Raw genomic sequence first — 119,697 nt, forward strand, 5'->3', positions numbered from 1 at the left:
GCTCATCTTTTTTCCCCAACATTTATTCAAAATGAAAAAGTTATACCTTAATTCCTCACATTTTGTCATCACCCATCATTCTATGGTATATGTTCTGGTATATGTTCTGCATTGCAGTATGACCCATGGACTCTAAAAACATAAATATGGCAGTACACACTAACAAATTGCAAGATGTACCAGTAGTCATAAGTCAAAAAAAAAGTTGTTCTGAAGTTAATGAAAACCTTCTGTGTCTTTGAAGTGGAGGAGATAGTGGATTTTGGGATGTGTTTGTGTGTTTGATGATGTGAGATGAGGTATACCATCTTTTTTCAACACAGCATATAGACATCCAGTAATTACATAGTGAGGGTACAATTATATAGATTGATTAACGTTTGTTTTGGGAGTGTTTGGTAGCATCCAAGAACTGTTCCCTTTCAAACCAGATTTTATTTTCAGTTTGCACTCAGTGTTCCTGACTTTTGATGTTCTCGTTTTTATTTTGGATTTTTTTATATTTGTGTATTTGTATTCATTTTTGGATATTTTATATGCCTATAAAGTTTTGGGAAAATTTAATGAGTTTTTGCAGATTTATTATAGAAGATAAGTTGTTTTTTACTCTGCCAAATTGGTTACAGCGCAAAAGCAGATGGCTGATAGTTTTACTGTTTTGTAGCAGTTCACGGATTTATTATCACATGTTTATCCAAATTTTGGTTGATTAGCAGGTTGCTACTTTCACATTTACTTGATTACTTTCACTTCATTTTAAAAGACATAAGATTTTTTTCAGTGCAATGTGATATTTGTACTCTCAATCTCCTGAGACGTGTTAATATTCGTGCTAATTGGAATTTAATCAAAAAGTGAAGTTGCAGTGCAGTTTGGAGGCTGTGGGTATTTTGTCATTAAAAAATATGAACACTTTGGATTAAAAGAACTGAGGAAACTGTGTGAACAACGGGAAGTCAGGGAGTGATCATGTTGTTTTTCAATTTTTTTTTGACCGAATAAAAAGTCGCATTCCAACCTTTACTTCTATTCTAATCTTGCAGTGTATATGTGTTGATGGCATTTGAAAGGTGGGGTTGATGAAAACAGGTTAAGTGAACGATTATCTAATTTATTGGATTGAGCCTTGATTCGTTCCAAAATTATGGCCACATGGTCCACTCCCCCACCATCATGGAGGGAATTATGGGATAGATTTGTTGCCCACTTGGATAAAAAGTTAGAATCTCTTCGCACAGTGAGATGGAACACCCAGAGAGTATCGATGAGATTTCCAGGTAAAGCCATGCAACTTATTGATAAGCGAAATGTAGAATTTAGAAAATATTTCTTGAAATCAGCAGTATGCATAATGATTAAGCAATACTATATTTTCATTTTTACCAGTACCTAAGTTTAGTTTCTGAGCGAATATACACGTCTGGCGTTATAAGACGGACCAACACTTTTAAGCTAGTTCCCCTTATAATCACTCTAGTGTCCCCCTACCAACACTTTAGTTCATTCTTCCCCACCCACTTGTATAGTTCCATTTCCACTTATCAAGCACTCACATTCCCCTACCCACAACTCTAATTCCCCTACCAACCACTCTAGTTCCCCCTACTACCAGTTAAATTCCCCCTGTACTTCTACAGTCCCCCCCTCCCCTCTCACCAACCACTTCTATTCCCCCCTCCCCCCTCATAAACCATTCTAGTTCCCCTATCACCCTCTCTAGTCCTTTCTCTCCCATCACTCGAAATTCCCCTTCCCTCTACCAACCACTTTTATTGTGTCCCAACTGGGCCCTGTGCAAAAGTGTAGCAGCTACACCCTGTAGTAACAATGCACTGGCGCTATACAACAATGAACCATCGTGTTGTGATCAATGCACTGGCACATTCTCGTTTTGCCTCCCCATGTTGTAATACAAAGGCATTGTTACACTTTTACAAGTGACAATGCACTGGCGCAAATTGAAAACACACATGTTGCATTGTGAAAAACAAGTTAGTGCGTTGTCACCATGCAGTGTATTTTTTCGCGCTTTTACACTTTTGCAAATGATCTTAATGGGACACCTTACACTTTCTTTCAATGTCGTAAATATATAAACTCAAAACCAATTATCTTTGTATAGATTTAACAAAAAGTTAAGTCTTTTGAAGAATTTTCTGTCTCTGTCCAAGCTCTCATCTGAACTTTATTCTAAGGAAACTGCCACCCCCAGACCTCAGACAAAGTGCATTTAGCCGGCTTCTGAATAATGGTGTGTTGCTGACAGTCATTGTAATTTGTAACGAATGGCAGACTCCCTGACATTTAAATCTAGAACATGCCACAATGTAAACTCTGTGTTTTGATTAATTCTGAAAATGATGTAATGTTTCACTTTGAATGGTCGCATTGTGTTTGGGACTCCAAAATTCCATTATAGAAATGCATCTCCTAAATAATTTGATGTTTAATGTTTTCGGGTAATACATTGACTGAAATCCTTAACATAAAGATTTATTAAATGATTTTCATTGCTTAGAGACCAATTCAAAATGATAGGATGTTTTACCAGGTCTCTATTCATATTATATCGGTGAAAGGTTACAGGGCAGAGGTCAAGGTCATATATGAAATATCAAAATATTTACAAAGAGATGTATTGAGAATTGTTCATTCGTTAGAAAGGTTTATAATTATATATTAATAAAAAATAAGCTGGTTTGGGGAGAAAAATTTAAATATTGAATATTTCTGGTATTTTGAAGACTTGGGTGGTGTACATACTAGACTTGGGTGGTGTACATACTTTCATGGTTTTCCGATCATTGGCATGCACACGTGTTGTGATTTTGAAGTAGCAATTTGCATATTACAGACTATTATATTGATGAAATATACATTTTAATAATGGAATGTTTTTATTCATTCTTTTGATTGCCCCTTTTAACTTTGTTCTTAATTTTATTTATCCTTCCCCCCAAATAATTATGCAACAGCCGAGCAATAAGTTAATAGCATTGAATCAATGAAAAACATATGAAAATGCTCTTGCCTGGAAAGATAGATTGTTTACGTTAAAAAAAAAGTTCAGTCGAATTGTTCTGAGTGTGAAAGCATGAGTTTTAATTGAATCTATTAGCTGGCATCTAGGTAACTAACTGCAGAGAGCCATCACTGAAGCAGAGGCAGGAAGGCTGTATGGAACTGTAAAGTTATTTAGTTAGTGGAAGATTTCAGATATTAAATTTTGTGCATCTTGAATTCTTTGTGAAGAAAGACTCACTAAGGAATTGCAATTCATTTTGAATGTTCAGTTTGTGCATCTGAATTCTGTATTATAAAAAATGGAGTTTAATTCCGAGATGAAATGGGATTTTATTTTTATGATGTAAGTATGTGAATGGAATAATGTAAGCTTGCTTGTAATGAAGAGAAAGTCAAATGAATTTTTTAGAGGAAAAATGACCTCATTGTCATTGAAAATCATGACCTCATTATTTTGGTGTAGGAGTTTAAAGAATTGACATTGGTTCTTTAATAGGATTGCAATTTGAAATCGAGATTATCTCATATATTAAAAGAAAAACAAAACAAGAAGAGGAACAGGCATGACATGAATTATCTTAATTATTATCTTAATTATTGTGAAGCTTCAAGCTTACATGCTGCGCAGTATATCTTTGATATGTTGTCCTTGGGTTCTGAAGATGTGAGTTGTGAAATATGGTTAATGGTACTTTGCGGAACGGAACGGAACCAGTTGTGGGGCACCCTAGGGGGGCGAGGGAATAAAAATGAATATATTATATATAATAAAAATGAATATAATACGTTATTTATTACTCTGCCATTTTATATCATCAAAAAAGTGTGAAGTGTCTGAAGTCATAAATTATATATCTGCTGTGTCAACTGAAGTGAATAAATTGTATTGAATGAGAGACGTACACCTATCATTGATGTAAAAATTTATTAATGTTTTTCTTTCAAAGTTTATTGTCAAAAGTGTGTCATCTGCAGTTAATGGTAAAGAGAGTTGTCGCGCTTTGCCAGTATGGTTATTCTCTGGTTTTTTTCGTTCCGCTAAATACAATATCTGTGTAGGTATTAGTATTTAGCGAAACGAACGAAACACGTCAGTTAAGTTGGAATAAGATGATACACATACAAGCATTTTGTTGTTATTCATTTCATCTAATCTTTTTAATTATTAAAAATTAAATCCAAGGTGGAAAATAATATATAAGAGACAAGGATGTTCGAGGAGGAAAGTAATTCATCCATCATATATCCAGCACAATAAAGCATACTTTTTTTTACCTCTCAAACTTCTTCAAAAATCTTGCCTTTATTTCAGTTATACATGTATTATATATACAAATACAATTTGATGTAGAAAAGAAAACGTAAATACCATATCTCTATCTTCAACTAAATCGATATGCAAAACAATTGTAAAATTATTATGTAAAATTTTTTTAAAAGAGAGAGACCTTGATTTATATCTTAAAACATTCAGTTCTTTGCTAATAAGAAAGAAAACACACAAACGGGTTCCGTTCTGTTTCACAAAATACCAATTTCCACTACAATATTAGTACTTTCCGAAACGGAAATAGGTTTTGTGCATTGTAAGGATTTGAATTTAAAAAAACAGAAAGAAAATTGATTTAACGACAGACCTAAAAATTCTTGTTTTCTTTATATACAATCAAACAAAAAGTTTTGTTAAGTTTTCATTTTCTGTAAGTAACTTAAACACCATTTATATTTGAAAAAAAGAGGAAAGAAACAGTATTTCAAAATGATCAAATTGCTCCTTCCGCAAATTACCAATATCCACACGGGTATCGGTACTTTGCGGAACGAAATGGCTTTTTATTTGAAGAGAAAAAATAAAAAACAACCTAAATCTGCTGGAGTATTCAACAGGCAATTTTAAAGCTTTCATAAATCCTGGGTAAATCTAAATATTCCAAAATTAGTTTACCTGAAAGAACAAGTCAATTTATTAAAGAAAAATATGACATTCATGTAACAACTTTATTCTTCATATATTTATTTCATTGTGTTTCAATTTTGATGAGATTCGTTTAGTTCCGCTGAATACTAATTTCTGTAATGATTGACTATGTGAATTATATTGAAAGGACGACGTACACTGTACACCTATCATTGATGTAAAATATTATTAATGCTTTCATTTCAGTTTATTGTCAAAATATAAAAAGAATATCGTTCATGTGCTGAGTCTAAAGGTAAAGAGAGTTGTCGCGTTTTGACAGTGTGGTTATTCTCTGGTTCCGTTTCGTTCCGCTAAAAACCAATACCCGTGTGGATATTGGTATTTAGCGGAATGCAACAGAACAAGGTACTGAGTGTGTGCATATAGGCAAAACCCATCAGCCACGCAATTTAAAATTGATAGGACCCGATATGTTCTCAGATATCTTTAACATGAGGGCCCTTTTTTGAGCATGCTTCTTAAATATGTTGGATTTTAAGAAATGTTGTAAAAAGTGAACTTTATGAAATGCCTTATGAAAAATTAAAATTCAGGACCTTTGATTAATCCTGTATAATTCTATCTTTGTGGTAATCATTTATCATTTTGTTTGTAATTTTCAGGAAAAAAAGATTTACTTATGATATTTTCTTTAAAAAAAGCTCTGTTCCTGTGTTCAGTATAATAGCTAACTTCACAATATTTTCAATTTGTTGCTTGGTTCAATGTACGTTTACCTGGTGCATTGTTTACAAGCCAATAAAGGTTGGCGAAAAAAAAATTGCTGTCCAATTATGTTCCCTTGGTCTGAGAAGCAACAAGTTAAAATTTTGTAAAGATCTGAACTGGTTATGAATCACCCCCTACCTGGTTCTTACAAATAGCTGTATTTACACAACATTCAGTTCTGCGCTAATAAGAAAGGAAACACACACAACGGGTTCCGTTCCGTTTCGCAAAATACCTATATCCACTACATTATTAGTACTTTGCGAAACGGAACGGAACTATAATATCAAGGGTTTTAAAACCCTGTTAATAAAAGACTTGAAATAAGTTTTGTATCATCTAAGGATTCTAATTTTAAAATCATGCTCAGCAAGAAAAATTAATTTGACGACAGTCCAAATAATTCTTTGATCAAATGATCAAATCTTGTTCCGTTCCGCAAATTACCAATATCCACACGGGTATCGGTACTTTGCGGAACGAAACGGAACCACATCTTTTCATTTGAAGAGAAAAAACAAGAAACAACCTAAATCTGCTGGAGTATTCAATAGGCAATTTTTAAGCTTTCATAAATCCTGGGTAAATCTAAATATTCCAAAATTAGTTTACCTGAAAGAACAAGTCATTTTATTAAAGAAAAATATGACATTCATGTAACAACTTTATTCTTCATATATTTATTTCATTGTGTTTCAATTTTGATGAGATTCGTTTAGTTCCGCTGAATACTAATTTCTGTATAATTCTGTACAAGTGATTAAGATTTTTAATACACCAATACGATACAAAACCGCCGAAACACACTGCTGTAAAAAATATATAGTTAAGAACAACTTATTCAAAACGATGTCAAAATCAAAGAGAAATAAGAAAAATCACAGCACTGTGTCGGCTCCTATAAATGTAGTATTGCGTGGCTGATGGGTTTGCCTATATGCAGGAATTCAGTACCTTGTTCCGTTCCGTTCCGCTAAATACCAATATCCACACGGATATTGGTTTTTAGCGGAACGAAACGGAACCAGAGAATAACCACACTGTCAAAACGCGACAACTCTCTTTACCTTTAGACTCAGCACATGAACGATATTCTTTTTATATTTTGACAATAAACTGAAATGAAAGCATTAATAATATTTAACATCAATGATAGATGTACAGTGTACGTCTCCCTTTCAATATAATTCACATAGTCAGTCACTATAGAAATGAGTATTCAGTGGAACTAAACGAATCTCATCAAAATTGAAACACAATGAAATAAATATATGAAGAATAAAGTTGTTACATGAATGTCATATTTTTCTTTAATAAAAGTGACTTGTTCTTTCAGGTACACTAATTTTGGAATATTTAGATTTACCCAGGATTTATGAAAGCTTTAAAATTGCCTGTTGAATACTCCAGTAGATTTAGGTTGTTTCTTGTTTTTTCTCTTCAAATGAAAAGATGTGGTTCCGTTTCGTTCCGCAAAGTACCGATACCCGTATGGATATTGGTAATTTGCGGAACGGAACGGAACAAGATTTGATCATTTTGAAATACTGTTTCTTTCCTCTTTTTTTCAAATATAAATGGTGTTTAAGTTACGTACAGAAAATGAAAACTAAACAAAACTTTTTCTTTGGTTGTATGTAAAGAAAACAAGAATTTTTAGAATTATTGTTAAATTAATTTTCTTGCTGATCATGATTTTTAAATTCAAATCCTTACAATGCACAAAACTTATCTCAGGTCGTTCATTAACAGGGTTTTAAAACCCTTGATATTATAGTTCCGTTCCGTTTCGGAAAGTACTAATATTGTAGTGGAAATTGGTATTTTGTGAAACAGAACGGAACCCGTTTGTGTGTTTTCTTTCTTATTAGCACAGAACTGAATGTTTTAAGATATAAATCAAGGTTAAAGTAGTAAACATATTTTTTAGCATACAGCAAATTAAAAATTACGCGTTTTAAAATATAATTTTACATAATAATTTTACAATTATTTTGCATATCGATTTAGTTGAAGATAGAGATATGGTATTTACGTTTTCTTTTCTACATCAAGGCCTGCGATTGTATTTGTATATATAATACATGTATAACTGATATAAAGGCAAGATTTTTGAAGAAGTTTGAAAGGTAAAAAAAGTATGCTTTATTGTGCTGGATATATTATAGATGAATTACTTTCCTCCTCGAACATCCTTGTCTCTTATATTTAATTTTCCACCTTGAATTTAATTTTTAATAATTAAAAAGATGAGAGAAATGAATAACAATAAAATGCTTGTATGTGTATCATCTTATTCCAACTTAACTGACGTGTTTCGTTCCGTTTCGCTATATACTAATACCCACACAGATATTGTATTTAGCGAAACGAATTGGAACCAGAGAATGACCATACTCGCAAAGCGCGACAACTCTCTTTACCATTAGACTGCAGATGAACAATATCCTTTTTAATCTTTTGACAATAAACTTTGAAAGGCAAAACATAAATAAATATTTACTTCAATGATAGGTGTACGTCTCTCATTCAATACAATTCACAGAGTCACTTCAGTTGACACAGCAGCTAGATCAAAAACTCAACGACAGAATAATTCATGACTTATAATCTTATTTCATGGTCCTCTACTTCAGACACTTGACACTTTTTTGGGTTGGTTTCTTAAGATATAGAATGACCGAATAATTTGTAATGAAGTCACGTATTATATTCATTTTTATTATATATAATATATTTATTTTTATCATCCGCCCCCCCCCCCCCCCTAGGGTGCCCCACAACTGGTTCCGTTCCGTTCCGTTTCGTTTCGTTCCGCAAAGTACCATTAGCCTGAAATATGAACATAGTGGTATACACACAGCTCCTCTCCATCATGTTTGTTCTGTAAAATATAAAGTCCAGTGTTGGTCAGTATAGCCCGAGTGTCATTTTATTCCGATGGACTACTTTTTTCTTTCCGTTTTGGAGGAATTAATTGTCGTTAAGTGTAGTCGGGATCTTTTCCAAGGACATTCAACTGCCAGCGCTAAGTTCAAAGCCATCGATGTTATTTTTTTGTTTTCAGGAGAAATCAATTTTTTTTTTAAAGAGAGAGAGGTTTCATAGCCATGCAATCTTGCATGATGAAGATGGAATGGAGCTGAATGGAGTTGAAGAGTCACACAGAGGGAATTGGAAGGACATTTTTTTGGTGCATTCTGCATTAAGGATGAAATTCTAGAAATTGCTCCTTGCTCATATAATTTTGATCTGGCTTATTGTTTAGTATTTATCGTCCTTGAAGTAGCCATTTCTGCGAGTGTCCTCGGAATTTAAGTCTTATCATTTCATGAGTAGGTGTTTGCATTGTGGGATATGATGTACAATAGCAAAGAAGCTGGATTCCTAAATGAGATTTAATCTTGGTGCGTGTGCTTTTTTCCTTCCATAATTAGACATGTATATATTATCCTGGTTGCGGAAGGAAATCTTGTCCAGTCTATGGAGGCTCAGTTTACATTTGAATTCTAAGGATTAATTTGAAGTTAACGAGAGATGGATACCGGAAGCTTGAACTATCTGTACGAACACTCACAGGAAGCAATTCTCCAGATGAAACAAGAAGTTGGTATGTCTGAGAGCTGGGTCGTAGTTCACTGAATTGGTACACAGTCCTTGTACAAAAATTCTGAGTACTCGCTTCTAACTGCTTACAAATATGAATTTGTGATTGTCTATATATCTAAATTCTGTAAATTTACAGAATTTAGATATATAGACAATCACAAAATGACTAATGTAAAATTATTTGTTTTTGTGGTATAAAACTTTTGTGGTTTAAGGAAAAAATATTGGTTTTGAGAGGATTTGATTTCATGGATGATGAAAAAATATCAACATAAAATTTTGGATTTAAACATGTTATGGGGCACATGAATTCAAAGGTATCTTAATGCCGTGGAAACAATGATACTCCCTCCCTTCCCTCCCCTCCCCAAAAAAAAGTGATTTCAAAGTACATGTATTTCCAGTTTGACATTAAAATTAAATGTGAAATTATTCCACAAAAAATTGCATTTGAGTTGGTCTTCAATGGAGTTAATGCTGATATTTACAAAATTGGCTACCAAATTATTTTTTTTCCGAGTCTGTAATGTTAAACATGGTCAAATATGAAGAGAAATGAACATAATATTTTGCATTGATGGATGGTACAGATAGGATGATGCTAACTTTGTAGATGTTTACATTGTTGAGGGCATGCAATAACTGTTTACTCTTGACACCTGGGGATCAGATATGCACAGAATGTTTTTTCTTTCTTCAGTTTTTGAGCCGATTGAAGAATTTCTCTGTAGTTAATTCTTTCTCTCATAACAGGCACCAATGATCTCGGCTCTTATTGTAACGAGGAACATACTATTACCACACAAATGAAGAAGAATCAAAAGAACAAAACTAAATTGCCTCCCTCATTCTGAAGAAATTACTCCTAAGATGTTTCTTGTAGCTTCTCTTAAGCACTGGAAATTACACAAAAAGTGCGGTTCACTTTTATAATGATTGTAGTGTAATGTAAGGCAGTCAAATTTTACAAATTCTGTTTTACTATGATTTCTAGCTTTCTCATTGGCTGAAACCCAATACTAGAGAAAAGAAAAATACAGTGTTATATTCACCTGCACATGATCTTTCCAGGTGAATATAAGAATTTATTTTCTTAAATAAATGGACTAAAATAGAACTAAATCTAAATTGATATAATTAGACATGAAATGTTAAATCACATGCAACAAATTCCACTGGGGTTAACAGGTTAATGTACCATTCAAGCTTGTAGTATCTGAAGGGGCTCAGTGCCTAGCTGTCCTCATTTTGTTCGGGAATTAAAGTTATAACTCTTGATTTAGTAAGAAAGTATCCCAATATCAGCTGAAAGGCTAAATTTATCAATATAGTACAAGATTATCTATTAAAAAATACTTCTGTTTTCTTCCTCTGTAGCAATTCAGCTTTTGGGTACATTTTCTCTTAAGTGCTTGGATAACAGTCGCCTGCATGGCATGGTCAGGTTAGAGCCTCGATCTGCTATAGAGTCATGGAGCAAGGAATCGATCCTTATGTTGCAGGTTCGAATCCCACTGTGGGACGTAGAGATCGGTCCTAATTTGGACAAGACCGTATAAACTTGAAGGTCCTGTGTCCCCGTAGATGTTGGCACGAAAAAGATCCCACGCTGCTCAGTGGTCCTAGATGCCTAGCATGGGACAAAATTTATACCTCTCCACCAGCAAATGGTGGTGTCTCCATAATAGTGAAAAATTTTTCAGAGGTACATTAAACAACAAACAAACATTCTTTGTAAACACATGAAACAATTTTCAGGAAACTTGTTTTATGGTTTGAAGTTCAGGAGGTAAAGAAACCATTTTTTTTTGGTTGTTAAGAATGTTGCTCTGACTTTTTTTTTTTGAGCTTTGTTTTGTTTTAAAGTGAAGGAGTGAATGAACAGTGTTGTTTTAAGATAAATCCTACAAACTGAGAATCATCAAAATTAGCTTGCTGTATGGTAGTAGGTGCTTAAGCCTGATTAATTAAGAACCAATTATTATTCTGGCTCGGAATCAGCTTTCTGATCCGTGAGACAAGGGCCCTTGCAAGGTTTTTTTTGGTCGGTGATAAACAGGGGAAAATTTATCCTTCCCGTCAAAATATCACAGGAACAGTATGTGTCTGCGGAGTAGTTTGTTTTAATTAGGTACATCTTGTGCAGGTGGAAGTCTATTACGGTCGGAAGATAATCAATAGATCTTTTGTTGATCCCGATGGTTCTAATGCTGCAGTATCATGCAGACGAAATGCAGTTTCAGTAAATTTCCTTACATCACTTTGTCAGAGAAGAACATGATAATCAATTGTCGCCCTACATAAGTGATATTACACAGGAAAGAAGGACAGTTTGGGGGTGGAGGGGGTGTTTTTTTTTTTTTTTTTAATAAATTTTAAAAGTAAAGTTGATCTTTCTAGCTTTGCTGAATCACTTAACTTAAAAAAAATTAACCAGATTGTCAAGCAAGTACAAATGATTTGTGCAGTCTTTTATTTCTCTCAGTCTGGTAATAGGGAACAGAGAAAATTGGAACAGCAGTAATATCATATTAATTCGATCCTTTCTGTTTGGAATTGACTCTATGATGTAACAAAAGATTATTGGGATATGCTGTCATAAAATAAGCCTCTCCAATGACATATTGATTAAGTTCATCTGAACTTGGAATTCGCCCATTTCCTTATTGCATTTAATCTTTCTGTTTCTATTAAGGATAAAAATGTTCTGTATACAGGAACATTTTAGGCCCCATTTAATTTTTGCACCATTTTCCTTTGTCATATTAGCCAACAAATTCAAAACAATCCAAAAGTAAAGAAGGAGGGGGTACAAAGTGATAGGGTTGTCCTCTGTATGTATCTGTTACATTCTGTATGTATGTAAGTTACACTTGGGGGAATGGGGGGGGGGGGGTAGCCAGCGGAAATTTTACAGTATCACAAGTACATATTGTGGTAAAGAACATAATCTTCACATTAAAACTTTATTAAATTGGAGTAGGGTTATAATTTTGTGAACTCAGTGCTTATAGTACCTCTAGTTTGCCAATACACATAGTCAAAATCTGACAAAGGGCAAAATTAATCTTGTATACAGTATTAAAGCCAAGCTTTGTAAAATTTTAGGACTGAGGACCTTCACCCATTTGAACTCGGCAGATTCATATTTTTTATATGTTGCTTAAAACTGTTGCATTAGGAACCATTGCATTGCATGTATTGGGAAACAAAAACATGCAAACCTCACTATTAGTAGACACTCGGAGATTTTGATGAAGCCTTCCAGTGTATTTTGGTTGCAAGAGGATTGCTCTAAATGGTCTAGTGGACATTATGGTGTTTTCTGAAATAATAGCTGCTGGGACCAAAATGGGCGATTAATGTGTTACAGTGACTAGAGCACCGGCAGATGAGAATCCTGGCATTGATTTCTGTGTATTTTACAACACTATTGAATTTTCTTACATTAGCCACAGAAACACATTATATAACGATGCTTTGGAATCGCTTAATTTACGGAGACTGTATTTACAGAAGACATTATCATGTCCAGCGCTGACACTTTATTGTTGGACTGCGCAACAGAGGATACATTTGGTTGGGGATTTAGAGAGCCCTAGCAATTTTGGTTTGAGAGAAAAATGATATTTTTTATGCATTAAGCTCTGAAGGGAAAAATTGTCCTTAAAACACAAATACATTTGTTTAGCAAAAAGCTTATCCCTGTCCCACCTCAAATACCCTATCAATTACTGCTTTATAGATGTTCAAATTTTCATCTTTCTTTATGCCTTTTAATACACCCCCCCCCCCCCTTTCACCCTTATCAACAGTATCCATTGTAACAGTTGTAAAATTTGGGGTTTCAAATAGATCCACTTTCATTATACCAAGATACTTGACTTGATTGATGTAATTTTCTTACAATCTCATTTAATAATTGCATATAGATTCAATATTAAAGGAAATATTAATCTTGGCGCCACAACTTGCAAGTATATAACCAGCAATAAGCAGTAAGCACATATAAATAAAGGGTTCAACTAATGAAAGCGAAGTCATATGGCAGCATCCTTGAAGACTCAAGGAGCCATTGTAAAAACAGCAGCTGATTTCCTGGATGTGTAGTTAGTGTGTCCTTATGAAGTCCTCTAAGCTAAGGCTTCTTGTAGTGGTATATGGAGTAGGAATGACTGGCATTTCCTAATGGCTCAATGTTACAGATACTTGTGTCATTGACAGAAGTAGAGAGAGGGGTGAAACTAATGTCAGGGTATATCTCTGTTCAGTGTTGTTTTTTGATGAACCTTTATTTAATTGACTGGGGAAAAAAGCTAATTGCTAACAGAAGAGAAAGATGAAGAAAATGTTGCTTGTCTTCTTTTTCATAGTGCCATTAGGGACTTAATTCACATAGATACATACCCACCCTCTTTATTCCGTTGAAGGGGGGGGGTAGAATAAAATAAATGACAAGATTAAGAGTGGAAAAAATGGGAGAAATAACAGTTCTAGGCAATATAAAACTAAAAGGAAATTGTTTATGATAACACAAGAATTTGTTTTATTGATAAGAATTCCTTACCATAATTAAAAAAAAATCAAATAACTGAGGTAAACAATCAAATTATCAGATGGAACTTTATGATTTTTACCACCAGATCTCATGATAATTATGGAAATATTATTAGTTTAAAAATAAAATGAAAATACAGTAAAACTCGTTTAGTACGAACGCGGATATAACGAATTCATGGATATAGCGAAGTTTTTCTGGGTCCCCGGCAAAATTCTTAACAAATCTTTGTAAAATTTTACGGCTATAACGAACTCTGATATAACGAATTTACGGATATAGCGAACTCATTTTGAGTCCCAATGAGGTTAAATATAATGAAATTTACATCTTTTATAACGAAATTTCAAAGATCTTAAAATTTGCTAATTGAATTGACTTTATTTTCTTGCAGCATTTGTATATAAAATTCAATTCGTAATAAAACCTTAGTTATCGACGGTATGTTTTGTAATATTTGCTTCACTAACATATTTAGTAGTAATACTTGAAGGAAAACATTCATGTTGCGAACTCGATTTAAATGTTTATACGAATTTGTTATACGGATATAACGAATTACGGATATAGCGAACTAAATTCACAGGTCCCCAGGACTTCGCTATAACCGAGTTTTACTGTATGAAGAGATGACTGCTAGGTTGAAGAATGAGTGTAAACTGAGTACCAGTAAACTGAACGAGTAAAAAAAAGTGTAACTAAACTTGGTTATGAATAACTTGGTGATAAACATGGAACCCCCCCCCCCTTCAAAAAAAAAAATCATAGGTGGGATCAGGTGCCTTGGAGGAGTAAAGCATCCCCTATTGACTGTTCATTATAGTAAACTTGAGAGTAATGTGTCCTCTGATGAAGATAATATTGTTTTGTTTTTTAGAGCTGCACAGTATGTCCATGAGGCTTGTGTCCGGTGGAACCTATAATGTCCGAGCCTCAGAAATGTCCACCCATCTGCAGGATAGACAGCCCAAGATGGTCACCTGTATTGTCCATTTCCTGGACGACAGCCAGCAAGACTTCGAAGTCGATGTAAGGAAGCTTCTGATTGGTCAATTACTGTAAAATTGATAATTTTCATGGATGTTCAATTTTCGTTGTTTTCATTGAAGAGACCCAGAAATTCATGCCCACCATGAAATTATATATTAAACCATTACTTGTACATGAATTAAAATTTTTAATGAAAAAATACAAAAATTTAACACTATAAAAACGATTTGCTATTTACGTCATTACATGTAGATTGATTATCAAGAATAACAGTAAGTCCTTACACATATGTTCCAACCTCACCTAAATCACCACAAAGTCTGAGATGGATTCAGATTAAAGATAGGCGATCATATATTGAACATGCATTTAACCTTTTCCCCTTTACTCCATAACATTCATCAGCGATTCTTAGTGTTAAATCCTTGTTTTACTCTTACAGAAGAAAGCTAAGTCTCAGGTGTTGTTAGACAAGGTGTTTGGTCATTTAGAGCTAGTAGAGAAGGATTATTTTGGGTTACAGTTTGTGGACCTCTCCCCCGCGCCGGATGGAATGGTCAGCCATGCTCACCTCCCAGTTGGACCCTACGCAATGGTAAGTGGTAAAGTACCACCAACTAAAGTGGTTAGTGGTAAAGGACCACCAACAAAAGTGGTAAGTTGTATTATATAAACATGCATTTATATATACTACATGTACCAACACAGGTCAAAGTGGTGCTACTTACCCATGTGTATATGGGACTTCTAATGATAATATTGTTACTAACTGGTATGACCTAAATAAAGTGTGAATAGTACTTACAATACTTAAAGAATTAGTGATTTGGACTTCAAAATGTAAGAAATCTGTGTTCAAGGTACTCAAGTTCAACTTTATATGACATATACTTAAATATGATTCCTACATTTCTTGGTATCATTTAGGAGATTTTTGTATAACTCTATCAGAGATTTTATCCATTGAAGACAATAAAGAAGCAGTGTAGAGGTAGGTACTGAATTGACCTTAATAAATGGCCAAGATGTGCTTTACTAACATGAGGATTTTATAGATCTACTTTGTCTTTATTTCACAATTTGTTCTTTGAAATTTTTTATTTCTGTTAACCTTTTTTTTTTTTAATTTCAAGCATTATAAGATCCTTCATATTGGGATGGCATGTGTTTAAGAGATGAGAAATATTTCATTTATCCAGTAATCCACTAAACACAGAAATGCAAACAGCCAATGTTTAACATTGTTAACAGTGTTACATTGGTTTACATTAAGGATATCCGATCCTCAACCAGGAAGGATAACTCCAAAAATTAATATCTAATTTAAAATGCATCAAAATAAAGCTTGAAAATGAAATTTTTTATTTTACATTAGCATATTTCTATAGCCGAAGGCCCAAGAGGATCACACTGGTTTTGGCAATCTGTAAACTTTTTATTTTCGAATTATCCAAGAACCACTGGGCCAATTTTGACAAAACTTTTACAAAGCATCCTTGGGTGAAGGAATTTAAATTGTTTAAATATTCAAGAAAAGACAAAAATAGGGTGGGGTTTAAAAAATCTTCTTCTCAAGAACCACTGGGCCAATAAGGCTGAAACTTATTTTAGTGTAGATTCTAAATTGTTCAAATCATGACCCCCGACTGGGCGGGGCCACAATGGGGAATCAAATTTTTATATAGAAATATATAGTAAAAATCTTTGAAAATCTTCTTCTCAAGAACCACTGGGCCAGAAAAGCTGAAACTGATGTGGAAGCACCCTGGGGTAGTGTAGATTCTAAATTGTTCAAATCATGACCCCCGGGGGTTGGGCGGGGCCACAAGGGTGAATCAAAGTTTTACATAGAAATATATACGAAAAATCTTTGAAAATCTTCTTCTCAAGAACCACTGGGCCAATAAGGCTGAAATTGATGTGGAAGCATTGTGGGGTAGTGTAGATTCTAAATTGTTCAAATCATGACCCCCGGGGGTAGGGCGGGGCCACAATGGGGCATCAATGTTTTACATAGAAATATATAGGAAAAATCTTTGAAAATCTTCTTCTCAAGAACAACTGGGCCAGAAAAGCTGAAACTAATGTGGAAGCACCCTTGGGTAGTGTAGATTTTAAATTGTTCAAATCATGACCTCCGAGGGTAGGGCGGGGCCGCAATGGGATATCAAAGTTTTACATAGAAATATATAGGAAAAACAAGAAAAGCTGAAACTCATTGGAAGCGTGTAGATTCTAAATTGTTAAAAATCATGACCCCCGGGGGTAGGGCGGGGCCACAATGGTGAATCAAAGTACATAGAAATATATAGGAAAAATCTTTGAAAATCTTCTTCTCAAGAACCACTGGGCCAGAAAAGCTGAAACTGATGTGGAAGCATCCTGGGATAGTGTAGATTCTAAATTGTTCAAATCATGACCCCCGGGGGTAGGGCGGGGCCACAATGGGTCATATACATAGAAATATATAGGAAAAATCTTTGAAAATCTTCTTCTCAAGAACAACTGGGCCAGAAAAGCTGAAACTGGTTTTAGTGAGATTAAATTGTTCAAATCATGACCTCCGAGGGTAGGGCGGGGCCACAATGGGATATCAAAGTTTTACATAGAAATATATAGGAAAAATCTTTGAAAATCTTCTTCTCAAGAACCACTGGGCCAGAAAAGCTGAAACTGATGTGGAAGCACCCTGGGATAGTGTAGATTCTAAATTGTTCAAATCATGACCCCCGGGGGTAGGGCGGGGCCACAATATGTATTACAAGGGGGACATCTGGTAAAGAACAATATGACAAAAGATTTTCAGGTGAGCGATGTGGCCCATGGGCCTCTTGTTGGAAGTCTATATTTGACACAATTTAAAAGGAAAGAAATTAATCTTTAGAGAAATAAATTTTTTTTTTTTTACCAATGCTTATTAGCATGATATGAAATAAGAAATGGTTTGTGGTGTCTTGCAATGGTAGCAAAAGCCTTTAACACTATGCATTATGGAATACATGACGGAAATAGAAGACAAAAAATACCCAATAAGTATAAAAATCTTGACAATTTCTCTGAATGCCTGGGTACCTATTGTTTTTTAACCTAAAATATATTTAATGATCAATTTGCAATTAGAAAATGCATTGCTGATATTCCAATTCGCTTTTTCTGCAAAAATATTGGAGATTTGACAGTTTTTCCTATAGAATATGATTAACTTTAATTTTTAACTTGAAAGAAATACTGTGGATAAATTTACATAACTTTGTGGATTCAGAGATACTTTTATAAGTATTTCTGAATTTCATAAACCTGAGGACCAGACTACCTTAAAATGAGACATTTTATAAAAATTGAATTTTATTTGGATGTAAATTTGATGTTGTTTACCCTTTATATATTGCAGGTCCTCCATATGAGTTTTATTTTAGAGTGAAATTTTATGTCTCTGATCCTAGTAAACTAGAAGAGGAATATACAAGGTATGGGAGGGGCTGACAAAATGTTTATTTTCTTCTGGATAGTTGATTATAATAGGGTAAAGGTAAAATACTAGAACATAAAATTAATGATGATAAAATTATTAATATCGGATGGATATTTTGAATGCTGTATTAAATTTTTTTTGAAATTTCTCAGTTGCATGTGATGTACTTGGTAAATTATCTTTCATTGTAAGAATTTTTATTGACATTCAGTGACTACTAATCTGAGATTTCCCTAACTCTATCCCCCACACATATTATGAGAGTGGAGTCGGAGTGGAGGCCATATTGAAAATTGGGAATTCAGTGACACCAGCTGGTGTCGCAAACTCTGCCTACCTTTTACAACTTTATTTCACAGGTCTATAACTTCCCCCTGCACAAGTCGTAATATTAAAGTAAAGGTCAGAGTCTGAGGAATTTCAGATTAAAAGACTTCGAGACTATTGATTTTTGTGGCCCATTTTTCAGGTATCACTTCTTCCTACAAGTGAAGAGAGACATCTTAGAAGGTAGACTAGTCACGCCGCCCAGTACTTCTGCCCTACTGGCCAGTTTTGCCATACAATGTAAGAGAGACAACTCAGGGCTTTTACAAAAGAACTTGCGCCTAAAACCAAAAACTTCAGCTGATTGTTAAATTTTTTGCAAATTCAAAATTGCCAGCATAAAAATATCTTTCTACTTACCCGTACCTTTTAAAATGATTAAAATCATTTTCTTTTTAATGTAACGTAAATAAGAAAGTTATTCACAAAATTCAGTTTTGGTCGTAAGTTTTTTTGTAAAACGGGCCCCTGGTCTTAAATTTTGTTTTATTAATCATAAGGAGATAATTTGAGCAAAGCTGACATTTCAATTAAAACAACATTTTTCAAATGTCATGGTCTTTTTGCCGGTTTTGCAATACTATTTTGAGAAAGAAAGTTAAAACTGAAAGGACATATTTCAAAAGTTATGACCTTTTGGTCAGTTTTGTAAAAACAGTTGAAATTTTGAAAAAGAAGTTAACATTGAAATTCCAAGAACATTTATCAAATGTCCTCCCTTTTGAGCAGTTTCTCCACTTTTCAAATCTAAAGAAATATAATGTAGCATTTTCTGTTGGTGAAAAAGGTGCAAAGTCATTTGGAAATGTGATAGGGTAAGAATAAAAGGGATAAAAAATTATGAATGAGTACCACATAATTTTTGCCCCTTGCTATTTGTTCATGTAAATTGATCGTTTGAATAATTTTGACAGCTGAACTTGGGGACTATAATCCAGATGAACACAAGGGGAATTATATATCCGACTACAGATTTATACCACACCAAACTGAAGATTTCGAGAAACAAGTCTCTGAACTTCATAAACAGCACAGGTTTGTAAGAGGGAGAGAGAGATAGAGAGAGAATATAAAAAATGATTGGGGGTTAAATTTTGTTGTTTTTCGAGGTAAGAAGAGACCAGAAAAATTTTTTCCACCATGAAATGTAAAATTCCATTTAAATTACTATGCAACAATTCTTCATATTTTTTTTCCCTCAATTCATGAAAATATGTTACAGTATTAGTGATATAAAGAAAGTAAAAAAAAACTGAACCTTAATACTGTATAATCACATATTTTCGTAGGGACAAATTTTCGAGGTTTGAGAAAATTAATGGATGTGTGGGATTTGATTTCATGGTTGGAGAAGTGTTGAGTAGTAATGCATATTAAATTTCACATTTTTTGGTGGTTATGAATTCGTTGGTCTCTCGATACCTTGAAAACAATATATGATAATATTAACCCATGAAATTAAGTGATTTCACAGTATTTTTTAAAAGATGGCCAGAAATGTCAGAATGTTATTGGAAGTTTGTTTTAATGTTGTGATGTATTTTCAGGGGGCAGACTCCTGCTGATGCTGAATACCACTACCTGGACAAGGCCAAGCGGTTAGAAATGTACGGGGTGGACCTCCATAATGCTAGGGTAAGGGAACTAACTCCAGCCTCTCACTGACCAGAACTTCAATATATGTTTACTCTAGAAAGCTACGGGTGGTCTTAGCCAAAATTATTTCTGTGGAATTTTTTTTCTGTGAAATTGTTTTTGTATTTGGGCACATTTTAATTTCCATGTCCCCCTTTCCAATTTCTTAATTGACTTTGTTTCACTAAACTTTTCTTTTTTTGTCACCAAGCTTATTTGAATTAAATTACAAATTTTTTTCTCTACAGGCTTGAAAACTATTTATATTTATATCTCTGAAAAATATTAATCTAAACGTTTTCATTTCTGAAAAGATATACTTTAAAATTCATTGTATTTTATAAAGAAGCAATATTTTATAGGGGGACAGGTTTCATGATTATTTTGTACAATGTGTTTCTTTAATGGATTTATCGGTGGAGGCCATTGCACGATTGTTTGAGTCGGCGTGATATCTTTCTAGGTGTCCTTTGATCACGAGATCCCTGTTAGCTCCCCCTTCTATGTAAGTTATCAACACTTGACTAGGGTGCTGCTAATGACCAGGTTCGCCCTGTACTCGGCTTTCATTGCATTGATTTTGTCTTGATTTGATGAATTTTTTTTAATTAACTGAATGAATTTGAACAACGTTCTTTACTTTTTTCCCATTTTCATTTCTCTTTTTTTTTTTTCAAAGTAAATAATAAAGTGTACCGTATATGTATTTGTTAGATTTTAAATGACAGTTTCTCATCTTTTATGGTTTAAATTTATTTTAAATTTGAAAAATATACTTTAAAGTTTTATAGCTTTGGAATGCTGTGATTTCTATTTTTCTGTTGTCAATAATTCAAAGTTCACTTTTCAAATCCTGTGAACATATTAACTTTATTGGAATTTGTCAATTAACACTGAATGATGACTTGATCACTGATATTTGTGTGAGAGGAATGCATTTGGAAGTTGATATGTTAAATTTTTCACAAGGAATAGAGGTTTTCTTCTATTGGAGATTTTGTAAAAGTTAATTTTCTGGGAGAATTTCCCCCCTCCCCTATACCAAGCTTAACAATATGCTTGCCTTTAAGCTTAGTTTAGTTTCTGAAAGCCTTTGCAGTCTGTAAAACGAAATCATATACTCATGTTACTCAATGCGTAAGAGCTTTCCCATGCTTGTTCACCCCTTTTAAATAAATATTGCAAAGTGTTTGATGATGGTTATTATCCAATAAATATTTAGGAGCAGGCCTGGGGGCCATAAAACTTATTTGAGCTCACTTTTGATCTTGGTCTCACTTTTTCCAAAGGAATTTTAAAATAGTGGAAACGTGAGACGGATCAAAAGTGAGCTCGTCTAAGTTTTATGGCCCCCAGGTTGGAAGACATTTAGACTTTTCTGGAGTAAAGGACCCAGTTCATTTACAATTTTTATTTCGTAAACCATTGATACATGTTGGATAACTGATGCTGAAGGACGTATGTTTTTGTAGGGCATGTTTATTGATGAAAAAGAACAGGGACAGTGCAATATACTAGTTAGTATGTTTTCTCTCATGTTATCACTGGTAGAGGGGTCTTCATCAACCGTTGATCATTTTTTATTAACCCCCTAACAAATGTATAACCAATCACAAAGCACAATACACTCAAAACAGCAGCCAACCACAGACTATGGAGAGGTCTGATTGGTTGAGGCATTTAGGGAAATCTGATTGGTCAGATTCTGATGTTAATTGTCCAGTGGTTTCTGTTGTTATAAGATACAGCTGAAAGTCTTTTATGTCCTATGAATTCATAGAATGTTAGTAAAATTTTGAAGTCAGTGCCTTCATGATATTCATTTTCGGAAAATAATTTAATTAGAAAATTTGATAATTTATAAGTTTTTTTTGGTAAGAATTCAACTTCAGATTTTTTCTCATGTAATGGTGAGATATACAAAGAACAAATTATCTTTACAGAGTATTGGAAAGAAAAATCCTTATCAGGAAGCAGAATACGTACTCTTTGGCATAAATTGTTTTTGTAGTCTGGATAAAATCCCTCCGCAAAACATGGGAGTTGTGTTAAAACATTTTAAATCGTAAACTAAGATTTTAACACCAGTTTGCACAAAGTTTTTAGGAATGGTGCATGTAATATAGATTTATGAAATTGCATTTTGAGTAATACAAAAATAGTTTTAAAAAAGAGTCTTAGGCGAGACTGCTACATGTGTCTTATCAAACAAGTTAAATAATATATAAACTGCATACAGGTATTAGAGGTTTTGTTTTGTAGTAGTTATCTCCCTTTGACTATGTAATCATTTTTTTTACCCTCTACTAACAAATCTGATCTTTTTTAATTTAATTTTTAACACTTTTTGATTTACTCATTGAAATAAAAATTAAATTCTAACTTAATTAAAAAGAAGACATTGTAATGAAATTTGATATGCCTAATACCTACATGAACAAAAGCGTTGATTTGTTTTTAATAAATTATATTCGTTTTGTGAAAGTAGCAGAGAAAGTTTGAAAGCTATACTGAGAGTTATAAGTTCGAAGTTAACATGATTATTTTTGTTTTTTGTAGGACCAGAATAATATAGATATACAGCTAGGCGTCACGTCTGTGGGGCTTGTAGTCTTTCAAAACAATGTCAAAATTAATACATTCCCATGGTAAGTAGAAACAGAGTCGTAATAAAATTTACTGTGATGTCACATATTTCTGTGGGGTTTAATTTTCTTTGTTTTTTGAGGTTTGAAGAGACACATGAATTCATGCCCACCACGAAATGGTGGGCTTGTACACAAGTACACTCTCAGTTTTTCATCCTTGAAATAGAATCCCAACAATTCAACCTTTTTTTCTCAAACCATGAAATTTTGCCCCCACAAAAATTTGTCATTTTACAGTAAAAAAGAGAATTCAGGAAAAGGTCACTCCTTTTTTTTCCAATGTGTGCCTGATCCCCTGATTGTTTTCAGAGGGCACCTTGTCTTGTGTCAGTTCTATCTTTAGAATTTATTTAATTTAAATACGACCAGTTTATATACTGTACAGTACCTATCAAATTATTTGACAAATGTTTATTTATTTTTTCAGGGCAAAGATTGTAAAAATATCATTTAAAAGGAAGCAGTTTTTCATTCAACTTCGAAGAGAAGTGGTGAGTATAGTGTTTTATTTAATATGTACAGTTGTATCTTGAAAACTGATATCTCAATTACTCTCAGTATCTCAAACCTATGATATCTTAAAATTGTATTCCTGATCCAGTCATGTTTGAGGTAATGGGACTTGACTGTGTTATATATTTTAAACTCCCTTTTTTATCTCCCTATTCCATAAAATAAATTTTCGTTATTAAAAAAACGACATACAGAAAATGCATTCTTGGTCATGTTTATTCTTTACTCAACTTCAAGTAATTTTTCCCTTGTTATAGAATGACTCGGTGGAGAATCTGATTTGGTCATTTCTACTCTTTCCTCAATAGAATTTTTTCCTTATTTCAGAAAGACTCAGTGGAGAATCTGATTGGGTCATTTGTACTCTTTACTCAATGTAATGTTTTCCTTGTTTCAGAGTGACTCAGTGGAGAATCTGATTGGGTCATTTTTACTCTTAACTCAATGTAATTTTTTTTCCCCTTGTTTCAGAATGACTCGTGGAGAATCTGATTGGATCATTTGTACTCTTTATTCAGTGTAATTTTTTCCTTGTTTCAGAATGACTCGGTGGAGAATCTGATTGGGTTTAACATGATCAGCTACCGATCCTGTAAGAATCTCTGGAAATCCTGCGTGGAACATCACACCTTTTTCCGTCTGTACGTTCCCAACCCGCCCTCCAAGAAAATCTTCTCGATGGGCTCCAAGTTCCGTTACAGGTAATTTTTTAGTCGTACACAGGTGGACAGGTGTTTAAGTAAGGTGTGGTGTTGTGTGCGTTTGTAGATTTTGAATAAGTCTCAGAAATATTCATTTCCATGTTCTTGTTTTTATAAAAAATGGAAACTTTACTGTGAAAAACAATATTTAGAGTAGGAAAAAACAAACCTCTGCCTGATCTATCTCAAGCTCTTATTCAAATTTTCAATTGTCTATGTATCAATGAAGCAACTTATTGTTAATGTCAAATGTCATATTTTACAGAAAGAGTAGTCATTTCATTGATATTTAGACAATTAATATTAGATATGAACATAACAACAGTACTGATAATTTTTTAAAAAGAATTGAAACAGAAATGGGATGTTCTTTATTTCTTACTGGTTATGGGAATATGGTTGTTTCTTCACAGTTAACATAATTAATGCTAGTAACATCATAGTTAATGGATAAAGGTTGTAATATTAATGTATCTATGGTATGATTTTTCCACTAATATCACTGGTGGTGAGTGTAAAATAAGAGATGAACTAGACACTGGGTTACATTGCCATTGGAGGGGATACTAGTTCTGTTCATTCTGTGGTCAAATTAGTCGGGCTTCAATCATATTCAACCTTATTTTGGAGTTATGTCCCTTCTCCTTATGGAGAGGATTACCTGGCATAAAATATGAATATATAAAAATGTATTTACAAATATATCACTGAATTTACTTCATATTTCCACATTATACCTCATATACTTCAAAATATTTTCAGTTTCCTTGTGAATTTATTATTATTATAATAATATTTTTTTTTAATTAATATTCCTGAAAAAAAAAAATCTTTCACCAGACTGGTTTGATTTGTAGTGTTGAACATATGCATGACTTACTTCCACTTGTTTTAAATGTTTCCTGGAGTTTTGTTTTTCCTTATAATCATGGTTGTTACACCTGAATCGTTTGAAATTTTTTTTTATCTCTAAATTAATATCACACATAACTACACAGTAATAGACATAGAGTGAAAAAAAGCACACATTGAAACAACAGAAAGTAAAAATGAACTTATTTAATTTCTAATCAGTCAAAGTTCGTAGAGCTAGAAGAGTGATTTTTCTCCTTGGATTTCCATCTTTTTCTCTGTAAAATAGACGCTTAGAAAACCTCCAGGCATCTATAGTCAGGGTTTCTGATCACTAAAAATGTCCGTCCCTCTGAGTTGTGGAATCTTTTCCCTTTGGAACCAGTAGAAACGTAAAATGGCAAATTAAAGTTGACAGAAAGTCACCATTTGGCCTAGTTTGAAACAGATTACTTTACTTTCCTGGATTTTTGGAAAGAAAACTCGACACAAAATTGTACGTGTACATTAAGCAAAATGCAATTACATACCAGTTTTAAAGCATTTCATTATTTTGCATACATTAGCCACTCAAGGATAATTCCATCATACAATGATAAGAATTTGTAAAATATATTGTAAAACTAGTCACACTTGTACATTGAATACACATACCATATTGTAAAACTAGAAACACTTTAACATTAAGGTTCATAAACCCTCTGCTCACTCATATAAAATGTTCCTTGAATCTAAATGATTTTCCAAAAAGAAATGTACTTTATCAGCAAAATACAAACAATTATAGCATAGCTTGCAGGGCAAAATTAGACAAAAAAGACTCTTGGACTTGGCAAATCTATAAAAGAATAATAGAAATTTATGTCATTATGAGTTATCTCTCTTATCAGAGTATAAATGAACCTTAACATTACATTAAGGATTAATTACTTCAGTTTCACCTAGCATACACCACGGCTTGTGATTACAGTACTTCCTATTGTAATTACAGTGGTTACATTACATTACACATCGCGTACACCACATATTGTGATTACAGTACCTGCTATTGTAATTACAGTGGTAGAACTGAATTCCAAACTTTGGAAGAGAACAAGAGGCGGGCTAAAATTGAACGGACTTTTTCCAGGTGAGCTATTCCTTTGTCTTCGAGGAATGTCCTATTTGTGACAGTTCTGCAGCATTTTATTTTTTCTCTAAAAACTAGATCTTACATGTAAGCCATTAGAAGCTCTCATTTCCCATGCAGATTCTTAAATGCTTAGGGATATTGCCTTTTTTTTTAATAAAGAGAAATACAGACATTTCTGTGTTCATAACTATTTAGACAAATAATTGACTAGCATTCCTGAATCTGCCTTAAAAACATGTATCTTTGAAATTTTTTTTTTGTTGCACTAACCCATAGAAAGCCATTTTATTTATTAGTTTTTTTCCTTAACAAGGTTATTGCATGCTTACCTCCCCTCCCACACTCCCCCTTAATTGTTTTACTAGTATTTTTCCCACTACTTTATGGATGCCTGGGCTAAACCTTTTCTTTTCTCCATTTTAAACTTCACTGCTTTTTTACAACTCTACACTAACAAACACTTTATGACCAGTGACTAAATTGTTACTTCATTCAGCTAGCAGCTCTAAGTGAAAAGCTTTATTTATTTATGTTAACTTAGTAGTTGTGGCATGTGTAAAATGATGGGACTTTATCAAAATATATGGAGAGTTACTATTCCATTGGACTGTATACATCATGAAATATATGCATCTTACATAAAAAGAGAGTTTTAATTATTATTCCAAACTCATGGTTTTATATTAACCACTAGCTTTTCTATCACAGTTCGTCTGTAAACTTTTCACATTTTCGATAGAACCAGCCAATACACAAACTTTACAGTGGGTAAATGGGAATTTAAATTGTAAAAATGAAGGGCCAAGTCCCCTCACATAAAAAGCAAAAATAGGGTGGGGTCATTAAAAAATCTTAAGAACCACTGGGCCAGAAAAGCTGAAATTTATGTGGAAGCATCTTGGAGTAGTGTAGATTCTAAATTGTTCAAATCATGACCCCCAGGGATAGGGCGGGGCCACAATGGGGAATCAAAGTTTTACATAGAATTATATGGGAAAAATCTTTGAAAATCTTCTACTCAAGAACCACTCGGCCAGAAAAACTGAAACTTACATGGAAGCATCCTGGGGTAGTGCAAATTCTAAATTGTTAAAATCATGACCTCCGGGGGTAGGATGGGGCCACAATGGGGAATCAAAGTTTTACATAGAAATATATAGGAAAAATCTTTGAAAATCTTCTACTCAAGAACCACTGAGACAGAAAATGGTGGAAGCATTTAAATTGTTAAAATCATATTGGGCGGGGCCACAATGGGTAATCAAAGTTTACACAGCAATATATAGGAAAAATCTTTGAAAATCTTTTACTCAAGAACCACCTGGCCAGAAAAACTGAAACTTATGTGGAAGCATCCTTGGGTAGTGTCAATTCTAAATTATTCAATTCATGACCTCCGGGGGTAGGATGGGGCCACAATGGGGAATCAAAGTTTTACATAGAAATATATAGGAAAAATCTTTGAAAATCTTCTTCTCAAGAACCACTGTGCCAGAAAAGTTGAAACTTAATTGGAAGCATCCCAGGGTAGTGTAGATTCTAAATTTTCAATCATGGGCGGGGCCACACACATTCAAAGCATCCTATGGTAGCGTAGATTTCAAATTGTCTAAATTATGATCAGTTAGGTAATGTATTACAAGGGGGAAATCTGGTAAAGAACGTAATGGTCAAAGCTTCTCAGGTGAGCGATGTGGCCCATGGGCCTCTTGTTATCAGATTTGGTATACATTTTTCAGGCTCTCTGAAAATGCCGTATGGCATTAAGTGGATGTTTGTCTATAGTTAAATTGCTAGTTTTTCACAGCATTTGAAACAATTAATTCAATCATACACACATTTGACAGAATGTTTGAGGATCAAATATTGTCATTAGAAAAAACAAAAGTCCTCTGAAAATGACAACCAATGAACTTTTTGACCATGTTTGGCCCTTTAGGGCTTTTAAACATGAAACTCTTCAAAATGATAATTTTTTTTTAACTGAAAAATACTGATATGCAGTATGGAAAGTCCATTTAATTTCTTTTTTTAGGTCACCTAGTAAAAAATTTGCCCGGCGGACGGTCAGCGGCCACACACGGGACCAGATTATCCAAGAACGCAACTTCATCGACGGTCATCGCAACCTTCCCAAGTCTCACACGTTTGGGGGAACCCCTTCGACTAGTAGACCAAAGAGCAGTAACTGCGTCAATCACTCCTTTAACCGCTATGAGAGCGTCAGTAATCAGAAACGAGCGACGCTGCCGCACGACTACAAGGTCGGCTCTCCCACACGGTCCTCCATACATTCGTCCAAGTCTGATGAGTAAGTACCAAGTTGTGTTTTTTTCTGAATCGATACATATTCCTAGTTGTGTTTCTTTGAATCCCTACGTATTCAATCAGGGATCATTCCCTATGTGTTTCAAAAATCATTCCTAGAAAACAGCATGCACCACAATGTGGTCAGAGATGACTTTATAAGCAGCGACTAAATAAATGAAAAATTTTAGTGACTTTTTAAACATGGCAATATAAATGATGATCTTGGCAATGTTAAAAAAAAACACTTTGCTGATGATCATGGTAAACATGTAACAAAAATTTTCAAGAAAATAAATTATCGCAAAAATGACGGAAATGTTCCTGTCACCAAAATAACCAGTTATATGGTATATTATAATGCCTCTGATATAAGTCTTGAAACTTCATTGGCTGAGAGCAGTACTGAATTAAACTCTCTGTGTGAACAGGGCATTAATTTCAGAACAACCCTAATAATGCCACAGAGTTTGAAGGTTAAAGTTTCCAACATTAGATTTTAATGGACTGTGAATATATTGATATCAGATTGTTTGTAACTTAGACCATTATGTCAAATCTAAGACCACCTTCTTCTCAAATTGTCTGCATTGAAATAACGGAATATCATGGTTCACTTTAGTGGAAGGTCTTTCATTTGAAAAAATTCTTTTATCTACCACATTGTTGATTTTTTACCTCAAATGTATCATTTTTCATTTGAGAAATACCTTTCATTTTTTTTACCTTAAATGTATCAACATTGAAGTTTTTTGTTTTTACTCAAAATTTTTTTTTGTCTTTGATGTCGGAAAAAAGGGACAATATTGACTCGAAACATTAATATACAGGACTGCAGATAACCATATTCCTATCTCTATCAGGACACTGGGGTGTATTTAAATGTCCTCTGGGAACCCCGGCTATTTGTCCTGTGGTTAAGTAAAATGACAGTTATTCGTCAAGTACTTTTATCACCAAGTTTCGTCTTTATCGCACATATAGGTAAACACGACCTGAAGAGAGCTTGTGTAAATCTCGATAAGAATGTCCATTTCGTGTCCATTATACAGATTGGGAATTATCTCCCCTTTTGAAGCATACGGCCTTAAGTTCCAGGTTGTATTTGCATTGGAGTATGAATATAATTTAATTAAATGATAACATTTGGTGCAGTCGACTATTGAAAACTGAATTTTTGCTCGATCAGTGTGAATTGTGGCGGCTTAATTCACAGATGAGTAGGGAATTTGATTCAATGCTAATACGTTAAAAGTATATAAGTGCATATAGGTCTTTAAATACGAATATAATCGTCCAAAAAATATGTTACTTTTAAGATATCCCACCCCCTGTGTCCTGTTCTGTTTGGAACTTGACAAATTTTAATTACAGTGAACCCTCATTTATCCGGACGCTTTGGTTCCCAGTCAATTTGTCCGGATATGTGAAGCATCCGGATATCTGAATCACCAGTTAAACAAGACAGAATAACATTTTAAAATTTTGTTCCAATGAAAAATCGTCCGGATACTGAAGCATCCGGATATCTGGCGTCCGAATATCTGAAGGTCCACTGTATAAATCTATCCCATTAACATACATTATTCTTCAAAAGATTTTTTTAAACCCTACCTTATTAGAATCACCTGGTCTGTTCTATGTGTATTAAAGAAAATGATCAAGGCTAAAAAACTGAATTTTTATACTTGAGCAGGGTTTTATTAAGAAAGATTGTCAAAGAATTAAAAAAAACTTATATATGACCTAAGATGTAAAGATAAGATAAGATAATATTTATTTAAAGTCGGGTACATAAACAAAGAACATTAGCTCTGAAGACAATGTACAGTATACATACAAGTATTGGATTAGTAAAGGGTGCAAAGTCAAGGATGAATCAGGATTTGAGGTCAAAGTTCAAGTCAAGACATTTGTCATTACCAGAAGTGTATGAAATCTATACACATCTTTGCTTAACTTTTTAGGGTCTTGTTGAAACGGGTATATGCGATTGGGGCATTAAGTTAACTTTCAGAATTTTATGATATAATTTGCCTATCAGATAATGGAATGGATTTTAATTTTATCGTAAATCATATGCATTGTTGATCATTTAAACACTTTAATCATGGATGATTGCTCCTTCGAATGAAATATTGCTTGTTGACTTTTGGTCAAATCTGAATGAAAACAAAAATTGCTGTTTATGAGAAATATATTCTGTTATGATTTTGATTCACTTGCTCCAGAGTTGAGAAAAAATGCCCGTTATTTACATGTATAAACTATTATGACAATAATTCCAATCCGAGATTTCCAACAAAAAAAAAATCATACTGAATGCCCCCAGCGAAAAATGATGGTCTCTTATAGGGTATGCCATATAATGAATTTCAGGGAGTGAAGTGATTTTGCACTTTTAAACTTCACAATGGCATGATTTTGAGCTCTTTATGACATGACGATCTCTAGGTGTATTTTATCAACTCTGTACTTTATATGATTTATGAAGGAACAAAGATTTCTTGTCTCCATGCTGCGTGAGGAATGGCGGTATGCTAAAACGAAGACTCACGTGGGTGATCTCATGACTATAGCTGCATTTAACTGTACATAAAATTGATTTTAAAATAATTTTTCATCTGTTATTTTTAAAGAAAAAAAAGTCAACGGATATAAATATTGAAAGCTTTTAGAAGTTCAATGTATTGATGAGTTTTGTTGCCATAGCAGTTTAAACTTTGAAGTACGTTTATTTTTAATAAACAGCTAGAACCATGGTTATTATTAACAAACACAAAGAAAATTTAGGTAATTTGAGTAATTTTATATGGGTATTCTTACAGTTTACAGAATGTTTGAATAAAAGACGTAAAATTGACGGTATACCACCCCCTACCCTTTCAGTAATAAATGTTTCCATGTCTGTATGTATTTTAAGTAGAATGTTTGTGTAAAGAACTAAATCAAGAGTGGATTTTCTCTTGAAGTTATGTAAACATGGAAATCTCCAGTTTCGAAATTTAAAAAGTACTTAAACTAAAATGACAACATTGTCATTGTTGGAACTTTCCGAACAGAACTCTTTTTAAGAGACGTGATTTCGTTGATAATAAGATTACAAACTTTGGTGATCGGAATTTTTACGAAAAATGAAATAAGCTGACCAAAGTTTACATGATCTCAAAAATTGAAAGACAACTATCTGTAGTTCAAAATTGCTGTAATACGATATTTCTGAAAAACAGGTTTCCAATAGACATTAAATAGGATAATTATAATAAAAATTCTTTTTTTATGGCAGCTAGGGCAGGTATTGTTAAGATTATAGACTGATCAATATATTTAAAAAAGGAAAATGATTATTTTTAAAAACGACAAAGTACATGTAATTTGATTGATGTTATGAAAGTAGAATGTTGGACAAAACCAGAAAAACGATTATATCATCATTATAGGTGTTATTTTAATTAGTATTAATGTGCGAAATCAATTTGAAAATGATTACTGATTTAGTGCAATGCTCTGACTAGCTCTTTTATAAAAGAAGATATTTTAAGTGATACCACTTTAGTAAGTGTAAGTTAATGGGACAAAAGCTCCAATTTTCTGCCCTGTTTCTTTTCAATTAAGTATATAATTTTATCGAAGGATTTAAAAATTACGTCTTTCAATTTTTTCATTGGAATTCCAAGTCATAATAAAAACTACATTGATTTGTTTTGTAAATTTTCCCTGCATCAAAGTGCTATTTTAGGAATTCTACCCCTATAGAATTAATGAACTCTGCATTCTCAGCAGGGGTCAGTAGATTTTTCCCCCATAAAGTCCTGCAATACACAGAAAAAAAATTGAATAAAATTTCACATGGCTTGATTAGACAGGGCATTAAAGTCCCCTTAACCAATAAAAATGGGATTAAGTATTTGTAGGGTCACTTAATATCAATTATAGAAGTTTGTTATCTGCCGTAAGCTGAGGGTATATTCTCTGGTATGGGATGTGAGAAGGTTGTTTAGGTAGGGACTTAAAAGAGATAAGAGCTCCGTTATTCTTTGGAATCGATCTGGAAAGAGATCCGCGATCTGTATGGTGATCCATATGACGGTAGCTGGATACCAGAATGCCGTATTATGTAAACATGGTCGATATCTTTGAAAGGGAACAAAATTTTGAAATTGAAACTAAATTCTTTCTTGGATTATTAGGAAGATAAAAAAAAAAAATGATTAAATGTAACAGGTCATTTGTTACAGTAGTTTTGTGAAAGAAAGATTTAGCAGAATTCTGACCAATGGTGCAAGAAAAAAAAATAACCATTTCCCTTGTTTATGTTTATTAGTTTTGTGAAACTGAGAGATTTTGCAGAATTTAGTGGTATAAGAAAAAAAAAGGCCATATGCCTATTTCCATTGTTTATGTTAATTGTTTCTGTTGACAGAAGCTAGCTAGGTTGAGCTTCTGTTTTACTCATATTTCCTTCATGTTTACCCATTGAGAAAGATCCCTGAATGATGTACGCAACAAAAAGTCTTATTTTTGTTGCCATTTCTATCTTGTAGACCTTGTCATAGCTTCAGCATTAAAAGGTTTAAGTTAATTTGAAAATTAAGAAATAAATACAAGATCTTTTTGGAAAGAGATTATTACAATTTTAGAATAATTTTTTGTGCCCTCTCTTTGTACATGATTTTATTTGGGGGGTCAGGTTTGGGAGGGAGAGTTCGATATAAAAATAAAATCAGCAGAGTGACTTGGACTTTGATTTATGAAGTAAACTGAAGATTTGGTACAGATTAGGGGATCTGTTTTTTGGTTTATAAAGATACAAAGGGCTTTTGAGTCTTAGAGTCCTTCTGGGTGATAAATAGTTCCTACAATGTCAAATTAGGGAGTGAAAGGGATTTCTCAGGGTACCAAGTCCTCAAGGCTGTCCATTGTTAAAGGTGACATCAACATAAGTTAAAGCATTGAATGAGGAACTTTTGTTGCAGTTAGTGTATTAATACTTGGCAAATGCTAACAACAGAAAAATCCCAGAGAAACCCTCCTGTTTTTAATGAACGCTGTGATAGATAGAAAAACCGTATTTACACTTCTTTATGAATTTGCCTTAATGATTTTTTGTCTTGATATTGTTCGGAGCGTCAGTGCCATGAAAGGATGTATTTTACCGTTGTATGGAGATGACTCGGTCGCCATGCAAAGATTATTAGCTCTGCTTGTCAGGTTCCGGGAATATAAATATTCCAATATTACTCGCGGGCTTTCGGAGGTTTTTGTTTGATTTATTGGAATCACCATGTCCGTCTGTCCGTCTGTCCGTCTGTCTGTCTGTCTGTCTGTAGACGAGATTTTGTCCGGACCATTACTCAGAAACTATTGGAAGGATTTGTCTGAAAATTTGTACAAATATTATTCACCATATGAAGTTGTGCACCTGATATTTTCACCTTGATTCGATTATTATTTTGAATTTTACAGGTGTTTTTTTCATTTTTATTTTGTGGTTTTTACCGTTTCTCAGAAACTATTGCAAGGATTAATCTGAAAATTTGTACACTTATTATTCACCATATGAAGGTGTGTAATTGGAATTTTCAACTCTTTTTGTTCATTTTTTTGCATTTTACAGGTTTTATTTTTTATTTTAATTGACTTGTTCATTTTGGGCTCATGTATAATTATGGTTTGAGACATAGAATCTAGAATATCGGTTTACTACAGTAAAACTTCATATAAACTTTAAAAAAAAGAAACATCATCAAGTGTTGAAAACAGTTTTTACATTACACTGAAGATAATGTAAATTCATTTGTCTCTTGAATAATGACTGGACATGCATCCAGTTAAAGATAAATTAATGAAAGTTGAACATGTCATTATCAACCATGTGTAATCTCCTGGGAATATTAAAGATCTCTCTTCTCTTATTCTCTTGATTGTTATTTACTTTCTGTGAAGACGCTTAATTACTGGATGACCAACTTTCTAAAATGAATTTGATATAAAATTATCAAGATTAATTTGATTTTGTACAATATTATTTTTTTTCAACAATCAGTTTGCAGAGTGACATAACACATAATTGCAATATATTTTTTTAAATGGAATTACAATGTATTAGTATTGATGTTTCATTTGGTTGCACCTTTGTTTCATTCATTAAGAAACATGATTTATATTTGTGTGATTAAAAGTCCATTATTAGGTGTGATTTTCTAGATGATGTAAATTAGGACTTTTACAGTATTGTGGGGATGAGAGTCAAAACACAACATTTTATGTCTCTGAGAAAAGAGTAAATATATTTTATTAACAAGAAAAATAAATAGAATCAGATGTCATATTGATACCGTATAAGTGGAAATTTTAGCAAGAGGCAAATTTAGCGATTTCTCCTGAAAAATTGTTATTTTATTTTTAGCGAGAAGTAATTTTAGCGATTTTAAAATTTGCTCACTGAAGAAGATTATACAAATATTCTGTTTGTACTGTATGTCATATTGATTCTAATATCAGATACAAGTTTTTGATGGGTTATTTTTATAAGGTTATATTGATAAGTTATTAATCCAACGTAGCATGGTACATAATCAGAAACACCTGAATAATTCACCTTGTAAAATCGGAGGCAAATATTTATAAATTGAGGGAAAATTGATGTATTTTTTAGTGATTTAGAATAAACCTATTGAAGAGCTCATTGATTTTTTCGAAAAATGTGACTTCTAGTATGAATGGAATGATAGAATTTTTTCTACCTTCTTCTATAGACTAAAAATATTTTGGTCCAGAGATTAAATCCATTTATCGGAGTATTTCATAGTTAGGTGAACTATCATTGATTAATGATGGCTCCCTAGATTTTCCACATCTAGACTTCGGCACTTTGATCAACAAATTTATCAATAATATTCAGCAGGGAGAAAGAAAAAATCAGGAAAAAAGTATTGATTTTGAAAAAAAAAGAGGAAAAATGTATGTAGTGAGAAGTTTGTGCCTATAGTTAGCTCTCTTCATAAATATTTCATGGTCAAGTTTCGATGTCGGGGAAATAAAAAGAAGATATGAGCGTGACATAGAGACGTGATGCTCGGAAATTTTTTTTGTTTTAGAATTGCATGTAGATTTTGTCCATTAGAGCGATCTCAAACATTAAAGACAGTTAATCTTGATTATAAAAAAATCCTGAGAAGCAGCCTTTCTGTGTGAAATGACTTTGATCCTGATCAATACCAACACATGTAATAAAACCGTGTTTGGCTTGTAATGCTGAAGAAAAAAAAAAACGACTTTGTATATTGAAAAGGAAGGTTCTGGGTGCCAAAGTATCTTTTTCCTATCAACAGTTTTCCCATCGTTATGAAGAATTCAGTATCAGCAGCTGTGTTCTAGATGAAAGACCTGCGAGATTTATGAAGCCAATGACACAATGCCTTGGAATCTGAATTGTCTGCGATTTTATGTGCAGTGCTTCTTTCATTGATATTGATGAAGTTACAAATTTCTGGGAGTTAATATCATGACTTTGTTTTATACTCCTCTTGTCTGCCTGCCTGCTTTCTCCCTTTTGTTCCTACATGACAACATTCTACACGGTAGAGAAATTGCTCAGCTTTTTATTGAGTGCGTAACAATACTGTTATGATCGGAGAAATATTGACTATAGGCGACCCATGAAAATGGGGGACGTTTAAAATTCCATCCATATACCTGAGCACCCCTGGCTGTTAAACAACTGTGGCGTTCAGAAACAGAGTACTTCATTACAACGTTAAATAGATTAGTCCAAGGCGAGGGAATTTAAAAATGTCCACGTTCAATATGCAGTTATTAACACAAACAGGCGAGTTTTTCCCTATTGAGTAAGCCCAATCATGTAGATAATCCGCTGGTCTTTTGTTCCTGAGTAGCAAGTGAAATTTTCTCTTTTTTTTAATTTTAGCCGTTATTATCTACCTGGACTTGTAAAACACGCGCCTGTTAAATAGTCATGGATGATTATTTATGACTATAGCGAGGACTCTCTTCGGATTTTAAAATTTTTTATTTAGTTTTCTCTTCCTTTTGATCGTTGATTGACAACCGAAGGAAAACAATTCCGATACATGAGAGCAGAAGTGTGTGGTGTTGTTTCGTTACAGTGTGTTGGAGATATTGTGTCAAATCGTTTCGAAAGCTAATTCTTGTGTCAGATTTTGGATTTGTCAATTTTTCATGCTTAACTCGTATGTATGGCTGTCAGTGGACAATTAACAGGTGACAAGAGTTCCGATTTTCACTCTGGACATTAATGGGGAAGGCGCCTAGCCTCATTTGTGGAAGGTAATTAAAGCTTAATTAATTGATCCAATTAATAATCAATTGCCATAGTAACCTGTTCCCACAGTAGTATATGCTTATCAATTTTAATTAAATGTGATGTGTAATACAATGGGTTGATTTTTATGTTTTTGGGTACTCCTGATTTTGTGTGAATAATAATAGATGAATTCAGAGTTAAAACCAAGTCAACTCTGGCTGCTTTTAACTAATTAACATAGAAGATTCATTCAGGTATTGAATTTTTACAAGCCTGATCCTATATAGGAAAAGAGAAACCTGATCATACAGTTAATGGTACAAGTGTTTGTCGGACAAATGAGAAAAAATCAAATCCTAATAAAGCATTCTATTGTCGAAAATTTGCCAATTCAGTTAGCTCAATAAAAAGTTAAAGCGAAATTAAAAGTCATTCCTCTTTATGACAAGTTTCATCTTGATCCCATCAAATGTTGTATAGGGCCTTTGGAGGAAGATGGAATGAAATTAGAGAGAGAGATATAATAAAGAATGGGATGACATTGATTTTATGCTTTGATGGTTGGGTTAGATGTAATGGAATTATTCCTTTTGTATTTTCTGCCTGGTTGATTTTTCGGGAAGGAGAGTAAGAACAAATTGTGATCTTGATTTTTATGGAATAAGCATAAACTTTGTTTCCAAATACACACCTATAGTAAAAGGTCCTATCCTTACTTTTTGTCACAGAGTTCTTTAAATTCAGATTAAAGTCATGATATTAGATGAGATTATGCAATTTTTGTTAGAAGTATTAAAATAGATTAATATCTTAAGAATTTAGGGGCATATGCTTTGTGCATGTAAAGTGTATTGAAATGAATTGAAATTCCTCAAGATTTGTGTGGCTGGACAAAAATTAAAATAAAAGATTAATTAAAAAAGGACAGTGCTTTGTACTAAAAGAATTTTTTTCCCAGTCAATTCTTTTATGATAAAACATCTATTATTTCAAAGAGAATTTAATATGAACATAAATCATGATCAATTTAAAACCCCAGAAAAATATGAAATAAATAAATATTTGAGTTTCATTTGGTTCTTAGATCTTACTGAAAAATCTGCAGTGAATTTGTAATCAATTTTTTGTGTCAATTTCATGAGAATCCATTTGCATTTTAAAAACAGTAGTAATATTTAATGCATTATTTCCAGTGCTGTGGAATTTGGACTGAATTAAATGGTTATCGGAGACCGATTTCTGGATTTTGATCTTATCTCGAAGTCAAGAACTGTCAGCTATCAAGGGGCTATCAAATGATAGGTCAAGATTAAACAATGATTTAAGTAGAGACCCTCGTTAAGTTTTGATATCACAAATGATTGTTACAAACTGAAATTTTCTACTAGAGTGCCTTTTGGTATATTTAATGGTAAAATTTTGATAGATAATGATGAGTAGGGATTAATTAATAAATATATTCAATTGAGATATTCCCGTTTTCTGTGCTTTATATATAAGGTCAGATAGAAGGCCCGAAGCAAGCAATCAGGCTGCAGCAACCAAAAAACGTTGTTGTAAATGAGGATTTATACAAAATTTCGAACTAGAGCTCTCTAGTTCTTCTCTTTGAATTTTCTCCACCAGAGAGCTACAGTTCTATAGCTGTTGCCTGCACAGTGTAGTGTTTAGAGCATCTGCTCTAGAGTTGTGAAGTAAAGAGTTCATCCTTATGTTGGGGTTCGAATCCCACTGTTGTGTGTGGACACCTGTATAAACTGAGGTCCCGTGTCGGAGAAGGTGTTGGCACAAAAAATGATCCCTCACTGCCAGCTTTCTACTGTCAAGTTGTGGCATCTCCACATGAGTAGAAAAAAATTCTCAAGAGGGATGTTAAACAACATACAAACAAACAAACAAAAACAGAAACAGTTCTGCAGCTGGTTTAACTTAGGCCTCTATATCCCAGTATAAAACTTTATACAAGTTTACTTTCTTTGTTTCATGCGGAGGAATCTGAATTTTTGATTTTATGCAAATGTTCAGTTTTGCTTAATAATTCATCTTCTTGTATCTTTTTCCTATTATTGCATGTATCTAGAAAAAAGTCTGATTCATTGATTTTGTGATATTTACTTAGTCAGGGCATCCTTTGTTTTGTGATGGTTGATTTAATTAAAAATCCTCATCCACTCGCTTATTACTGCCTTTAGGCAAGGTTTCTGAGTAAACGGTTAAGATAGGGGGAGAAAAAAAAGCAATGTTAGACAAGGCCTATAGTAGGATACTGTGTATTTAATCATCGTTATGGCTGCAATTAATTAATGAAGTGTTACGTTTTTCACCTTGTTTCAGGGTTTTTGATTACCGTAAAGATACATTATTGACTGTTGAAGGTGGTTGCTATTGGTATCAAGATTCAGTAAATGTTGCAAAACAGCTTAATTTGGAAAAATTAAAAACCCAATATGTCCTCAATTAATTTTCGGGACTGTTTTACTGTAAATATTATATGATCAGTCACTTCAATGTTTAATTCAAACAAATAATCTTGACAAGCTCCATATATTGAGTTAGGAAATTTATCAATTAGTTAGATAAACATGCATTTCACCAAACATGCCATAGGTATATGTAAACATTTTACTTATATTTCAATTTAAAAAAAAAAAATCATTAAAGGGTAAATTTGATTACACATGTAATTTACAAGCATATGTTAGATGAATGAAAGTTTACAAACTCGGGAGGTATTCAGTTGAGAACAAATGAAAATCTGTATATTTAATTTTTTTTCTTCCATCTGTTAATCCGAACTGAATATTTAAAGATCAATGACACTTGGATTCATGTAAATGTTACTAATTTGAATCGTTCTTTACATTAACTTGTCAATGAATTAGTATTGTAAGTTATTTGCACTGCGGTGTACCAATAATCAGATTTTTTTCTTTCATTCTTTCCTATAATGTCCTTTTTTGGTCGTTATGCAGAATACTGATGCAATGTTGAAAGACAAATTTCATAACATTATTATTATGGATAATTGCTGAAATTAGCATAAAAAGGTAACTACAATTGATGTCTTAGAGAAGATATGAAAATTGTATGTATGACAGGGGTGCAGCTAGTATATAAGAAATACAGATCTCATAAAAATTCATATGACAAACATAATTAGTCACACTTTATGCACCAGTGGGGGTGAAAATTTTTTCCTGAATTTAAAATTCATTGGCATTGATTTTTCAGAACCTATGAATTATGAAGTATAAAGATTATATGCTGCTGATTTAGTATATTGGCCATATATTGATGTTATTTTCCTTGATAGTGATTCTATATGGGATTTCTGATTCATTTTGATGCTGACAGAAAATAATATGATATCACTGATTTAAATTATTGCTCATATTAACTTGAAATATGATATTTTAATAGACTCTGCAGATATTGACCCAAGTTTAATAAAGTCCCATAAAATACTGCTGTAATGCTCTTCTGGAAATAGATTTTTTATTTTCGATATTTTTATTTTTATAACCAAATTATTACCACAGTTTCTAAAAATTTTGCACAATGAATAGAATTTTTCAGTTTTGGCACCAGTGGGTTATAGGAAATATTAAGACTTAAATGAACACAACTCTTTATTGAAATATATGCAACATTTAAACTTGTAGTTTTGTTGAAATGTTTGGCACTCATTTTGTACCATTACTTTATTTGGGAAATTAAAAATGAGCATGCAATTTCAAGTTTTTCACAAGTTTGCTTGGACTTTAAGTATCTGGTACATTTAACCCATGATTATGACAGTGCACTTGCAGTCAAAAATAAAATCTGCATTTCAGTAAATCGGCATCAATTTGATAAGCTTCATTAAAGTATGTCTACATGGGAAAATGTCAATGTATAACATACATTTCATTATCTCTGTAGCAGTTGAAAGGAATTTTAAAGTTTATTTTTTCCCATTAACAGTGTCTGTAAAATTAAATAATTTATATAAAATTTGCACTCATTTCAGTTCATTAGGAAAACACATTGATTTATTGATGTTTATGAGAAACTGAATTAACTTTCTTACATTTGGATGTTTTTAACAATGAATGTTGCATGGACATAACAGAGTTCTTTAACCTATTTTGTTTGAAACCAAGTTCAATAATCTGGGAAGGAATGATTTGAAATTTGGATTGTGTTTGATCCTGAATGGCAGTTTGATTTGGATGCACTGCTTTACAGTCTTAATTAAATTCCCTCGTGGTGGTGTCGTATTTCAGCATTACGTAATCTGAGCTGGTGCTTTTGAGAAGAAGTAATATTGTCAGTAAAAAGATTTATACATAATTCAGGCCATATGTTATTTGAAGTAAAAATTTCTAGCTGTGTAATATCAGACTAATATCTTTAAGATGAAGAGAATTATAGTGACAAGTAATCATTTTGAAGGTCATAGCTAAAGCATCAAGGTCATTGGATAATGAGATAAAGAAATTTTTGTCAAGGTCATTGGATGATGAGTTTAAGAATTGTGTCAAGGTCATTGGATGATGAGATAAAGAAATTGTGCCAAGGTCATTGGATGATGAGTTTAAGAATTGTGCCAAGGTCATTGGATGATGAGATAAAGAAATTGTGTCAAGGTCATTGGATGATGAGTTTAAGAAATTGTGCCAAGGTTTATTGGATGATGAGCTTAAGAAATTGTGCCAAGGTCATTGGATGATGAGCTTAAGAAATTGTGTCAAGGTCATTGGATGATGAGCTTAAGAAATTGTGCCTTAGGTTATTATTTTTTGGATTTGATTTTCTTGTTTGGAATGAATTCTTGTTGTCTGTATGTCACTTGAATCAGTCATGTGACGTCAACATATTTGTTAGTAACATGCCTTGGTTACTGCCATCTTTGTGCAGTGAGTGTTGGATGTAAAGTTGTCAGCTTCTAAACATTTTCAGATTGATAGCTAAAACAAAATCTTGAACAATTTTTTTAACAGGAATACAATGGAATAAGCTATGAGTCTTTTATCAAATGGTAAAAGTTTTGTTTAAAGGCTTAGGCCCTGTTATGTTAATCATAAATTTGGAATGCACTGTATTTTTTGTAAATAACATCCCTTCTTCTTTAAATTGCAAAATTTCAGGTTATTTGAAAAAAGAAAAAAAAAGAGTGCTGACAAAAATAAAAGATTTTTGTTACATGAGATCAGAGTTCTAGGTTGGTTTGAATAGTAGCTTGAGAAAATTGATGTTGTACTCAGGTGACTGTCAAGGCCCATGGGCCTATTGGATGAAATGTCTGCAGTGTATAAATTTTCTATGACAGATAATGAAATGTCTGCAGTGTATAAATTTTCTATGACAGATAATTGATCAGACATCTACTGTTAATAAGTCCTCTGTTGTCAGGCAGTGGGCGATTATGTCTGAGACACTGCGTAGGAAGCTTGCAGAACAAGCCTTTTGTAGTTTTCTTTAATTAACTAGTATATACCCACTCTCAAAAAAAACTTACGGATCATTTTTATCGTATTTGAATGATGGAAGAAGCCCACCATTAGATCTCTTAATTATTTTTGGAAGTAGAAATTTAAACATTATAAAACCTATATTTATAAATGAATTTCTTAGAAAATCACAAATTTAACCTTCCAACAAACCATATTTTTGTCAATTTTTTGTGTTGGAGAGGGCATTCTAAGTTGGAATAATTAGTTTCAATAAAATACCAGTATGTTGAAATCAACAAACCAGTAAAATTTTGGTTGCCGTTCTACTAATCTATACTTATATCTATACTTCAACTTTAGGCTTTCTTTCTTGACAGAAATTTCATGAAAAACTTTAACTCATTGTTAATTCTATACATTTATGTTTAGTGTTTTCAGCAGTTTTAAAAAAGAATAATTTGACAAAAAATTATAGGAAAAAAATCAACCATCTACATGATCTATAGTTATCAATATATATAAAAATTAAACTTGTGTTTGTTTAATGATTGGAGATGATAATTAACTCTCAGTAACTGTTTTTATATGAACTTGAAGATTATTTATGAGAAGTCCATTTTTGGGGGGTGTTGACTCTGGGCACTGGCGTGTAGACTTGACATTGGTTATGATTGTCGTTGGTCCACCATTTGGAGAGTGTTGACTTTGAGTGATGGTGTGTTGATCTAGCTTGGTTATGATTGTCGTTGGTCCACAGTTTCGGGGGTGTTGACTTTGGACACAAGGGTGTTGACTTGACCTTGGTTATGATTGTCGTTGGTCCAACATTTGGAGAGTGTTGACTTTGGGTGATGATGTGTTGACATAGCTTGGTTATGATTGTTGTTGGTCCACAGTTTCGGGGGTGTTGACTTTGGAGACAAGCGTGTTGACGTGACCTTGGTTATGATTGTCCATCTTGTCTCTGGTGAAGACGTACTTTGTATTTTGGGGGGATAGGACAAATATAGACTTTATCAAACTGTCAGGGTTTACCTTATTGTTGATGTGAAGTAAAGCTTCTGTTGCCTGGATCAAACACTTTAAGGTGGCTTAGATATAAAGTGGATGATGTCCCTTTGTAGAAGTTCTCTTGATTTATTAAGAAGAAAGTTAATAATTTACAGTCAAACCTTAATGCAAATGGAACTGAGAAAATCTTTCAGACATCCAAGGATTTGAGATATTCAAGGTAAAATACTTGAAGAACTTCCATATCACTTTGACTATCTATGGTATTCAAGTATGTGGGAATTGCTGTTTGGCAAGAAATAGGAAGTCTTTCCTGGAGTTAATTAATATGCAAAAAGCTGGAGAATGGTTATGGAAGAAGATTGACTGAAAAGCAAATATTGTGGGTGGACACACTTGATAAACAAGTTAGTTGGTTAGGGGGTGGACATAGATTGAAATGTGAATTGTGTGGAGTGCCACATTTCGTCAGCATTAGGTGGGGAGGGGTGGACATAGATTGAAATGTGAATTGTGTGGGGTGCCACATTTCGTCAGCATTAGGTGGGAAGGGGTGGACATAGATTGAAATGTGAATTGTGTGGAGTGCCACATTTCGTCAGCATTAGGTGGGAAGGGGTGGACATAGATTGAAATGTGAATTGTGTGGGGTGCCACATTTCCTCAGCATTAGGTGGGGAGAGGTGGACAAAGTTCTATGTGTTTGTGAAATATTTGCAACGTCACCTTAAAACCCCTCAACTGGAGTTAAATAAATCTGTGTGGATTCCCAAAAAATAATAATTGCATATTGTAATGAACTAACAATATATAACAAATCCTTTGAAATATTTCTATGAGTGACATTATATTAAAGCAGCTGTCAAAATATTTACACACCCACTACTTAAAACCCTCCTGTCATGTTTGTACAAATATGTGCTTTTGTCAGCAAAAGTGAAGAAGCATATTTGACAGGGAAACAACAATTGTAGATTAAAAGGTTTGATTGATCTGTGGAAGTCAAATGTTTTTGTTATTATGCTGTAAGATGAATGAAGTCCATCAAGGTATTTTTATATTAAATTCAGAACTGTAAAACAAACATACCAAAGTGTCGGATCCAGGAATCTTGAAAAAAGGGTGGGGTTGCAGTTTGGGGTTGGGGTAGGGGCCCACAACCACATAAAGAAATTTAGTAAATCTTATGTAAATTTGAACACAAAAAGGGGGTCCCCTTCTAATTATCTGCCAGTTTCAGTTTCTTTATTTCTTTAAGCCAACTGGCCCATCAGAGTTATACAACAAACATGATAGTAACAAAAAGAAAAAAACATACAGAGAGAGTGTATCATGTGTAACTAACATATGACTTAACTTTTGATGAAATTGAAAAAGTACAATTTTATAGTCTCAAAAAAATTATAAGTCAAAGTTAAAGCAACTTGAATGGTTTCACACACTGACAAATACAAATAGCTTGGTACTTTGTATTTCTTTAATTTCAGAATATCTTGAATAATTTTTGATTCTTCTTGCAAATTATTTAAGTATTTGCTTATAAGCTTGATTAATATATGTATGCAATTATCAAACATACGCATCAAAGGACTTTTAGGAGATGCATAATTCTTAGGTATTGAGAGACAAATTCCTTATTACTAAACATTGATTATTAAAATGATCAAAGAATAGTTCAGAAAATGAGATATTTTTCTGATAACAAATAATAAGCAAGTGTACGTACTATATGACATTTCTAGAAGGAAAGAAGAGTTATCTTCCTTGTCCAATAAACTCTATCAAATGCTGTTGTATCGTTGAGGGGGTAGGAAGTTAAGAAGAAACTGAATTGTTATCAGGGGTACAGTTGTGTGTCTGTACATGTATTTCAGGCAGGTGTTATCGGACTTTCTTGTACCTGTCTTTGATAATATTTCTGTAGGACACTTTAAAAATCTTAAGAATTGGTTGAGAAAAAAATGTGCATTTTCAATTTGGTATATTTTTATATGAGGAACTAGGAATTCAGTCTGTAATATTATTAGAGAAATTATTTATAATGACACCAAGTTTAATGGTCAATTAAGATCCTTAAAACCTGAACAAGGGAAGACAACTCCTTGAGAATTGAGTACAACATATGTTTCTAAGAAAATATGAAGATCTTGTTAACTTTTCACTTCTTTTTGTGTTGTGCAGTTGATATTGGTATAAGACCAAAATTTCTTGCAATTTATTCTACATCCTGTTCCAAAGAAAATGGAAATTATTTGTTTTGGGCTGCATAAGAATAAGATAATGATACAAGCTAGTGATTTATGAGTCATCTCTAGTATTGCGGGAGATTCCAATATAGCAAAGACTTGAAAAGAGTATTGGTCTATGGTTTTCATGATCTAAGGTAGTATTTAGTGACAATTGAAGGGATCAAGAAAAAACAGCCTTAATGGATAAGTGTATTAACCATTTTCTAAAAAAGAAAGTTGGACATAATATATATTAGCCAGATAAAGATGCTTAGAACAATAAAATCAGAAAATTGTTTATAAACAAACTATTGTCCTGTATTGGAGGATGATCAGTAATGGTTCAGTATTTGGAACTCTCTGATCTATGTCGGTGGTTGGACTAAATACAGGGAATCAATATCAATTAGTCAGAATCTCTAATATCCTGTAGCTGGATTTTTATACACTCATTGATTTTTATATTGCATGCAAATCTGGGTTTTAAGATCCTTCAGCTGTGGTAAATGGATGTGACAGGCTTGGAAACAGATTTTTGCTGGGATTAATTAAAATGTGGGAGTATAAATCAAGCAGAAGAGAAATTAGACTTGGTATTTTTCAAAAATGAAATAAGGCAGACTTCTTTTTCCATCAATTAACTCAGTTTACCTGTTGTTTAGAAGAGATTCAGATATGATGCATCATTTTCAATAGTTTTTTCACAGAGTTGATTTTTCATTGAAATCACACAGTGGGTGTGATAAGGGGATGCTTACTCTCCCATGGCACCTGATCCCACCTCATGTTTTTAGAAGTCCTTGTAAATGCTCTACTCCCAAACTTTATTGTTTCAATGGATTTTACGCTCGATTTCTGTTAGTTATCTCCATATTACATGACTGGGGATGCTCACTCCTCCATGGCACCTGATCCCACCTCTGATGTTCTTAAAGATCTCTGTAAATGCTCTGCCCCCAAACTGTATTGATTGTTTCAATGGATGGTAAGCTCAATTACTGTTAGTTATCTCCATATTCCATGTATTGATATAAATTAGTCTTTTTGTTATCAAAATCTTAAGTGTGATCATAATTATGTCTCCCCTTCCGAAGGGGAGACATATTGTTTTTGTCGATTTTCTTATTAGGGTCTTCCGTCTCCAGCGGAAGACCCTTCTATTATTCTATTGTTTCTTTTTCACTTTTATTATTATTTTTTTCTTTACACATTTTTGTGCAGACGATTTCTCAGAGATGCTTGGGTGGATTGACTTGAAATTTTCAGGAAAGATGTATCATGAACTAAACCTTATTCATTTTTTTTATTTTTTGAAAAATCACTTCCGGTCGGAAGTTATCGCCCTTTAATCGAATTTTAGTGACCATTTTGTCCGGACAAAAACTCAAAAACGACAAAAGCTAGAATGTTGTCCTTTTCAGGACTAATAGAAGACATATTGTAGTTTTGCACCTGTACTTTCAAATCTTCCGGAAGTGCCTAGTATGGAAGCTCGGTAGGGGTCGAAATCTAGGACACGAATTATGAGTGATTTTTTGAGACATTTTGCATCATATCTCTTAAAGTATAAATATTTTGTGAAAACATACTGAACAATATTTGTGAAGAATGACAAGATCTTTCATATGATATCAAGAAAAAAGTGCTGACTCATCACACTAGGGGCCAAGAGGGGCCAACAGTCTTTAATCGATAACTCTTTATCAGTCAATATTTTGTTATAAATTTCTGAAGCAAAAATGTTTATCTCAACATTTTACAACTATATATTATGATTTTAATGTCGTATGATACATGATTAGGGGCCAAAAGGGGCCAGAATGCTAAATCTTTGATGCTTTATATCTCGAAAGTGAGAAATATTTTGATAAGTAATATTGAACAAAAGATGTTCAAAATAATGTTCTAAACAATATGCAACCTTTCATTTATCGCTAAACGTCCCCGTTAAGGAGTTGAAGGGTCGGCCCCTAAATATTTCTTTTGCAAATAACTCGAAAAGGAAAAAGAATCTCTGAATAGTTGTTGAACAAAAAGTGTTCAAAATTATAAGAGCTTTAAGACAAAATCAAGAAAAAGGGGCTGGACACTCAAATTTGGGGCAAAAAGGGGCCAAAAGTTTTCAATCAATAACTCTTTATCAGTTAATTTTTTGAAATACATTACTGTAGCAAAGATGTTTATCTCAACAATCTACAACTATATATTATGATTTTTATGTCTTATGTTACATAATTAGGGGCTACAAGGGGCCAGAATGCTAAATTTTTGACACTTTATATCTCGAAAGGGAAAAATATTTTGATAAGCAATATTGAACAAAAGATGTTCAAAATAATGTTCTAAACAATATGCAACCTTTCATTTTTTGCTAAACGTCCCCATTAAGGAGTTGAAGGGTTGGCCCCTAAATATTTCTTTTGCTAATAGCTCAAAACCGAAAAAGAATTTCTGAAAAGTGTGGAACAAAAAATTGTTTAAAATCTTAAGATCTTTAAGATGAGATCCTTAAAAAGGGGCTGGGCACTCAAATTAGGGGCCAAGAGGGGCCAAAAGATTTCAATCGATAACTCTTTATCAGTTAAATATTTTGTAATACATTTCTGAAGCAAAGATGTTTATCTCAACCATCTACAATTATGTATTATGATTTTTATGTCGTTTGTTACATAATTAAGGGCCACAAGGGGCCAAAATGCTTAATCTTTGATGCTTTATATCTCGAAAGGCAGAAATATTTTGATAAGCAATATTGAACAAAAGATGTTCAAAATAATGTTCTAAATAATATGCAACCTTTCATTTTTTGCTAAACGTCCCCATTAAGGAGTTGAAGGGTTGGCCCCTAAATATTTCTTTAATAGCTCAAAAAACGAAAAGAATTTGTTAACAGTTGTTGAACAAAAAGTGATCAAAATCTTTAGAACTTTAAGATGATATGAAGAAAAAGGGCTGATTCCTAAAATTAAGGGCCGTTAGGGGCCAAAAGCCGATTTTTAAAGTCTTTAATGTTCAATGTCTTTTTACACACACAGATTGTGGTAAATTATTATTTTTGAATGAAAATCTCAATCAAAATCTTTTCTCATCTTATCAAGAATTGGACGGAAGACCCACTCGTTGCTCGCAACGAGATCGTATCTAGTTCTTCTTATTCTTCTTATTCTTATTAAGGTCTTCCGTTTCCAACGGAAGACCTTATTGTTTTCGTTCGGTTTCTTTTTCCCTATTATTATTATTATTATTATTATTTTTTTTCTTACCGATTTTTGTGCAAGCGAGTTCTCGGAAACGGCTCGGTCGATTTTCACGAAACTTTCAGATCTGATAGATATTGGTCTGAACCTTATTGGAAATTTTTTATAAGTACGTCGTCACTTCCGGTCGTGAGATATGGACGATTTACTGATTTTAAAAGGGTCAACTTGTCCGGGCAATCACTAAAAAACGAATGAAGATATTGACTTGAGATTTTCAGTGAAGGTAGAGGAAGGATTGCTTAATTGCTTTTTTGAGTCTATATCTTTCCAGCGCAAAAGGCGTTGAAGCTCGCCTGAGCTCACTATAATTATAATATTTCTGACCATCAAATTTTGTGCACGTGATTTCTCGAAGACTACTGCGTGGATTTTTATGAAATTTGCAGGAACAATGTGTTGCTATATGCAGTTACTATATCCTGGAGATTTTTTGGAAATTCCTTTCTGGTGCCAAGTTACGGACAATTTTCTGATTTTAAATTGACATTTTGTTCGTGGATAATCTAAAGAACGGTAAAAGATATCACTGTGGAACTTTCAGGGATTATAGATCTTGATAAGAACTATCGAAGACGCGATCTTTTGTACGTCGTCTCTACTTCCTGTCGTTACGGCATGCAAAGAAAAAAAGTCAAATTTTTAAACTTTTTTGTTTTTCAATATTTTCAAATCATATTAGTATGGTTGATAGAAACATTTCTCATTAGGCTGAATATATAATTTGTTTGTAAATTGATGAATTCGAACTCGAGATATTAAAATTCAAAAGTCTGAAGCGTGATCTTAATGGCGGCGGTCTCTGTCAATTCCGACATTTCGCAATAGGGGTTTACAGAGGCAGCTGAGCGTTTGCTTGAACGAAAGTAACATAAGGAACAATGAAATGTGAAGGGATACTTGGATTGTCACGTCGTAGGTTCGTTGCAATTCGGTGTCAAACTACATTTATTATCCAAGGTCTACTTACAAGTCTTCTTTAATTGGTTTTGGTTGTTTCTCAAAGTAGAAATAGAAAAGAATTGATGTGCAAACGAAGTACAATATCTATATCTTTTGTTTTGCATAACGGTAACACATAGCTTAAATCATAGTTAAAATTAATAGTTTTTCAAGAATGTAGTAGGTAAAAAACGTGACCACTGTTTTCCCATGCACACTTGTGTCATATTAAATCAATAGAAAGGACAACTGTTACAATAAGAAAATATTTTATTTTTAAAGATAACAATTTTTCAAAGACCGTTTAATTGACCTATATAAACATTTTATTTTCTCAATGCAAATTATTGAAGATAATAGAATCTTATTTCTTGACCCTCGTAGGGCGATCGAGGCATTTTTTTTCGGTGAAACATACCACCTTTTTCATGAAAGTGTAAGTAATCGGCATAGTCAACTTTCGTGATTGAAAATTGAAAAATTACCAATTAATAGCTGTTTCGCTGCTTTAGTGTTATTTGCCTATATACGATATGTTTCATGTGTGTGTTATACTTTCCACACCTCAAAATGTAGGCTAGGCGATAAGAACGCTCTTTTGTTATTTGATTGAAGCTATCTCACCTATTTAAATGAACATTCCAAAAGAAATTCGCCAAGATTTACTCGTTGCGTTTGGCGCCAAATTATGAATAGTGACCCTTCTTTCATAATTCCAAGACAGATTAACTGTTGCAGAATTATATGTGCATACAAGTGAAGTAAGAGTAGTTGTTCAATAGCGTAATCGATAAGCGTATTGGATTTTCACACTCGTGACCCGTTTCAATTCCTAATGTGTCCAAAATATGTTTAATCCATTTTCAGCTCGATTTTATGGGTTATTTTTCGGAATCGGACGGAAGACCTACTCGTTGCTCGCAACGAGATCGTTTCTAGTTCTTCTTCTTATTATTATTCTTCTTCATCCAAATTTTGTCCAGGCCGTAACTTGAAAACCCTTTGACCTGAAGACTTCATACTTGGAACTTAGATAGATGACCTTGAGGCGGAGTGTCCGGCTTCAAAATATTTGACCTTGGTCTATATATAAGGTCAAGGTCAAACTTTTACATTAAAATAGAGTTTTGGCAATAGCTTGAGTACCCTTTAATATTAGGACTTCAAACTTGAAATATAGAAAGAAGACATTAAATACAAGATGTAGTGCACCTAAACTTTGACCTTGACCCCTTTCTATGTTCAAGGTCAAATAGAGAAAAAACATGATTTTAACATAACTTTAGATACCTTAGACATTTAGACTTCAAACTTGGAATATGCAGAAGACACATAGGAGAAGGGTGTATGTGATCAAAATTTTTGACCTTGATCCAATGTTTATTGGGTCAAGGTCAAACTTTCACAACAAAATAGAGTTTAGGCCATAGCTTGAATACCATTTGATATTAGGACTTCAAACTTAAAACATAGAAGGGAGACATTAAATACATGATGCAGTGCACAAGAACTTTGACCTTGACCCTTTTTTTGTTCAAGGTCAAATATAGAAAAACATGATTTGACCACTACTTGAGATATCTTTGAGATTTAGACTTCAAACTGGGAACATGCAGAGGACACATTGGAGAAAGTTTATGTGATCATATTATATGACCTTGATCCAATATTATTAGGTCAAGGTCAAATTTTCACATCTAAATAGAGTTTACGTCATAGCTTGAGTACCCTTTGATATTAGGACTTCAAACATGTAACATAGAAAGAAGACATTAAATACAAGATCTAGTGCACAAGGACTTTGACCTTGACCCAAGGTCAAATAGAGAAAAAAAAAATGTTTTGAACATAACTTGAGAATCTTTTGACATTTAGACTTCAAACTTGTAACATGCAGAGGACACTGAGATGGAGAGATTATGTGATGAAAATTTTTGACCTTGATCCAATTATTATTAGGTCAAGGTCAAACGTTCATATGAAATATATTTGAATTGATAACTTGATACCTTTCTTGACAAGTAAAGACAACTTTAAGCCTAAATACACTACATCAATTTTTTTTACCTTGACCATTTTCTTCTTTTAAGATTAAATTAAGAAAAAAGCAAGACCAGACAATAACTTTAGATCCTATAAAAGACTTGAAAGATGCACTGCATTATTCTTTTTCACCTTCATAGTAAAACTGCCTTTGTTAATGTTGTTAAAGAAGGGGAGACATGTGTTTTTTGTTAAAAAAACAATACCCACTAGTTTTATTTTCGATTTCAAAATCTTCAGTAGGAAGCAGATAGTACGTCATATTGGGTGCAGTCCTTCTAACCAGAAGCATCGCTGTCATTGAGTTTAGGTTGATCATGTAGGCCGTGTCTTTTGGGGACACTGTCATTGTTCAGTGTGGAAAAGTGTTCATTATATGCACTCTTAAGTGAATCCATATTGATTTTGTGGAAATACCTACCAGAGTGAAGATGTTATAAAGTTTCTCTAACATGTCATGTTTCAGGGCATGTAATAGAGTTTTAAAAATGGTCCTTTTAGTGGAGTTTCTGATAGGGGGGAAAAATGGATTTTTATATATTGTGTTGGTTTTATGCGACTTATTTTTGTACCAACTGGAAGACTTTGAAATCCATTCTTTATTTAAATGTTTCCAGCTCTCTCTTGATGCATATCTTTTTTCATTTTGACTGAAATGACACCCCCCCCACTCAAAAAAAAAAGATTACAGACAGTTTTTGCATAGAACCAATTTTAAAATTAATTTTATAAAAAGTAATTTAAACATAGAATTAATAAATGAATGATGCATATGGAATTATTTATTCTTTGAACCTGACATACTGTTTTGAAGTAAATTAAAGTTATTTCCTATTCAATTGGAGAAAAAAAATCCCAGTGCAATTAGTCAAATTAAAGGCTATAAAATTGCCATTCCAAAGAAAGAACATGCAAATCATTAAATTAAGCAACACCGAGGATGTGTTGAAAATTAAATGTTTCATTCCGTTCATCCCAAGTTTACGTTGTCTGTGTACTAAATTGGATAAAATTCATAGCGCACACTGAAGCCAAATTCATTAGGGATTAGTTTACAAGACTCTGTAGAAGTCTAATCAGCTATACAAGGCCACATTAAACAGGGGGCAAACCCCCTTAAAAGGAATTCCGGCAAAATTTTGCGAGCTGGTTTGAGCATCTCCCTTGTGTATATATATATACTTGGTCAGAAATTACTTAGTCTTTACAATTATATTGGATTTTGGAGTAAGCAGGCTAGAGGAATATTGTAATAGCTTAGTCCTTTTTCTTGAGGTCTGTTTTTGGTATTGATGTGCAAAAATCAGGGTTATATGTTGTATCAAAGAGAAAGAAAACAGCAAATTGTGCAGAAGACATGATTATTTGAAGTTTGTTGGTTTGTGTGCGTCCATGCCATTGAGCACTAAGTTCACAACATCAGTATGGTACATGCAGTGGTTATTCATCATACAGATTAATGATGGAAAAAAAGGAATTCTCAAGCTTCCATTAATGTTTCTGTGTACAGGAATACTGGAGTACAATCAATTGAACTTTTAGTTTGTTGGAAATTATCGGAGGTATAATATTATCCTGGAAATTGATGCTTTCGGAGATACGTCTGGCTAATGAATGGTATTGTGTGAGTCATCAGCAACAAGAGAGACAATCATGTTTTGTAAAGTCTGAAAGTAAAGTATAAAAATGGAGATTTTGGATATCAAAATTCATTTTTACAGAGTCCTGTTATATAGCCCATTGATGTGATTCATTCATACCCATTTGACTTAAAAAGGTTTGGGAGGAATATTACTAGAATCTTGATACTGTTGTGATGGAACAAAATTAATTTGTATATATTTTCCTTTCTCATCTTCCCCTACACCAGAGCAGTGTTTTGGAGTCAACTTTCTCTTTATGTGAAATAAAAATATGGGTGATTCGTAACTGTTTTTTTTTTTCTCCTTGTGTATTCTTCATGGCGTTTCAGAATCCACGTTTTGATGTCTTCAAACTCTTTACTAGTTGCATGAAATGTCTGTTTCATGGGAATTCGACAGAAAGGTAACTCAGTTTGTCAGTTTAATGTTAGTCAAAAATATATTGTCCATTATTTTATATTTATATGTGGTAGAATCTCGATGCATTGATTTTGTGAGTTCCGAGAGAGTTTAGTACTGTACTATAATGGATGGAATATGTTATTTGGCCCTTTCAGGATTGTCTAGCTGGATCATTGAACTAATTAAGAAATCTTTATTGGTGATTACTGTAGACATACTTAAAAAACTTCTAAGGGCATGCATTGTTATTCACCCAAGAAATTTGTTTAATTCTCTCTTTGCAGATTGAACAGAGAATTATGATTCTGTGGAAAAAGTTTAAACAATAATCAAATTAATAACAATAATCAAATTAATATCAATAATCAAAAATGTTTTTGAGAATTACAGATATTTTTCTTCTGCAGAGAAATTAGTCTGAATATATTATACACTACATTTTTCTGCAGTCAAGAAGAAATATGTTTTGATTACTATACTGTTGTCACTTGAGAAATATAACTATAGAAAATTATGGTCTTATAGAACTGAATATACTTCATAATCTAGTTGTAATGAAGGCTATACATGTATTAAGACAAATACTCAATTACATTTTTGGCGGTGAGCCTGGTTCGATCACCAGTGGCCAGATAGCTCAGTCGGTAGAGCACCTGACTGGAGATTTGGGGGGCCCGGGTTTGAATCCCAGTCGGGTCCGCTGCATTTTTCTCCTCTCCCGTTACACATAATTTCACAAACTTTTAAGTATTTTGAATGCAGTGGTAACATTTTTTTCATCTATCTTTGTCATGACTACAGTTGTATGTTGTTTGTTTTTACAGTGATGGCGGCTTCATTTCACACAAGATCCCAGCGAACACTTATCCTCAACCTGTCCCCATTAAAGTCGTCGACGTCAACATCCCCGACAAGGATAACCATACGGATACCAACAGCGAACTTCCTGCGTACGATGAGTACCTGGTAGGTAACCATGACAACCATTTGACCTTGACGTAGGCATGACAACCATTTGACCTTGACATAGGCATGACAACCATTTGACCTTGACGAAGCCATGACAACCATTTGACCTTGACATACTATGGTTCGATGAGAAATTTGTCTTGATTTTTATGTTTTGCATGTCATGAAGGTAATGCTATGAGATTTTGTATTTTCTCTTAGTTTATTGACCTTTATAGACCTGAATGACTGAGCTAAGAATAAACAAACCATAACAACATAGACAACAAACATACAATCTACATTGCAAACAAAATCATCACTGAAATAAGAATACAGGAATATTTGGTAAAATTTTGATGAATTCTCAAAGGGAGGTAACTCCTGTGACCCTAAACAATTTCAGACCTGTGTCAAAGAGTACATTTATGGTGGGATGAAAAATATGTGTAAATGCCCTGTTAAGCATCAAATTAGACATGGCAGCGTACATGTATCGGTCTGTTCTCTGTAACACATCATTTAGTGCATGTTTATATTTACGGTAATTGTAAGTAAACATGTAGGCAGGTGTGGGGGTGTATCCGTAAGGGATACAGTTCTTTGTATCAGTGACGTCAAAGTTTTTTGTCAAGATGAAAGGCTGGTGCAGAGGAATAAAAGATTTTGTGGCGTAGACAGAGACTAGTTTGTGTGGGAGCAGAAATACATTGTGTTCACATGGGACTGTTGTTATGTATGTAGAATGTAGAGCTAAGAGTTCATTTACATTTTACAAGAAGAAAAAAAGAATTCTTCATAGCAGTTGATCTGGGAATCCAAATTGGATTGCTCGGGTGCAGATGATAAATTTGTTTTACAATGTACATGAATATTTAATGGTATCTACTGTTCTAGATGCTGACTTAAACATTTGCATATCCAGAAAAAAGTCACCATTTTTTGTTACATGTAAAAGGATTTTAACCTTTTTCTAGAATTTCTGAGAGAGAGAGAGAGAGAGGAGAGAGAGATTATAAATCCCAATAACAAACACATAAATTGACTGTCACTTTATCCTAGCCTCAGGCCACGCATTATCACAAATGTCCAATTATAAGTTCACTCACCCTGTCTCTATTGTTAACACATGGGGGTATATAGCTACCAAAATAAAGCTCATCTAGACAACAAACAGTCTATAGCCCAACATGGAGGAGAGAAATCTGCTTCACACAGTGAACACAGGATGTTTGTCTGATTTAGAGGAAGATGGGAATCATGTGGATGTCTTCCTGGAGTTGTTTGGGGGAGAAGAGGAGGGGAGAGATTGGATGTGGTGGGAGGGTCAGAGGAGGGACAAATACATGACAGGGGGAACTGGGTGTATCCCCGACCTGCTGCTACAGGCCCACCTCTGCGATCAAGGCTGGCACCAGTGGGGTCAAGGCCATAGGTCAAGGTCAATCACAGAACAAATGTTATCCAGTTTCTCTTGGGTTGTCTTTTTTGTCAGTACTTGATTATAGTCAGTAGATCAGATGGATTTTTTCTTCCATTAATCAGTGTTTTCAAATATCCATTTAGGAGATTACGGTTTGCAATATTTCTTGTCAGTGTAATGAATCATTAAATCATCTGTAAGAATTAATGGTTTTTCCCCCCAAATGGCTGATTGATATAAAATCATCTTTCTTGGTGATAGAATGGAGAATTCATTGATAACAACTCAGTGCAAGAAAAAAAAAGTAAAATAAGGATAACCTTGAATACCATAGGTTTTTTACCCCTTTGATATTGAATTGTCCATCTTTTTAATATGATCTCTAGTATCGATAATATGTAGACAGTAAAAAAATGCTTTTAATGAAGTGAAGCACAGTGTGATGACTTTCATTCCTCATGCATTTTAAGTATAGATTATGAACTTAATTGACAGATATAATGAATTGATTTTATAGTGAAGCAAAATTTTTGCTGTCTCTGGCACTTTGTTTTAAGCTTGATTTACTATTCATTACATGTGTTTAAAGAACCCTAATGAGATTTATGAATGTATTTTTACGGCAACTTATGAATAGAAATTGCATAATCCACTGTGGATTTTGAAATATGAGTTTAATATTGTATAATTTTTGAATGAAGCTGCACAAATCACTCCAGGACAGGAATTGAATTATTTGAAAAGATGAAACTTTGCAGAAAATTTTTAGAAATCAACAGAATTTAATCTGAGTTTTACCTGGTGACAGCTGAAATTCAGAGATTCAAGTAAAGGAGAGAGAAAAATAGCGCAGCCCAGATTTAAATTACACTTCATAAAAATTATACGGCAAATTAGGGGTAGACATGGATTTAAGTAAACAGTGCTGAATCATGGGCATAAGAGGACAGGTAGAAAAGTATGTGAGGTATTGGTGGCCTGATAGATATGTAAATACAGTATAACACCCTGGTGAATAGAGGAATTTCAGGAGCTAAGGGAACGAGATCGTATAGCTATGACTGTAAAAACTCCGAAATGGGATATTTTATCGCTGACTTTTAGAATTTTATTTTTGTAATATTTTTACACACACCCTTCCCCCATTTGTATTTCCTCTCCATTAATAAATATTTTGAGTTTTTCACAAAGATTTTCTTTTTACACATGAAGTTTGTTTTTTTTGCAAGTTTATGTATTTAAAATACAGAATTTCGTGGAAGTATGTCACTGATGGAGGATCACTGGAAGTGATACATTGATGTTTTCTGTAGATAAACTCATATAAGATAGATTACAGCTTAAATTCACGAAAACCTGATTAATTTTTTATAGCTTAAATATTTTGGGGGCTGGACTGAAGTCTTTTAAACTTTTTCTCTCTCCCAGGTTTTTTTTCACCTTGCTACAAGAGTTGATTATAGACTGTAAAATGAAGGGTGGTTTTCATTTTAACTACGTAACAGGCCTTTAATTTAAATTCTTGGGATGCTTATAGATGTGACATTTCATTAAATATGCAGGGATTCTTTTAAACTGGGGCACTGACAAGGGAGGCCTGCTATAAGATAGGGAATTGGCGGAATATCTTTTTTTTTTTTTTTTTTTTTTTTTTTTTTGAAGAAGAAAAATTAAATTCTTTGACACCTCAACCAGGTGTGTTTTATCATTTAATTCCAAGGAGGACATACTTTTTAAGAAAATGTCTGTGTAATTTTTCTTTCAATCTATAAATCTTTCTGCAGATAGGTGCAGGTAGGAAAAAATGTAGGTGAAAATTCCATTTAACATTTCTTTCACTTGTGGTCTGATCGTCTTTCATGGAGAGATAGTTGATATCTATTCAGGAATTGTCGGAGAGATTTAAATATGAGTGTAAGGTTGAATGCAGATGCACGATTTTAATATCTAGGGATTTAAAAAGACATTAAATGTAAGGATACATGTGCCATGAAGTATGTGCTGACAGAGATTTCTAAAATGGGGGTCTGTTGACACCTTATCAGAGAGAGGAAAAAAGAAAGGTTTAAAAAAAAAAAGGAAACTAGTTTTCAACCATGTGAGTCACTCAACACACACACTTTGGATATTAAAAAAAAACTTCCCAATGTTCATTGCAAATCTGCAGGGCTAGGAAGGAATGCATACTCTGAATGTTTAACACAAGGTACATAGTGTGAATCAATGAGGAACAATGATTGGAACTGCGAGTTCCCGATCACGTATTTGAGGCCTGCGGAGAAAATAACAATCACGGAAAATGACAATTTAGAAATTATTTCTCCGAGCTTATATATGCTGTGACGTGAATGCTTTGTGTTGAGTGATTACCCTTAATACAGACCCAGAGAAAAAAAAAAGTATATATATATTCATCAGGATAGTTAACTGGTTTTAAAAGATTCACAGCCATAGGGAAGACTAGGAGAAAACTTTCTTCGATGTGGTTGACAAAAAAGGAATATATTTGAATACATACTATGGCCGCATTAAAAATTCCTGATGTATTCATACAGAACTTGCTGACTGTACACATACAGCGGCACTGTCTACCTGAGCTGTGAACGGCTTTGGAGTGGAATTGTCATTAATTTTTCTTTCAACAGCATGTCATATTTCATACGCATGACGTTCAAGTGTGGAATTTTAACCGCATGCTGGAATATTAAAGGATCGCCCAGTACTGTACACACAGATAGAGAGAGGAACATGTTTTTTTGTGATACCCCAGACACGGATCCGGTATCTTTAGAGTTGTAGAGGGGTGTTTGTCATCACCAGAAGTCGGAATTTAAGGCCGTGTGACCCAGAATTTAATTTGGAGGGATAGGTTTTTTTGGTGATTTTTTGTGAAAAAAAGGAAATTAAGGTGGATCAACCTGTGCAAGTTTGAAATTCTTTTCTTTGTTCCATGGGTTTTATACGTCTTAATTTCTTCAGTGTGGAGATGTAAGGGAATAAAAGGACATGACAAAATGTGCTGGTAAAAAGATAATAATTTTGTGATTTTGAAATTATTTCTTGCTTTGGTTGGGAGACTGTTATGTAACAAGGAAAAGATTACGTGATTCTTTTTTTTCGTTCAACGGGAAATTTACGATTGGATTAAAATATATTGTCACACTTCAGGGAGCAGAGAATGTATTATGGAAATGAGATCAAGTTTTAAAAGATGTCAAAATTCATACTGCATTTCTGTTCTGAATAATATATTGATTCTATTTTCGTTAGGAATTCACTGGTAATCAATTAACTGCTGTCTGGTACAGTATGACTGTGTATGAACTTCCACCTTGTCAATTTTAAAAAGAATTTTTTGGTTACAATTATATTGAATAATTCGCTGTGTAATAGCTTCAGAATTTCTTATGCATTCAAACTGTCATGGTTGTCTGCATGGCTGCGCCTATTTCACCTCGACTTCGGAGAAATAGGGACAAGCCAGTTAGCGGACTTGAACCTCACGGTAAAATTCGACGTCGTAGAGTCACCAGAAGTGAAAGCCTGGAAACCCGCCCCACCAAAAAAATACCCAAAGAACTCGCCTTCGCTATGGGACATGGATTGACTGGAAATGAAGAAGAGGAAGTTTCATTGGAGGAAAGAATAAAAGCCATTGTTAATGAAAATCGCCGAGAAGTTCCAACTGCGAACCAGGAAATGAAAAACTTAAAGTGTTCTTCTATGGATTTAGAGGAGTGGTTATGTAAATCTTTCCTGGATAAAACTACAGTGAGAGAAAGTCACTCTTCAAGCAGAGATTCAAACTCAGAAGGTGACAGTACATTAACAAAAGGAGCTAATTCTGAAAAAGGAATGAACTCTGTTTTGAGATTATCTGAAAGAGACAGAAAGAGATCATCTCAAACTCCCAAAACGGAATCTAAATATAGACAATCACCACATGAACAGCCAGTGCAAATTAGATGTCAATCAAGTTTGTCCAAAAGTGAAAGTAATCCACAAAATATATGTAAAAGTGAAAGTAGGCATAATGGAAGACAAAGTTCTAGTCATGGTAAAACCACTGCTCAAGCAAGTGCCAATTCTTACCAAAGAAGATCCTCGGATATTTCTGGGCGTGATAGGAATTCTAGTGATAATAAAGGCATGGCCAGAGCTAAGACTTTCTCTAGTGACAGGTTGCAAAGCAATACTAATATCACAGACTCGGAAAAGATTCTACACAAATTGAGAACTTCTAGCATTGTTAGACACAAGAGTTTGTATAGTCCCTCTTGTAATAATCCGATGCTGCTTCCCCAGCCTCATTCTGAGAGAGGCCGCTCTGATGATGTCTTAATAAGGTCACCGAGGAGCAAATCCGAAACACGGATATTGGAGAAAAATTCATCCGATTCCCAGGAAAGTTTGAATTTTGATGAAGCTCAACTGGGTTTGAATGGATCAACTCGCACTGGTAAATCCGGCACAGCTACAAATGAAGAGAAACAAATCGACAACAAATTGGAAAAACCCAGATCCCCTGGGTCCCCGAATAAAATCGTCAGGAAAAAGTCGACTCTGAGTAGAAACAAAACCGATCTTTTCCGCACTGCAAAAGAGCATCCAAACAGCATAAGCAGATTAAAAGAAAAGTTTGCCAAGTTTTCTGCAGCTGCCTACCAACGCAAGTTGAGCAATCAGTTGTCGGTAATGCGAAGAAAGAAAAAGGAGGCATCTGATCCCTCAGTTAGACAAAGTCAAAGGTTATCATTAGACAAAGATGTCAGAAACTCTGTGTCACAAAGTGCCAAAGAACTGCAATCTTGTAGTATAGCTGAAGGTCCCAGGGACCCTAAATCTTATCATTCACACACCCCATGTGACTTAGAATTGAGTCATTCACGAACTCCTAGTGGAGAAAAACAAAGTGCCATAGATTATCAACAATCATATCAAGTAGCTGAAAGTCTTAAAAACGTCAGGTCTAATCACTCTGGAGTCTCAGGTAATTTGGAACCTCATCACTCGAGAGAATCAAGTAAAGGGGAAATTCACCACTCAAGAACCTCAAGTAAAGGGGAACCTCACCACTCAAGGAGCTCAAGTAAAGGGGAAATTCACCATTCAAGAACCTCAAGTAAAGGGGAAATTCACCACTCACGAACCTCAAGTAGAGGGGAAACTCACCACTTGAGTAAAGGGGAAATTCACCACTCAAGAAGCTCAAGTAAAGGGGAGGCAACCTCTGAAGCTCACAGAAAAACTAGTCAAACCTCATCAGAAGCCGGAGGTTCTGGTCCCCTGGTGGTCAGACAATGTCTAATAGGGACCAACCTTGCTTTTGGATTGGTGCAACTCAGTGCTGGTGTAAGTAAAATCCTCAGTTTTCTTTTGAATTAAAATATGCAAACTTGCCATCCACAAAATTATTTATTTAGCCTAATATTCAGCTTTTGGACAGACCTGAAATGAAAACAGTTTTAACTGCTCATATTGAAGTCCATTTGGTGGTTGAATTGCATATGTATTCTTTAATATCATTTTCCATTTAAATGCTGCAATGCATATGCAGGATTAATTAATACACACTGTAATCTTTTAATCTTAATCTGATTAATTGTGCAAGGCAACAAATGCATGTCTCCCCAAGTCATTAGGAATAGCCCACATTCAGACCTTTCATTGTGAATTATCATCCAAAACCATCAGGGTAAAACTTTTAAATGAGGAAGGATGCCTACATGGTGAAGGTTTGTAAATTAACTCAAAAGTTTCATGCTTAAGGAGGCATTGCTTTTTTACAATGAACCTTTGGTATCTTATTTCAGGGAGTTGTAAAAATGAAGGGATGCCACCTTAACAGAATATACATGTATGCATGGTCACAAATCTTGTATTTGAAACTCTAAAGACCTATGGGTTTTTTTTCTGTGAATCTAATTTTTAGTAATGATTATTTTTTATAGTTGTAAATTATGTTAATTCATGGCTTATGTGAGAATTCATTCACATATGAATATCTAAAGGAGTCCAGACATAGGACATACTGCATGATGTTGCAGTGAAATTGTTTGTAGACCTTTGGGGTTTTTGTTTGGAAGTTAAAGTTTTAGCAAAGTTTGCATGCATGCCTATTTTATTATTAAGTTGTTAAAGTTTAGTCATATGGCACCTATTTCATGGCATTTGATTTGAGAATCATTCCACATAAATCCCATGTGGCAATCTCATGAAGTCCACTCATATGACTTATACTGATGGTGTCATGCAATGGTATGCAAGAGCAGACATTGTTTTGACAAGATTCTTTGCAATACTGAATTCCACTGTTGAAGCATCAAAAACTTTCCGTGACTCTAGTTAAAGTACAACTTTTGGAAACTCTTTTTTACCTCTATTAGTGGAGAGCTCTCTTCCATTCAATGACTGTGATAAAGTCCCGGCTGTACTTTTTCTTTTTTTGGAAAAAACCCCCAGACAAACCAATATAGCTTGAAACAATCATATAAATCTTGATTCAAGCATTGCGATTAGAGTCTTAATTAATTAAGCTAGCTTGATTGTTCAGAAGAGTAGAGCGACAAAAAATGAAGAATTTTAAGGCCATGGAAGTAAAAAAAAAAAGTTAAATATTTTAGAGATATCAGCTGTAGACAAATTCCAGTGTTGACTTTGAAGGACCATGTAAATAGTTGTAAGAGTTCATTTATAGTGTGGACTATATCTAGGACAAGTTCAGGGGGCATAGGGGAAAGGAATCTTCTATTTATAAAGTGTTATAAAAAATCCCCATCCCACCCCTCCCCACTTAAAAAGGATTGTTTTATTGGTTCAATAGTCATAAAATCAGGACTGGAAAAATGAAAACTGAAAATTAGAAGTCCCAAAGTAAATTGGAATATGTTACATTTTGAAAAAAAAAGTTTCAAGTGATCTAGGGTACATGTAAAATTAGTTTATTATGTTTGTTATATATTGTATGCCTGTCCACCCTGCCCAAAGAAATCCAAATAAAAGTGTAAAATCATGTGTAACACTTATATGTGGCCTTCTTATTATATGTATACTTTCCATTAAAAACTGAGAATCTATGCTATTTTTATAGTGTGACTTTCCTAAGGGCAATAATTTCATTATTGGGTGTGTTAACAATAAACATTGTGTGGTTTTATTTTCCAGTTTGTAGATAATATGGGGCCTACATGCATTTTGTCAGGTTATGTCTTTCTCTACAAAATGTGTTTTTCCAAACAAAAGTACAATATTATACTTTTAATTGAATTTTTATTGAAAAATGTGTTTTTGCATTCAAAAGGACAATATTAAGCACTTTTAATTGACTCCTTAAAGACAAATTTTGTGCAAATTACAGTAAACATTCAAAGTTATAGTTGAAAAATACAATTTTTTATAAAAAAATAAAAAAACAAATAACAAACCCTCAGCTGTTTTTTTTTACTGCTTCACCTTATAATGAACTTTTTATAACTATATAATAGCTATGCAATAATTTTTTTTTAATTGAAAAGTTTGATTCACACTTGCATATAACTCATTTTTTAATTTCCTTGGATACAATTGGTTTCATAATATTAACAAAGATCAAACCAATTCTAGCCCCCTCCCCCCTCCCCCAGTAAATACACCTTGTTAAGGTATGCATATAGGCTATATACATTAACACACCTGTCCCTCGACCTACATTCTCCCACCTTTTACATTACAATGTGTTGACCCTGTGTTTAATGACATGAAGGCCGGTGATCATTGGGCCCTTGTTTATGTATACTCATTTCCTGTGCATAAAAACCAGAGACTCATTATCCTGCACATGTCAAAACATTCCGAGCTGGCAAATCCTTGATGATCAACAGAGGGGGATCAGAAGATGATGTAGAATCTTCTATGAAGAAGAATTCAGGGATGAACATCTGAGGTTGACAGAAGGAAAACTTACAAGGAGCGACCTTTCCGTTACTAAAGACTGTCTCCCTCACCGTTTTCTTGTGACAAATGATGATATTGACTTCGTGGTTGAAGATTATCTCTTGGTGTGAAAGGGAAATATCAGAGAAAAAAAAAAGACTTGGGGGGAAGAATTGATAGGATTTGTCAGGGAATGCATGTTAGGAGGACTATGGGGGGAAGACATGTTTATCACGGTGAAAGAGTGAACACAGAGAGAGAAAAATAAGGTTGTCTGCGGATTTGCGTGGGCTTGAGAAATCTGCATCTCGTTCTTCTTCTTCCCCGACTGTGATCTGTGACATTAATTAGTGGAGGATAATCGCATCACATGTTACATTGATTGGATTAACTTATTAGAAGGTTTTTTCTGGTTTCCCTAAAAGAGTATGATCTTCTTTGGAGAAGGATATTAGTATGTGTCATTTTCTGTTTTATAAGTCTGGTTAGAAATGTTGTTGTTTTGGATTGACATGCTAACATCTAGGAACATCAGACTGGATTTTCTCTTATAACAGGAATTCCTAAGTTTGTCTTGTGATTGTTTTTACATTCTGTGTGTACAATGTTTAACATGGATATTTTTTTTTTCCATTATGGATATACTGAAATCCAACACAGTTAAAGAGGAATAACGAAAACTGTTTAAACTTTAAGTTTTCCAGAGAGAGCTATTGTGTTTCAAAAAAAAAAACGATTATTCTTGGTAAATCTTGATTACCATCCCATATCTGTTGAAGGACTGTGCTCACCTTTTAAAAAAAACAGCTGTTAATATCAAGGAATTATGCAGTTATCTTTAATAAGGGATCGAAATGAGTGACACAGCCGTCCATCTGTCAAATTTCTAAGAAATCCCTAGAAAAAGACAGTTGTTAGATCGTTCTTGGAAACTCATTTTGATTCCAAACATGGACTATTTGTGTTGAAATAGGAAAAACATCAGCTCGTATCTATAAACTTTAAAAGTCAATTTCTAATGGAATTATACTCTTAACATTCACTTTGATGAGATGGTGTGCTAATTAGATAATTAGCAAAGTTCACTTAATATCTGCATTTTGTGTTGGAGCATCTTTTTTTAATGCCACTTATATTCACCATGTGAAGAATGCTTTAATTTCTCTTTTGATTTTTTGCTAAAATGACCTCTGTTGGAATAAGAGAACTTAAAAAAATACACTTGGAGTTTTATTGAAAGATGATCGAAGAAAATGTCAAATCGGAAAATGTCAAATCAGAAAATGTCAAATCAGAGGTTACGGTGGATGAGGGAGTCCATCAACTCAATGAAGCAAAATCGGATTCCAAGCTGGCAGATACCAGTACAGTGATTAATTATGAAGATATTTTGTTTACTGCTTTTAATGAGCTGGACTTACCCTCAAATCAGGTAATGTCAGTTCTTGTTCTACTCAGGTAGTGTGTGTTGTATTTCTGATTCTTGCATGATTCTGTATTGGGGAAGACTTTGGAAAACATGTACACATTTCTCACAAAGCTAGGACATCTATAAGTTAAAATTTGACTGTCTGTCTGTCTGTCTGCATGTGCCTTGTTTACTTAATCATTCACTCACTCAGTCATATCAGTAAGGAGTTTGATAAAGTACTACAGTTTGAAATTTCATTTTATTTGTTGATTCAGAAATGGAAAAAAAAAAAAAGAGATGAAGAACATTCTGTTCAATGATGGATCTAAAGGATTTAAAAAAAAGTTGTGCATTTGAGAGGTGCTGCTTCATGTTGTTATTTTATTAACATAGATAAATATAGGTATTTATCTTCAAATTCATATTTCTGCAATTCTTGATGATAGCACTACTGGAACATGTACAGAGAGAGAGAGAGAGAGAGAGAGAGAGAGAGAGAAACCTGTCAGCATCACTTAATTTGGAGATTATCATGTCACCCATTGTAATATTCTTTCTGCATTTTATTTTCTGTTATTAGATTTGTGCTGTTGGCTTCTTTCTGTATCTCTAGCAGGTTGTAATATCTATAGTGTAAGCTGAAGACACCATGCTGAGAAAATATGACATCTGTTCTCATAGAGAAAGTTATTAATACCAGACAGTTCTGTCCAGAATCTGTGTCATATGTGCTGATTGGTTTTCATTAATTAGTCCATGATAAGTGACTAAATGGATTACCCAGATGTTTTTGTTGTATACTTGACCAACAACAGGTATTTTGATTTTAAGTGTCAGTGTTGAAACAATGCTGTACACACCTCAATGTTGGAATGATGTTGAATTTTTGTTGGAATTGAAAAGAAATCTGATGATTCAATATTGATATTTGATGGGTTTTTTTTAGCGCTGAATTAATACATGTATATGGACATGCAAAAATATGGTTTATCTCTTGATTAGTCAATCAGACATTGTACTAAATAAGTATAATTCTAGACATCTTTTTCTCAATGTCATAAGATGGTATCTTAATTGTCATTCAATGTTGTCAACCATTATTAATATATTTTCAAGACTGGTATAAAATTGCTTGCTCGTTGGGGTAGGAGTTCATGCAGTTAATAAAAATGAGGCTTTAATAGACACAAAACAATATTCACAAGATTGACCCAAGACTGACTTTGACTGAAATATCAGACTGAGTGTTAGTTTGTTGCCCATAGCTGAGTATGAAAACGTGGGTATCCATGAACTAATTTGTTTTCTGTGTTATTATTTTTAGCCTAACGACAATATTCACTCTTTCTGTGTTACTATTTTTAGCCTAACGGCAATATTCACTCTTTCTGTGTTACTATTTTTAGCCTAACAGCAATATTCACTCTTTCTATGTTACTATTTTTAGCCTAATGGCAATAGTCACTTTTTGTGTTACTATTTTTAGCCTAACGGCAATAGTCACTCTGATGGACATGGTCTGGTTACCATCAGGATGAGGCCAGACGACCAGGGAAGATTTGGATTCAATGTCAAGGTCAGTATATCTATAAATAACTCAATTGAAACTTTTTTATCTAAAACACTGATACATTGAGTACCATGGATATGTTGAAGTAAATTTTAAGTCTCATGGCTTGTATTTCAAACAACAATTTTTAAAACTCAGAAGTTATCCTGCAGATTTTACGAAAACAAAAACTTTAATTCTTAAATACATGTATCAAGCATTTTTGATTTTTTTTCTTACTTATAAAAAAACAAAGTAAGATACTGTGAAATCAATTTTCATGGGGGTTTAATTTTCATGGTTTTCAAGATATGAAGAGACCAACGAATTTATGTCAGACAAGAAATGCAATTTTTCACATATATTACTAGTAATTGAATATTTCTTCAACCATGAAATCAAATCCCCACGAACCCATATTTTTTCCTCAAATCATGAAAATTGTAACCCACTAAAATATGATTTTACAGTATCAAGAGAATTATGCGTCATACAGTACACATCTGATATATTGTGTTGTATGTTTTTCAGGGAGGAGCTGACCAGGGCATGCCCATCATTGTATCCAGGGTGGCCCCAGGGACCCCAGCTGACCTGGCCATCCCACGCCTGAACGAGGGAGACCAAGTGCTATTTATAAACGGACGTGATGTGTCCCAGCATACCCATGAACAGGTATGGAAACTCGAAGAGCATAAGGTGATTCATAAATTATATTTTGGTTAAACATTTAGGAGGACTGAAAAAAAGATTTTTTTAAAACAATACTGTGAAATCAGTGATTTTCATGGAGGTTTAATATATGTTGATTTCATGATATGAAAGAAGACATCAAAAAATTTATGTTCCTTTTGTTGAAATGTGTAAATTCTATACAACAGTATAAAGTCTGTCCTTTCTCCATGAAATCAGATTCCCATTAATTGATATTTTTCATAAAACTACAAAAAATTGACTCCAGATTAATGTAATTTGTTAGTTTACTTGCACGTGGAAAAAAAATCTCAGTAGACTACAAATACAAAAAAATATGTTAAATTGCTGCAAATTGCTAACAATGATATTTTTTCTGAGTCATTAAAATATGTTTTAATTAATCATGTTCTTACAGGTTGAAGTAACAGGTCATAAAATTTTGTTTTCAAAAAGATTTTTTTTTGGTTAACTTGGCATTTTTTTAATTACAGGTTGTGATGTTTATCCGTGCTTCACGAGAAACTCATTCAGGAGAACTAGTGCTCATTGTTAGGCCCAATGGTAAGATTTCTGAAACCTTAATTTGAACCCTAACATATAAGAGTATTATCCAGTATCAACAAGAGATGCTTACTTCTGTTAGGCACCTAATCCCATCTCCAGGCCCCAGGGCCATATAACTTAGACAATCTCACTTTTGATCTCAGTCTCACCTTTTACCAAAGGAATAAATGGTGGAAAAGTAAGCCTGAGATCAAAAGTGAGCTCGTCTAAGTTTTATGGCCCTTGAGCCTGGAGATGGGATTAGGTGCCTAAAAGAAGTTTTTATTTTTATTTTTTTTTTGATAGAAATTTCTATGGCCCCTGTGCCGGGGTCTGTGTTTTATGCCCTTTCCCAGTTTTTTTTGAGATTGATCAGTGTTAGTTACTAGTATATTCACCTTTTTCATCTGCTTGTCTCTTGTTATAGTTTATGTTGGTGAGGAGGCACAAGAGGAACCAAATTTGGAATATTTACCAGAGAACTACCAGATCATCGCACCAGGGGCGGGAACTGGAACCAACGCACTGGAGGCGTCCCTGATGTTATTACAGGAGAGTCTGGATAGTGGGGCGGCACTGGCGCAGTTTGAGGTACGAAAAAATACACCAAAATATATTCTATGTGAAGGGAGGGATAGGGTAAATCTAGTGTAGAGAATGGGGCAGCACTGGCACAGTTTTAGGTACAAATAATATAAATTATATGAAAGGATGGATTAGGTAAATCTAGTTTAGGCACTGGATAGGACAGTTTGAGGTACAAAAAATATACCTTATGTGAAGGGATGGGTAGGGTAAATCTGGTGTAGACAGTGGGGCAGCACTGGCTCAAATTGAGGAATGGAGAAAAAAAGAATGAATATGCATAAACCTTGTGTAGAAAGGGGCACTGGCTCAGTTAAACAAACTTCTACAGTAAATTTAGTTTTGACAATGGGGACTTGCTCAGCTCAAGGTACAGAATGAAGGAATAGGGTAAATCTTTTAATGATAATTGTTTCTACTGCATACTTTTACTGCAAAATACAGAGAAGAGCAAGAAGGATAAAACTTTGTGAGACATTTATAAATAAATATGGCTGAAAATTGCTCTTAATAAATAAATTTTGTTACACTTTATGGAAAATTCATCTCAAACATAGCAGGTATATCTTAGTTCAGCATCTCTGCACATTTGTTCATGTGGCCAAAAAAATGACTGTTGATTCTTTCTAGACTCTGTACTTATCTATAATATTTGTATCTGCAGCAACTGTACAGGAAGAAACCTGGTATGACAATGAATGCAGCTCGACTGGACGTCAACATTGCCAAGAATCGCTACAGGGATATCTCACCTTGTAAGGCCCTTTTACTATTACCAGTTTAATGCAGTGACTGTATACAGGGAAATTTTTGCCCCTGTTTTGTTATTATATTTTTAGTTAAAAATTGATTCTTCAAAATGCTGGAATTGCCAGAAAAGATATATTTATTTGTACACTATTGTAGATCACTAAACTCTTGCTACACATTAGTTCTGCGAGATTTACGCATTTGCTCTTTATAAGCGAGACAAAATTTTCACATATTGTGTTTTCTTAAGGAATATTATTATATGCAGAGACAATATTTTCACGAGAACACTGTCTTGCTTAATGACATGAATAAAATTCTGGCAAATAAAAACTGATGTACAGTAATTTAATTAATGTGACTTTTTACAGATGACCAGACAAGGGTGATACTGAAGGAACAGAATGTATCAGGAGGGGACTACATTAACGCCAACTATGTCAATGTAGGTCACTACTAATATACAGTAAAAAGTTTATGTATGTAATGTAGGTCACCACTAAAATACAGTTAAACATTTATATGTGTGAATGTAGGTCACCACTAATGTACAGTTAAACATGTATATATGTGAATGTAGGTCACCACTAACATACAGTTAAACATTTCTATATGAGATTGTAGGTCAATCACTACAAATATACAGTAAAATATTTTATATACATATATGATTGTAGGTCAACCACTTCAAATATACAGTAAAAGATTTATGATATGTAATGTATGCATAGGTCAATGCAAATACAGTCAATTCTCGAATTATCGCCATTCGATTCATCGCCATTTTCGCATTACCGCCATGATTTCCCAAGAACGTTTTTCCTGCTATATAAAATTCTCTTTATAACACCAAATTCGCATACCGCCATCCGCCACCCTGTTTTCACAACAAACGTCCATTTTTAACTGTCAATTATCTCGATAATACCGCCACAGGTGCATGTGGTCAGTGAAGCGCGGCTAATTGGTTGACGCTATCCCTGTTGTAAAGCATGCAAAGCCAGTCAAGGTGCAATTAAGTAAATTAAATAAACAATAATTTTAACATGAACTGTTAGAATAATTTTGTTTTCTGTTTAATAAAACCATTTATAATTCAACACTTCGCCACGAAAGCGGTCGTTGCAAAGTACGCCGACAACGATAAATATTTTGATGATCTCTGCTTTTAAAAACAATGCAAAGTTTGCTTAAAAAATGATAACAAGTGAGAAATTGTGAACGTTTCATTAACAATGATTTCATAAACAATGAATTTATTCAAGAACTTATTTTGCGTACTATAGGCAATATATCGACCCAGCATTTTTTTTTCAATATCAAACGTGCAGATTTACATGCATACACATGTACTTGTCTTAATTTCATAACTGAATATTTTGTTTTAGCAAAATTGTACATTAAAAAAATTACTTGAAGTATTTTCAGACATAGAAATATGTTTATATATACATGTACATGTGATAATAAGAATGGAAACGCTAAATGGTATTTCTTAGAGCAGTAACTCTACTTCTTGTTACCTAAAGATGAGAAATTCAATTCATCGCCAAATTCGTTATACCGCCATGATTTCTAAATTACAAAAGGTGGCGGTTTATCGAGAATTAACTGTATATGTACAGAAAAATGTTTCATGATGCGATGAATCTGGCTATTTGAAAAAAAAAAAGTAAAAATGAACATTTTTTTTCAAATTTAATTTTTTATGAGGTTATTTCACCTTGTGTTTTGCCTCTGTTTTTTAAAGATGGAAATTCCTGGAAGTGGCATCGTAAACCGATATATCGCTGCCCAGGGGCCGCTACCTAAAACCTGTACGGATTTCTGGCAAATGGTGTGGGAACAGCACTCGTCTTTAGTTGTGATGTTAACGACAAAAGTGGAGAAAGGTCGTGTGAAGTGTCACCAATACTGGCCAGAAATGTATGAAACGATGGACTATGGGTTGTTACAAATCACTTGTGTCAAGGAAGAAGAAACACCATCATTCGCATTTAGGGAATTTAATTTAACACATGTCGAGGTCAGTATATATAGATAGTAATAATATAAGAAACATCCATGTGATTTTTTTTTTCTACTAAAACACAGAATTTGTCGAACTTAGTTTTTTGGTTGGGGCTTTATTTTGGTGGAAATTTTGAATGAAAATGGAAATTTGATTTACCAAAAGATCACCATTTTTTGCTGTATATTTAAGACTTTCAAGAGGAAAGAGCATTTTACAAACTTTTGAGTGTCCGTCAAAATATGGTAGATATGCCCATGCAGAAAGTGTGCATGTAGTTTCCTTTAAGAAATATGTTCTTTCATTTGCTTTTCAATATTGGTCCCACTCTTCGATTTAATAAAGCTTTTCAATCTATACAATTTATTTCCCTATAATAGTTATAATATAATTGATGAAATCTTCTATATTCAGACAAATGAAGAACATCACATATCACACATGCAGTTTGTAATTGATTAAATCTTCTATATTTAGACAAATGAAGAACGTCACATATCACACATGCAGTATATAGCGTGGCCCGACCATAACGTCCCGGACGACCCAGCCGATTTCCTAGAATTTGTCCTGCGAGTCCGTCAGCGGAGGATGGGTATGGTAGAGCCCACGGTAGTCCATTGTAGGTACGTATATTGATTGATCGATTGTTTATTGTTTAATGTCCCTTTCAGAATTTTTTCACTCATATGGGGACGTGTTGGTAGGTATACAAATATAGCCAAGATTGTACTTCTCTGATGTTTTTGTTAATTTAAAACCATTTAAATAAATAATGTGAAATCACTAATTTTCATGGGGTGTTAATTTTCATTGTTTTCAAGGTACGAAGAGACACTCGAATTTATGACCACCTTGAAATTTAAAATTTCATGTGCATGATTTCTCAACACTTTTCCAACCTCAAAATCAGATCCCTACAAACCAAAATTTATTTCTCAAAACTCAAAATTTGACCTCACAAAAATATATGATTTTACAGTAATCATGATAATAGAAATGATGTTACTGAATTTATGGCTGTGAAAGAGGATATTTTTCATATAGAGAATTTTGTACCAATTTTCAATACGGATATCTTTCTCATGGACAAATTTTGTACCAATTTTTAAATATGGATATTTTTCTAATGCTCGACACATGTTTATGAGATATGGATACAGATATATATTATTTTGTACAAAATTTTTCAGTGCGGGTATTGGAAGAACGGGAGTATTAATCACCATGGAGACGGCGATGTGTCTAATCGAGGCAAACCAACCTGTATACCCACTGTCAATAGTACGCCAAATGAGAGATCAGCGAGCCATGCTCATACAGACAGCGGTAAAAATAGCAAAAAATTTCTTATTTATAAAATGATCTTTGCTCATTGGTAAAGTTGAAAAAAAATTGGATAGATAATTTTTATTTCTTCTTGCTCATTGCTTAAGCTGAAAAAATTTTAAGTGACCCTATAATCATGAAAAATTATGAAATTTAGTGAATTTATTTTTCCTTTTGAAATTGTTTACATACATTTTTAATTTAGTTGTTATTTTTTCTCATTTTACAGACACAGTACAAATTTGTATGTGAAGCTATTCTGAAGGTTTATAATGGTAGGTAGATTCCCTTTATTTCACTTAGTGTGTATTTAATATAAATAGATATAAAAGTAATTATAGTTTCTTGCTAAAATCTCTGTTAAAATTCTAATTTGTTTGACATATTAATGCTTGTGATTTTATTTCCTTAGAAGAACTTGTAAAACCTTTAGAAGACTACCAGAGGTGAAATTTGGAAATGGATGTTTCATTCTAGAAACCCGAGTTAAAAAAAAACTTGAAAAATCCACTACAACAAAGAAAATGGAACAGTCCCTACTGCAGAGCCCAAGAGATTTATTGTCTGTTTAGAGAGAAATCCAACCACCAGCCAGGGATAATCCATTTTCAACTCTGTGTCGAGAACGAAAAATCCATTTTCATCTTTATAAAACCCTCGGATAAATAAGACCCTAAACATATAAGACCGACCCAAGAGCAAGTAAGGCTGGTCCTTCCAGGTGCTGTACAGATAGGCGTCCGTTGCCCGTGGATAAGTTAAATCCGTGAATTGTGATGGTTTCCTTGTAGTGTGGATTATTTGTGGAACGTGGATATAACGCTGTTTGTGGAAAAAAAAAATTTCCACCTGCCCTTTCATAAGGAGATATGAAAAAGATAGTGACTTTTTCCAACCTTTTTAAGGGAGAGAATTGGATTTATTTTGATTGCATATCTTGTGTAAATGTTAAGTTATTACATTATTTTTTTCGTCATTGTTAAATCCATTGGTTTTTACCTAAAGCATTTTAAAGTATTTTTTTTCTTTGTTGTTGTATGAGAGGAACAGTTATATTTCTGCATTTTGATTGGTTTGTTTATCCTTCACAGTTTTAAATGCTGGCATTTCATTGGTTATTGTAAGTTCTCAAGCATATATGGATGCATTTGAAATTGTATTTCTTAAATTTATGGAATGGTTGATTGGCTACGGTTTCAACTGTTGTACTGCTATGGTTGTATAATTTCATTGACTGAAATTTTTTTTAAAGTTCTGACAAGAAAGTCACATGTAAATTCTTTCAGATCAGTTTTTCCTTCACTAACAATTGGCTCCAATTTTTCCTCAGTACCCCTCTTCTATTTTAAGGGTTAGCTCCATAGTCCAAAAATTATTTTACAATGCTATATGACAATATACAACAATTTTAACAAATCTAATTTTCCCAAGACCTACCTCAGACAAAAGGAGTAGCTATTAGTTATAGAATACTAGATTTTCAATGACATTTACTTGTAATTTTGGGTCAGAAAAAAAATCACACCAATGTGTTAAGGTTTTTTAAGAAAGTGTGAAATTCGATTCTAAATTTCTGTTCTCTTTGACTGAATTCTATGACAATCATTTCCATTTCAATTTAAGATGGTGAATTTATAATATATTTAGTTGTCCTTCCAAATTATTTTATAAAGTATTTATTCTGCTGGTTTGAATTGTTACCATAGTTACAATAAAGAAACTGTTACTATGGCAACATTAACAGTGTTGTTTGAAAACAAAAAAAGTGTTTCCTTTCTCATGTTTATTTATCAGTTTTAAATTTTGTTTATTTTACATTCCATGTGCTTTTGTGATTTTATTTTTTAATTTATTTTACTTTATATTGTATTTTTATGTTGTAATCGTGCAGTAAAGAGATAGCAGAAACAAACATGTAATATATACCATAATACAGTATCAAAAAGATGCAGTTAACAGAACATATAAAAGAATTATCTCCCTTTGTATTCCTGAATGTTTATTTAAAGAAGGTTAAGATTTATTTTGTTTTATACATTATTTGGTTGAAATATTCAAGGCAAGTCTTAATCGGAATAAGAAATTTTAAGGTTAGTTAAACAAAGAGCTTCATTATTTTCACACAATAATTCATATTTGGATTCATTAAAGTTTTAATTCACATTTAAAGTCTGATATCAAGATATAAAAAGTTGTAATTAAGATTCATTAAGGAAATTAATCAGATGAAACATTCATATCAGTCTTGATCTTGTAATTAGCCTGGAACAAAACAATTTACATTTTCAGAAAACTTAACAAGAAATTCTCAATTTTAAATGTTAATGCATTTATGCATTGGAAAAATGGATCTTGAACAATTCGATATACAAACAAAATTACTTTTTCAGAGAACTTAAAAGACTCTCAATTCTAAATGTTAATGCATTTACACATTTCAAAAAAAGATCTTGATAATTTGATACAGAAACGAAATTGCTTTTTCAGAAAATTTAAAAGGCATTCTCAGTTCTGAATTATAATGCATTTAAAATATGGATCTTGAACTTTTTGATACACAAACAAAATTGCTTTTCCAGAAAATTTTAAAAACATTAAATTCAAATATTAATGCATTTAAAAATATGAATCTTGAACCATTTGATACATGTATTCCAGATGAAAAGATGCAGCTATTGTACTCTTAACCATTGGATCTGATATTACTCTGCTTACAAACAAAAATGACTGCTGTGAATGTGAAATTTTTTTTTTTTTAAGAAAAGAATAGAATTCATTCAGAGTGTCTGTATGCATGTTTTGTATGTATGTATGTGTATTTGAGATGATAGATGGGAAATGTGCTAACATTATTTCCCTCGGGTTTGCATGATGAAATGCTAATATGTAAATAAATGTGTACTACCACTGTCCAGAGCCAAGTGTACTGCATAGAAAGTTTTTTCTGGGCAATACATAATAAAGAAAATCTTTTTTCTAAGACCGTTTTGTGTTATTTTTTTCTATATCAAAGTTAACGATATTAGCTCTTTCACGTTAAATGTGGTACTGCTCTTTTGCAGTACAAATTAATTGATAACGTTTGACAGAGGCTTTCTTGGAAGAGAAATAAATGACATAATATTATTTAACAACAATCAATTTCACATATTTTACCAAAATATGTCATTTTGCCCTGCAGAAGAGTAGTATAATGTTTCACAATAACGTGAAACGGTCTATTGTACATTAAGGAAAGAATAACAACAGGTATATTTCGGGTATTTTCAATTATATTTTATATGATTCAGCAAAATATAATTTACAAGTAAATACTTACAAAGATAGCACACCTTGACAGCACATCGTAAATCTGACCACCACTGCTGGTCGGAGTTTACGGAGGACGTCTGGTTGAACGAGACTTTTGAAAGAATTATGACAAAGGAATGACAGTGATTGACCCCAGTAAGATTTATCTCCCTTCCCTAGGGTCAATATGAACTCAATCGCATTTTCTCGGGCCTTACCAGTAAACTCAGAAAAAAAAATCCTTGAGGTTGTTTATGTCACAGACACTTGAGATTACTTATTTTTCTTTTAATAAAAAAATATCCCCTACCCTTTATTATTACGTAGGGGGTATATTTTTTTATTACAAGATATAAGTAAAGTCAGGTGCCTGTGGTTTACAATGTACTTTTCTGGTCAAAGAAAGATGATGCAAACAAACTTTCATCAAAATTCTTTAATGTAACAACTAAAGTCATGTGTATATAAGTAAAATGAATAAGTTTAAGTTGGAAGGAAATTGAAATGTTTTTAAAACTACAACTGACATACATGTATATACAGCGTAGCCAGATTACAATAAGTTGTTAGATTTTATAAATTTTCTATCAAATTTTTACAATTCAGTGGCGGATTTAAGGGGGGGGCGCACCCGGCACGCGCCCCCCCCCCCTAAAATTGTCAAAGTTAACGTAAATCACAGTTTCGTCTAGAAAATGTAAATATGTGTAGTTGGTAGACCTCATTTTTACCCTACAAAATCTCCAGAACCCAATGGGCCCCCACCAGGGCTTTTGGGGGCCTAAAGGCGGCCCCCATCAACTTTTGGCGCCCCCCTCTAACTTCAATTCCTGGATCCGCGCCTGCAATTATCGTATTAAAAAAGATAAAAAGTTTCATAGATTTATATGGATGTTGCAGAAAGGTGGAGTTTACAATTTCTTAATATTTCAAAAAACAAATATTAGATGCATCATTTACAACTGAAATGTGTCCAAAAATGTCAACAAATCTAGGCCACCATCTTTTTGTATGTATCATCCTAAATCATAATGTCCTTACATTCATAAATATGGAATTGAGCTTATTACTTCATTTCCAATATAGGGTATAAAAACCATTTCCTCCCAGGAAAAAAAATGTTGAAAAACGAAGTCGCAACAAATTAGTGATGAACAGAAAGATGCTTGTCAACTTTTTCAAGTAAGTAAAATAAAAAAATTTTCTCTGGCTGCCCCCCCACTTTCCAAAACGATGCCATGTGGCTGAAAGGTCCGTAAAAATGGAAGCAAAAGAGGCAGATTATACATGCACCTGGGTCATATGGCGCTGTATATCGTTACGAACTTACGGTCCTATGCTCCCCAAGAATAGTCCGAAATACCTGACGTCTTCCAGACTTTTTTTTTAATTAGTTGATATTTTTTTCTCTCATCCAATTTTGTTCATGAGCAATTTTGTATGGAGTACCTAGCCGTTTCCCATTTTGACATATAAACACGTAATAAAAAATGCTACAAGGTTCCTTGGTTTTAGAAGCCAATATAAACATAAAAACCCACTGAATAAAAGGAAACAAAGAGAAGACATACTGTGCTTTTAATTGATCATAGAACGAGTTCAAGTCCACCTTCAGTCAGCAATAGGGCTACGTTCGACAACTCAATAATTATGCCCTTTAAAAGTTATTTGCATGTATTTAGATTAATTAGTTAAATATTAATCGTCCTTTTTTATTTCTATTTAAACAATTTATTTAATTGTTCCTTTCTATTTTCAAAATTAAAAAACGAAAGATTTCCCTTAAAATTTAAATAAAAATAATAAAATATAAAAATTAACAACTAATAATTTTATAAACATTTTTGCAGTAAGATTCCGTTACAATCGCGCTCGTGTTACAGACGACAGACAAATTTTGATCAGAATATAACACATTCGCTCACCTGACGATAAGTCAGCTCTTTATTCTGCAATTTGGAAGCCTGCTGTGCAGGTAACAATGAACTAAGATGAGAATAGACACTTAAGAATTAAATTTTTTGCTTTCAAGAAATTAAGAATATATACCCGGTACTACATATGACAACAAAGAGGAAGGAAGCCCCAACCTCTAAGTGATACCTTTATACATGTACTAGTAAACGACATGGGTCAAGAACTCAAGATATATGGACTTGACATGTATTTTTATTAATAGAATGCGACTTCACAAAAACGTTTCTACTTTTAAAAGCTAGAAAAACTTACTTTTTCAAAGGATTTAGAATATTTGATCCATGATGGCTTGATTCATTTTTTAGTATTTTAGTATTTCCCCCAAAAAGAGAGATTTTAGTATTTGACAGCTTTTTAAATATCATTACACAGATTAAAGTATTCGATAAAATAGACCTCATTTTCAATACAAAGAATACCTTTAGTTTTTAGACAAAATTTTATATACTCATATATATATATTTCTCAGAATATTTCTATACCTGCCTCAGTAACTATATTTGCGACCATTTTAATCAAAGATAACAAAAATTAAAATTTCAAGCAAAAAGAAAAACCCACAATATATAAATGCACACTGTGACACAGAATTTTTTATTGCACATTTTTATAACGATCAATGAAGGAAGAATATTTGGCATTGACATTTTATTCTCATTTATCACACAATCTATGTATAAGATTGTCTTTATGTTGTTCAATGTCAGATAAATTATCCCACCAGCTCATTAGAAATTTGTCCAAAATCAATCTAAACCATGGGGTAATTAAAATATCACCTGTCATAGATTTATCTGAAATAAAAAAAAGAAATTAAAAATCATATGATGTATTTGAGGTTATATATAAAAAATTCCACTGCTCATCAGCTTTTCATATATTAAATTAAAAAAAAATACATTTTGTAACCATACAGTCAAACCTCATTATCACAATCTCAATGAAACCAAAAAAAAACTTTGGGATATTCAAGGGTTCAAGATATCAAGGGTTAAATATTTTAGATATTAAGCAGTTATGCCGTCCAAATTACATGTAGTTTGACATATCCATGGTATTCAATATACTGAAGTCCGACTGTACTTTTTTTCCTCAGGCTAATATTTTATAAGTAAATATTATCCTTTACTTTACAACAATTTGAGGACTGATTCCGTGGGGGGGTTGGGGGGGTTGGTTGAGTGTATCTTACCCATCATCTGCAGTAATTGCTGCCTGTCTACATACATGTGACTTTTGACCTCGTTAGGATTGGCAGTAACGGTCACGTCTTTCTGGGCTATGAGTATGTAGTCTATCTCGTGTTCACCCCACACCCCCGGGTCCGGGGCGTTCTCTGCCTGGTAATGGACCCGGGTCACAAACTTGAGGTCTTCTGTTGAGAGCTATGTTACAAAGAAAACAAAAACTAGATTTATTTATAAATACCTTATAAAGATTTGTAAATGTTTTAATGATATATATTTGTTCATTGACTTTTGAGCTTAAATATTGTGCATTATCTTCAAATACTGTACATCACATTTTATTCGCATGAACTTTATTTTCGGGTTATTAGGCAAGGCAGTGTGCTCGCAAAAATTTAATGCTCGCATATATAAGTATTCCTTTGAGCTATACAGAGTGAAAATTTTGTCTCACTGATAAAGAGTTAATGACTATATTGCGAAAATTAAGTGATCTACAGTATTTTATGCCATTGGACCTGATTTTGGCTATGTAAAGGGAAATAACTCTCAGTAATGTATCTGTTAACTTTAAGTACTCACTGAATTTGGACTGATCCCCAGCTCATGTTGGAGTTTTCTCTGAGCTGCTCTTTTAACTCCCGATGCCTCACAGTCTTCTAGTTCCAAAGGTGTGTAAAGAGGGTGACTACAGCAGGTATTTGTAAAATGACCTGAAATTGTTACCTACACACAATTATTCCTGGAGCAATTAAAAAAAGAACTAATTACTCATTTTAAATTCAATATTTAATGGGGGCAGTTAGAATATAAATCCAAAATGATTCATAAGTTGTGTATTTAAAACACGGGTTATGAAAAATGTTTGTGTGAACAAATACAGGTCATATTGTCTTGATTTTTGAATTTCAAATACAGTAACTGTATACAGGGTTAATTTCCCCCTTTCACACTTGCATATAATTCTGCCCTGTTTTAAATTCGACCAATCACAGTTCTGTTAAAGAAATTATACTGTATTTTTTGAATTCGCCCCGTTTTAGATACGTCCACCTGTGAGTAGGGCAAAAGGGGTGAAAATAAAACGGGGCAAAAATTTCCCTGTATACAGTAATTTTCTCAGAAAATGTGGTTACCTGGAAATGTAATTTTGGCATCAGATCGCTGTTGTAAGAGGAGATTACCCTGTGTGTTGAAGAGAAATACACTAAAAGCCCGATGTAGCATACCTAGTAAAAACAAAAAAATATCAACATCACACCTAAAGCTTAAACAGCCTTACCTCCCTTTGCTCTTCTGACATATAGCCTTCAATAAAAAATGCTCTAATATACCATAAAAATTATAAAAATCAAATCAAGGACCTATTAAAAATAGATAAAATGGATAAAATATTTGTTAAACACTTATTTTATCAAGGGGGCATTACTGTATACAGGGAAAATTTCGCCCCTTTCACCCTAATCACAACTGAATGAATTTAAAATGGGGCAAATTCAAATAACATAGTACAATGTCTTAAACATAACTGTGAATGGGTGAATTTAATAATGGCCGGGGCAAAATTGTTGGTATGGAAAAATGGGCTAAAATATCATGGGTCAAAAATTACCCTGTATACAGTAGTTCTTTAAAAGCATAATTCAGAAAATGATTCATCCTATGATATGGAAAATTTGTCCAAACCTTAAGAAAAAGCAGATCATACTGATACTTCAAACATTATGTACTTTTTAAAATGATTATAACGACATAAGTAAAACACCTCTTTTTCACCTTTGTTTATGTTCTCCATTAAATGGCATGTTTTTTTGGAGGCTTTTCCCGCGACGTTGTCATTCCTGTCTGTAAGGATACACTCTTCCTTCATTAGTCCCACCTGGGTTTTATCGTACCCCTCCAGAACAGACCGCCGCGTGGAAGACAGTGTCCTCTTTAACAAACTCCTAAAAGCGTGGGAAGAAAGATCAATAAATTTTCAGGTAAAAGAGAATGGATTAACAAGTTAAATACATTATTTTACACTTTGTACAGACATTATTTGAGGACATTTTTAATCACTATTAAGCATACATGACTAGCAGTAAAATCTGGAAAAAAAGGGAAAGTATTCTGAAACTTATATCCAGATACCAGACCACAGGGGCATCTTATCCACTTTGTTCTCTACTTCACATATACAAATGCACCCTTGTGGATAAGATGCCCCTTTTCCCAGACTGCCTCGCTATTGAATTAGTAGAAAACCCTTTAAAAATAAGAACAAAAATAATTTTACGATAGCAAGTTAAAGCAAAACCTTACAAACCATGTAAACTGATGCTTCAAAGATAACACTCCCGATTTTCCAATCATGTTTATTTTCACTTTGCAATTGTTGGATATCGATCCCGATGTTATTGACTACCTCATACTCTAAGTTCGATAACCCATGAAGTATGACGAAAAGAAATAATTATTTTATTTTTGTCTTGCCCTAATTTTGAAAATAGTTATGAAAGAAATAAACAACAATAAGTCTTTTACGTATTAAATTGTAAAAATAATAAAAATAGGTCCTTTGTATCCCTATTACAGAAATAGTTAACAGTTTTATTTTCTGTCACTATCTTTTATATAATGTTGTTATTGAACAGAAAGCCATTTCGCTGCTTTATTATTCATAGACGACGGACAAATTTTGATCAGAATATAACACATTCGCTCACCTGACGTTAGTCAGAATTAAATCAAAAAATTTTGAAGCCTGCAATGCAGGTAAATAAAACCAATAATAGAATCAATCTTAAAAACTTGAAAGGTATAATTAACCTATACTTGGGTACACGTGGCGGGTAACAATGCACCAGAGACATACAACTGATACCAAAGGCAAACACAGTAGAAAGGCGTGCGAAGAGGATTTTACAATTAAACATGTAGTTCTAAAGAGTTAGACCTAACTGTGTCCTTGCTCTATATTTTAGAAATGAAAAACTCCCGAGATTGATATTTTTATAAAATAATAAAGTATTTCAAGTGTTATAGCCCTCACTTTTCAAACATTTTTCTTACCAATGAAAACATGAAAACATAAACCTAAAGCCTCCCTCCCGGCACCCCCAATTGTTGCACTTCAGTCAAATACGGCAATATATTTTAAATCTTTTTTATTGGTAATACATGTACCAATTCGCAATCGGGGGGGGGGGGGGGGGGTGTTCTAGGGAGCACTTTAAGAAGGGTGGGCCGGTCGGGCCATAGGGTGTTATAGCATATATCTTTATTAAATAAATGCAAAATGAATACTAGTTCATGGAAATAAAATGCTAATCACTCTTTATCTGTGTCAGTATTATTATTTTTTTTACCGTTACCTTCCCTGTGACCTTACATGTTACTTCCAACTTTTGCAATTAGAAATTCTTATATTTCTTTTGGTCCTCTTATTAGCTGTAGCGTTATGGATATAATTATGGAGGCATAGTCGTCGAAACCGGGGGGGGGGGGTTGAGGGTGGGCTCAACCCCCCCTCCCACTTTAAAAAAAATATATACCTAATATAGGAACTGAATTCGAAAATTGGGGTTTATAATTTTTTTGTTGGTGTAGCCCTCCCCCCACTTTCAATATTAACCCCCCCCCACACACACACACTTTCAATTTGCTTCCGACGCCTATGGGAGGGAAAGGTAGATGATTTAACAATGTTGGAAAGCGGAGAAATATAGGATTATCAAACTTTACATTACATGCTTCAAATATAACAGAACTAAATGTATTAGTTCTGTGTAATGAACACAATGAAATTATTAATCTTCTTTCTGGGAACCCCGGTCTTTTAACTGGCATTATAATTTCACAAATATAATGGATTCTGTTGAAGATTATGCCAGGCGATGGGTTAAACGTGAAAAAGAAGTAAGTTTTGACAAACAATTTGCTGAAACAAGAATATCAGCAATCTCTTTTAACCCCTTAACGGCCAAGTGCGCCTTTTGACGCATTTTCAGCATCACGGTGATTTAACTGTTGGCGTTTTGTAAATAATTGGGATACAACAAAACAATTGATATTTTCTGAAACTAGAGAAGAAATACAACAATTTTTCTATTATTAGTTTTTCTATGCGATGTTAAGAAATTATCGTAAACGTGAATTGAACATTGAATATGATTGCAGGAAGTTAGTAAAATTGCGCATAAATGAGTGATTTTGTGCTATCTTCTGTAGGCTGTATCTCAATTACAGCACACGATAAAAAAAAAATGATTGCCATAACCTAAAAGCTGGGAATTTTCCCTACATTTTCTCTATTGGACATTGAAAGGTACGAGCATCCGTAACAGAAATATTTGCTGTTGAATATTGGAACTTTTTCGAGTAAAACGAATAAATGCACTAGGACGTCATCTAACGTTTTACATGTACACAATGAAATCGTTCATAAGCTCGATGTAAAATAAATCGATTCTTTTAATATATGGAACAGATTTATTTTTTTAAAGGAATTATTGATAAAGAAGAGTTAATATACGAGAAGTTTTGAGCCATAAACATGTAATAAAGGGAATTTCCCTTAGCTTTAGAATATTTATATAGTAATAGTTCTTGACCCAACGCCTCGATTTCGTGCACCCACTGTTTTCAGAAATCCCTGTCGAATTTTGTGTCATTCCTACATGTAGTAGGAATAATTAATCAAGTATAGTTAGGTATTGTAGAGACCATTTTCTTACTCGTCGGATTTGTCATTAAAAGTAAAAAAAAAACATACAAGCTTATAAATCTTTTTTCGAGTCCTTAGTCTATAGTATTTTAAATGTACTTTGAAAAGAAAAGCTGTCACAACGACGGAACATATTAGGTGTTAAAATTTCGATGAAAGATATATTTTTCCGAACGCACAAACTGCATTTAACTGACGCAATATTTTCTTACCCTTATCTTTATCAAATATAAAATTGATGTATAGGAACATGAAAATAAAATAATGAATAAACACTGTGATATTTAATTTTTATAAATCGGGAAACTTAATTTCGTTTGAATTCTGTTACCATGGTTGTTATATACACAGGGAGAGACATAACACGGAACAGTCATTCTACAAAAACAAGCATGGACAATTTTTTTTTTTTCATGTCACTTACATGTGTACAAATTTGCCATTTTAATATCTTAACTATAAATTTTAGGACTGATTTCAGTTTTAAGATATAGCATGCACGCATGATTTTTTTCCCAACATTTATCTAGATATCTGTAGTTAAAGTTTAGATATGAACATCATGTAGGCCTAATGTTGAAAACGTATTCCACTGCAAATCTTAATGTCGCTTCATTTATTTACAAATTTCAAGACGGGCTTCTCAGCCGTAAGATCGTTTCTAACAGATTGCGATCACAGGCGCTTGACGTTTTTAACCTTTCTCTTTATAAATAAAAAAAGTTCCCTACTATAATAATAAATTATAGTAGGGAAATTTTTTATTTATAAAGAGAAGGGTTAAAAACGTCAAGCGCCTGTGATTGCGATGAATGTTAAATAAGTTTTTTTTTTTTAATCTTGAATAAAATGAAATCAACCCATTTCTCGAAAAAAAAATGTATGGATCTTCTTTCATAAGTATTCATAGCATTATCGCTAAAAATCAATAAACTTCAGTAATTAGTTTGCTCTAAATTTCACGGACAGATTATTTGCAGATTTCAAAATGAACTGATATTGACCAAAAAATCTTATATCATTAATTCTAGTTGCGAGTCAGCTATTTATTTTTAAGACAATGCCTTTTTAGATATTACAAATTGAATTGGAGAAAAACATTTACTTCCAAAATGGTAATTCAGGAAGGATTTTGCATGACAGATACATGTATAACTTTGTTTTTATTCTTTGGAGAGCGAAATTTTTCATATTTTTGTTTTATATCCTATAGAAAAAGGTTTGATTTGAACTATTGCAGAGAATTTTAACTTTTATTATAAAAGTTGGAGAATTAACTTCCGTAACCTTAACTTCCGTATCCTTAACTTCGTTACGATATTTTTACCGAAATTTTAACTTAATTTTGGATATGTGAGGCTTCATAAATCATACATTTGTGTCTATACTAGACATCAGAAACAAACGAATTGGTCATATTTAGCTTTATTAAAAAAAATAATTGGACTTGATAAAGGATAAAGAATTCATTCCGTAAGATTACCTAAAAACAATGGAATATCAAAATTGTTTTTTAAAAGTAATCAATGCAAGAGTTGTGGACAATTTTTTTTCAAGTTCAATGCTATGTCTTTAAGAGAATTATGATTTATATCTTGAATTTGTCCATTTATCGTAGAATGACTGGGAATTACATGTTAGGCCGGGTAGCGAAGTGGGACATACAATAGAAGTATATGCATTGGCGTCGAAAGCAAATTGAAAGTGGAAGGGGGCAAAGCAAAGCAAAGTAAAGGAGAAAAAAATATTCAAGGTACCAAAAACTTGAAAAGCGAAAAAAGAATTGTTCTTCGTCCTTCATGAAAATCCTATTTTGTGGGGAGGAGGGGGAGGGGGGGGTAATATCGAACTTCTCTCAGTACAATTTCTTTCTAAACCTACGCTCCAGTGTTCATTGTCTATATATTATGGCTATCTTTGCAGAAAAAAGATCCTAACCCCCCCACTCCCGGTTCCGACGCCTATGATATGTAAATTTGAGTACCGATAGCGATTCAGATTCGGTTTTTTCTACTGCGACTTTGAATAAAGAAATGGAAGAAAAATTGTGTTTTGTCAGACACAGACAGAGATGCTGTCACTGAATTGCAAGAAAATCGTTTGCCTGTGTAAACTATAATGAGAAGGACCCCCTCCAATAATCATTCCTTTAACATCTCAGGTTCAAATTGTATCGCACTATTTTTTTTAACAGTCGAGAATTGTCAAACGTTCTCGGAAATTGATATCTACGTGTATTATAAATATATTTATACGAGTACCAAGTCCAAGTAAAGACATTTGCATGCAAGTGCAAGTCTAATATAGGTCACCTATGAACTTTTATATATACGCGTTCATTGTGAATCCTTAAAGGCAGAGATTTTTTACCGGGTGGTAAATTCCAGGTGAGGGAGGGGCTTATTTTGTACAGGTGTGAATGCCTTGGGGGCTAGCAGTCAACCTGTGGCCATCTGTCTCCTAATCCCTATACACAGGAAGTGATTTAATACACAGTGAAATGCCCAGATGTCGAACTTTACCTGTATTGGGGATTTTGAGACAATTTTAAAATTAGTAGTAAAAAGTTTTTTTTTTTCAATTTTACTTTGATTTATTTTTTTACATTTTGAAAATACCCCTACCCATTTAAAAAATTATTATTTTATCATACTATAAATTCAAATATTAAAATAAAGATAGTTTTAAAAAAAAGATTTAGATAGATAGATTTTTAAAAAAAAACTGTAACAACCAGATTAGACTTTTAAAATTCATTCCTCCCCATGATCCCATCTATTAATAAAACGAAAAGAGAGTTGAGTTAACTACATTTCACTAAGAAAAATATCTTAAAATCTCAAATACTAAAGGTATATTTAATTCATATATTATCAATATAATATTTTCATAGTAATACAGTTTGTGTATACCATGCTCAGTAAACATCAAAGGATCAAAAGTTAATTAGAAGGTCACTGGAGTCCCAATCAAGGTGTACAGGGTATACACAGGGACCAGTAAGTAAGTGTCAATCAAGTTCCAGCATCCAATGATGGACCTTCACGCACTTGATTGACAGGGCTACCCAGACCAGGTATTTTTGAAGGCGGTGCTTAAAATCTCTGCCTTTAAGTACATCGATAATCAACACTGAAGCCACGGTCCAGAGTCCGCTGTAGCCTCCAGATTGAAAGTGGATTTTGATCGTGATTAGAAAGACAGCAGGTTTGCACTAGAAAATGCGAAGTAATTGTCATCTAAATATTTTGTTCCCAGTGCATGTATTTTACCTTAGGTCACTGAAAAAAAAGTTTGGTGAATTTAATGCTTTGCATAAGCCTGTACTGATATTACTGCCTAAAATATATATAAATCTATAACAATTAACGAAATCCAAAAAATGAAAAACTCAAACTATAATGATCCATATATCTATATTGCGCCCTCGCCCCATGTGGGCTCATCAAAGCAATTAAACAGATACATTTACCTGCAAAGATAACATGATCAAGATTGTGACTCAAACTGGACTCAACGTGATGCACTCAGTTTTTCTTAGGAAGGCTGACACACGAGGATAGTCTTTTAGGGTTTCTGTATTGAGGACTTTTCAAAGGCTGCTCCATTTGCCACCTCCATTTTTGCTTAAATTCCATGCCTAAGTTTCGTTTCCTTTTTTACTCATCGGTACCCCCCTCCCCTTCCACACAGACACATATTTTAATAACAATGCTTCCCGTCTCTTAGTAAATAGAGATAAAGGATAACTCTGGGTAATGGATATAAAGGGGATCAAATATAGTTACTTGCCCTGGTTGGAATATTTCTGTATGGAATATGTTACAGCTAGTTGGTGTTCATTTTGCATTTGCATTGATAATTGATTTGGGAAGGGGATCATTGGTGATGATAAACCATGTAATGGAAAATATGTGCAGTACTTGGTAAAACGTTAACCTTTATACGGAAATGTGGAATGAACTAAATTTAAATTTAAATTCATGCATGCATAATAGTGAGACCAGTAAAAAGTTCCAAAGTTATATAAACTCGTATTAATACTGTAAGTCTTTTTATTTTTAATCCCAATGCAAAAATTTTACAATTTGCTTTATGCATACGCACGCTACCGATTGCAATTACATACTCCAAGTACATGTAACTATATTGATCAATCAGATTAAAATCATCTGTTAGTTTTAGTTTAGGTACGTTTAATACTAGCCTAGGTACTACGTTGTTCGTCGTAAACGTTATGTTTACAGATAAAAAGAAATATTTTACATTGGTGAAGTAAAGTGAAAATTAAAAAAAAAAAAATGAAGGATCATTTATCCATTTCCATGAGAAATGAAAATATGAAAACTATTTTCAAATCTGGTGATGTTGAAACTTAAATACAGTGGATATATATCTTAATATCTTATAACCCTCCCCCACAACCCTTCACTCTTATACAAAGAGTTGTAATTACAATTAAGAATTTGACACTGTCTGGTATAAATATTATAATTCATTCACTAATTCATGTTTGTAATTAAAAAGAAAAGTAATGGCTAAAATGTCATTTTTATTGAATAGAAGGTGTTTATGTAAAATGTAGGCTGGAATCGAGAGTTAGTGTGCATAGTTCTTTGTCATACTCTCCCCATGGCCGTCATCTAAAACTTAACAATAAACTAATGAAATTGTATGTTAAAGAGCATAACAGGGTGTTGTGAATTCTTATATACAGATCACTGGAACCAAGCATGTAATTTTTATTCATTGATAACTACTGAAAGTAAATAAATATATAATACCCATGATTTGTTAGGAAGCCCCCTTCTCAAAATTGCTATATTTGTAACCATGGCAACACTTTTCCTTGAAATAAAAATACTAAAGTATATAAAATAAATTGTGCATCTTTGTATGCTCCACATGTGTACCACATTGGAAGTCAGTAAAAAACTGTAAGAGGGAGAGCGATTCAAAAATTGCTTACGACAATCAGACAGTTGTAAAGCCGAAGTCCAACGGATGACATGCAGACATTGTGTACATTGTAATTGTATAAACTCTTTCTATTAAATAAAATTGACCAATAAAAACTAAAAACTAATTTAATGCATGCTTTCTTTCAATAGTAACACCAAATCCTCTGGTTTGGAAACATTATTTGTAAAATTGTTTGTATTTAAGGGACGAATAAAGGGAGAAAAACACATATTTTGGCAATTATGGGTCTCAATCGTTGCCATGGTAACCGTGTCGTCAAATTACTCTGCATAATTAAATACGTTAGGATCTTACCTTTCAGAAAATATATAGGTTGCTCTATGTAAAAATTACTAGAAAATGTCTAAAATTTTATTTGAAATTTTTTAGGCAGTTATGCCGAAAAATTGCAAAATCTCTAGCCGTTAAAGGGTTAAAGTCATCATTTTGTAAGTCCTATGGTCGATACAGTGACCTTGTCTGTAAATACAATTTGTCATTAAATCAAATACTGACTGACGTATTTATACAAATTGTTAGGCCATTATATATACACACTGAATTGTCGACGGATTTTCCCGATCGTTATTTTCCGATCATAACAAGGAGCACACGACACCTGATCCCACCTCTGGCCTGGGTGCCATAAAACTTAGACGACCTCAGTTTTGATCTCAGTCTCACTTTTACCATGGAAATATATAGTGGAAACGTGAGACTTAGATCAAAAGTAAGCTTGTCTAAGTTTTATGGCCCCAGGCCAGATGTTTTGGAGGCCCGTGTTTGCTCTGCTCCTATTTTGTATTTTTTTTAAAATGAACTTTTGAATTTAAATACTGTTTGTTATTTCCATATACATGTATTTCATTCAACCATCATTTCATAATTAAATTGTTTCTTTCCAATCAATTGCAAATTATAAAGCAAGCCAAGATAAAAGTTGGATTTACCAACTTTTAAGTTGAAAAAGCCAAGATTAAAGTTGGAATTGTCAGCTTTAAATTTAGAGAAAGACAATATTCGGAAAAGCCAATTTTAAAGTTTGAATTTTCAATTTTGAAGTTGGAAAAAATTATAATAACAATCTGGGCTAGTACATTATAGTGTTATAGATGTCATATACCCTTTGCAATTAGGCCGATGTTTTATTGAAACATAACAAAATTTATTCACTTTCGAGCTACTTAAATTGACAGGATTGTGCATCCAAAGTGTAATACAGTTGTTACAGGAATTTCAACAACCCCTTTTAATCAATAAGGGATGCTTATACTCCCTTTAGACACCTTATATCCAGGTGATGATCTGTTGTTTCATCAACTTCTTTGTCAATAACCTACATCGTTTTAAATATTGCTCATATGTAGAACATGCTCTTGCAAATGGAATCATCCGAGTAATATAAACCCCATATAGAAATATTGAAGGTATATTGTTCCGATTGAAAAGAAAACGCATTCAAGTTTAATATAGAGCATTTTTAACTGTACATGTCCTCTTTTGGTGTTTAAGATGCTTTATATTTAAGTCTGTATAGATTTGTTCAAACATTTCTAGGTCCTTGGTCTAGGCCATTTCCCGGGGGATGAAACTTCAGAAATAGAATATTGGAACAACAAACCCCCTTCTAGTGTAATTTTCATCCATTACTTTTGGTATTCTCAGTGTCGAAAAGATTTCGTAGAAGGACGAATGCTTACATCTTCATTTTTTCCCCATTACACACAGGCAAAAATTACGTCATGTTTTGGGGATGTGCTGCCTGGACATACCATTGCTTTAAAACATCAACGTTTCTTTTTAAAAATAAAACAAATTTAATACTTTATTGTAAAGATACACTTGTACAGAAAAGACAATGCTTAGTCAATCACGAATGTCACGAAAATGTGTAAAAAGTCAATGATTTACATTAGTTTTAATTTTATGGCGCTAGTCCATGAATATTTTAATAATCCCTTGTAAATACATTCTCTAACGTTTACTTCTTACTAGTACTTGTTCTTTTTCAGTTTTTACCCATATTGGTTTCCGTCTTAGGAAAGGGGGGTGGTGATGGAAAGGCGGCAATTAGTTGTAACGACTATAGCTAAAATAAGATTCAACTCAAGAAGTCAGAGGCACAATAAAGAAGTCTATTTGGTCAGGATTAACAAAGTGGCGCCTGATATTTAACTGGGACCCTTGGTTAATTATATAACGTCAAAGGCTTTTGACTTTTTAATTTTTGAAATTACGAAACTAAATGCCAGACATTTCAAAAAGTACATGCTAGGCATAGTGGGGCACATGTTCTTCAAACATACCGGTATATTGACAAACTATGATGATCGTTTACCAAAGAAACTCATGAAAGGTATCTTTAAATACGGAATGGTTAAAAAAAATATTCTAAAATGGGTTAAAAAGAATTTTATCTAAATTGGTAAGTGTTTATGTTTGATATCTACTGCAAGAGAAAAACAGGACAAAACTATACTTACAAAATAGACAAAAACTGTTAAAGTATTTAAAATATCGAAGTTTGTTGCATTACAGAACAGAACATTTTATTTCTAATTTAGAGCCCATAACAGACAAGTATGAGATTATTACAATAATAAGGAAAAGATAAGCCAATGAATAGCAACACAATTATACAATTAGTAATTGACATAAATTATTTCAACAATAATCCTGTCTAAAAGGAATACATCAATATGCATGTATGTGTAAAAGACTCATACTACATGTACTATAACATGTTATCATTTATAAATTTGCCCACAAAATTAAGAGTTTCCTTATCTTCTGTATTGAGTAACCAATAAATTTTTTGTTCATCATCTAAAGCTGAAAATAGTGGAAATTTATGATTAATTAACTGAAATATTTCTTTTCTTTGATGATCAAATTTTTTACATGTTATTAAAAAATGAGTTTCATCATCTATGTTGTTAGAATTACATCTATTATACATAATCGATTTTCTCGAGGAATATTGTTAAATCTTCCCACTTCAATTTGTAATCTGTGACAGGAAATTCTTATTTTACATAGAGATTTTCTGTGATGAAAATTTTTAACAACTGATAAATAATTCTAAAAACCCCAATTTTGTTTGAGTTTCACATACATGTATGTGGATAATTTGCCATCAGCATAACTTTTATGACTTGTATACCATTTCTTCACATAATAATCTAATAAAATTTTATGACAAAATGACTTAAATTTATATTTCACATAACAAATAACTTCATCATTAATATTCAGTAATTTTCTTATTTTTTGTATAAATGCAAACCATGAGTTCTTTCCATTCACAAAAAGCTTTTTGCTACATTCATATGCATCTTTAAGTAAAGGAAATTCTATGGACAAATTTTCAAATCTATACCAACTTTTAATCAACAACCTGACAATATCATAATGCAGGGGGAACCTTCCCAATTCAGACAGTACTGCAAAATTTGTGCTTTTCTTATGAACGTCGAGAATATATTTACAGAATATGTGTATTCTTTCACAGGGTAGATTTTTAACGCAGTCTTCAACTGCTAAATTCTGGCAGTTTAGGAATCTTTTAGTATTTATATTACTTGCACTCCACACCTCTGCATTAAAAAAGAATTGGTTTAATGGTAAACAGAAAAAAGTTTGATTAAAATGCGGTGTATGTCCACACAACAATGTGAAAGTGAAGTTGAAATGGCCCAAGCTGGTCGTAGATGACGAGAGTTCAGTTTCCTTTCACTGTATGACTTTATTTTATACTTAAAACCTTTATAATTATCGCCCGAAAAACCTACAAAGCATACCTGAATTCCTTTTAATCATTAGAAATCGCTAAATTTTCAACAAACACAACAAAATCATCCTAGAGTTTATCCGGAAAAAATCAATGGAACCGGAACCGGAAGTGCCCTCCCCTCAATGTCAAACAAGAGGAGTGGGGTACACATGTAATAATTAAGACATTATTTAACTTTTGTTAGCAAGGCAAAGGCACTTTCTGTAAGCCCCCTTGTCATCCTAATCTCAACCCTAACTTACATGTATGGAAGAAGATAAACCGGAGTTTGAGACAGCTTTTCCAGCAGCAGAATCTAGGGGATCTAGAGGACGACCTAGTCTCCACATGGAAAAACATTCAATAAAAAGAATTTTTCTTAAATAGTGTAAACTCTTTGAGGAACGGTTGTCTTGCTGTGAATTAGTTTGAATGGAGGATATTGCAGTATCTAACGTTGTGAATTTTTAATTCTAGGTGCCTTAACATTTCTGCATATTGTGATAAAGTGCTTCAATAAAATAAATTAAGTGAGAAAAAAGTGTATTGCTACTTTTTTATCCCGTATACTTATTAAATCATACTATTAAAATAATTCAATATAAGAGCTGTGTAAAGCAAAAACTTGCCTGGGGACTAGAAATTTTGACTATTATACATCTAAATTTTTTTAAGCAAGGCTTAGAAAATTACCTTGTCCATGTAGGTCTTATATCCGACTAGCTGACGATCCAGTGGCGGATTTAAGGGGGGGCGCACCAGGCGCGCGCCCCCCTAAAAATTGTCAAAATTTACGTAAATCACAGTTTCGTCTAGAAAATGTAAATATGTATACTTGGTAGACCTCATTTTTACACTACAAAATCTCTAGAATCCAGGAGCTTCCGGGGGCTTCGCCCCCCGGCCCCCACCAGGGCTTTGCCCTGGACCCACTGGGGGCCTCAAGGTGGCCCCCAGACCCCTTGCCTACTTTTGGCGCCCCCTCTAACTTCAATTCCTGGATCCGCGCCTGCGATCCGATTCAACCGTTTGTTCATGCACTAAATGTGGTCGTAAATTCCTTTCATAAAAATGCAGTTATCCTTCTTTCTTTGACTTGACATTTGTAAAGTCGGACAAAAAGAGAAAACTATATATATCAAAAGATAGCAAAAAAAGTGAAGGAAAAAAACGAACCTTCACAAAAAATGTTGAAGAAAAACTGCACAATCAGCTATATATTAAAACGACATTGTAAAAAGTTTTAAAAATGAAGATACCGAAGAGTGATGGATTTGAAAACAAATCTTTAAACAAAATTCAAATCTGTGAAAAAGGTTATAAACACGGACCCCTCGAAGTTCCTAGGAACAGCAAGTATCCCCAGTTGGCCGGTCACACTCGCTATTAGGTGATTTTTGATCAAGTAGAACTATCACACCGTATTTAAATTCAAAAACGAAAACTGCATACTCAGTATCTGTTTTGCATAATAATGATATGCACAATAAAATTGATCGTGTAATTTTCAATTGCCATCACTTTTTCATTTTTTAAACGATGTTAGTTTTATACATTTTATAATCCCTTTTCATGTTAAACACCCAATTTTATGTTAACACCCCCAAAATCTACCTGATTCAAGATCAATCATTAAAAAAACAATAGCTTCTGATTTGATTGACAGGCAAGCTACCTGCGCTTCCTGATAATCTGAGTTTGCATGTTTTGAAAATAATTACTTGGTCACGCGTCAAACGCTTTCATGTACCCGCCTTGTACACATGCGGGTAAGAAAACTCCAATTATATTTTTTTAATTTTATTTCAAAAAATAATTGAAAATAGATTATTAAAACATGGACATAATAAAATATTTCTTTTGTATCTTCACTGCTGTTTGTTACTTGTAAGTGTTATATCGTCCTAGATGTAGAAAAAAGAAAAGGTCCACAGAAAGCGGCTCTATCTGCAATAATTGGAAGTCCGACGATTAATTTTTTTTTTTAGAAATGGGATATAAGAAAAATATTCAGCACTAATAAACGGCCTACTTTTTAAAAGATGTTTTATTTTGATTATTTTTCCCCTACGTTTGTCTATATTCGAAAAGAAAGGGTGCAGATAATTAATAGTGATCGATTCTGAAAAGAAATCTTTCAAGCAATAAAATTTTGTTAACACACGAACAATTAAAAATATGGAATATTTTGGACAACATTGTTGGCCAGAAAAAAAAAAAAAAAACAATATTCCGATCGTGGTAAATGTTCACATGCACGACGGATAAATGGATTAATAATTTTTTTTATTTCAATATTCAGACTTTTTTAATGATAATCATTGTGATTTCTTTTATTGAAGATTAAAAAAGAAATATTGCTTTGTAGTTTTTACACGTGATTTTTTCTTTAATGTAAGGAGAACATTTTCTAAAACGATATACATGGTATCAGTATATTTTTTTTCCTTCAAAACATTACGATGAATGCGTTTGGTTTACAAATAAAGAACAATATGCGGTATATTGCATATATTTGCCCCCACAATAGTCAAATTTTAAAAACATCCTGAAATGTGCTGAATTCAATAAATTGTATAAGAAATATAAGTTAACAGATCATATTATAGTTTCAAAGTATTTTATTCATAATTTTTGTTTTTATGACGTCACAAACTAATCCGATTTCATATCCTTTTTCAGAAAGAGGACAAAATGGACAAAATTTCAACAATTTTAGCTTTAAAATTTATAGAGCGCATGTTTGTTCAGGAACAATATTTACATATTTCATTGATATTATCATTTGACACATTATATCAAAATATTGATCCTGAACACACATGCGCTCGGTGACTTTTAGTTAAAATATCGACGAAATATATACATTTTCTGTAGAATTCATAAAAAACTGAAATTTACGTCATGTTTGTGACGTCATTACGTACATATGACATCATTACTTACGAAAATATTCAGTGCTTTGAAGTCAACATATACCCCCCTGTTTAAGAACTTAATATATCTCCATCAAAGTTTGATTTGGGGGCAAATATTGGTTATTGCCGAATAAAGTTCTTTCATATTAAAATAATTATTTTACGTAGTTTCACTCAAAACTAGACAAAAACATGTAATGTTGACCCTTATTACCAAACACAGACTTCCTGTGTAATGCTATGTGTACACAGGTTTTTGACATCTTGGGTATTGAGGGTCTCCAGGTAAATAACACCATTGTTACTTCGACCACTCCCCCTCCTCAGGTAACCGTACGGTAAAAAAAAAAAAATTGGGTCTTTAAATAAAAAAAATCGAATTAATGTTTTTTCTTTTGATTTGGGTAACCTCCTCCCCCCCCCCAAAAAAAAAAAAATCTCTCGATCCTTTGAAATACTTAAGGAAATAGAAGATTGTAGATTTTTTACGGGAAGAAATAATTAATGCGTTACTTTGCGGAAAGCGACACTCGCGAAATAAATTTACTTGCATTTTCTTTTCCGGTACTGAAGGCCAAATAAAAAAATCTAGATCAACCGTCCACTCACATACTACAGCTCTTGCGATTGACTTGAGCTAATGATCAGAACAAGCTTACTTTGGTGTCACGTTTGATCTGATGATCCGCGCCTGTCAACTCGAAGTGATACGGTTCTTCGGATCAAGTAACTGTTATAATGATATACTGACGAGGGTTGACTTCTGTCATATCTTTTTTTATTATTATTAAACGCCATAATTTATCCAACATTGGTAGAAATATTTTAACAATAATTTCAAATGATTTTTATTAAATTTTTTAAAGAGTATCATGATTTATCTAGGAGGATCAATTACATAATATCAACCCATCTAAACCCCCAGGACCAGATGATATTTCTCAACATATACTGAAAAATATAATTCCGTCTATCACTGCACCCCTAGCAAAATTGTTTAATGCATCATTAACCAGCAAAACAGCTTCCCCATATATGGAAACTATCAAATATTACACCAGTTTATAAAAATAAAGGTAGTTCCGAAGAACCAGGAAACTACAGACCTATTGCTTTAACTAGTATTCTCTGTAAGATTATGGAAAAAAATATTTCAAACATCTCCACAACTATATGATGGATCATATTCTTTTATCCAAGAATCAGTCTGGATTCCAACCTGGGGACTCCACCGTAAATCAGCTTCTAGAAATATACAATACTATTATAAGCAATTTAGACCAAGGCAAAGATGTAAGATTTGTTTTCTGTGATATATGAAAAGCATTTGATAAGGTCTGGCATAAGGGGTTATTATTTAAGCTTAAGCAGAATGGTGTTGTCGGAAATATATTGGATTGGATTGAAAACTATCTTACTGATCGTGAACAAAAAGTTTTATTAGAAGGGTACTCCTCAGTTAGAGAAAGTATAAATGCAGGCGTCCCACAAGGTTCGGTATTAGGACCATTCCTCTTTTTGATATATATTAATGACATAACTGAAGATTTAGAAAATCAAATTAGGTTATTTGCAGATGATACTTCTTTGTTTGTAATTGTAGACTCTGATACACAAGCCCCTGCTGTCTCTTTAATTAATGACTTGGAAAAAATTAAACAATGGTCCAGACAATGGATGGTAGACTTTAACCCTAGCAATGTAAATGTTAATTTTACCCGGTCAAATAAAGCTCATCCACAAATCTCATTTGGTTATGTAAATAGTTACATAGAACAACAGGAAAGTCACTGCCACCTTGGACTTATACTACAATCCAATGGTGGTTGGTCAGAACATATATCCAAAATATATGATAAAGCATGTCAACGTTTAAATGTTCTTCGCACCCTTAAATACAAATTAAACAGAGATTCCCTTATTAGTATTTATATTGCTTTTATAAGGCCTATTTTAGAATATGGAAATGTAGTATGGGATAATTGCACACAGGAACAGAGTAATCTATTGGAGAGTGTGCAAATAGAGGCTGGGCGTATCATTACTGGGTTAAGGCGCAATTCTTCGAAACAAAAATTGTATAATGAATTAGGATGGCAAACGCTTAGTGAAAGAAGAACTAAACATAAGCTTACACTTATGTACAAAATACTTAATGATTATACACCTGAATATTTGCAAGAAATGGTCAATCAAAGCCTACCTGTTTCACATAATTACGCGTTACGCAATAATTCGTATCACTTACCAATCACTAGAACAGTTGCATACTACAATAGTTTTTTTACCATCTACAGTTAAATTATGGAATGATTTGCCAGATAGCTTAAAATCTGTAACAAGAGTAGCAAAGTTTAAACAGTGTATGCAAAATAAAAATCTTGAAGATAAAACAAAATCCAAAAAATTATACAATTATGGACAAAGTAAATTAAATATACTCCACTGTCAGTTGAGAAACTTCTCTAGTAATCTTAATGCAGACTTGTTTAATCATAATTTAGTTGATTCACCTAAATGCTTAAAATGTGGATATTGTTTTGAAGACTCTGTTCATTTTTTCTTTCAATGCCCATGTTAAGATTTTGCCAGGAACATTTTAATTACATACATGAGTGATCATGACATACCAAGAGATGTCAATATTGTATTATCAGGTTATGATTGTCTGTCTCTTAGAGAAAATATGTTATTCTTTGACCAAGTTCATAATTTCATAAAAAACACTAAAAGATTTTAGTCTGAGCCTTCCTCTCCATATTCTTATTACTTAATTTTTTGTTTGTTTGTTTTTTCCATCATTTCTTTTTCTTTTCTTTTAAATTTATGTTATTGTTTTCTTTATGCATTTTTTCTCCTCAATTTTTCTCCAACCATGTATTCCTTATACTTCTCTTAATATTAATTTATAATACATGATTTGTTGAACTTAAAATATGTACAGTAATTTAATTGTACCATGTGTACCTTGATCTCAAATGGAGAGAACTAATATAGGCCCTTGGCCTGCTGTTCAATCCATATTCATATTGTACTCTTTGTATATTATGAATAAAATACTTCTTAAACTTAAATGATTTATCTAGTCATTTGACATTGATAAAGAATGTACTAAATAATCATGGTAATGTTTATATTTGCTTTCTATGTAAAATGGAGCAAAACAAAGAAGTCCTAGAATTGATAACTGTTACATTGATTCATATTCCAAGCTATGGCTTAATATTTTGCAAAGAAGAAGAATGCTAGCCTATACCAAATTATGGTTTTATATTTTGCTTTTTTGGAAAAAAAAAACAGTTTGAGAAGAGAGATAGACCTGATTGAAAACGACAAAAACAATGACGTTGTAGAACGTCACAGAGCAGCAGATAACGATTCAATTTTGTGTTATTCTCGGAGGAAATCCTGAATAAACTCTTAAAATGTTAAAGAAATAAAAAATCACAAATAGGTCGTGCCTGTGTTTGTAAATGGTACAGGCGGTATTTGAGTGAGAGACTGTGTATCCGACGGGGGCAATCTGTGAAGAAACGGCTCATCTGTTAAAACCTGAAGAAAAACTTTAAAAAGTTGCAACGTTATTGAGTGACATAGGCGCTTTAGGGTTGCTGATCCCGTACGCGTGAAAGCACAGTGGGGTGGTAAAAGAAATTAAATCGTCGAAGGAAATTATACAATGAGAACAAATATTTGTAAACATGATACTGAGCTTATTTTGAATTTCTCTTAAGTATTATAACAAAGATTAACATCATCCACGAACTTTTCGCGCAACCCTCGTACAATACACATGTGTTGTTGTATATAAATGAATGAAAATCTTTGGCATTTAAATGTACCAGAACATGGAAAGAGAGTCAACAGTGCAAAACATGCGTTTTATTTTGACGTTACAACGTCGAAGAAGTGCCACATTCTAAATGAAATAAAAACCATGCTCACATTGAGCATGGCGTTGGCCTTCCATCAATCGTAGCTTAAACGAAGGATAAAACATTGGTATTAAAATATAAATCACATTTGCAGTCAAGGCAGAGAGTTAAAAAATATAAATATAAGCAATGAATCATTATTTTTTGAAAGAAATAGTCTCATTACTGCAACGATGTGTGCGGAAAAAAAATCAAAGCAGTAGTGTATGGGTTCTTATAATTAAAAACTTCTTAAAGCAGTCACTACGTCATTTTTTAGCCACCTTTAAAACTAACTTTATACTGTCTCTAAGTATCATGCTCGCTTGTAGAACATTATTAATGAATAAATGTTGTTTTATTTATTCTAACAGTTTTGATTTTCTGTAACCACGGATTTTTCTGCCTTAGCATTTTATATTAAAAAATTGAAACAAAAATCACAAAAAAACCACACGTTTTAAGAAAAAAAAATTTGATCCATCGACATTTACTTAGCATTGTTTTTTCACAATTATTTCACATTTTTTTGCATGTGTGTGAACTTTACTGTAAAGTAACTATAAATACTGTTAAATAGAACCTTTTGTCTTAATATTATTAGGTCTAAAATGGCAAAAAAATCGATATGCTTCTGGAAATAATTAGCACATGTAGAGACATACTTCAATCATTAATTATCTCGTTTTATCAATTGAGATCATTTATATCAAAAAATTGTTTTCGAATTGTATGCTGCAGATGTTAATACTAATGAGATAACTTCTTGAATGTCACATTTTAAGGCACGTGTAAACCCCTGACAAGAACCCATTGATTCTTGTCGATGTAGACAATTGTGTCAATGCATTGTATATCCATCGGGTAGTTCATTATAAAGCCCACTTCTTGTTTAACCGGAAGTTTAAAGGATCAGGTTACTCTACCTTGCGATGTCTCGATGCAAGGTGTCCTGGGTCAACACACTACCATAGGAACCTTGGTCATTTTCATTCAAAAGTTCATGGGAGCTGACTGACGTCTTTCGGAAAAAAATACAAATCTTTATTTTTTTCTTTTCTTTTCTTCCTGTCTCTCAACCAACGACGCTAAGCCATTGTAGTCACATGTCAATTCAACCAAATAATAGATAGTATTTGTTGACAAAGTCATTGCATTGACTATAGAATTTGCGAACTGTTGACTTTAAACGAAACTGTTGAAATTCATGTTTCATCAACTTATTTGTCAGTAGTTTGGACTGTACGAGACCATGTTCTTGACTATTGAATCAGCTGGAGAGAAAAACTCGATATTTTTTATTGCAAGAAAATTTGATTTTTTTAATTATTTAATTATGAAGACTTAAACCATTATCTTGTTCTTGGTATATGATCGGTTTATTATTATTTGAAGCTTCAAAATATTTTTTACATTGGTATGTACCTTAAATCATAAAATTCCTTACTCACATGAATTTCTTTCCTTACCAATACAATTTTAATAATAATTTTACTACTGACATATTCATACCATATTCATACCAATGTGATAATTTCTTGATTGTCATATTTTGAGAAACGTGTAAACCCCTAGGCCCATTGTTGTCGATGTAGGAAAATGTGTCAATAAAAGCGTGCTGGACAGCATATCCATCGGGTGGTTCACAATAAACTCACCTCTTGTTTAACTGGATGTTAATAGTTAGTAGTCAATAGGTTAGTAGTCAGGTTAGTAGTAGTTAATAGGTTAGTAGTCAGATCACTCATCCTCGCAATGTCTCCAATGCCAGACGTCCTGAGTCAACACGCTACCATAGGAACCCTGATCATTTGCATTCAATAGTTCTTCGGAGCTGACTGAAGTCTTTCAGATTGTTGTTTTTTTTCTTTTCTCTCAACCAATTACACCAAGCCATTTTAAGTACTACATGATAAAAACGCAAGATTAAATCTAGCGCAACGGAGTTGAAATTTTGTACGATGCTAGTTGGAATTCGGTTTGGAATTCGGTATTGTGAGATACTGATATATTGTATTTGCTGATGAGGTCATTATATTGGTAATAGATTCGAAAAAAATATCAACTTAAATCGAAACTGCTTATATTCTTGTTTCATCAACTTATTTGTAAGTAGCTTGCATCGTTTCAGAGACACGTAGAGCATGCTCTTGAGTATCGAATCAACTTGGAGAGAAAAACTCGATAATCAGATGAAAATGATATGTTGCTACATAAATAATGGGAGATGACGACGGACAAATTGAATTCCTAACGATTATTTCCGTTTTTTCTGTTGATTTACCATGAAAGTCTTTTTTTAGTACAAAAGCCGTGCCAGACTTAATGTCTTTTTACAAGTTATAGGAGATATGGAATTATTGTAGAATAAAATCCTTTATTACATGCTTAGTAATTACAATAAAGAGAGGAGTTTTGCATATGCAATATGCCTGACGTCACAATTGCCGTATCAGCCCATGGGGGCTGATATGGATTTGCGGGGCTGATACGGATCAATATCATACCCCTAGTAAATTAAACCTAAAAACATATTTTGGTGGGTACATATTCTCTTAATTTTAACTTTTTGAGTGTAAGGATAATCCAATTGACAAATAAAAGATTATTTTCAAATTACGGATTGGGCACATTTGAAATAGAAGTAGAAACAAACGCAAACCGTATGCGACAATAGATTTTGAACATGATTATTTACCTATTTTCTTCTCAACTTAATGTGTACTGTATTTTATTACTAAGTATATAGTAAACATAATAAAACTTAGCTTTTTCCACATCACAAACTGTATCAGCCCTCGACCAATATTAGCGCTCGGGCCTTCGGCAATCTGGTTGATATTGGTGTCTCGGGCTGATACAAAATGTGATATGGAAAAGGGCATGTATTATTCTCTATATACATGTACTATTTAAATGTATATTTAAAAAAATGGACATGATAATTTGATGACATTGTAAACATTTTCCAAATTTTTATAGCAAGAAATTTGCGTTTTTTAAATAATTTCAATATGAGGAGTTTACCATTATCTTGTTCTTGGTACATGTATATGATCAGTTTATCATTATTTTAAATTTTAAATTTTTTTTTTACATTTGTATGTTTTACATTTTTTTCAAAAAGCTTTTTTCTTTGAATCCTAAATTTCCTTACTCACATAGAATTCTTTCCTTACCAATACCATTTTTAATAATAATTTTACTACTAACATATTCACATCTATGTGATAATTTCTTGAATGTCACATTAAAAAAAAACGTGAAATCCCCTGACAAGAGCTCATGTGAAAAATTGTGTCAATAAATACGTGGTGAGCAACATATCCATCGGGTAGTTCATGATAAAACTCATCTCTTGTTTAACCGGAAGTTGGGAAAAGGTCATAGGTCATGTCACTCATCCTTGTAATGTCGCCAATGCCATGGGTCCTTTTTTAACACGCTACCTTAGGAATCCTGGTCATTTTCATTCAATAGTTTGTCTGCTCTAGAGTCGCGAAGTAAGGTATTGATCCTTACGTCGCAGGTTCAAATCCCACTGTGGGCCGTGGAGACCGTTCCTTCGGATGAGACCGTATAAACCGAGGTCCCGTGTCGCAGTTGGTGCTGGCACGAAAAAGATCCCTCTCTGCTCAATGGCCCTAAGTGCTGAGTTTAGGACAAATTTTGCAGATCTCAACCGGCAAGAAGTGGCATCTCCATATGAGTGAAAAATTTTCGAGAGAGACGTTAAACAACATGCAATCAATCAATCAATCTTATCTCTCCACCAATCACACTACGCCTTTTCTAAGAAATGCATGAGATAATTGCAAGATTAAATCTTGCGCGACGAAGTTGAAATTCTTTATGATATTACGATGGTTATCGTATAGGAATTACATGTAAGTATTGCGATATACTACAATATTTATAACTGTCATTTGACCTAATGATATATTGTGTTCGCTGACGAGGTCATTATACACATCATAAACTTTGCAAAATTTTGACTTTCATAGAGACTGGTGATATTCCTGTTTCATCAACTTATTTATATGTAGCTTGAATCGTTTTAGAGACTGCACATAGAGCATGTTCTTGATTCAACTGGAAGATAAAAATTCCATATGCAGGTGAAAGTAGTATATTACATAAAAAAGGAATATGGAAGGTCGAAGATTTAAAGTCATGACGATGTTTTGTTGCTTGGTCAGCATAATTTTTATAATAAAATATATAAAACAAGACATTATCTGATGGTCTCGTGCAACTGATTTCCAAATTTTTAAAGCAAGTTAATCTGCTTTCTTTATTTTAATATGAACAGTTGTTCTTGTTATATGACCATAATTATATATAAATATATATCCTTTTTTGAACCTTTAAAAAGCTTTTATATATGAATCGTAAAATTCCTTACTTATCATCAAAATTCTAAAAAAAAGGATTTTACTACCAACACAAAATCCAACATGGGGGAGAATAAATTTTGTTTCTGAAAATCAGAACTTGTAGCATTTTATCGAATATTTGAATGCATGTATACTCAAACTTTTTAAAAAATATCTCGTCATATCTTAAATAAAAAACAAATATACAGTTCAACGCACTTTCTAAGCTCCCATGGTTTTTTCTGGCAGAAATTAAGGTCACATTCTTTTTGCAATAAAATGAATTTTATTTATTCAATGCGGAGCTGTATGCTATGCATTATATATCCATACCCCATATATTACATGATTAATTACTGTATATAGATGGAAATCTTCGCCCTTGCAAAAAAAAAATAATAATAAATAAATGATAAAGATATGAAAACTCTAAAAATTCAATTAAATATTTCCTTTGAAATCCCTCAAAATCAAAAAAGAGTTAATTATGAATATTTAGAGAAAAAAAAATTCTAAAGCGTGTATCATAGTTTATTGATTGCTGCATAGTCATGTACTAGTATTTTTACTTGGTACATTAATAACAAAGGATTTATAGCTAATAAAAATTATATTTAGTGTTTCTCGAATGTTTTCACAATTGTTAGAATAATAACAGAAGAAAATTAAACATAATAACATAATATCAAAAATCATGTTACACAATAAAAATAATGATGACACATCTAATGAAGAAAACTCGCACTTCCTATCAATTTCAGAGAAATTTTAATTGAACAATACGTTATAGAACGTATCTATTAGTTTTAATAAGAAATAACTGTTTTATGCCGTCTCTGACTTTCTTATTTACAATACTATACACAACAGGATTGCAGGCATTTGAGAGAAAAAAGAAATAACGCACAATAAAAAGCTTTGATATGTTAAATATGGCAAAGAAAAACGGAATCCATGAGATGAAATATATCAATGTGCAAATAAAAAGCATTGTCCATGTTTTTGTACGAACGTATGCTGTGTTGTTTATCTTCAGGGATAGTGTCCTTGTCTTAAAAATAGACGATCTACTGCCAATGTATTCACTTGGGTCATTCTGATTTCGTGATCCCATGGCTTTGGTCCCTTGTTCTTTGCTGCCATTATCTACAATCCCTCTCGTGAACATCCTTCTAATTCGCTTTTTTTGTTTATATAACCGTACATATACCGACAGATAAACCACCAATAGAAACAAAAGTTCAATAGAAATCACGACTGAAATAAAGTTTCTGTACATCTCACTAAGTTCTTCTCCTAGAGTTGCAGTGGTGTACTGACAGTATTCCGTGATTGTATTGTTATTGTGAGTATGTTTCACTTGAAATAAAGCAGCCGTGGGACTTGCAATAATGAAGGAGGCCAAAAGCAAAATAAGTAAAATGTATCGTTTTGTCTTCTGCGAAAACGTATTGTTAGCCTTCCAAACCATTCTTAACCTTTCTGTAGCAACAACAAGTAAAATAGTGTTCGAAAATATAATGGCACCGTGACGAAAAATCTCCGTTAACCGACAGAGAACATCGTTTGTAACTAAATTAAATTCAAATAATACGGTATATGGCATTAAAAAACCACTTACGAGTAGATCGGTGATGGCTAGAACTTTTATGTAAAGAAATTCTCCAAATAAATGCTTCCTGGTGAAATAGACAACTAAAATCAAAATATTTCCAACCAAACCAAAAGTGGCGAATAGAGAAACACAAAACACGAACGAAACTTCGTTAAAATCCCAGATCCTGGTCATGGCGAACTATAAAATATACATACATGTATATATATATCCAAATTAAAAGGCAGGCTAGTTTTTTTTTTTTTTTTTTTTAAATTTTAAAAGTCAAGTTTGTATTTGATTTTTGACAAAGTTCAAGCAGTCGGTACTGAAATGGAGACAGGTTTCAATAACTAAACAAGGATGAAGTTCAATATTTAAACTAACTGAATTTCATGAACTTTAAATCCCACCTGCACGTCGTCTACCGTCGACGTCTTTGCGTTAATGAAAATTTATTATCACATACACATGTATATATGTAAGCTTTAATTGATCACTGACGATGTAATCAATATAATTCAAGTGAAGGCGAGTACAGGAAGACTCGATTAACATGAGACCAATTTAACCTCATTATTTGTATTCTCCTTTTTTCTTTTACTTTTTAATGCCATCTGTTGTATTGAACATTAAAATTAAATGGATTTTTACAATGCAAAAAAGGACAATATATATGTATGTTCACTAAAGTACTAGACAAAAAAAGTACTGAGTAAATATTCTAAGATTTTGTTTTCTACCTGTTTTGTTAAATAAATAATGCATTGTATACTGTAACAAGCTCCCCGACTCAAAAAAATTCTGTATATTTTAAATAAAATGTTTTATAAAATTAACAGATGACAAAATCTATTATCGATAGTTTACTTCCGGAAATATATTAGTTAAATTCGGAAAATTGAAAAAGGTTCATTGACTTGGTAATATGATTGATTGATTATATACTATTTAACGTCCCTCTCCAGAATATTTCACTGATACGGAGACGTCACCATTGCCGGTGAAGGCCTGCAAATTTAGGCCTATGCTCGGCACTTACGGCCTTTGAGCAGGGAGGGATCTTTATCGTGCCACACCTGCTGTGACACGGGGCCTCGGTTTATACGGTCTCATCCGAAGGACCGCCCCATTTAGTCGCCTTTTACGACAAGCAACGGGGTACTGAGGACCTATTCCGGATCCCCACGGGGCTTACTTCGTAATAAGTAAATGAAAAATATTCATTGAAAAATATACTTCTCACATTTTTGTATGCTAAAAAAATTAAGCTACTTTCAAACATCTATTAAAAATTCTCCTTGCGATAACGGAATTTTTGAAAATCTACCATACAGTTTTTTGACCCAGTCTTTAAGTGCAATCTCAGTATTTGATTAAACATTCGGTTAAGTTAAGTAAAAGTATAAACAGTAAAAGACTGGGTAACCTCATTATACCCCCCGCTTGAAAAGCGGGAGGGTATATAGTAATCGGTATGTCCGTCCGTCCGTCCGCCCGCCTGTTATGCTTTGGGGTATCCATCACCTATCCGCAACTCCTCTCATACCACTGAATGAAATTTGATGAAACTTTCACAGAATCTTTATTACATAACGCCATTGTGCACCTTCTATTTTACTGTTTGATCGGACACATATTTTGGGTTTTCCAAAGCGAAACATTGACACTGCCATTTTTTCTATAGTATTGAAGGGTACCCATCTCTTATCCGCAACTCCTCCTATACCACTGGACAAAATTTAATGATACTTTCACAGATTCTTTCTTACATGATGCCATTGTGCACCTCTTATTTTACTTTTTGATCCGACACTTAATTCGGGTCTATAAGAGCAAAACAGGGACTTTGTCATTATAATCATATGGGAGGGGGGTATCATTTAGTGAGCTTATTGCTCACAGTAACTCTAGTTTTCTTCTAGTAGTTCTATTGTGACCGGAGCTGTCAGAAAAATAGGTCTAATTATAAATTGACCAATCAAAGTGTCATTGTGTAGCATTTGTCTGCCAGATGCAATCATTCAAATTTGATTTCGTCGACCATATATTGACATTTAAAAGGTTAAGAGGGCATATCTTGTATTATGATTCATGAATGTTCTCCCATAGCTATGGCCTACATTTAAGACAATCTTATGCACTTTAATACGCTAGTTCACTCACTCATAATTCAACGTTTCAAAAATCTCTGATGATATATAGTATCCGCATTCGTAATGTTAAACAAATCAGCATAGTTCTTGGTAGCGCTGATGGGGAAAGAAATTTACGTTCTATAGATATTGCCTTTGTGTATTTTGTAACAGCAATTCAGAATTTTACAGCCTGTAACGTCTATGAATAAACAAGAGTATATCAAAGATCAAAGAATGAATCTCATAGTAAAGTTACAAGGTGACAATCACGTGGTTTTATTTATCTTTAGGTTCATAGACCCTCTGCTCACTCATATAAAATGTTGCTCGCACCTTAAGGATTTTCCAAAGAAATGTATTTTATAAGTAAAATACCAACAATTATAGCATAGCTTGCGGGGCAAAATTGGACAAAAATGACACTTCAACTTGGCAAATCTATAAAGGAATAATAGGCATTTATGTCATTAAGAGTTATCTCTCTTATCAGGGTATCAATGAACCTTAATTACATTTTTATTTGAAGCAATATGAGCTGTAACTTAAACAAATGCTAACATTTTCTGTTGCAAAAATGTCATTAATTGCTTCAAGGTCAAAGAAAAAGAACATTTATAAACTTCTGTTGTTCATATTTGTAATAAGGGTAGGTCTTGATAATGGAAAATTACAGAATTGTTGTACGGTACAATATTGTTTCCTTAAAAAAAATAAATAAATAAATACTCTGTACAGAGGTCTCTCTTTTAAACAATTTGATACATTATTTTAGTTCATAAAGGTTTAAATTACATACAAATTTATCAAAATAGCACATTTAATAGCAATATAAAATTCCTTAAAATACAGCTCATATTGCATTAATAGTATATAGCTGATAATATGTATACTATACATGACAATGTTTTTCCAGGTTTTGATTTCTTAATTAGTCTGCTGGTTGATCCCCCTTTTTTCTATTGTATATCATTTACAATGACATTATGGTGCTGGGGGTCAGATTGTGAAATATTGTGATAAAGATATGTAATATTTTATATTGAAGTCCCCTTTCCTGACCCCCTTTCTTGTATTGTAAATATGTTTTACTACTTTTACGTCATTTACTTCAATAAATGACATTTTTCACTTCAATGATGTTGTTTGTTTTTGCCTGCTTTAGCCAAAAAACAAGCTCAGTTGTCTGGCAGGAGAACTAAGGAACATAAAGCTGTTTAGTGTGAAGTGTAAAAAGCTGCAGTAAAGTTCAATTCATTGATATTCATATAGGTGGCTAATATCGTAGTGTTTGTATTGTATTTTGTTCCGTGTCTCTTATCCCGTTATTATCTACTGATTTTATTGTAGAAATGTGTAACCCATCTATGAAAATATGAATACTCAGTCATCCAAAGGTAGTAAAAAAGTAATCTGACGTTAATTTTGACCTTTAGACATCTGATTTGTGAGTATCTCTAAGATATTCCAACTATCCAACTATTTGCTTCCAAAAATGAAAAAAATCAAACAAGTTATCCTTTTTTTAAACAATAAAATATGATCCTGTTCATTTCATAAAAAAAATATTTCCATTGTCTGCAACGCATAATAAGAAAAATAACATAATAAACAATATTCTTATGTCCACGCCTTTTTTTCTGATAAAACGTCTGTCCCAAAAAGAAATCTATCTATATCTAATTATCTTCGCGTGTTGGAAAAAACATAGAATAAAAAATTCTTTAATTACTTCTTTATTGTTTACATTGTGCGTATAAGAATACCTTTATTTGATTAAATGAAACTTTTAACAATAATTTTGATCAGATGTTATTCACACTTCTGTAGATTCCTTTTTTTCGCGAGTACTTTTTATCGCGAACTGCCTCTTTAACGTCAAATCGCGAGAATTATAATTCGCGAATGGACGGTTGATTAACATAATTTACATAGACTTCAGCACCATAAAAATAAAAGCGAGTAACATTTTTTCGCGAGTGATGCTTCTCGCGAAATTACGCGGAAATTAATTCCTCGCGTATAATTAGGAATCTACAGTATTCATTTCATTATGATATTTTCCTAAATAAGTTCAGGAATTATAGATATCCTTTTCAATATGCTAAGTATATAATATAATTGAAAATTGATAAATCCCAAACTTGAAAAATTCGCCTGTTTTCAAAACTGGATTGAAATGCTTTTTGAAAGTTGAATCCAATGTTTTCTCGGACGACCGCGTCGAATTAAATGCGGACGTCCGAGAAAACATTAAATTGAATCGAATGTTTTCTCGGACGACCGCGTCGAATTAAATGCGGACGTCCGAGAAAACATTAAATTGAATCGAATGTTTTCAGACGTCCCTAATGACTTTATTGTGGACGTTTTAGTAAACATTGGATTGAAGTTCTTCATTGCAGTTGAATTTCAATCCATATTGCCTATTCTCTTGGGCAAAGTGTCAATGATTGTGACGTCAATTACTTGTGCATTTTCCCGTATTTTCTTAAAAAGTTGCAGAAGACATCAATTTCAGCGAAATTTTCTTTCAGAAAACATACCCTGCCACCGTGGCGCACAAAGATTTTAATATATGTGTTTTTCAAAGCAGTTTACATAATATATCCAAAAATTGAAGTGGGCGACGGTGGCAGACACTATTTCCTTAAGGAAATTAAACACGGAAATGAGTCGTTCTGAGGCTTTTCTGGATTAAACTAAGAAATGAACCAAATGTACCAAATTAATGACGTCATATTTTATAGAGCGGTTCTCCTTCATGCCATAATCTTAAATGATTTATCATATTCATCTACTCAACTCTTGTTAAAGCCAATTTCATAACTTTTTGAGAACATTAAAGAATGACTCTTCATAACATTGCGATCTGGCCCCTTTTTAAACACGGATTTCTGCCTTTTCAAATCAGAACATTGACATATTTTAGCTAAAATGTACAAGTATGGTATGAATACTAACACTTCAAAATCTTTTTTGATAGAGAGACTCTCAATATATACATAATATCAATGAAATAAAATTGCATACATCAGTGCCAAATCTCAACTTCGCCATTGTGGCTATGCAGGTCATTGTATTATTTGAATAAGGAGGCGGAGCGTCAATCAAGCGTGCGAATAGTTTGAATATATTATCGAGTGTTCGACGTGTACTTAATATAGTTTTAAGTGATCTATCTAAAATAAATAAACAATCTTAAAAAACCCTCACCTTTTTTTCAGGCTTGGGACCGATAATATGCTATAATTTTGGCAGGTTTAGGTTTTGTTTCTACTGTTTAACTTTTAAACGAGTATAACAATGAAATAATTATTTTTGAAATTCGTTGAAATAAAATGTAAACACAATGATATGGTTTCTGTAAACATAATGTCTTACAAAAGATGGTATTTTTGGGACTAGGAAAGTATTTTTAAGATTTTACAGTAACCTAGCTTATTTTAATTCTAAAGCGTTAATAATTTCATTAAAGTTTTTTTTACACGTACACTAGAATTGATTATCAATAGCATATAATTTTGCAAGAAATCTGAGTGCTCCAACAAATATATGTATGCGGTTGAATGTTGATAGAAAGCCAGGATAATGTTGATCTTTAATCATGCGTTCATTGGGCAAGTGAGAGGGGCATACACGTGCTTTTTCGTGCAAAATAACATTATGTTTAAGAAATACCTGTTCGCAGGCTTTTTTAGAAACAGTTTTCATTGACTTTTTACGGGATCTGCAAATAGCACAATATTTGTGTGACTTTGTGCCGATGTAAAATGTTCAACATTGCCCCCATAAGTCTGAAGCTTCCCCCTATTCATATCGAGGGTGCATTTTGTGCAGATGTGGTCATCCCCCGTGACCTTTCCTCCCATAATACGTGCTAATTCAGTCCTTCGTACTTCGTTTATCTTTCCCTTGAGGGTTCTTCGATTAGATTTATTTGTGCGCTTTTTACAAACAACACAGTTTATACTTTTAGGCATGGTGAATACTAGTAAGTGTTTTCCTATTATAACAGTATATAATGACGGTTTTAACAAAAAAAAGGACTATAACTTTTAATATCTTCCAGCAGTTTAAGTGAGAGTTTTCTTAAAACAGACGCACGTGTATAATATATAAACACTGCAGTAAAAAGCGGAATCAACGATACCTTAAGAGAATTTTTAATCATGTTTAATAAATATATATGCAGTGATTAACCAACAGATGTAAGCTATACCCCCCCCCCCCCCCCCCCCCCCCCCCGAAGTAGATCGATAGATACTTACCGAAAGAAAAAAAAAACAAACGGAAAATGGCAAAAATAACGTTCAATAACAGGTAAATAAAACAATTCATCCTTGCATATAGATAAATCAAGTATGCACTTATCCAAAATACATGTATTTTCAAATAGAAGGGTTGTCCAAGTATTTTTAGCCGATGGAATAAGATTTGACAATGGATAGCTCGCAGACACTCTGGACACAATGTCGAAATGGTGTGCTCAAATCGTGAAAGTGAATAGATTTAAATCACGTGTTCAATGCTTTGTTATTCATGAGGTCAAAGACGGGTTGAAATTTGTAAACAAGGTAGCTTTACTATAGAGACAAGTACCCGTGATTTTGAGGTTTTTGAGGAAATAACACATGAGCGCACGATTGTTTCAATTTCTTTCATGGATGTAAATGATTAGTATTACTTTTTACGTTGTCCATAAAAACGGCAAATTGAAACATCAATGCGCTCATATAAAAAATGGGCTTACAAAATGGGGGTGTGGCCTAAAGTCTATGAGAAATTGATGTAAACAATGTACCCCTGCTATATTAATCAGAAAAATACCTAATTACAGTTTATGAAAGCAAATTTTTAAGTTGAAATTAATAAACTACAATGTCTAATGGAAAGATTGGGGCAAAATTATGTAGAAAATCTGAAAGTTATTTTTTTGTAAATATTTGGGGGGCCAAATGTGGAAGTTTAAACGATTCATTCTTTTCAGGGCACAATAAAGCCCAAACTGTACCTTCTTCTTTAAAGGTGAAGTCCATATATGGGGTGGTCCATATCTTTTAATGACTTATTTTAGTCCCTGTCGAGGCTCGAACCCACGACCATACGATTACGGAGCGAGTACTCTAAGAAATGAGCTACCATGACTGTAATTATGTGTGAGAGCATGATAGTTTTAATCAATTACTAATGTTATCTTTTAAGTTAAACTAACAAATTTCACATCATTAATTACCTGTAGAAGCATTTAAGTATACCGAAGTATTTTACTCACTTTTTCAATAACTTAGCAGGAATAAAATGTTTAAATCGGGGAAAAATAAAAAGTCACACAAATGTTTAAGATTGAAATTAACATACCCTTTTCTACTTTCAGTCACGTAAAAATTGTTTCCTACGGCTTTATCATTTAATATCATACATTTGGCTAATTATCACTATTTTATATAATACAGTTTGCATGTGCTTTATCTCTCGTTCTACTACCAGATTAAATATTACATGTAAGATATTTGGTATTCGATAAGGATTTGCATCTCTATCAACGGAGAATCTGACGTTTAATTTAGTCATTTTTACTACTTTCCCGTAAATGTTATTGTGAAAAATGTCAAATTAATAATATTTTGTATCTTTTGTTTGAAAACACTTCAATATTCTCTGTAGCAATCCTCCAAAATATATATTAACAGTTAGATTTCCAATTATGTTAACCAATTCTATTCAAAGTTGCATTTTTCAGAAAAGGAAAGAAGAATGTTATAGTTAAACCCTTAACATCTAAACACTCACATACGACACATTCTGGGTAATATGCAATTGCACTTTAATGGCGTCCTTTAGTAAGAAATTTGAACCCAATCCTTAGTGTGTAAAAAAGTAAGTGGTAAAATTATACTAATATTTTCTTATCTTTTAAATTTAAATGTAGAATTTTATATAATTACCTATATCATATTTAACACATCTTATACAATACATTAATCTGATTTAAATGTTTCACGTTGTCATTCGCGTGTAGACGAGAAAAAAAAGAACCCCTAAGGTTGTTTCACTTAATACAAATTATTTTGCTAATATACCCGATTTTATATAATAAAAGTTATGTAATTTACATTTGCTTTACATAACTATATGGTCAACTAATATAGTATAATACTTCAGTCTAGAACTCCTTGGATAGTTTGAATAAAATAACATGTACATAACATATATGTAATTTGGGTCTAAGAGAGTGAAAATGATGATTGTTTTGGGAAAAATATTTAAATAAACAAATAATTTTCAACTTCAAAAAAAAATTATGTGAAGTAAAACCTTTGATTAACAGTTTTTGCAGCCCGGAGGACCGGGTTGCTTAATTTAAGTTTTGCAGTATGGGTATTGAGGTGGAAGTTATTCAGAATTGAAGGTTAACTATACATTAAAAAGATTATACATCAGAATGTTTTTCCAGTTATAAATTACGATATACAAAATAAACTTACTTCCATGAAGGACATCTTTAAAAATACATATGTTTTCATAATTATATAATATATAAAGTTGGCGATCATTTTACAGATCATTGATGGCGCCTACATCAATGTTTTCTTGTCTATAGTTATATACTGTAAAATTACTACTTTTCGTTGGGGTTTGATTTTGTTTGTTTTTCGGTGTATGAAGAGACCCACGAATTCATGACCACCACGAAATGTACAATTTGATATGCATTACTACTACACATTTTTCCAACCACGAAAAGAAATCCCCAGAAACCAATATATTTTCCCCCAAACCTCGAAAATTTGACCCCTCGAAAATATGTGATTTTACACTAGGTTTGCTTTGTGCTTTGCGTGCACTATGCCTAAACAGTAGTCAGGGTTTGATACATGATGCACACCAGAGCCAGAGGCGGATGTACTATGTGTCTATTATAAATGCAAAGTGCATGCAAAGCACATCCACCATTGTAATCATTTTGCTGACTGTTGGATAAAAACAACAATACTCACATGGAAAATTTAATTCGAATTAAATTTAATTTGTATACAGATAAAAATCTGAATACACCATCAAAGAAATCGTGAGATGGCTTACAAATGGTGTAAATTCAGAAAATGAATTTCAATCCACATTAAATCATTCTGAATGATATTAACTGCGATAGACTAGTCAAGTAAGGGCAATTCCCTTAAAAGTGAAATGAAATATATGGAGAAAACAAACAATATTCAAGCTCAAAAGTCCATAAAACAAAACAAAGTAGGAGTAGAGCAAACACGGACCTCCAAAACATATGAAGTGGGAACAAGTGGCCTAGAGGAGTGAGCATCCCCTGCCGACCGATCACACTCGCCGTGTTCTCCCAGATTATGAGTAAAAAACGAAAAAATGAAATGTCGAAAAGAATTTTCTTCAACTTAATCGCTCTACTATTGCAGGAAGAAAACTCCTCGCATAAATACTTCTGTTCTCCTGACTTTTCAAGGAAATAGTTCCTCGTCTGTCTGCAGCTGACAGAATTCGAGCAGTAGTACTTGCACACAGCTTGACTTAAAGTTTTCCAAAGGAGATAAGGAACAATGAAGAATGTGTGAATTTTCTGAAACGTATAGGATTGTTATACAGAAAATACATGTTAATGTTGTACTATACATATCAAAATTTGAATTATTTAATTCGTATTTTTACATTGTATTATATTTACATTTTCAAATATTTCTCTTTACTATTCTTTGCAAATTAAAAAAGGGGTTCATGTTCTTATGAACTACCATGGGATGAGAAAGAATATGTCCATTGTGACGTGATTGAAGTAAAAAAAAAAATAAATGACCTTTTTTTGAAAATGGTAATTGAATGATAAAGGTATGTAAAAAGTCAGCAGAACATTAATGTAAATATTAGATTTAAATTTTATTCTTGAGAAATCATGAGGTACATGATCTGCAGCGCTTCACACCTGCATATATATCATGAACAGAAGATGTGGAGGTTCTTGGTTCATATATATGCATGTCCTCAATAATTCCTGAAAATGTCATCTCTGAAATATTTGTAATTGTTAATAATTTCGTTATACTCGCCTCATGATAGGCATGACAGCCAAGGTAAAAATTTTGAGTACAAAAGATAAAATACATTCTGATTGCATACACAAATACTTTGAAGTTGATGGTGGACTTATGCGAAAAAAGCACTGGCTTGAGAGTAGATGGCTTACGCGGGTATGTTAAGGAAGCATATAAATCATTTCTCAGGAAATTTAGACTTTATGTCTATTGTGTTATATTATAAACTTTTGCGTTGGAAGCAAATTGAAAGGGGGATAAACCAACAAAAAAAAGGTAACCCCTAATTTTCAATGCCTATATTATGTATATATTTGCAAAAAAATTGCCCTCCGGTTCCGACCGGTGAAGGCTTTCAAATATTTTACCTTTACTCGGCACTTAAGGTCATTGAGCAGTTTGGAATATGTATCGTGACACAGGGCCTCGGTTTGTAAGGTTACATCCGAAGGACTCGCAACTTTCACTTCAACTTCCGTGCGCATGGCGAAAGTACAGTTGCTACCAGTTTGTTATGGACTTAGGTCAGTTGCGGCCGAGATTCGAACTCACGACCTCCTGATCACGAACTATGAATCAAAGAAAGTATTTTTATTGTCTTAATATTCACAATGCATAAAAATTTAAGCAGCTGTGCGCAGTTAAATTGGTCGTGTAGTAACCTTTTTTGTCTTTTAGATTTTAAGTTTCTGCATTTTTCTTTATCGAAATACCCTTTAATCGTGTAAAAATCTTTCTTGTATTAAAGCTTATGTTTATGCAATAATCATTTAAACTATGTACATACATTTTTTTACAGAAATTCGCACATTATCTTTTTATCAAGCCTTGAATGATATCATAATAGAAAGAATGCAGAAAATATAGATATACTCTTAATGTCATTTGTGTACATGTAGGTTGAATATGTCATTTGTGTGCATGTAGGTTGAATAAAATTATCTGTATTGTCATACGATACACAGGTCCAGTACTTAATTAACACCTGGCTGTTCATTATCATCTTTCGTACTTTTTTCTCTTTGTACTGTTTATTAATTATGGGTGTTTTTTTTGTGTAAAGCCGTTCATGAAAGTGCTTTAATGAGTATTCATACCAAAGCTTCTATAGAATATTTCTCAAAAGAATACATGCTTAATTATCTTTCATCGATTATATATAAAAAAAAGAAGGAAAAGTTTCAGTTAGGTTGACTAACGGTCATTTCTCCGGTTCACTGTCTGAAAAGAAGACGTTCTTACTTATCTCCAAGCTTATGTAACTTTCAGATTCTTAAAATACTTTGAAGATGCATGTCATCAATACTTCCTACTATGACGAAGACATCAGTAACGGCACAGGGGAACTTGTTCTTCAAAATCAACTGGCTTTGTATGTTGGACTATTTATCTTAACCGAAAATATTTTCACCTTTATTGTCTTGCTGAGATGTGATAAAATTTTACTACAAATTCAGACATTGGCACTCACCCTGTGTTTGACAGATCTTTTTAGTGGACTGAATTTTTCTATACCAGATTTCTTTCACGAAATAATTTTTCAGTGTCGGTTGAAAAAGTACCCACAGACCTTAATGGGAACTATGTCCGTTTTGACCGTGACCATGATAAATGCAGACCGTTGCCTCGCTTTCTACTATGGAATCAACTATTACATCCGGGTAACCACAAAACGAGTGAAAATAACTGTTTTCTTCATGTGGATGTTTTGCATCAGCAATACATATATTACATATTACGATCAAGAGTTTCCTTATGGCATCTGTTGCACAGAAATGGAGTTCACGCCAAATAACACTCTGAATTTTATTGGAAAATTCACAAATGTGGTTATACTATTCTCAAATATTTTCTTCTATTATTATATTGTAAGGTCAATCAAGTCAAAAGAACAGAAAGCAGTTGTAGCAAAGTTGTCCGTCATAACCGGGTGTGTGCTGGTGTCATGCGCACCAGGGTTGATAGTCTTTGCGTTTTGCCCGATGAATAAAAGAGAAAATAGGTTGTATTTTTTATATACAGGGATTTTATTCCTTTTTAATAGCACAACGAACCCCATCTTATATGTTTGGAGATTTCAAGATGCTCGTTACCAGTTCCTGAAAATACTTTGTTTTTGGAACAGACCGTTCTTGGAACGAAAGGCCCTTATCAAAAAAGAAACACTGGCCACCTACCAAATTAACACTAACTCACATCACTCAGTGAGTGTTAGATAGAGAAATTAAGATGATACAACCAATATCTAAATGTTGAGTTGTCAAGAAATCGTACTTTTAGAAGACTGACACGAATGGACGATTGTATTCATTGAATGCATTTTGTATTGTATCAGTCCATTTAGCTGAATAAATTGATTATGAACTTAAAGTAGCGTGTGCCCTACATTTCTTAATTTATAGACTGTCGATTTCAATACTAGTAATTTGTCACCTGCCTCCAAAATGTTGTATGTAACATATAAACAATTACGTATAATGCATAATTTTATACATTTCGTCCATAATGTTTTATTTTTGGTAGCATAATGTATGCTGGGATTTGATAAAACTAAATGATTTGTATAAATGGTTGAATTAAAAAAATAATCGGATACATGTTTATCAACTTCCACTTAAAATACAGCCAATGGGAATAAATTTCTTCATGTCAGCATACGGCTTTTGATTTTGTCTTAATACCTCCTAATACCTCACTGATATCTAATGACACAAAGTTCAACACCTTTTCGTGTCAGTTTAAAAACTTCAATTCTTTCTTTTTAAATACCTTTAAGATAAAAATAAATGTCATATGTAGGACAGAAAAAAACGTATAATATACAAAATATTTAGCTTTAAATGTAGACCGTAACATCTTTGGTTTGACCAATTTGTGGGGATTGGCTGATGCTAATAATTTTTAGACTATTTCAGGAGTGCAACAGATAAAAATGTAGTGCTGTCAAAAAACATAGATTTTAAATACATTTAAGAAAATTATGTTAAAAGAATATTCAAAGTGTAAAGCAATTAAGAAATGAATTTTGAAGATCCATGAGGTTATGAACTACCACGATTCACGTCAGCATATTTCATGAAGCGCGTTAGCGCCTCATGATAAATATGCCGGCGTGAAAGGTTGTAGTTCATATACCCCATGAATCTTCAAAAATTGAATTAATTTCTTACATTATTTTACTGAATATTTGCCACAAAATTTATGCCATTCAACTGTCATTTTGGAAGGAAAATAGTGTGCACAGTAGTTTTGACGTCAAGTGTGGCATTGAGACGTAACAATGCAGATATTCATGCTCACTCATGGTAATTCAAGAGAAAATGAACAATCTTTCTATTTGCAAAGAATCTTAAGGAAAATTATTTGGAAATGTAAATACCTGGTATTAAATAATATTAATATACCACTTACACTTTAAAATCAGCATAAACAACAAGCAGTATACGATGAGAGTCAAGAATTTGAGCATACCCAGTTATGTCAAGGGTGCAAAAATTTAATGTTTCGCTCCCCGTCTGGGAAAAAACTTTAATCATCGTATGATTTTTATAGTCATATGTGAGGTATGGCAGGGGGCATTGTCATCCTGGAATAAAAATGACAAATTTCCAAAATGTTTTGCAATGACTGGCCATAGATGTTCATCAAGGATCTCAATGTACTTCTCAGAGTTCATATTTCCAGTTATTGGAACTAATGTCCCCACTCCTTTATATGTCACACATCCCCAAAACATAGCGCTCAACATAACATTGCGGCCATGTTGACCCACACACTCTGGACGATACGCTTCATCCTGAGTTCTCCAAACAGACGATTTTCATTTGATATCACTATCTGAGATTCATCTGAAAAATCACTTTTCTCCAATAGTCATCAACTTTCTGATTTTTCATATGTTTACACCATTGAACACGGCGTTTTCGGTTCACTTCTGACACA

The 119,697-nt window shown here is 33.1% G+C and overlaps 2 protein-coding genes across 2 annotated transcripts; one reads left to right on the forward strand and one right to left on the reverse strand.

The window, feature by feature from the left end:
• Window positions 1-1,115: 1,115 nt before the first annotated feature.
• LOC134266210 (tyrosine-protein phosphatase non-receptor type 4-like) lies at window positions 1,116-75,841 on the forward strand. The gene is made up of 27 exons (XM_062748440.1): window positions 1,116-1,277; window positions 14,758-14,909; window positions 15,313-15,525; window positions 15,822-15,861; window positions 18,262-18,337; window positions 18,812-18,909; window positions 19,584-19,704; window positions 20,217-20,304; window positions 20,768-20,809; window positions 21,777-21,821; window positions 22,864-22,952; window positions 23,380-23,443; window positions 24,006-24,166; window positions 26,079-26,147; window positions 28,186-28,461; window positions 54,530-54,671; window positions 66,885-66,974; window positions 67,479-67,622; window positions 68,135-68,204; window positions 68,614-68,777; window positions 69,436-69,526; window positions 69,893-69,966; window positions 71,272-71,547; window positions 72,010-72,158; window positions 72,726-72,861; window positions 73,091-73,136; window positions 73,274-75,841. Exons 1-27 carry the CDS (start codon window positions 1,145-1,147, stop codon window positions 73,309-73,311), a joined length of 3,087 nt encoding a protein of 1,028 aa, XP_062604424.1. The 5' UTR covers window positions 1,116-1,144; the 3' UTR covers window positions 73,312-75,841.
• Window positions 75,842-78,696: 2,855 nt separating this feature from the next.
• LOC134266206 (isopentenyl-diphosphate Delta-isomerase 1-like) lies at window positions 78,697-81,704 on the reverse strand. Its single transcript, XM_062748436.1, has 6 exons — window positions 81,625-81,704; window positions 81,093-81,262; window positions 80,453-80,545; window positions 79,899-80,029; window positions 79,322-79,514; window positions 78,697-78,923 (listed from the first exon to the last, which is right to left on the reverse strand). Exons 1-6 carry the CDS (start codon window positions 81,669-81,671, stop codon window positions 78,784-78,786), a joined length of 774 nt encoding a protein of 257 aa, XP_062604420.1. The 5' UTR covers window positions 81,672-81,704; the 3' UTR covers window positions 78,697-78,783.
• Between the last annotated feature and the right edge of the window lie 37,993 nt (window positions 81,705-119,697).

This window comes from Saccostrea cucullata, unplaced genomic scaffold (genome assembly GCF_032062105.1).
Source record: "Saccostrea cucullata isolate Sc308-1 unplaced genomic scaffold, CSIRO_AGI_Scuc_v1 ctg730, whole genome shotgun sequence".
NCBI classification, from domain to species: domain Eukaryota; kingdom Metazoa; phylum Mollusca; class Bivalvia; order Ostreida; family Ostreidae; genus Saccostrea; species Saccostrea cuccullata.

Excerpts from the sequence above, each read along its gene's own strand:
- LOC134266210 (XM_062748440.1), top strand. The coding sequence starts at position 1,145 with ATGGCCACATGGTCCACTCCCCCACCATCATGGAGGGAATTATGGGAT. Across the intron at positions 14,910-15,312 it reads AGCAAGACTTCGAAGTCGAT|AAGAAAGCTAAGTCTCAGGT; the intron begins GTAAGGAAGCTT and ends TTACTCTTACAG. Across the intron at positions 20,810-21,776 it reads CTGTTAGCTCCCCCTTCTAT|GGCATGTTTATTGATGAAAA; the intron begins GTAAGTTATCAA and ends ATGTTTTTGTAG.
- LOC134266206 (XM_062748436.1), bottom strand. The coding sequence starts at position 81,671 with ATGATTGGAAAATCGGGAGTGTTATCTTTGAAGCATCAGTTTACATG. Across the intron at positions 81,263-81,624 it reads TTGAAGCATCAGTTTACATG|GAGTTTGTTAAAGAGGACAC; the intron begins GTTTGTAAGGTT and ends CCACGCTTTTAG. Across the intron at positions 80,030-80,452 it reads TGCCAAAATTACATTTCCAG|GTCATTTTACAAATACCTGC; the intron begins GTAACCACATTT and ends TAACAATTTCAG.